The 122,654-nt window shown below is 39.9% G+C and overlaps 4 protein-coding genes and 2 long non-coding RNA genes across 9 annotated transcripts; all 6 read left to right on the top strand.

The window, feature by feature from the left end:
* The first annotated feature begins 9,425 nt into the window (after nucleotides 1–9,425).
* On the top strand, nucleotides 9,426–62,736 carry LOC131252571 (putative receptor-like protein kinase At3g47110). Of its 3 annotated transcripts, none has more exons than XM_058253189.1 (2): nucleotides 9,426–12,198; nucleotides 62,137–62,736. In XM_058253189.1, the coding sequence occupies exons 1-2, from the start codon at nucleotides 9,507–9,509 to the stop codon at nucleotides 62,586–62,588; spliced, it is 3,144 nt and encodes a 1,047-aa protein (XP_058109172.1). In that variant the 5' UTR covers nucleotides 9,426–9,506; the 3' UTR covers nucleotides 62,589–62,736. The 3 variants fall into 3 exon arrangements, with proteins under 3 accessions (XP_058109172.1, XP_058109171.1, XP_058109173.1); XM_058253188.1 differs by lacking the exon at nucleotides 62,137–62,736 and adding an exon at nucleotides 58,158–58,957; XM_058253190.1 differs by lacking the exon at nucleotides 62,137–62,736 and adding an exon at nucleotides 13,703–13,908.
* On the top strand, nucleotides 12,574–13,406 carry LOC131252572 (putative receptor-like protein kinase At3g47110). The gene has a single exon (XM_058253191.1). It carries the CDS (start codon nucleotides 12,738–12,740, stop codon nucleotides 13,173–13,175), a length of 438 nt encoding a protein of 145 aa, XP_058109174.1. The 5' UTR covers nucleotides 12,574–12,737; the 3' UTR covers nucleotides 13,176–13,406.
* LOC131252574 (uncharacterized) lies at nucleotides 22,414–33,389 on the top strand. 2 transcript variants are annotated; one of them, XR_009174554.1, is made up of 3 exons: nucleotides 22,414–22,614; nucleotides 32,608–32,725; nucleotides 33,188–33,389. It is a non-coding gene; the product is annotated as an uncharacterized LOC131252574 (long non-coding RNA). The 2 variants fall into 2 exon arrangements; XR_009174555.1 differs by lacking the exon at nucleotides 22,414–22,614 and adding an exon at nucleotides 32,175–32,306.
* LOC131252573 (uncharacterized) lies at nucleotides 33,413–34,454 on the top strand. The gene is made up of 2 exons (XR_009174553.1): nucleotides 33,413–33,719; nucleotides 34,139–34,454. It is a non-coding gene; the product is annotated as an uncharacterized LOC131252573 (long non-coding RNA).
* Nucleotides 62,737–81,736: 19,000 nt separating the features above from the next.
* LOC131252569 (probable LRR receptor-like serine/threonine-protein kinase At3g47570) lies at nucleotides 81,737–116,815 on the top strand. Its single transcript, XM_058253186.1, has 3 exons — nucleotides 81,737–84,443; nucleotides 96,785–97,318; nucleotides 116,353–116,815. Exons 1-3 carry the CDS (start codon nucleotides 81,743–81,745, stop codon nucleotides 116,802–116,804), a joined length of 3,687 nt encoding a protein of 1,228 aa, XP_058109169.1. The 5' UTR covers nucleotides 81,737–81,742; the 3' UTR covers nucleotides 116,805–116,815.
* LOC131252570 (putative receptor-like protein kinase At3g47110) lies at nucleotides 84,620–85,586 on the top strand. Its single transcript, XM_058253187.1, has one exon. It carries the CDS (start codon nucleotides 84,994–84,996, stop codon nucleotides 85,429–85,431), a length of 438 nt encoding a protein of 145 aa, XP_058109170.1. The 5' UTR covers nucleotides 84,620–84,993; the 3' UTR covers nucleotides 85,432–85,586.
* Nucleotides 116,816–122,654: the final 5,839 nt, after the last annotated feature.

The raw sequence follows: 122,654 nt of genomic DNA, 5'->3' as shown, positions 1-122,654 counted from the left end.
AGAGGATGATCTCAAGTGTAAAGTGACTATGCTCATAAGAAAAGTTGAAGCCATGGAAGGAAAGAAGGATAAGGTTAATGAAATTGTTTGCGGCATCTGTGATTGCAACATTTATACAACTGAAAATTGTCCTACAATACCCGCCTTTCGAGGAGTGTTGAATGAACAAGCCAATGCCGTAAACAACTATCAAAGACCTTTTACTGGACCTAACTCCAATACGTACAATCCTGGTTGGAAAAATCATCCAAACCTTAGTTGGAGGAATGGACAAATGGCTACTCCTCCAGGTTTTTTCAATCAAAATCCAAATCAAGTGAAACCTCAAGAGGAACCGGTTCAAAATTCCATACAAGAGCTGGCTCAAGCAATGCGGGGAATTACAGATTTTATGCAAAAGATAGATTCTCGTATGACGGTTATAGAAAAGGGGATGCTTCCTACACAACCTCTCCCCAATCCTAAACCGCAGTACGAGATTAATGATCTCAGCTCTTCAAATCAGATGGGGCACGCTTAATCCATCACCACTCTTAGGAGTGGAAACATCATTGATAAAACTCTTCCGGTTAGGCCCGAAAAGCCTCAAGAACCAGAAAAGGACAACAATGATGGATCGAGTGATGCCCCACAAAAATTAGAACCGGAACTTCTAGAAAAGCCAGTTGCTCCGTTCCCCCAACGGTTGGTTTCACCAAAACCTCTCTCTAACTCTCACGATATTCTAGAGGTGTTGAAACAAGTGAAAGTCAACATTCCTCTACTTGATGTCGTGAAACAGATTCCTTCATATGCCAAATTTCTAAAAGACTTATGCACGACCAAAAGACGGCAAAGTATTCAAAAGAAAATTTTCTTGACTGAGAAAGTGAGTGCTATCCTAAAGCAAGACATGCTATAGAAATTCAAAGATCCCGGTAGCCCAACCATATCATGTGTAATCGGGAACCATCGAATTGATCACGCACTTCTTGACTTAGGAGCGAGCGTCAATCTGATTCCCTACTCGGTATACAAACAGTTAGGTTTGGGTAAATTAAAACTCACCCTAACTACACTACAACTTGCTGATCGCTCTATTTGTATACCAAGAGGGATAATTGAGGATGTGTTGGTCCAAGTTGATAGATTTTACTACCCTGTAGATTTTATTATCCTGGACACCGAACATATCAATAACATAAGCACTCAGATCCCCGTCATTCTTGGCCGCCCATTCCTTGCCACTTCAAATGCAATTATCAATTGCAGGAATGGTGTCATGACTATGTCTTTTGGGAATATGACATTGGAGTTAAACATCTTTTTCAATAACGGTAGAAACTTAGAGGAGGATGACGATTTCCAAGACATTAACATGATTGACTCTTTAGTGGAAGATACGACACCTCTGACCTTATCCTCTGACTCTCTAGAGACGTGCCTGGCCCACTCACATGATTTTGATGATGACATGATTAGGGAGACGTGCGCCTTGCTTGATACTGCACCGGTGCTTGAAGTTAACTGGTGGAGGCCACAATTTAAAGAATTGCCACAAACTGATGTAGTGCCTCTACCGTCTAATCTCAAGCCGCCGAAGCTTGACCTAAAACCTTTGCCCTCTAATTTGAAATATGCCTATTTAGGTCAAGATGAGACATACCCGATGGTGATCTCTGCCCACCTGGAGAAAGAACAGGAGAGTATGCTCATATCCACTCTCATTGAGCATAAAGGAGCCCTGGGATGGATGATAGCGGACCTCAAGGGAATCGATCTCTCAATCTGTACTCACCGCATATATCTTGAGGATAATGCAAAAACCGTTCGGCAACCACAACGTAAACTAAATCCAAACATGAAGGAAGTGGTTAAGGCCGAGGTTCTTAAACTATTGGACGTGGGTATTATATACCCTATATCTGATAGTCAATGGGTGAGCCCAACCTGAGCAATGCCGGGAAGCTTTCACCAAGCTTAAGGGCACGTTAACCCATTGCACCTATCATGCGGCCACCCGACTGGAACCTCCCTTTTGAGCTTATGTGCGACGCTTCGATTATGCGCTTGGGGCGGTCTAGGCCGGAGAAAAGATAAGAGGCCCTACATCATTCATTACGCAAGAAGAACTTTAAATTCTGCCAGGTGAATTACTCGACTACGGAAAAGGAACTCTTATGTAGTATTCGCCTTGGACAAATTTAGGTCCTACTTGATCGAATCCAAGATTATTATCTACACAGATCATGCGGCACTTAAGTATCTTCTTTCTAAGAATGATTCTAAGCCCCATTTGATACGATGGATCCTTCTACTCCAAGAATTTGATTTGAAAATTAAAGATAAAAAGGGAGTAGAGAACGTAGTGGCCGATCACCTTTCTCGCCTTAATACCTCTGATTCCCTTGAGGTGACCCATATCAATGATATGTTCCCTGATGAACAACTGTTCAGAGTCTCCCATTCTCCTTAGTTCGCTGATATTGCTAATTATCTTGCCACAGGTTCCATACCGACACAGTGGACTGCGCAAGATAAGAAGAAATTCTTCACCGAGGTGCGTAACTTTTTCTGGGATGATCCTTATTTATTTAAATATTGCCCAGACCAAATCCTAAAGAGATGTGTACCGGACGATGAGCATCAGAGGGTCATCTCCTTCTGTCATTCACAGGCCTATGGTGGTCACTTTTCTGCTAAAAAGACTACGGCCAAGATTCTGCAGTGTGGCTTTTACTAGCCCACTATGTTTAAGGACACTCATGAGTTTTGCAAAGCTTGTGAGCATTGTCAGAAATTGGGAGCATTGTCCCGTCGAAATACGATGCCTTTGAATCCCATCCTTATCATTGAAGCATTTGATTGCTGGGGCATCGATTTCATGGGACCATTCCCCCAATCGTTTGGAAATCTGTACATTTTGCTCGCCGTGGATTATGTCACTAAATGGGTCGAAGCGATTCCGTGTCGAAAGAATGACCATCATACAGTCATTAAATTCCTAAAAGAAAACATCATTTCTCGATTCGGAACGCCTCGAGCCATCATTAGTGATGGGGGCTCACACTTTTGTAATAAACCATTTGAGAGCTTAATGAAGAAATACGGTATTTCTCATAAGGTGAGCACCCCGTACCACCCACAGACAAGTGGGCAAGCCGAGATTTCTAATAGGGAAATCAAACACATTTTGGAGAAAACGGTTAACCCTGATCGTAAGGATTGGTCAATTCGATTGACCGATGCCTTATGGGCATACCGTACTGCCTTTAAAACCCCTATTAGAATGTCTCCCTTTAGACTTGTCTATAGGAAAGCTTGTCACTTGCCTGTGGAGCTGGAACATAAAGCGTACTGGGCGATCAAAAATCTTAATTTCAATCTGGACAACGCTGGCTCGCTACGCAAACTTCAATTGAATGAACTTGAGAAAATCCGGAATGATGCGTACGATAATTCGAGAATTTACAAGGACAAGACGAAAGCATTTCATGACCAACACATTTTGCGAAAATCATTCACGCCTGGTCAGAAAGTCCTTTTGTACAATTCTCGATTACATCTCTTTCCGAGTAAGCTTCGATCTCGTTGGACCAGCCCTTACATTGTTGTTACTGTTTTTCCTCATGGGGCCGTTGAGATAAAAGATCCCGATAATAGCAAGGAGTTTAAAGTAAATGGACATCGATTAAAACCATTTGTCAAGAAATTTGATTCAGAGGACATGTCTATGCCTCTAACTGCTCCTGTTTACCAGGATTGATCTCCTAGTCTAATAGAGGTATAGGTAGGTTTATCGCTTTCATAGAACTAGGGTAGTTTGCTTTATTTGTCTGGCTGAAGACGGTAAACTTAGCGCTCCTAGGAGGCAACCCAGCTCTTCATTTCATTTAGTTTTTTTCATAAGTTAGTTAAATATTTGTGGGTAACATGACTGCAAACCCTCACAAGACTACAACTCGTCCACTAGGGGTAACCTAGGGGTTTAAAGGCTTGTTGCATACGCTAAATGCAATCGAGAGCACCTACGAAAGTGGTATAGGTAGGATTTTATTTTTGTTATTTTTTTGTTGCCTTCTCTCTCGTGCTGACCGACGCCCATGCTGCGATATCTTTGGAAAGCCTCTTGATTCTTTCATCCAGGTACTATCTTTCCATCACTCTTCTTATATTTTCATTGTCTCATGTGCATTGCATGCTTATTTCTTTTACATTGAGGACAATGTAGATTTTAGGTTGGGGGTGGGAGATTAGGTTTCCTAATCTGTATTTTCTTGGTCTTGAGCGAAAATTGTGAAAATTTTAAATTTTTCTGGAATTTCGTATGAATTCAAAGTGATTTTGATGGCCATCTGGGACACTTGGAATTACAAAATACATGATGTTGGTAATTTATGACTCTTGGATTCAGAGTTTGAACTATTAATCCATGATTAGAAGTTTTAAACATTGATTGAATCATAATTTTACATGTCACATCTCGCTTACACATTAAGGTTTCATTCGATATTGAAGGATTAATTTGGTGATCACTAAGCTTGAAAGGAACCAACCTGAGAAATTGAAAAGATTGGGCGAATGGTTTTCACCATAGGTTTGCTCCCTACAGGTGAAGGTTTGATTCCCCAAGGTTGACATTCATAAACTTTTTGGCGACCGGTCTTTACCATAGGTTTGCTCCCTATAGGTGTAGATTCAATTCTCCTCCTTGGCTGTACTTTAAAAAAAAAAGTTGACATAGTGTGCAAATCATCAAAAGCTGGAAGAATGAATCAAGTTGTGGTTTAGGTGTTGGTTATCATGAATTCTCTTGTGGTTACCAATGATTACTTGAAATAGAGAAGTGAATCTTAATAATGTTAAGCCGAGATTACACTATACACTCATGGAACTCAATATTTTGAATCGTTCTAATTAATGGATTAATATTTGAGCTTGATTATGAAGGTTACTGTGAGCTTGATTCCAGGAGAAAGTAATGCCAACATTCATGAATCTTAGAATTCGCGTATCTGAATTGTTTTTTATAAATCTCTTGAGTTTGTAGAAATTGTCCTGTAATTCTCAATTTATTTTTCACATACCTTGCTCGAGACTAGCAAGATACTGGATGCCAATCCTCCATTAGTCCACATATCAGAATAATTCTCAATTGGATTATCATCGAGGTCCAATATACTTCTGACACTTATTGTTGCACATCATGCGCAAGACCAAACGAGTATAAAAGACCTCACCATCTGCCTCATCAGTGGTACATGGAAATTAACCACCCAGCTCGTCGATAGCAAATCCATTTCACGAGATGGTCAAACACAACTAAGCATATAGCAATCTACACCTAGGCGGGTAAGGTCCAAATCCCCTTCCAACCAACTTTGACATAGTGGGAGACACAGCCTACTAGTATCCAGTCATTGTGCGGTCATGAATCCACAATGTCTAGATGTTGGAGCATTGTACTGGTACCACAATGTTTATGAACTTTCACCTAGAGACGCCTGTGACACCCTATAACCTAAATAGTTCTGGTGTCCATAAATTTATCCACCAGCCACAACAAGACTATGGGACTACCTCAATGATATCACTAGGGAGTCGATGCGATGTGTCACATATAATGCATAATGCATGAATCACACTATCAAAGTCGTGCATCAATCCTGCGCATAACATGCGATAATGTAAGGCGACCCTATCTCTTATATATGGATCCCCTAAGTAACTCAAGCCGAAAAGGTGTATGCTATTATCAATCGTCATTCATAACAGACATATAGATAATGCATATGGGTATATGAATAGGCATGGTATCCAACACTAAGCATATTATCAATGTCAAACTATTTGGCTAAGTACCCTAGCATATTATCAAACATATCATGTGATCTTCAGCCTTGAATGGCCTAAAATATAGCGAATGAGACTTGATTAGTGGGCCCCTTTAGCAACATAATGGTCTACATGGTGTGGCCCTCTTGAGACTAGAATCGGCCACACACTTAGGCCTTTACATATAACATGATTTAGTAAAATGGATGATTGAGGATATAATATATACATCAAGGTGAAACCTACTTGGGCTGGATTAAACAAACACATGCACCATGGTGGGGTCCACAGTAGGACCCATGGATAAGTTTAATTGATGGCAACAATCATTACAATGGGCTTATGAAAGTTTTCAATGGTAGGCACTCAATTCCCACTAATATTTCCTTTGGTGTGGCTTGCTTGAGGGTCTGATCAGCCTCATCTATGGGCTCATAACCTGAATTAATAAAAACATATTACTAGGGGAAAAAATGGATCGACCAATAAGATAAGGTCAGGTTGAAACACCATGTACTTCTCCAGGTCGGCCAACAACTGATACGACTAAAAGCTCAACTTCCAGCTCCAAATCAAGCAGAAAATGAGATCGGTCTCAACCTTTCACCAGTCCTCGACAGCAGGTAGGAAAATCCATTGATCTGCCCGATGGTGAAAGGAACTCAACCAGTGCTCGCCGAAGAAGTTAGGTTGGCATGATTCCTCTTCAACCAGTACCGACCTCATCCTGACAATGCGTACCCAAGATTCCAGCCGAGGATCTAGGAAGGCAGCCGCAACACGAATCTGCTCGAGATCTTAGCCAAAGATCTCGAAAGATCCTCCCAATACGCCCGGGATCTGAATCTCATTACAATACGCACTTACCAAGCAAGGAGATGCCTCCTACTCCACCGCCCTCTCCCACCTATAAATAGGAGCATCCTTAATGAAGAAAGGTACATACAATCTTAAGCCACAATTGAAAAACTAAAATACAAGTATGGCACCCCACAATTGGGCAGTTCCTCATACTCCTTAGTGAGTACCTGTGCACAAATAATAATTGATTCGGGGGGTTTGTGAATTTTTTTATTTTCCTTAGAATCATATGAGAAAGATGGGACGGGCGGCCTGAGCCTTCAGTGTCAACCCAGATGTCCCGAATCATGTACTGAGTAATGATTGAGATGTCATAGCTACACTGCAACGACGAAAGAGCCTTAGCTCAGTCAAAGTATCAAGCTCGAAGCCTCGTGTAACAAAAAAATAATTTAGAAAGGCTTTAGTCAGGGACACTTGCCAAGACTAACATGTGGTAATGCGAGAGATCTGTAAAGCCACAAAATGCGCAGGCAACTTTTCGTTACCCATACCTGCCTCCATGTGATCTCAAGGGACTATGTATGCATCCTGACCATCTACTTCAATTCAAATGGTTATCCTCGTCAACCAAGCTTTAAACATTTCAAATAAAAAACCATCAGCACCTTGATGCATATGTATCAATCATGACTTAAAGGGGTTGCAATTTGATAGCCCATAAAGCCACAAAAAGCATAGGGACAAATCACAACGTCTTCCTCAACCCTTAGGAGATATTCGAGTTAATCTTCAACCAAACAGTAATTTCAATTAAAGTACTATGACTGGCTAAGGCTCGGTCACACCATCCTAAGAGGTGGGGTGTCCACTTGCTTTAGATACCCACCTATGAAATACGACCAAAAGGGCATACCGTCAGCTGTTCATTAGCTGACGGTGAATAACTGATGGTCACATGGCACTATGCATGACTAGGTTTTGACAAGTGTCATGTATGAAACAATCCTACCAAGTGTCTATCAGCCACTCATAAGTCAACGATTTCCGAGCCTATATAAGCGACATTCACCCCCCTAGACACTAGTAGGCGAAAATGGCCGAACAAATACTCTAAAAAAATTTAAATTTTTCTTTTTTGGCTTCCCTCCCCAACAATGAGGAGATTATGCTGCCTAGGTTTCCCTACATAAACTATACCTCCGTATAGGTTCTGCCTCAGCCAACAACAACAATCTAACTCAGCAAAGTCAATCATGTTACATCAAGAGTAGAGTCATGATTAGGGACATCCGATTATCCCTTTTTTTTAATTCAAGAAAATGATATCTAATTTCCCTTTTTCTCTTTCTCATATCTTAATCAAGCTCATTATGTTGTCTATTCCACACATTCCATCCCAAGCTAACCTTGCTTCCTATTCACTTTTCTTTATGGCATTAATTTCTATTTTCTTTGTTTTATTCTGTTCTTCTGCCTAGGGCTTTGGCTATGTAAAGCAAGGTTAGGATCTTTTATCTTTCCTACTTGTTTATTTCTTACTCTGGTTGCCAATCTAACCTTCTCGTATAGGGTTATGTGTAGCATGGTCATATGACTAACATTTCTTGCAGATATATACTTTTCCTAAAAATTACATGTCTCATAAAGTAGAGACCACACGCGAGTGCGAGTGAGAATAGGTGTCTAACCCATTCTTCTCTCATAACCGACACCCTTATCCAGATCTCGAGGATCCCAAGTTAACCATAAGAGTCATTCAGATCAAAGGATATTCTCAATTCTTTGGCCTTACCAGGCAAGTTTACTGCTCTAGCTGACCGGGAATTGTTACCTCACCAAATCGGTTGGTGGAGATTTCAACCATTTCAAATGTATTATTGTGGCCACCTTGAAAAGGTATTATACAGTCAAGGAAGTCAAGATGAGCTAAAAAAACCATATACATAAGAGTGTCGTAACCTAAAAAAGATGAACCGCACATCATAACGAAAACATCATCTAGTGAAATGCAATCTTCCATCACCTGGCATGTTCAGCCTATGTGCACTCACGTCAGGTGTTCACACTTGAATCGTAAAACAACCTGATTTTTGCTCTAGCCCTTCAAATAGGCCCATCAATGGTGTGGATTACATATACACTACATAATAGCCCCCATTCAAATCGACGGCAAGCATCCTCTCCTAGCTTGTTCCCTGTGGTGTGACATGCTAGGGCTATCAACGGGCTAGGCTTAGGACTGCCGGAATTTTGAACTTTTCGGATCAGACTCTTTCAAAATTATGATTTTGGCAGGGCCGAGCCGGGCCCATTGACACCACCACACACCTGAGTTTGTGCACACGGCTGGGTTTTGGATACCGAGAACAACTTGATGTCACACACCTGATTGGCGGGTTGGATGTCCTGAATACATCACATCACCCTACTTCTATCAGGTCCAGAGCACTCCCTATGTTGGAAATTCAGCAGCTAATAACCGAGGTTAAGATCGTCCCATCAGCGTGAATTTTGGGCGATGCATATCCAAAACAGGGCCGCCAATTGGAGGGTCTAAATTGATGGACATGTATTCCTGCATTCCAACAACTTCGTACGGATGAATCAATAGCATCTGAGAAACGTTTTCTGAATTGATGAACATCCATTCATGCATGCCAACAACTTCCAACGGATCAACCACCCGCATTTAGTTGCAACTGGGTCGGGACCCAAACCAAACTGCTGCAACCCAATTCAGGTTTAAGTCTAAAATATGAGGACAAGGGTCCGGTCAATTCATCGGGCCTACGTACAAGATCGAAGTGGACTGCACATGGGCCTGACATTACTACAAATATGCGGCTGGGCAATGGCTTGGACAGCATAGCCCAATTTCCTCCTCCAGAATGGAGCTGCTATCTGTGAGTTCAAGGTTATTTTGGTCATTTCTTCTCCATGCCACGCTCTTCTGGTGTTTGTCCCAACGGTCTAGATCTGCCACCGTCCCTGCCAACGAAACCGATCGACTGGCTCTGCTCGCCTTCAAGGACCGAATAACCAAAGATCCTCTCAACGTCATGAGCTCGTGGAACCATTCTCTTCATTTCTGCAAGTGGCGAGGAATCACGTGCAGTCTCAGGCATGAGAGGGTCACCGTCCTCAATCTAACGTCCCTTGAATTGGAAGGTTCTATTCCTCCCCAAGTAGGCAATCTCACCTTCCTCAGGGTAATCAACCTCCGAGACAACGGCTTCCACGGCGAAATTCCACGAGAAATAGGACACCTCTTCCGTCTCGAGCGTATCGATCTCAGCTCCAATTCATTTGGAGGAGAAATCCCGTCCAATCTGACCTACTGCTCGAACCTCCGAGTCATCAATTTTTCATTCAATGAGCTAGTAGGTGAGATTCCCATCGAGCTCAGCTCTTTATCAAAGCTCCGTTGGTTATTTCTCCATGTCAACCAGCTCGTCGGAAGAATCCCACCTTCCCTGGGAAACCTTTCGTCTCTCACTCAACTTTCATTATCAAGAAATAACTTACAGGGAAACATCCCAGGCGATTTAGGCCGCATTCCAAAGTTAGGACTCCTCCAGATATCTCAAAACAATCTGTCCGGCACAATCCCTTCTCCCATATACAATTACTCGACTCTGTATCTGTTGTCAGTCACAGCCAATCAACTTCATGGAACCCTTCCACCCGACTTAGGCCTCTTTCTTCCTAACCTCCAGTACTTCTATGTGTCGAGAAACTGGTTTACCGGACCCATTCCGGTTTCATTAGCCAATGCTACATTCTTTCAAGAGCTCTATCTCACCAACAATGATTTCACTGGAGGGGTGCCTATGAATCTTGGGACTCTTCGATATCTTTATATACTCACCATTGGTGGTAATCGCCTAGGAACAGGGAAAGAAGATGACTTGAATTTCATCAATTCCCTGCCCAATTGCAGCTACTTGGAACAATTTGGATTTCATAACAATAGTTTCAAAGGCATGCTGCCTAATTCCATAGCCAATCTATCGACCCGGCTCCATTGGCTAGCGATGGGATTCAACCACCTGTATGGAAGGATCCCTGAAGGAATCGGGAATCTCGTCAGCTTAACCCAATTGAATCTGGATCATAACAATTTCACAGGTGACATTCCTTTCAGTATTGGGAAGCTTCATAAGCTGCAATTTTTAGACTTGTCAGGAAACAGATTTTCTGGGCAAATTCCGTCGTCCATAGGCAACTTCACAGAACTGAATGAACTTTACTTGCAAGAAAACAGCCTATCGGGAAACATACCTCCGAGTCTCGGAAATTGCCAAAAACTAATAGCTTTGAACCTTTCTCAAAATAACCTTAACGGTACAATCCCCGAACAGCTCTTTAGCCTGTCATCTCTGTCAATTTCTCTCAACTTGGCTAGAAACTTTTTGATCGGGTCCCTACACATGAAAGTGGGTAGCTTGAAAAATATTGGGGAACTTGATGTTTCAGAGAACAAATTGTCCGGCGAAATTCCTGGAACGCTAGGCGGTTGCCAGAGCTTGGAACGCCTGTACATGGAAGGTAATGCCTTTCAAGGGACCATTCCCCAGTCATTGAACACCATGAGAGGCCTTAGAGAGTTGGATTTCTCACGAAATAACTTGAGTGGTCTAATTCCAAAATATCTAGAGAATTTTACTTCTTTACAGAAACTAAATCTTTCTTTCAATGATTTTGAGGGCCAAGTGCCTGTCCAAGGGGTGTTTGAAAATGCAAGTGGGATTTCTGTCATAGGGAACGGTAAACTCTGTGGAGGTATCCCAAAACTAGGCCTACCCAAATGCCTTGTTCTGAGATCCAAATCGCGAAGGTTTTTAAGCCTGAAAGTAATCATACCAGTCATCATTGTTGCTGTGTGTTTGATTTTATTATTGTTGTGCTTTGCTCCTCTTCTTTGGAGAAGAAAATCAAGACAGAAGCAGTTGCAAACTTCCTCGGAAGACCGGTACAAGAACGTCTCTTATGCGGAGCTTCTCAAAGCAACTGATGGGTTCTCTTCACACAATTTGATTGGCGTAGGAAGTTATGGTTCTGTTTATAAAGGATACTTTGTTTCAGATGGCCAAATTGTTGCAGTGAAAGTACTCAATCTTCAACGACAAGGAGCTTCTAGGAGCTTCCTTGCAGAATGCGAGGCATTGAGAAATGTTAGACATCGGAATCTCATCAAGATCTTAGCATCCTGCTCAAGCATCGATTTTAAGGGCAATGATTTCAAAGCGCTAGTTTTTGAGTACATGCCGAATGGAAGTTTAGAGGAGTGGTTGCATCCAAAAGTCAACGAGGAACATCAGCCAAGAACTTTGAACCTTATTCAGAGGTTAAACATAGCCATTGATGTTGCTCATGCTCTGGATTATCTTCATCACCATTGTCAAACGCCCATTTCTCACTGTGATCTCAAGCCAAGTAATGTTCTTCTTGACAATGACATGGTGGCCCATGTGAGTGATTTTGGCATCGCAAGGTTCCTTTCCGGGGCCGTTGATGATAACTCCACAAACAAAACCAACTCCATTGTGGTGAAGGGATCCATTGGGTATGTTGCTGCAGGTAAAAACTCCATCGTTTTTTCTTTTATTCCTACTCTCTTTTTTTTTTTTCCTTTTTCTTTTCTTTTCTTCCTTCTTGTTGTATTGTTTCGAAAATTCTAGATAATTTTCAATAGAAAGAAAAACGATCTAACAATAGAAAGAACTTGAAAGTGAAAAACGAAAAAAGAAAAATTAACAAATGAGTGTTAGGATGTGCACACAACCCCATTGATGATAAATACTTCTTATACTACAATTTTGGTAACACAATATTATTATAATTCCCTTCATCAATTTACAATGACTAACCAAATTTTCCATGAAACTTTTTTTTTTCTTTTGTTTGATGGTTGATTTATTTAAGAGAATGTTTAAAATGCATGGTCCCGGTGGTGGAATGGTATGATTTATTTGAGAGAGATTCATCCAACTAACTGCATGTGCAAATCGCATCAAAATAGATAGATTAGCTGCCAAATATCAAAAAATTGCCTGATCTTTATAAAATGCCACCTTTTATATTTACAAAAATAAAATATTTGAATTGTAGAGTATGGTATGGGTGGCAATGTTTCTACGGCGGGTGACGTGTACAGCTTTGGAATTCTTTTATTGGAGATGTTCACGGGAAAAAGACCCACGGAAGACACGTTTAAGGACGGTTTAAACCTTCATGAATTTGTCAAGATGGCTTTGCCAGATCAAGTTCTGGAGATAGCGGATCTGCGACTCTTAGATGAACAAAAAGAAGAACAAGAGCAAGATCAAGAAATAGAGGAAGAAATAGCATTCAGTCATATCAGAAGTCCGGAAGTTGAAAGAGGTAGTGTCTTCCGGTGCTTGGTTTCTTTGCTTGGTATTGGAGTTGCATGTTCTGTTGAATCCCCCAGAGAACGGATGCTGATGAAAGATGTAGTAAATAAAATGCATGTGATGAGAGACATGTTTCTTGGGGCTGGGATCTATAGGGAAGGAAGAAACAAGACCCTTCGCTGATGTTGGCCCATTCATCTTACATCAACGTGGCTGTCATCAGCTCATGTCCACTGGCAATTTGCATATATCAATAAAATTGGATGGCTGAAAACCACTTGTCGAGCATGTAATTGTTACTGATGTGGACATTACAATTGGGGACTTTCATGGTAATTGTCTTGGCCCAGGGTCATGTCTGGGAGCAATCTATGTACAAGTATTATGGAATTTTCCGCTTCTCTTTTTCTTCTTTTTTTCCTTTTTTTTGGTTATGTAACAACTGATAACATATTGTGTTGCATGTTAACTTCATGTACGTTTTTTGTTCGTCTTCTCATGAGCCCAGATCCATTACAAACGTTTGTAGTTTAAGCTTAAAAGGCAAAGGGTAATGAAAAGATGCATACACGCATCTTTGTTGCTGTGTTAATAAGATTTTCTTTCTTTAAAAGATGCCTACACGCACTTCCTCTCTGTTAAGCAGTGCATTGACTGTAAAGGTCGTTGCTTATAAAGGATGCTTTGTTCATAATGGTCTAATTGTGCAGTAAAAGTTCTCAATCCTAAACGAAAAGGAGCGTCCTTGCAAAATGCAAGGCACTGAGAAATGTCAGGCATCGGAATCACATCCAGATCTTAGCATCTTGATCAAGCATTGATCTTAAGGGCAATGATTTCAAAGCAAGGAGTGGTCGCATCCCAAGTTTGACAGGGAACATTTTTTATTTTATCTTTTTTGGAGCATCAGTCAATATTTTTTAGAGCATTAGCATGATTACAAGTTGTTTCAAAAAAAAAATCTAAAACTCTAAAAGTAAGAAAATATTTAAAAAAATTGGAATTACTAAAAATAGTAAATTTTCCTTAAATTTTTATTTTTGAATTGAGAGTGTGCGTTTTCTAACAAAACAGACAGACACGACCCACTTGACCTCGGATGACCCGTTTCAGTAAAGATTGATCGGTTATGCGCCTCGTATCGATACCCGGATCAAAAGTTATAATTAATTTACAATCCACTTCCTTTTAATCCAACCATACTAGGAATGTATCTGTACCATGTTTTACATTAATTGTCCAATGATTTTGATGTTGGGTCCTGCTCAATATGTGGATCTACTCTATTTTCATAGCACTGACCTCGTCAAAGCACAACCCATTTATTAAATGGACCAAGAATTCCGGTCAGAATCCAGCCCACACCCACTACGCCCCACATACATATACCCACACACTTATAAGCAGGAGTGGATTTCACCTTATTCACCTTATTCTTGTGAGTCTACCACCGGGCCAAGAGTAAGGCCTAAGGACCCTATATTAATGGATCTTACCACTTGCTTATTTGGGGTTCTTTGGGGTTATGGCAGTTGAATGGGTACACCTATGCTTTACTTTGAGTGGGCCATCCTCATTAAATGCTACCAACTGAATTGCTTGATTTTCTGAATATGACCCCTCCATGTGCTGTCACATAGTGGACCATCCCTCCTTAAAGCCCCGAACTTATTACTTGATTTTTCTGAATATGTCTTGTACATATGCAGACTGGATTGTCTGGTGAACCCAGCACCACGTAGCTAGGTGATGTATCGATTCTGTGGGGCCAGTGTGATGTGTTTTATCAATCCATGCCATCCATACAGTCTGCCAGCTCATTTTAGGGCATAAATAAAAAAAGCCAACCATATCCAATGCTAAGGTGAACCCCATCATACAAAACAATCGGAATAATGACGAAGGAAAAAAATACAAATATCAGCTTTATCTAGAACTTCTATTAACCCGAGAAGTTTTCACAGGTAGGCCTTCAATCCCTATCGTTCAATCCCATCTTCTAAAACCTATAAACAGCCAATGTTAATTTGAAAAGTTGCACTCCAGTGGCAATAGTACCACCATAAGTTTGTAATGGTACCGGACTGATGTGGAGCCCACATGAAGAATTCAGGGCATCCAATCCATCCATGAGATGTGTGAGATCATGCCACACTCTAGGCATAAAATAGCCAGATGAGACACTCATGTGGAGTGCGGCACGGGGAACAGGATGGGAGAGAGAATGCCCACCCTTCATGTGTACGAGGGCTCACCTGAGTTGAAATAGCCTGATTTAATCCAGGCCCATGAATGGTCTGAATGCACTGAATTGCATATGCACTGCAGGTACTCCCAATTCAAATCAAGGGTAAGCATCTAGTCCCACCTTGCACCAACAACTATTCATGTCTACCCCCACATCTTTCAAGTCTCTATACTTGAAGTACTCCATCAGTGTGACTTTTGGGCTATATATGTCCCAAATGGGGCTGTGATTTAGACGGTCTGAGTTGATAGGCATGCATTCATGCACACCAACAACTATTCACGTCTACCCCCACATCTTTCAGGTCTCTATACTTGAAGTAGTCCATCTGTGTGACTTTTGGGCTATATATGTCCAAAATGGGGCTGTGATTTAGACGGTCTGAATTGATAGGCATGCATTCATGCACACCAACAACTATTCATGTCTACCCCCACATCTTTCAAGTCTCTATACTTGAAGTACTCCATCAGTGTGACTTTTGGGCTATATATGTCCCAAATGGGGCTGTGATTTAGACGGTCTGAGTTGATAGGCATGCATTCATGAACGCAAACAACTTCCGACAGATGAACCACAGGAAATGTTGGAAAATGCATACACGCTATCGATTTTCGTACGGGGATTGAATACTGGGGAACGGATTGGCTACTCCCCCTGCCACCAGCCAATGGGCGATGCTCTGTGGCCCCACCATGACGCATGTGTTTCATCCATGCTGTCCATCTATTTTTCCAAGATCATTTTACGTCATGAGACCAAAAATGAGGCATCAAGTGGACCACATTACAGAAAACAGTGTTGAATGAGCGTAGACCGTTAAAAATATTTAGGGGGCATAAAAGTTTTGGATCAAGCTGACTTTTGTTTTTTCCCTTATCTGGGTCTGGGTCTGCATGACATAATCAATATATTGGACGTCAAATAAACAGTCAATGGGCCTTAGGAGGATTTTAATGATGGATATCCAATCACTATTAGTTTTCCTAGTGCGGCTGCCCCTATCCATTCTTCTCTCTCTCACCCACCGAACAGCCACCTTCCGCCCACTGTCTGCCCACCGGCACTCTTCATTTTTGGGCTCATGCCTTAGAACTATATTTTAGAATGGATGGATGACGTGGATAAAATACATGCCTCACAATAGGCCCCAAAGAGCACCTACCAAGACCATTGTCTCTAGCTAGGTCATGCTACTTAATCCATGTCACGTCGAATCACATGAATGTGAATTTCGAGTGAAAGCCTTTTGTAAGAAGTTCATATCACCAGAAGCTATATTAGGTCCACTGTGATGTTTGTAGGAAATCCACTCCGTCCATCCGTTTTGGAAGATCATTTAAGATATGAGACCAAAAATTAGATGGATCTAAAACTCAAGTGGGCCCCACAACTAAAAATAGTGGGAAGGGGTTGCCTATTATTTAAACCTTTCTGAGCTTCACTGTGATGTTTATATGTAATCCAAGCCGTTCATAAAGTGGCTCAAATGCTTATAAGGCCCTTACCATTGAGATGAACAAAAAGAATAAAAATACAAGTCTGATCCAAAGATTCTACAGCCCCATTAATGTTTCAACCATAGGTCTATGATCTCCACTATTTTTCTATTGCATGACCCACTTGAGCTTTGGATCTACCTCATTTTTGGATATATGTCATAAAATGATTTCGCAAAACATGTGAACGATGTGAATTTCTCATGAACACCATAGTGAGCCCTCTAAAGTTTACCCTATACGCTTATGTAATACACAATCTGAATCCCTCCCGCATCATGCCTTGATGGGCGCTAGGCTTAAGGCACTAGGGCATATTTTGTCCCTTAAATCTTTCAATTACCATCAAAGGACAAGGAAAAAAGAAAAGAAAAAGTAAGGCTTTGTAAAGGGAGGTCATTTGCTGCATTTAGCCATACCATAAGACCATTTTGATCAAAATTCCTTAAAAATCTCTATAGCCCACAAAGTCCAATGTGAGCAGCTATATCATAACCCCCTGTACCTTCAAAAACCTCTCTATCTTGGCACCTTCAAAGTAAATACATCTCTTTCTTCTTTTTTTAGTACAGAACCAAATGCATCACTAGAGTTGATTTATGCAACCTAAAGGAGACCTTTCAGTTTAGGTATTGACATTTTCATTGCTTCAATGCTGGTTTCAACCCCTTTGGATGCTAAGGCTATGAGAATTGTTATGACCCAAATGGTTTAAAGAGCTTAGCTTGACACATTCCATCAATCTTAGTTTTTGGTGTATTGGTATCAGAGCCAACATCACATCCTACGAAACACCGAAGAGGTGCTATGTGAAAAGGGCAACTTGGACCAAAGTGAAAGTCACCTTGGCTTAGAAAAGGCTACCTGGACAAAGTAAACTATCAAGTAGAAAGGGCTACCTAGATAATCAAAGTGTCGCCCCCATGCCCTGAAAAGGCCACCTAGAAAAGGGGTCAGAGTGAGTGTCACCGTAGAGTGGGCCACCACGAATATCAGTTGCAGAGCGTTGGTGGAATATTACAATCCCAACAGTTTAAAGAGCCTAGCTTTACGTGTTCTTTGACAAAACAAAAACTTTTCTCCAAAAGATTTTAGATAGTCACTAGCATGTGCTAGATTGGCACATGTGGTGCGTATGAGATGCTTAAAGATAGATAGTGGCAACGTATGTGGACACTTGAAACTTAATTGTAGTACACGTGGTACATGTGAGGCGTTTTAAATTCTACTATGGCACAAGACATGCATTGACACATTTGACAAGTAGGCACTCAAGGTAAATGATGACACTTGTACACATTGTCACCATTGGCACATAGCATATTTGGAGAATTGAAGATGGACAATGACACATCTAACACATTAGCGCAGGTGGTGTGCTTTGTACATGTGTGGAGATGAATAGTGGTACATGTGGTACAATAGAACATGTGAGGTGCAAGAGAAGATGACGACGACATATGAGGCACATTAGTACATTAGGGGCTTTTTACAAGTGTGCGGCATAAGAGAATATGATTGGTAAAACACATGTGGCATAGTGGTAGGTGTGGGGCATATTTGAAGATGAACAGTATCTAATTTAACACGTGTCACATGTGAGGAGATTGAACATGGATAGCAACATATTTAGACTTTAACTGCCAAGATGGATCAGAAAAGGCCCGGTCGACGACAGAAGTGATTCGGACCATCGAACCTTAAATCGGGCGTATCTTGCAATCCGGAATGAGTTATCACGTAAAATATATGATTTTGGGGTAGAACGAGCTATGAAGCCAACCAACCCCGCTATGCCGTGTGCCGAAATTGCGAAAAACCCCTGGATCGATGGTCGTTTCCCGTTTTAATTTCGCTTACTATAAATAGTAAGTTTTAGTTTGATTATAACTCTTCATCCGTCGGGCTTTAAACGTGAAAAGAGCTTAAAATAATTAGGAGAACGGTTTGGTGAAGCCAAATAGGACACTTACTATTTTTGGCCGAAAACCTTGCGCACTAGTAGACATCACGACCGTCTATAAATAGTAAGTTTACTATTTATAGTAAGTCGCGAATTCTAAGAGTTTTAGTTGTAGTTTGATTCTGATTTCTTTCCCATTGCTTGGTACCCCTATTTAAAGGGTTGTGAACTCGTTTTTATGGATCAATTAATCAATTTCGAATTTATTAGAATTTATTTCTATTTTTTGCTTTCTTTCCTCGTGGATTCGAGAAGTCTCTGTGAGGAGTCTAGAGAAGCACGTGTCACATGTGAGGAGATTGAACATGGATAGCAACATATTTAGACTTTAACTCTTGAAAATCTTTTTTTTTTTCCACTGTTGGAAAATACATTTCTTAGGGAAATAGAAAGTGGAAAACAGTATTTTATTTATTTATTTATTTTTTTGGGAAAATGCATATTTAAGAATGGAGTTTATTTTTCTAAAAAACAGGAAATGAGAAATGGTATTTTCCATAATTTTTCACAAAAAAACTTCATCAAACAATAGGAAACAATAGAACGTAAGTTTCATAGAAAATACTATTTAATTTCTAATACTTTTCATGAATCTAAACAGGAAGTCAGGATGTGTCCACAGAACGAAAAGGAGCGATGCACAAACCTATTCATGCATCCAAACAAAATACATGGACGTCCATGAACAAATCCTGGACGTGGCCATATTGTCTCGAGTGAGTTGTCCGCGCATCCAAACGAATCCTAACAGGGTATTTTGGGTATTCCACTCGACGAATTTCTTAAACCCAGAACCCTGGAGAATTCTCCGCTTCCTCTTCCTTTCTTCCGTTACTCCAGGATCTCTTGAAAGCAAAAGCATGGAGATTATCAAGAGAACCCTTCGGGCCCATCGTTTCTGCAAAATCCTCAAACTCCAAAACCTTTCGCGATCCCTTTCTCACGCTCATTCTTCTCATTTCCTGCTCGGACATCCCCATTCTCAGGTTTTCTCCTCTCTTCCTTCCATCTCTCGAACTATCTCATCTTCGGCGTCTTTTTCTCAAGAAGCTGTCGACATCACCGAAGAACGAATCGAAGAAACTGATTTGATCTATTTGGAGAAGAACGGCAGCAAGTCGGATGCAGTTGAATCGGCCGCAGAATCTCAAAATTCTGGGAAATCTATCAAGAAACAGAACAGATCGGAGAAGAAAAAGAAGAATACGAATAGGAAGCCTCTGGATAGTCCAGCGTCTCTGGAAATCAGAGAATTGAAGGAGAAGATACGGAATTTGGAGAGAGATGTGGAGATTCTGAAAGCGAATGGAAGTTCGCATCCCAAAACGGAGAGGAAAGATGGGTTCGGAACCGACCAACCTAAATCTAACGGCCTGTATTCTCTCTTTGCGAAACCTTTGATTTCTGAGAAGAAATATGCTCCACCCAGGGAAAAGAAGTCGAGTGATGCTGTAGAATCGAGATCTTTGGAAAAGGTACCAAAAGAACTTTCACCCTAGATGCTTTCATTCGTGAACTGTTTGCACGAGGAAGGATACCTGAGGAATGCTAATTTCTTGAAAGAGGGGCAGTTGGATCTCGAATGCTTCTCCAGCAGTTATTCCCAAAGCTTCCTAAAGTCTGCCGCAGAAAAGTTTGGGTGCGACCGTCAAGATATTGCAAAGTAAGCACTTTCACCTTAGGAAATTACAGTGTGAGGCCTTTTATTTTCATTTTCTTTTTGGTGTTTAGGATACTTATGCTAGAAGGATTGATGATCTAGAGAATTCAATACCAAGCATTTTAGGTCTAGCTTTGTAAAGATGTTTTGGCTTGTTATAAAAGATCAACTTGGAATATAATGATGTTGGACAAATTAAGGATAATCTCATGGACAGCTAGGATTGAAAGAAATCAGGTTAGAAAGTTCGATCCAAGGGACTAGTGCACATTTATAGCTTCCGATGGCTATAACTTTGCAACCAGTTATCTGTTTCGTGCGTATGATATGTCATTGGAATGTTATCGACGAGCTCTACATGTTGGCCAATGCCAAAGGCTGTTGGCCCCTGAATTGTTTCAAAAAGACATGCCATTTTAGGGTTATTTTTTAGTTTTTAGTCATTTTTTACTATTTTCACTAAGTTAGATTTTTACTATTTTTAGGGTTTCAAGATTCCTATAATAACTTAAGTCCTTAGTCGTGAGAAAGAGATTGAGTCAATTTGGAAGTCATTTACCATTTTTAACATATTTTGTGAAAGTTATGAATTCAGGGTTTAGGACTTATGTAAGTCATATGAGAGGCATTGTAAATAGATTTTCATCAATAATATTACTTTTATTTCTCATTTTTTAGAGATTCCTCTCTCTTAATGGATTCAAGGGCAATTTTTTTGAAGTAGACGAGGATGTCTTCTCTTTTATCGATGCACTTGCTATGTTACTTGGTATCAAAGTGAGGTCTTTCTTTAGATTGATTGCTTTCAACAAATAGGGCAATTCTTCAAATAGTGTTCCAAAGAATCAACTCGTGACTAAGACAGAGTTCGCGGCCGTGTGGAGAGCCATCTAGGAACCGCGACCAATGGTTTCTTAGTTGTTTGAGACCATGGGGCTCAACCAAAATAAGTGGTAATGAATGGCCCACGATTGGCGAAGGGGATTGCAATTGGCCAGTTCATGATTCAACAAATCCAACACTTATGGCAAATTGTAGATTGCAAATTTTTGGTGCCAAATCTAGCAATGAGGAGGTGGGTGATATTATCCTCCATCATAGAGGGTGAGAAGGCATTAGACAGGATCAGGACTACTGACTTGAGGTAGATCTCCTTTCGTTCGATGGGCATCTTCACATTGAGGATTTCCTCGATTAGCTTACTTGGGCAGAGCTATTCTTTGATTACATGGAGATTCCTGAAGAGAAAAAAGTCAAGTTTATAATGTACAAGTTTAAGGTGTGGCGTCAACATGATAGGAACAACTCCAATTCTGAGGGATGCGATAATCGAAGGCACTAATACAAACCTGGCCACAGATAAAGAAGTTGATGCAAGCACGATTCTGGCCAGCAAACTGATGGGGACATCATGCGCACAGGCGCACGCACACCACCCCCCTGCGCACGTACATACGCAGAAGGAGGGCCCCACCATCGATCTGGCTCGATGATGACGTCCAAGGAGGGCCTCCTAGCTAGAAGACGATGTTTTGGTTCAAAAGGGTGGGCCCGATAGTCAAAAAAAGCCCATTATGGGACCTCATGATCATGGCCCACTCGTCGGATTGATGTCATATTTTAAGTTTTGCTTATTGTTATTATTTAGAACATCGTGAACGCTTTGGATTTCTTTGTTTGGTTTTTATTTTAGTTTACTTCGCCGCCAAGTAATAGGTTACGCACATGGTGCGAATTTTGGGGTATAGGATTTTCCCTATAAATAGGCACTCCTTGTTGTTCTTTTCATTTATTCAAGCTTAGTAAAAATTTCTGCTTTATTTTTCTGCTCTCTTCATGAGTTGTGGAAGAATTCAAAAGTGGGCGTGAAGCGCTCTCTTCTTCGAAGGGCTAACTACCGTAGTGCAAAACCACATCTATCCCCATCCGCCCCTACCCTCTTCCATCCATATCTCTCATCTTCTATCGTCATTATTGCTTTGAATTTTCTAGCTTTTGCAACTATTCATCCCCGTACAGTCAGTTTTCAAAATCTTGATTTGTAGGAGGGCTGAAACTTCGGCAGAGCACTACGCCTCGACCTTACGTCGGATCGTCGTCAAACTTGAAGGGATTGGAGGTCTCTCCTGGCCGACTAAGGAGTAGGTGTTACTTTGAGGAGGCGGGCTTCCATCACATGTGCGGCCAGCCCACGCGCGCACGTGCGTCAGCCCCGGGTCACCATCTGTACGCAAGAGCTTTTTCCGAGTCAGGTTTTCCTCTTTTCATTCATATTTCTTAAACCCTAGCCTTAGTTTGCATTAGCCATAATTTATTTGCCTATTTTTTCACCTTAGGGTTCCTTGAATTGAAATTGGGGAATCCCTTGGATTATGGACTGATTTTTATGCATGTGTGGTTGATTTCTATTTCCCTTTGACATCGTTTGGTTTATAATTTTTATTGGTCCAGTCCTAGCCTGTGTCGACCTAGACCCGTATAGATTCCCCTTTCATTGAATGTTTGAACTATCATGTGGGATGTGGAATTTGTGTAATTGCTTCTGAATTGGTATGATCTAAAGCCTGAATTCTTTCACATCATACTTGAATTTCATGTCCTGCATCAAATTTGGTATCAGAGCTTATGGTTCTTATAGGAGAATACATTATATATTTAGGGTTAGTTTGTTTGAGTCCACCATGCATTCAGTTCATCATATGTAGCTTTTAAGAGTCCATAGTCCCTGATATTAGTTGCTGAAATTTCTGTTTGCAAGAAATTAGCAATTTACATTACTGTAACTTTCTGTTATTCCTTTATTTTGACAACTATATTGCTGGATTTTAATAGCACTACATAGTTTCCCTCATATAGAGTCTCATAGGATCATTTAGTCTCATATAGTCATCATATTTAAAAGAAGACAATAATCTCCTCTTTTATCTATGCGCCTGCCAAGCAAGGCCTAAAGAGTTGGATAGAATTGTCTTTGTTGTTGTTGATTTTTGGTCTCTAAGAATTGGAATGAAGCATAGATCAACGCCTTGACCAAATAGAGGTCTCCCTCATGACAAACCCCACCATTAGGGAAGATGACCAATCTCAGGCAGGTGGCTAGGAGGATAGACCAATGAATGGAGGTGACCAAGGAATCAGTCATGGGCGTGCACCCGTACCCCCACCCCATGAGGGACATCAAGACCATTATTTTGAGGGGTACAACATGTGCGGCCTCGTGGCTAGAGAGAGTGCACCAGAGGCTAGTGTAGAGTTACCTACTGAGGCCATTCCGGTAGTGGATGAGTTTCATGATGTCTTTCCTGATGATCTACCGGATGAGTCTCCCCCTAAGAGGGATATAGAGCACACCAGAACATGGGACACCGTAATACCTACAACCGAGTTTGCGTTTAATAGTTCTGTCGATAGGTCCACAGGTCTCAGTCCTTATGAGGTTGTTACTGGTTATAAACCTAAGAAACCTATTGATTTTGTCCCTATGTCATGTCCCATAGGTTGTCAGAGTCTGCAGAGTCTTTTGCGCATAATATTCATTCATGGCATCAAGAAATCAGGCAGAAGATCACTACTAGGAATGAACATTACAAGTTTTCTACAGACCAACATAAATGTTTCAAGGAATTCAGTGTAAGGGACTCTATGATGGTCCGCATCAAGCCCGATCGGTACCCTCATGGAACCGTTCGTAAGTTACATGCGCGTAACGTTGGACCATTCAAAATTATAAAATAAAACGGTCTCAATGCGTATGTGGCAAATCTTCCACCTTCCATGGGAATTAGTTTCACATTCAATGTGGAGGATCTAGTTGCATTTCAAAAGGGTCATTGATGCATTGTCCAACCTTTCTCCTAACCATCCTGATTTCCTAGACATTTTCCTTGATCCATGACCCCCTCCCAAACCATTTTCTCAACCTCCACGTCCCTGTAACGAGTGGGTACATGCAAATGGAGTTGTCTCAAGGTAACCATTGTCGACTACTTAATAAATCCATAGATGGATCAATTGTTTCATATGTGCATCAACATATGTGATCACTCCAAGAAGGATCCACCATTGGATCACTTGATGGATTTATAGACAGATTGACAATCAGTTCGAAATGTTATGATTGAGTTAAAACCTTAGTTGGCGGATGGATTTATAAAAGGGATCGGTGGATTGATGGATACAAATGACTCAATTGTTAAGGAGATAAATACCTTTATGGTCATTTGGTCAAGCTCTAAGCAGATCATCACCCTTTTACCTTCTCTACAATAATCAAAGTGCATAACTTGAAAGCTAGTAGTGACAACAACAACAATGTGGCCAGTTGACATTAGTCAAGAGTGACCAATCACAAATCCATTGCTATAAAAGAGGTGGGAATTGACATACCTGACATGAACGATTGAAAGAAGTGGAAGGTAATGTTTCATTTTATAAAGTTCCACCATAAGTATAAAATTTCAATCCAGTGTGTAGGCTTTCACCATCACTAGTTGCTAAAGGCAGAAAAGATGGGCTACAAAAGCAGGTAATTGTGATGTGCTACAATCATTCTAAACTCGACGATGAGTCTAATTTTTCAAGTGTAGGGGTCTGATGTTACACAAGTCAAGGAAAATTTCATCAACAGCTAGGATTGAAAGAAATCAGGCTAGAAAGTTCAATCCAAGAGTCTAGGGCACATTATAGCTTCCGACCATAAATTTGTGACCTCTTATTTGTTTAGAACCTATAGTATGTCATTTGAACGGTATCGACGGGCTCTACATGATGACCAATGCCACAGGCTATTGGCCCCTAAATGATTTTCTAAAAATAGGTCATGTAAGGGGTTTGAGTAAAGTCATTTTTGCTAATTTTTATTAACAATTTTTACTATTTTTAGGGTTTTAGGAGCCCTATAATAGCTTAAAGTCCTTGTTTGAGATGTCAAAGAATTTGAATCAGTTTAAAAGTTGTTTACTACTTTTAGACTTCTAGTAAATTTATTACTTTAGGAAACTTTACTATTTCAGGAAAGTTACGAATTTAAGGTTTAGGACTTATATAAGTCATGTAAGAGGGCTTTGTAAACAAACTTTCATCAATAATATCATTTCATTTCTCTCTTTTATTTTTAAAGATTTCTCTCCTTGTGGATTCAAGGGTTATTTTTTAAAAGAAGACAATAATCTCCTCTTTTATCTATGCGCCTGCCAAGCAAGGCCTAAAGAGTTGGATAGAATTGTCTTTGTTGTTGTTGATTTTTGGTCTCTAAGAATTGATTGGTTGAGTTTAGGCTTTCAACATTTCAACACTTTCATGCAGTAGTTTTTCAGTCAAAAGTCTACATCCATTCTGTGTCTTGCCCCACGGGCAGCCTTTGGACTTGCAACTTTACACGCAGCCAATGTGCTAACATGGCAAGTGTTTGGGAAATCTGAGTGCATAAGGTGGCCCTCAAGCAAAGGTTTACATAAAAATCAGGCTGGTCAACTTTTGTGGTTGGCTAGCCATATATGAAAAGAATGGGAGGTTGGGAACAAACTTGCTAATTGTCCACATTCGACAAATATATATGCCTACCTAATGAGTATATCGGCGTGTTTCTTTTTTTTTGTATAATCGTCTTTGCAACAGGGGTCACCTTATGCATTTCGTACACGTCCTGAAAACTTCCATGTTGGCACTTGTGCTTCATGTAAAGGGCTTTCTTGTGTGTGACCTGGGTTTATATAGAAATCGGTAAAGTTCACACACTATGGAATTACCAAAATACCATGCGTGGAATGTACTGACCATATCCAAAATCATCAGTCACTCCCTTGCTCATAAGTCATGATGGTTAATGGATAATAGCAATCATCCCACTACGGTTTAATGTCAGCCATTGATCATCATGATCTTAGCCTTACTGTAAAAATTTGGGTTGTGTTTTTAATACTGGATTTGCAAAAAAAATAAAATCAATACCTTTGGGATGCAGTAATAGAAAGATTTGAAAGAAAGTTATTAGTGTGGAAAAGCCGGTATTTATCTCTTGCCGGTCAAATAACCCTCATTAAAGCCACTTTGTCAAATTTGCCTTTATACTTCATGTCATTATTCAGATGCCTGAAGTTAGTGTTGGCTAGTTAGGAAAGACTGAGGTGCAAATTTTTGTGGTAGGGATTGGATGAGAAGAAAATGTTTCATTTGAGTAGTCGGAATGAAGGAATGTGTATTATGGAGGGTGTTATAGCTTATCCATTCTAAATATGGATGCGCTGAAGGAGGGTGGTGGACTAAAGGCTCTTCCACATGTAGAGCTTCAACAATTTAGATAGCATCTGTAAAGTTGAAATTCTATGAAGCGATTGGCTTTGTCTTTCAGAATGGGGAGAAGATTCACTTTTGGGAGGCCATATGGATTGGGGAAGAGCCATTGCAATCTATGTTTCCAATAATGGCTCAGCTTGTTATGGTTTGCAATGTTTGTTTGAAGAGTTGTTTTTCCGTTTGTGGAGACGCCATTGTTTGGTCTCCCCGTTATCATGATTTTATGAATGAGGATAAATTATTGAGGCTCCTAGATCACATCCATTTATGCATCTTGGTGATAAGAGAACAAGATAGGATGGTTTGGTGAATGGAAAAATCAGAGCTCTGCTTTGTTCAATCATTCTACCATGCGATTTGGAGCAACAGAGAGGAAGCCGGTTCGCTATAATGAGAAAAAGTTGCATTTGAAAAGTTTGGAGTTTGTAGGCCTATAGAAGAGGGGGGAGCAAGCATAAAAAAATTTGGGTTTGATGAGTAGTGCTATGTTGGGTAAATGGTTGTGGCAGTTTGGAATGGAGGAAGGTGCATTATGGAAGGAGCATGTAGCAAGTAAATATGGATGTGCTGAAGGAGGGTGGTGGACTAAAGATTCTTCTATGTTTGGAGCTTCAGCAATTTGGAAAGTGATAGAATTCTGTAGTTGAAATTCTATGAAGGGATCAGCTTTGTCCTTCCGAATGGGGAGAAGATTCGCTTTTAGGAGGCCATATGGATTGGGGAAGAGCCATTGCAATCTATGTTTCCGAGAATGGCTCAGCTTGCTACAGTTTGCAATGTTTGTGTGAAGCATTGCTTTTCTATTTGTGGAGATAACATTGTTTGGTCTCCTTGCCGTGATTCCATGAACAAGGATAAAGTGGAGTTATTGAGGCTTCTAGATCACGTCAATTTATGCATCCCAGTGATAGGAGAACAAGATAGGATGCTTTGGCGAATAGAAAAATCAAGGCTCTTCTCTGTTCAATAATTCTATCATGCGATGGAGGGGGACTGATTTGCAACAACGATGCATGTGTGGTTCCTAACATTTGTCTCATGTGCATGTCAAATGCTGAATCAGTCGTTCACCTTTTTGTACACTATTCGTTTGCTCATTGTATATGAGGTGGATTTAAGGTCTTTTCTCATTTCCTGGGCTATGTTGTACTCAATTGGTAGTCTTCTTTTGGCTTGGCACGGCGTAGGAATTAAGTAGTATAGGGATATCTGGAGACTTAAGTCTCCTGGTGGGTCTTTGGGCAATTTGGGAGGAAACGAATGGGAGGTGTTTCATAAATGCTAGTAGCAGTGTGGAGTGCATCTAGCTAAGGGCAAGGGATTTTGTAATTGAATGGACTTCTTCAATTGAGAGGCTTAAATATTGTTCTTTTCTATTTTAGTTTGTATTTAGTTCGTGCCAGCTCAGCGCTTTTTTTTAATGAATTCTTTTGTTACCTTTCCAAAAAAAAAAAAAAAAAGTTTTAAAATCAGCTGTCCACCACACATTGACCTTCCTCTTTTACTCAGCCTCTTGGAACCAGCAATCGTAGAGGCTCACATTGACACCACTCACATGCCAACATGGTCCGACCTAGTATTAATGCCAATGAAACTATTACGCACTCCCCAAAGAGTGAGCAAGCAAAGTAGGGGCATAGAGAGGCAGTTTCTAGTCACCCACACATGCAATGTCATGCTTGAGTAGTTGACTAGGGAAATAGCAATGTCAACATGGTTAGACCCCACACTACCCTTTAGCACTACTATTATGATTTACACGCTGCCCACAGAGGGGAAACAATTGATATATGGAGTATGTAGTATCAGACAAGTTCACTAAGCATGAATTGCACATAAATGTACCACCATAGGACCATAAGTGGAAAAGTAGTAATTGGCTTCTCCACCTTTTATCAATCTCATTGTCTTTTAGTAGTACCATCTGGTTATCGCTTTTAATGCATCATTTTGATCTAGGTTCCTACCCTTCCTCTCTTTCATTTTTGAAAGTTTGAAGACATCTTCCTCACTTTTTCTTGTCCTCGATCTAGTATAAAGATCATCATAAGCCTTACGTTTAGCCTCACTACTTTCTTAGCAGTTTTTTTGGCATTTACATATTGTTCAAAATTTCCATCATTTCTATTCTCCTTTGTCCGGCTTTGAAGCATGAACGTTTCTTGTGAATAGCTTTTGTACATTGTCATTTTACCACCAAGTTTCCTTGTGTGATTGGTTTTTTTCCTTTAGATACTCCTAAAACATCTTTTGCCACTTCCCTAATACATTTAGCTATCTCATTCCACGTAACATATACTTCACACACACACACACACACACACACACACACACACACACACACGTACGAGACAACTCCCTGCGGATGCATGCAACCACGTGCATAGGGTAATGCCGGGGAGGGGTACATTGTTTTCTCTTCTTTTAAATTCCACTGCCTAGTTTTTGGACACCTATTAATTTCACTCCCTTTTGTCCATCTCTTAATGTAAACATCCATAACCATTGACCTACGTTGCACAGTCAGACTCTCATGGTATAACATTGCAATCCTTATATATTGATGTTCACACCCCAAGTATAGGGTTGTGATGAAGTAATAATCTCGGTAAGATTGAGGTCGAATCCACAGGGACTGAACCTTGTACGTATTCTGAAAATAACTCGAACTAGAGCTAGGCAAAGATGTAATCTAAATCAGAAAGAATTAAGTGAGTAATGGTGAATTATTAATCAAAACTTGAAAAATCTAAAGGTGGGAAACTAGGATGCCAAGGATCCACTTGTAGAGATCAGGGAAGCCACCTTGTAATGATTCAAGAACACAACTGGAGTCAGAGTCCCATCCTCATCCAGTTGGAAGGTATATCATTAAAAATCCAAATATGAACTTCCTTCGATCCAGTTTTCAAGAGATGAGAGGTATGAGAATTAGAATTGATTCCATCACAAAACCATGCCCATGTAACAAAGCAAACAACATAATTTAGCCAATCCACAACCAATCAGAGAGAGTTATGAACGTTAGGAAGGGTTCCGTCATCCAATCATGCCCAGGAGACGATGGTGAACAACAGGGTTCCCAAGTACATAACCTCTATAATGGAAGCAACATACTCAAAGCTATCGCAGATCTATTGTAATTTAAGTCACAACAAACCATTAAAAACTAAAAGTATTCCTTCATAATTAAACTAGAATCCACAAGAGTTCGATAAAGCATGAATCAAAACAAAGCAACTATCCTAATCACGCTACAAGCTTCACCTCTTAGCCCTAGCTAAGAGGTTTAGCCAACCATGATTATGATTAGCTAAGACTCTTAACAAACATCAAAAAAAAAAAAAACTAAAGAAGAAAGGGAAGAAGACTGCTACCCCACTGATGGTGCCTCCACGACACAGCTGATGGATCACCTCTCACATCCTTCTCTCTCTTTTATAGCAATAAGGTAGGTCGGTTGTGTCGGTGGGAGTCGGTCTCTAGACCTTTCCTGCTTAAGGCAGTTTACGCTTACGAAAGAGGGTCGGCGGACTTCTTTACTCATCCTGTTTCTGTGCAGAAGGAGTTGGCATGAGTTGCGACTCCTTTTCTCTGATTTCAGCCAACATGGGTAGGGTCTAAATTCCATTCCCAAGCTTTTGAACGGCTCGGATCAAGGCCTGGATCCAATGCCCGATCACGTTGTGGCGAGAAAATCCCGGTTGTTCCGGTTTCCTCGTTGATTTCGTTTGCTGCGAACGAGGGTCCATTTGCATAGTTGGTGGGGCCCATGATCTCGAATGTCTTCGAAATCTACTCCTTCCATTAGATTGGCAAGGTCATGCCCAACAATGGCGTCAAATATGAGACAAATCTGAGTCTCAGGTGGGGCCACAACACATTTGACAATTCGACCGTATCAACGCTCTAACCTGCCTGTTGAGGCAACATAACATTGGCACATATTGGTCGTAGCATCAAGTGGAGTCCACTGTGATAGTTGGTAAGCAATCCACTTCGTTCACCGTCTTTGTCCCACTATGTTATGACACGAGGTAAAAGATGAGAAAGTTTCGTAAATTAGGTGGGCCACACCATCTAAATAAGTGGAAATTGACACTCACTGTTAAATCTAGTATTGGTTGTCTAGTGTCATGCATTGGTGCTAGTTTTATTTACAAAATTGTCACCAATTCCTCAATCACCTTCCGGCGTCAATTATGTTATAGTACACCGTCCAAACGCCTTGAAATTTGGCGGATATCCATCGTTTTTCATGTTCTTTCCATCGGTTCAGTTTGGGTCACGATCTCCCAAGGATGTCGAAGATGCTTTCTTAATGGTTATTGTCTGATCTTGCCCATCGGGTCACTTATACACCGATCCAAGGGCTGAATTTTGACGTGTACGGTTAATTTATAGTCCTCAGGCCAGATATAAAGTTTCGAGCTGAACGGATGGTGGGAACCCTGTGATCTTGCATTTCGGACATCTTTCAGGCCCATTTAAACCCAATCACTTGATCTTCTCGGATCTTTGGCATGTAAATTCCTCGATCTTGGTCCCCTGGGGTCCGTCCCTTGCCTTGGTGATTTTAGAGCGTTAAATCCATGTTTTTAATACCCTTTTTAGTCCAAGCTCTTTAAATTCACCTTGCAACAAAAATACGATTAAAATAGGACGCTAAGCATTATCATTGTATGTGATCCACTTTTAAAAGTAATTAAATGTCTCAAACTTTTTAAAGTATGTGTTTGCTAGAGCTATGTTGTGTGTCATAGCGAAATTAAGGACAATCTCCCACATCTCATTTCTTCTACCAAAATCATATCCTCCATGCATGCTCTCATATTCTTCACTTTCTTTTCTTCCATGACCATTTTAGTCTCCTACAAATACCCTCTCTCCCTTCGGAATTCCTTGCATCAGTCCATCCATATCCACCTTGATTCTATCCTCTAACCCTACTTGTGGCGCATATGCACTAATAACATTGATTATCTCCTCTCCTAACACTAGTTTTATTAACAAAATCCTATCACTTACTCTCCTAACATCTAAAACCTTATCCATTATATTTTTAACTACCACTATTCCTACCTCATTTCTATTATTGTCCTTTCCTATGTGCCAAAGTTTATATCCATAAAAATGTTTTTTTTTTAAAAATAAAAATAAAATTATATCCATCAATTTCTCTAGTTTTGGTCCCTTAATTTCACTTGGTTTCCTGAATGCAAGCTATGTTAACACTCCTTCATTTCAATGTATCTACTTATGAATAATCTGGTCATTTCCTTTTTATTGAACTGGTCATTGCAATTCAATTTAACAATGTATTCAAATGCAACCCTGGGCATCACCTTAAGATAGGATGATGTCAAGGGCATTACATTCAAGCTTAGAAATTTGTGAGTTTCTTGACATGGAAAGCTGTGGCTGTCCCCTTCAATCACTTCCTCTGGTTGGGGCTGGTAATCTTTACAGGCAGCTAGCTCACACTACATATTTTCCTGGATGGATGATGTACCTTGGGCTCAGGACATAGGAAGAGGCTCTTCAAGCTTTCAACCTGATTTGCTAGGAATTTCAATCATTTAACCTGCTTTACTTGGATCAACTGCAATGCTTCTCTTCCTTGGCCTGAAGGAGATCTCTGGTTGAATAGGTTTACTTCAGATACTTTATAGTTATTACTAATTTTGGATCATTTCTACTTTGAAGAACTTCTGTTTGAAAAAGAATCAATAAAATATTTGTAATTATTTTCATCATGTTGGGTGTTAATCAATTGCTAATCGATCTGTACAATCAATCTAATTTGAAATTATTGTAATTAATATAGGAAAGCATATAATTACAATTTGAGCTTCCTGTACAAATTAGCACAATTGACATTTTTCTTACAATCAATTTTACATTATCCAGCTTTCTTTTGTGGTGACTGCCATAAATTCTTGCTTTTGCAGATGGCTTTCTGGCAGTGACTTGAAAAAGGTTGCCCTTTTTGGCTGCCCTACTCTTGAAAGAAAAACCATTTTTGCGGCAAAGGGTCTACGAACTTTCTTCAACATCGAGGAAGATATCGTAAGCAACTTTTTAACTTTAGGGAATTTTTTCATCATTCGTCTTGAACCTATTGTTCATAAAAGGTTCAAATTTTGTGTACTTGGGAAGCTATTCTCAGGAATCCAGTTTGTGAAAGATATGTTGTCTATGGTGTTTGGGTACTTGGGAAGCTTTCTCTGGAATCCAGTTTGTGTTTAGATACTGAGAATGGGGAGGAGACAAAGGAGAGGAGGGGCTTTTTATCCATCTAAAAAATACGATTGTTTGAGGATCCATTCCCCAAAATTTTGCAACCCATCTTCGTAAAAGGTTCAAATATTGGGAATTGGATTCCCATGGGAATTCATGTCCCTCCCTTTTCTCAGGACCTCAACACATTCATCTCCTCGCTATAGAATCCACTTCCTAGGGCTGGATGCCTAGTGATGTTCTTCATTAATCATCTTGAAGATTGTTTTCCCTCATTTTTCATGCACTTAGGTGTGCCGACCATGTAAATTGAAGAGCTCATGCAAGTTCGTGAACCAAAGAGTAGTGAAAAAGGAGAACGTTAATTTAGTGGACGCATTGAGGCTCGTTACTGTGTACGCCTCAGACTCGCTGCCCCAGCAGCTGATAGTAACTGATGATTTAAAGCTTTCTATCAACAAATTGCTGAAGGAGGTGGTCAATCTCAGCAAATAATGGCAAGTGGATGGATGATGTTTCTGGTATATTACAAGGTAGGTAAGTGGAAATGAAAGCCTAAGGTAAGGTCTTCAATTTTTATTTTTTTAACAAGATCTTACTACGGAAATCTTGTTGTCAAAGGTGATTCTTGCAATGTAATCTCTTGGTAAGGCAATTCTTGTCGTTGAGGCTATTGTTTATGTTTGAGTTATCTTATTTAGTTTACATGTTAAACATTTCAATTGATCACACTAGGGAGGGGCAGCAAACGATAGTCAGACGCTTATGCAAAGGTGAGTCTGTGCAGAGTTTATAGATTGGGAATGCTTTCCTGCCTGTTTAGGTATTCGGCTTCTTTAATAATATATTCTGGCTATTTAGAGAAGGCCTCAAGTCCAACAGGTTGGACCATAAGTTATCATCCACCCAACAAATAACTTCCAACCCTTCTAATAGGTTGGCCCCACCATAAGGATCACTCTATGCAAAACTCAGCCCCATTTACTCATCTGATGGGCAACACCATAGAAGATGATGTCTAGCCACTGATAAATAACAAAATACAAGTGTGGTCCACCTAATAAGTGGATGCAGCTATTCTTCACACAAGGTGATGGTCATGACAGAGCTAACTTTTTGGAGGGTTGGATGTCACAAATACATGACAGGCTGGATGTTATATGCTGGGTGGATGGTAACTCTTGTCTAACCATATGGACTCAAGACCTCACATTGCAGTAACTTATGACATTGATCTGACAGGCCTTGATATCTACCCTCTCAGAAGATCCTTGTCATCAAATGGAATGGACAACTACAAGCAGTGGTTCACCGTTAGCGAGGGTCAACTTGGATTGTTACAATCATGTGATGTGGGAAGATCTTGGGGATATCTCCAATCCACCTTGGGGCCTACCATGAATGATTCAGATCTCCAGGTGGGCTCCGCATGCAAACCCTGACACAAACTCAATTTAGCATTTTATGATACCTTCCAAAAGCTTGATGATCTTCCATACTCATATCCAGTGTTTGGACTGGTCCATTTTATAGGTGTATTCTTGTTGTTCTTTTTTTTTTTTTTTTAGTAATGTATTATTATTAAGAGCATACCATCTGCGCACCTACATTGCATTTTTATTTATCTGTTTTTGGCGATTTTTACACATCTTGAATTCTATTATTTATCTCTTGAGGCCAAGTTTAGTTTGTAGACGTGGAGCTCATGGTTGGTCTATCCAAGCCATTGATTTGACGGCCCCCATTATGGGTGGACCATTCTCCCAGATATCCTCTGATCTCAATCTTCTAAGTTAACTAGAGATCATTTTGCCTCTTGTCTGACGCAGGAACTGCGCATCACCTGTATACCTACCACTGGGCCCCATACTGAGATGGTCCAATGATTTGAAACATCTAGATTTTCGTTTCTACCACAACTCAGTCCTATGTTTACGTTTTAGTGATGATCGTTAACTTTGATTTTGACACATGCGGATAGTCACAACAGAGGTAAAAACAAACTCATTTGCCGGAAGTGCTTTCTTAGTTTTTTGGGGTGTGGAGCAAGGCTGCTCTTTTGTTTTTCTTTTAGGCGGACCTCATCCATTTTTGTTGTGGGGCCTGCCCGAAGTGGATTTGTATAGCCCTCTCTTGATATGCATAGACAATCTGGTCTTTTTTGAACAAAAAAAAAAAAGAAACTCATTTAGCCAAGAGGTTTTACAGGATTCTAGTGTACTAGCCTGATTTTAGCACATGTATTTTGACAAGTGCATGCTACCTAGTAAGTTGCCCGGATTGCTAAGGCATGTCCCATCAGGGACCAGGCCCTGCATTCAATCAATTCCCTCCAAACAAATGTATCCTATCATTGGGACCAATGGTCAACAAAAAACAAAAAAGAAAAGGGATAATGGCTGCAAAATTCCTGAAGAATCTATATTTTACCAAATAATGGTTCTACGAGGAGGTACATTTTGAGGGAAATTATGAAAATATCCTCGTTTTTTTTCTCTTTATAAAGCAGCGAAGGTATGCGTATGAAATCCAAACCATCAAACCCCACCATGATGGACATTCGTGGGAGATTTTTGTTCCCCGTTGAGGCCCATTATGTAAACGGCAGTTTTTCCTTCATCCAGTCTGAGTGACCTAATCTACAGGTTGAAGGGAAAATAAACATTACGGTGGGCCATAGGAATGCCTTAACGGTGGTCTTTCAACCACTACTGTTTCCTATGGTGTAGTCCACATGAGATTTGGATCTTATTAATTTTTAAGTAAATGCCCTTAAATGAGATGGGAAAACATATGAATGGCGTGGATATAAAACACATACATCACGGTGTGCCCTACAGTCACGGATCCACCGAGTTCTATAGTCTCTGGATTGTAATAACATTCTCTCCACCTGAAACGCGGTAGGCCCACCCTCACCAAGGAAGGATGGCTTAGGTTTTAGGAATAAAATCGGACGGCTTACATTAGTTACTTACCCCACACGTGCCAAGGAGGAAATCTAGGACGTTCACCAGGTAGGATTGCTATGCAGCTCGCCCGAGCATCTGGATGGTGGTGTTGTTGAGTGACTGATAGTCAATTTTGAATGGACAGAATCTGCGTAAAATACCCAAGCACTGTGGGCCCACGAGTACGTAAATTTACCCTGTTCATCTGAGGGGGACCATTATTTTATATGTAAATACGAAATTTCAGCGGACTAAAAAATTCAATGGGGCACACCAATGTGAACAATTTTGAATTGCTCCTCAAACCTAAAATTTCAGTCCCATTTTAGAGATGGACCCAAATGTGTGCAGATGCACGTGAAAATACTAAGGGTTTGGTCGGATTTTTCTCATCTATAAGATGGATGGGCCATCACATGACGGAACGGACACTCGTCCGTTCCAACTGCCTCTGGCAGGAAGCACTGGAGAGAGAATAGGAAGGCTTTTCCTCTCATGGCTCGGGTCAAATGCTGTTTGACCGAGCATTTGGTCCAGTGCACAACGAGTGTGCACACTCTCGGTGCGCACACACTATTTGTGTGGCGTCCACAGTGACGTTTGGAGAGATCTACTCCGTCTATCGGGTTCTACGGCCACAAAGACCCAAGTACGTGGGATACTGGGTGTTACAATCTACCCCAGTTAAAGATAATTTCATCCATGAAATTCAATACTTCTACCATTAATGGTAACAAGGTAAATCTAATCAACAATCTAATCTACGGCCACAAACACTCAAGTACGGTCAATTTCCCTATTTCTAAATGTTTACTATTTTTTCCTAGAAATATATATATGCATGTACAAGTGTATAAGACTAACTACTGGAATCAGGGCTGTTACAATGCAGATCCAAGACTCAACTGGGCCCCCTCCTTAGGAAATAATAGGGACGGGAACTTCGGGAGCTAAATATCAGCCTCATGAAAACTACGGTTGTAATGTTTAAATAGTGGCCGTTGTACTGAGTTACTCAGTAGGCTATTATCATAATGAGTAAACTCAGTTGGGTCCACCTTGAATGTCTGTGGACTATCCACGCCGTCCATCCGTTTTTCCATCTAATTTAAGGGATTGAGTCCAAATTTGAAACATATCCAAAGATCAAGTGGATCATACCACAGGAAACAGTGGGGACAATGATTTCCGCCGTTGAAACATTGCAAGGCCCCACGGGGATGTTTATTTGTCATCTAACCTGTTCATAAGATCATAAAGACATGGATGGACATATACATATATATATAAGCTTGATCCCAAACTTCTGTGGCCCCCAAGAATTTTTCAACGGCAGATGTTCAATTCAACAGTTACTTGTAGTGTGGTGCATTTGAGCATTTTATATGTTTCATTTTTGGGTTCAAGCCATAGAATTATCTGGTAAAATGGATGGACGGAGTGGATTAAAAAACATAAATCATGGTGGACGGCATAGAGTTTACTAAGTCGGCTAAGCGTAGTTAGCACGCAATCCGCTTCCCGCGCGTTAGAAACCGATAAAACACAAGGAAGAATCAAGATACATCGAGAAGACATTTTTCTCTGGAGATAATCGAGATGGTGAGTGAAAAGGGAGAGAAGGTTATTGAAAAGAGAGGATTGAAGAGGAGGTGTGGCTGCGTCGACATCGACGTCGCAGATGAGATGGGCAAGAAAAGGATCGAAGATGATTTAATAGCTGGTCGGGTGATTGGAAAAGGAACCTTTGGTGTTGTCCGGGTTTGTCATGATAGAATCAGGAAGCATTGCTTTGCCTGCAAATCAGTGGCGAAGATCGTAGCCTATCGCATCCATGAAGAAATAGAAATAATGCAGCACCTATCTGGTCATCCAGGTGTGGTGACACTACTAGCTGTCTACGAGGATGCCAATTCTTTTCATCTAATCATGGAGATGTGCGATGGGAGTTCCTTGTTGGATGACCTCCATAATAGAAGATTCAAGTCAGAGAGAGAGATTTCCGCAGTGATAAAGGAGATTGTATCCTCGTTGAAGTATTGCCATGAATCGGGAGTCATCCACGGTGACATCAAGCCGCATAACATACTTCGAAATAGGTCAGGAAGGTTAAAGATTGCAGACTTTGGTTTCTCTCTGAGGACGTTGAAAGGTAACTTTGAAATCACCAAATACAATATACCCTCACTATAACAAACTTGAATGAGCATTGCATATTTTTTTTAGTTTAAAGGCAACTCAAATTAATGGAATTTTATTATTTTTCAACTACAGGTCAAGAATTATCTGCAGCAGGTGGGACTCCTCTTTTTATGGCCCCAGAGGTATTACTAGGAAGGGTTACAGAGAAATCCGATATATGGGCTGTCGGTGTCATCTTGCACAAGTTTTTGGTTCACCATGAACCGTTCGACGGGAAGTCTTGCCGAGAGGTATTTGATGCGATCAGAACAGTAGAGATAGATTTCAATGATGAGGAGTGGGTGTGGGTCTCGGATTCTGCAAAAGATCTGGTGAAGAAAATGCTGAACAAGGATGTTTCTCAACGATTAACTGCAGAAGAAGTTCTAAGTAAGTTTTTTATTTAATAATTGACGATGATCTTTTATGATTGTCCAGCCTTGGGGCATAACTATTCTAATGATCTAAACTACTATGGGCACCCTTCCATGGATGAGTCGCCCTCTACTCACACTGAATACATGCATGATATTGACCATTGATTTGTTAATTGAATTTGGTCTACTGAAAAGAAAATTTGCAATGGTTTATGTCTTGAACTACACCAATCAATGGTCAGGATCTTTGGGAAATGCATAGCAGCCTCCAAAAGAGGGATGGTGCAAACCCATGTGACAAACATGCTTGTGAGCCTGAGTCATGCCTCATGCAAAGCTATTGATTCTTTTCTATTGAACTATAATTTTTTTCTTCTTTTTATATATCTTCACAATCTCGAAATTATCTGTTTATAATGTTTTCAGGTCATCCATGGTTACAAGAAGAGGAAAGCGTAATTGACTCCTTAGCCCAGGAAATATTGGGCTTGTGTCTTTGAAGGCGTATACATGTTGAGGTCTCTTCTGAGAAGACTGGTAAATTTTAAATTTTAAATTTGAAGTTTTTAATTTTTGAATTAGAAGTTTTTAAACATTGATTGAGTCATGATTTCACATATCACACCTAGCTTACATTTCTAAAAGTTTTAATATAATACTGAATTGTTAACTTGATGATTATTGAGAATGATAGGAACCAAACCTATGGAATTTGCCCATCATGTTCAATGAAAAGAAGAAAAAAAAAAGAAACCCAGCTATAAAAATAGTTGTCATCGAAAAAAACTACCTATCGAAGTTCCTTGAAAGGACTAAAATAGTGTGAAAGCCATCGATGAAAAAATCAAAAGCTGGATCCATGTTTAATGAGAAGAAAAAAAAATACCCAGCCAAAAAACAATTATCATCGAAAAGGGCTACCTATCGAAGTTTCTTGAAAGCACTGAAATAGTGTGAAAGTTATCGATGGAAAAATCAAAAGCTAGATGAATGTTCAATGAGAAGAAAAAAAAAAATACCCAGCTAAAAAACAGTTGTCATCGAAAAGGGCTGCCTATTGAAGTTCCTTAAAAGAACTAAAATAGTGTGAAAGCCATCGATGGAAAAATCAAAAGCTGGATGAATGTTCAATGAGAAGAAAAGAAAAAAAGAAAATACCCAGTTAAAAAACAGTTGTCATTGAAAAGGGCTACCTATCGAAGTTCCTTAAAAGGACTAAAATAGTGTGAAAGCCATCGATGGAAAAATCAAAAGCTGGATGAGTAAAAGGTTGAACTGTAAGGCACGTTTTGGTTTAGGTTTTGGTTATCCTAAATGTTCTTTAGATTATCAATATTAACATGAAAGTAGAAATCTAAAACTTTCGGTTAGTCTAAGCTTCACTATGCACCCATGGAACTCAATGTTTAGAATTGTTCTAATTAGAAATTAATGCTTTGAATTTTATTAGGATATTTACCAAGTGTTAAAGTTTATGTATAAATTATGCTTTATATTAATATACTTTGGATTTCTAAAATCTGTAATGCTTTGAGAATTGCTCAAGTTTATAAAAATATATTCATTTAGTTTCAAAATATTTTTCACATGTTTCAAAATATTAAATAACTAGAATTCAAGTTTCAAAAATCATTAACATTGGTATTATTTTATGTGTGGACCATTTAAATTTCGGCCCTCAATTTGGATGGTTTAATTCATAGTTCAACGTATCACCCTGTATTAATAGTTATCACCCTGAATGATATAGCTGCAGAAAAGCTTTTATATCGCCTAAGTGACACTTAGGCAGTTTGATGTTTGGTACGAAGGTGCTAAAGTTATACAGGCGGGATATATTTACTCAAATTAAGCCAATCAAATTTCAGGACTTGTGTAAATAGGTCAATATTGGTTGAACAATCATAACCATTAATTTGCGGACATGCCGTTGGCCGTCCACTAAATGTCCACCAATAGCCCAACACCTACTACTCTGGCCCGAGTACAACGGAAGCAGGCCAGGCCTAAAAGCTTAGTACAGGGAAAGTGAAGACCAAAGACTTGTGTTTGGAATTCAATAGAAGAAAGTCTCGATTTATACATAACCTTTCCATGTGCAGTGTTTAAACGGTTCCACCATGGTTCGGTTACAGTGACTCTATATGTTCATGTACTGTAGTAGAAGTCATGAAGCCGACACGTTAGAGATAATTGGTGGGTCCAAAATACATCACCCACCATATCATATCCCTTTTTTTTAAACGAGTGACATTATTCGCTTCTGCAATGAAAAGCTTCGTCAATGCTGGTGAGACATCTCTTATCCATCAGTTGCACCAAATCATTTTTGAATGGGACTTTGAAACTTAGGTTAATAGAAAACTCAAGTAAGCCACAACAAATGAAACAGTGGGAATAAGAACACTCAACACTGAGATCTGTTAGAGCCCACTCTAAATCAAGCTGTAGGTAAAAACCAAATATCAGTCTGATCCAAAACATCATTGCGCTTAGGAAGGTTTCAATGTTGTGCATATCCATCCTCACTATTTCCTATTTTGTGCCCTGGCTTACTCGAGTTTTGGATCGACCTAATTTTTTTAGCTCAAATTCTCGCATGATCTGCCACAAATGATGGACGGATTGGATGTCACACGCGCATCACGGTAGGCTGTGAGCCTGACAGAGCTTTTTTTTTTTCACACAATCCTAATGAGGGAGGGACACATACTCATTTTGAGATGGCCCATTTTCCCAAGAGTTTTTATTCAATAAGCAAATCAATTAGACACTTGGGAGGTCCCATGATCGAAGGTTAGCCAATGAACGACTGAGGCCTAGTGGGATATTACATGGGTCAGGCCTGGAAATGCACAAGGAAAAGAGTAATCTGCAGGGTGGCATCATGTGATTGAGGTGGGCCACCTTTAATTGTTTGTTTGACTTGGAAAAGGGGGCCAGCGAGCGCTGCTATCATCACCATAAATTCATGATGATCATTGTCATCATCATGCATCCCACTTCAAATACAAAGATTGTTGTATCATTGATAAAATAATCACGATTTTATTTTTCTCAACTCTGCTACCCTCATGACTTTGAGAGTAAATTACTAAACCCCACCTTTGCCTCTGTTGAGACTCATGATGGAGCGTCTGTATAGTAGCCCACTGGGGCCCACTTGCTGAGTGGTCCAATCATAATTGGAGCTGACCATGTTTTGGACCCAAGCACACGGGCTACTGTAAGAAACTTACGCTCATGGATGATTGTGACCATCACTTTACGTAGATGAATTTAGAACAATGAAAAATGAAAAGTATATTTTCAATGGTTCGCAATCAACTACAGTTGAAGTCAAAGGTCAGGATCATCACTGAAGTGTCATTATGGAACAGCAGTATACTTGTGAGAGTAAAGAGAATACCGATGGCTCAAAACATTGGACCATCTTGGCATGTGGGCCCCAATGGGTAGACATATGTTGGGTCCTGAATAGGGGGAGAGCCAACAACCACGCAGATGATCCATGGCCCAAAAAAAAATAATAATAATAATAATAAATTCATGGTTGGACAATCATAGCTGTTAGGTCGTCGTGAATTTCACATATTGAGTAAGAGGAGCTACATGATACTTAGGCTGCGTATGATGCTTGATGCACAGGCGCTCCCAACTTGTACACGTGGCATATGTTAACTCAAGTTAAAGCAATCAAATTGTGGAATCCACCGTTGCTAACTCAGTGCAAAGATTATATTAGTTGAACAATCTTGGCCTCTGATTCATGGACACTTGATTGTGGAAACATGACCAACTGTGAGATATTTTTCATTTTTAACCGCCCATTAAATGTCCACCAATCTGATAGACTCGTAATTGGACGCGGATTGCCTACCGAAACTAACAATAGTGACTCAGACTGTGCTCTGTGGGCCCTACCATGATGTATGTGTTTTGTCCACACCATTCATCCATTTTTCCAGCTCATTTTAGGGCATGAGCCAAAAAATGAGGCAAATCAAAATCTTAGGTTGGCCACACCATAAGAAAAGGTAGTGATTGAACACCCACCATTAAAAAAATTTTAGGGGCCAAAAAAATTAGGATCAAATTTATATTTGTGTTTTCTCCTCCTATACCGTAGGTATTACTTAATCAATAGATTGGATGGTAGAATATATATATATATATATATATATATATATATATATATATATATATATATATATATATAGCAGGACAGTTGGTATCCTCCACATCAAATTTGCATCAAAGAAGCGGCTTCTTTCACTTAACTGAAATCAAGCGCCGTGCTTCCATATTTATGCAGAGCTCGGTGGAGAGTGATCCAAATTTTAGCATCAACATACATCATTGTAGAGTCCACATAGTTCCATCCAATAGCAATAGCAATGTTGCCGCTAGCTATGCCACTATGCAATTTGCATCCTCAACAATTAAGTGGGTTTAATTTTCAGTTGGTGATTGCCATGGAATTCAAGCAAGGTGGAAGAAGTGGAGATGTTCCTCTAGAGACATTATCATCATCATTTGCCAATCAAACTAAAAGGAAAATCTTATAATATATTTATGAGATGATCTATGCTTTATGGTATTGGTTGTTGGACCGTTTATGGAACAACATATAGGAGTGACTGCAGCTGAAATGAGGCCATTGAAATAGATGAGTGGCAAGATTAGGACAACTAAAATTAGAAATGAATGAATTTGAGGAAATTTAGAGCAACATCGGTAAATATAAAGATAGGAAAATATAAATAGATGGCTTGGGTATGTGCAACAAAGATTAAAATTTAGCACAACCAAATTTTGTATACGCTTTTGGTCTCTCTAAAAATAGTTTGTATGATTTTTCACGAGAGTATTTTCCCATGCTCAATACAATACACAAATCACATTTATATTCCTTTCCCCTTCATGTAGCAAAGAAACACCATTAAAATTTTCTTCTTTAAAAGTTCGGGGACTTTCAATACCGGGCAGAATGGTATAATTAGCGTGCGCAAAAAAAAAAAAAAAAAAAAAAAATCGTGAAAAATGATTCATGTAACCAACCCTAATTAATTGAAATAAAGCTTAGATCATCATGATTCAAAATGCAACTAAGTTATGAATCACAACTTGGATAGTTTAATTTAAATTACTTCATTTTAATTATGCATTTTTTAAGAAATTACTTCAATATGTCAATTTTTTATTGGCATTGTACTTATCATTATTGCATTTTAAAAAAAAGGATGACTACCCTTTTGTTAGAGGGGGATTACTGTCTTTTTGAAGCATTCATATCATTTGATAAATTCAAGTCCAGGACCACTGTGGGAGGTGTGATGTATATGTAAATTTTTTAACACAAGCACTCCACCCTACATACACTCATGCCACAATGGGTATCCGAACCCATGACCTGTGTTGAAACTCCGTGAGTCTACCACAAGGCATGAGTAAGGACCCCATCAGTATAAAAGTATGTGGACCCAAGTTTATCAAACCATCCATTTGCACACAACTGATGCTACAGATAATTTAGTGAGAAAGGACAACACTTTTGAGCCATGGCTTGTGCTTATAATAGCCCAACAGATCAACGGTTTCCCTCACCTTAGCCAATGGCCGCGTTCACAGAGGATATGCCAGGAATGGGCGAACAATCATCTCAACACACCTCTGACATTGCTAGCAAACCTCTCGTAGAAAAAAAAAAAAAAAGAAAAAAAAAGAAAAAAAAAACTACATATACTGTACGATTTTAAAAGGAGTGTTATTACGGTGCCGCCAATCTTTTAATTCAGACCATTCTTTTAATACAAAGTACAATGGTTGGATAATCCTAACTGCTTACTCAATGGAAGGCAGATGAGTGGTTAGATAAAATATATATAAATAAATAAAACCCCTCATTCAATGGGCAAAAGCCTCCAATCGACCGTGGTGCTCACATTATGAACGGTTCAGATCATGGAACAACTCATTTAATTGATTATTATTGGATGACTCGTAAGAGTATCATTTATAATGTAAAATTGGATAATCTTGAGGGGTTACTAAAATGGGATCATCGTAGCCATCCAATCACACGAATTTTGCAAATTCAAGCTAGGGTTAGTCATTTGGGGTGTCCCTGCGTGAGTAACTGTTGAACTTTCACACCCGTGTGGAATTATCAAACCTTTTCAGATGCATCATATTTACACGGACGAAAACAAACCTGTTAAAAAGGTTGCCAGGATTCAGATACAGCTTGCGCCAGACTGGCCTGAAGGGTGGACAGGTTGGGCTGGTGACCCCAACACCGGCCACCGGTTTGGCTGGTCCACTTGAGCTTTGGATCTGCCTCATTTTTGTTGTTCACGCCCTAAAATAAGCTGGAAAAATGAATGGATGGTGTGGATACGACACATACATCATGGTTGGGCCCATCCGAAGCACGCTTTGGTGTCCCACAAATATGCGTGGTTGGGACCTGTAGCCGCGTGTAGAGGTACCTGTGGAGAGATTAGTGTAGACTTCGATAAGGGTGGGAAGGGGCCTGGTAGCCCGCCTGAACCGATGAGCCCATCCCAGGCCGGGTTTGGACCCGATAGCGTTGGCCCTGGGTTGGGCTTGACCTTTGCCCGATTAATTTTCTGCTCAAGCTTGGGCTTCAAGTCATTTTAGCCCCTCACAACCCGATTGGTGTAGCACAAAGCACCAACCTTCCCGCTATGTGCTACTAAAAAAGCTCTTGTAAGGCCCACAATGATGTATGTATTTTATCTGCATTATCCATCTATTTTGCCGGCTCATATTAAAGCATGAGGATTAAAAATCAGGTGGATCTAATCTCAAGTGAACCACACCGAAGTAAAAAAAGTGGTAATTGAATTCCTACCATTAAAAGCTTCACTGAAATGTTTATTTGCCATACAACCTATTAATTAGGCCACACCAACCTAGATGAAGGGAAAGCACAAATATCAACAAAAATAAAAATAAAAAAATGTAGCTCATAGGAAGTTTTTAATGGTGGTCATTCAATCACCGCTTTCTCCTATGGTATAGTTCACTTGAGATTTGGATCTGCCTTATTTATGGAATCATGCCCTGAATGAGCTGGGAAAATGGAGGTAGAACCCAATAAGTTTTTCCAAAAGCATACATACATTACTAGGTAATGCAACGTCATGATGGGCTTGAGGTAGGCCCAGGCTTTGAGTCTCAAGTCTTGGGCTGAGCCCGGGCTTAGCCTGACTGCCCAAACCCGGACTATTGCCCAGAAAAGACCCGGTCAACGACAGAAGTGATCCAGACCATTGAACATTAAATTGAGCGTATCTTGCAATCCGGAATGAGTTATCTGACGTAAAATATATGATTTTGGAGTAGAACGAGCTACTGAAGCCAACCAACCTAGCTATGCCGGGTTGCGCAGCCCGAAATTGCGAAAAACCCCTAGATCGACGGTCGTTTTCCTGTTTTAATTTTGTTTTTACTATAAATAGTAAGTTTTAGTTTGATTATAACTCTTCATCCGTCGGGCTTTAGGAGTTGTGCCCAACGTGAAAAGAGCTTAGAATAATTAGGAGAACGGTTTGGTGAAGCCAAATAGGACACTTACTATTTTTGGCTGAAAACCTTGCGCACTAGTAGACATCACGACCGTCTATAAATAGTAAGTTTACTATTTATAGTAAGTCGCGGATTCTAGGAGTTTGAGTTGTAGTTTGATTCTGATTTCTTTCCCATTGCTTGGTACCCCTATTTAAAGGGTTGTGAACTCATTTTTATTCATCAATTAATCAATTTCGAATTTCTTAGAATTTATTTCTATTTTCCGCTTTCTTTCCTCGTGGATTCGAGAAGTCTCTGTGAGGAGTCCAGAGAAGCTCCGTGGATTCGGAGAAGTTATCCTCATCACGTTCATCCCTTCATCAATTGGTATCAAAGCGAGGTTTCCCCTCGGGCCGATGACAAATAATGAAGGTATGAATCAAAATCTTGTAGACGGTGATCCAAGAATTCGTTATCTTTCGGAAAGAATAGAAGCTTTCCACCGGGAGAGTCAGTTGACCATGCAAGGGCTGTAGGCAACTCTCGACTGTCTTGCAGATGCGCTACTCCAGCCCCGAGCCCTAGGCGGTGCTCCACCACCTTTGGTTGCTCCCCCACCCATGGTGGCTCCACCACTCATGGTTGCTGTACGACGTAACCTCGATTTTCGTAGAGCACTACCAGTGGCAAACCGTAGGGCTACACCAGATGATTCAAGTTCTAGCGATGAGGACCTTAATGAGGGTTTTGACCGACGACCAATCCATAGAGGCTATCATTTAGATCATGCTAAAAGAGACTATCGAGGTAAGGCTGAACTTCTTAGTTTTAACGGTTTATTACGTATAGAAGATTTTCTAGATTGGCTAGCCAAAGTAGAGAGATATTTTGATTATATGGACGTGTCAGATCATAAGAGGGTAAAATTGGTAGCGTTTAAATTAAAATCTGGTGCTTCTGTATGGTGGGAACAATTACAACTCTCACGAGCCCACCAGAACAAGGGCCCATCTCATCATGGCCACGGATGAGACGTCTTCTTCGATCTCGATTTCTCCCCAATGATTATGAGCAGATATTATTCCGAATATCAAAATTGCAGATAAGAAAATCGAACCGTCACAGATTACACTGAAGAATTTCAACAGTTGGCTACACGAAACGATCTATTAGAATCTAAGTCACGAGAAGGTGGCACGATTTATAGGTGGGTTGCATCCAACAATTCAGGACCGAGTTCAGAACTCGGTCAGGACTGTGGATGAAGCAGTTCAGTTAGCAAGTAGGGCGAAAATGCATCTTGCAAAAGTTCCTACTCAGCCTTATCCTTCGACTCAGACCCCATGATGGGTCTCACATAGGATTCAGTACTGGCTAAAGGAAATGAACTAGTAGGGGGGGCATCCTTAACCTCCTACAACCATAAACTGTGACACAAGAAGTAGTCCATCTCGACCTCAACGTGCGGCACCCACAATAGCGGGTCCAAGCAGGATTCTAAATCCTTATGGTCTACCTAGGCCGGACAATTGTTACAATTATAGCCAACCGAGCCACTTATCAAATACCTTCCCTCAATACCCCGTAACCTACTTGGCTATTAATAAAGGGGGCACTGAAGGTGAGGCGGCGGAAGAAGGCCCTAGATTTAATTAGGATGAATAAGCCACTGAAGGAGATGATGACGAAGAATGGTTGATTGAGGATCATGGTGAATCCTTGATCGTGAGGCAGTTATTTTACACTCCAAGGATGAAGGTGCACCCGTACACAATATATTTCATACTCGGTGCATCGTCAACGGAAGGTCTGTGATGTGATCATAAACGGTGGTAGTAGCGAGAATATCGTCTCGAGAGTGATGGTGGATAAGTTGCGACTACCAACGATGAAACATCCTTCCCCGTACTCAATTGGCCGGATAAAAAAGGTGAATGAGTTCAAGGTAACTGAACAATGCACTATCTTGTTTTCAATTGGTAAAAATTATAAGGATCAAATACTTTGTGACGTGGTCGATATGGAAGCTTGTCATATGTTACTCGGTCGACACTGCCATTCGGACCATGATGCGACCCATAGGAGACGAGATAATGTTTACGTATTCGTCAAGGATAGTCGAAAAATAATCCTTGCCCCTATGCCACCAGAGAACCACCCTGAAGCCTCTAAAGTGGAGGAGAGTTCCCTCTTGACCATTCGAAATTTTATGCAGGAATCTAAGGAAACTGGCGAGGTATACGCTGTAGTGGTGAAGGACGAGGAAGAGGAACCCTCAAACATCCCTCCAAGTTTAAGACTGTTGCTAAACGAATTCAAAGAAGTCTGGCCTGAGGATTTACCTGATGGATTGCCCCCCATAAGGGACATCCAACATCACATAGACCTCGTCCCAGGGGCTAGCCTGCACAACCGCCCTCATTATCGGATGAGTCCGAAGGAGTGTGAGATACTTCAAGGGCAAGTGGAGGAATTGATCCTTAAGGGTCTCTTGAGAGAGAGCATGAGCTCATGTGCCATACCAGCATTATTAACGCCAAAAAAAGATGGAAGTTAGCGCATATGTGTCGACAGTCGAGCAATCAACAAAATTACCATCAAATATCGATTCTCATTACCACGGTTGGACGACATGCTCGATATGTTAGAAGGGGCCAAGGTGTTCTCTAAACTAGATCTAAGGAGCGGGTACCATCAGATTCGTATTCGACCCGGTGATGAGTGGAAAACGACATTCAAGACCAAGGAAGGGTTGTATAAGTGGCTGGTCATGCCCTTCGGCCTATCGAACGCACCAAGTATTTTTATGCGTTTGATGAATCAAGTTCTAAAACCGTTCACTGGCCGATTTGTGGTAGTATATTTTGATGACATATTGATATATATTAAGGATGAGGTGGAGCACAGGAAATATCTCAGGCAGGTGCTGCAAATCTTACAAATTAACAATTTGTACCTCAACTTAATGAGGTGTAATTTTTTTAATTGACAGCCCGTTGTTTCTAGGATTTGTTATAACGTCCATAGGCATCCGTGTAGACGATGAAAATGTGCGAGCTACTAGGGAATGGCCGATCCCAGCAAACATTCATAAAGTGAGGAGTTTTCACAGGTTGACGACTTTCTATCGTCGATTTGTGCGAGATTTTAGCACCATAGTCGCGCCTATAACAGATTGCATGAAAAAAGGACCGTTTCAGTGGATCGATAAAGCTGACAAGAGCTTTCATGAGATCAAGCATCGTTTGTCTACAACACTGGTCTTGGTGCTTCCTAATTTCGACAAATTATTTGAGGCTGAGTGTGACGCTTCATACGTTGAAATTGGAGGAGTATTATCACAGGAAGGCAGACCGGTAGCCTTTTACAACGAGAAGCTCGGTGAAGCCCGAAAGAAGTGGTCGACTTATGAGCTTGAGTTGTGTGTTCAATCTTTGCGACATTGGCGGCATTATCTTGATTTAAAGAGAGTTTATTTTGTACATCGACCATCAAGCATTAAAGTTTATTAATAGTCGGACTAACGTGAATCGTGTGCATGCTAGATAGGTTGCATTTTTACAGAATTCACGTTCATTCTGAAGCACAAGTCAGGGCAGCAGAACAAGGTGGCTGATGCACTTAGTCGTCGTGCATCACTACTTGTTACAATGAGCAACGAGGTGGTCGGTCTCAAGGAGCTGTATGCCGAGGATGAGGACTTCAAAGATTCTTTGATGAAGTGCCAAGAAGGTCACCCAGTGACCTTCATATACAAGACGATTTTCTCTTTAACGGGAATCGATTGTGCATCCCCCAAAGTTTTCTGAGGGAGCAGATTATTCAGGAGCTACATGGAGGTGGCCTCGGTGGACACCTGGGGCGAGACAAGACGCGAGCTCTTGTGGAAGAGCGGTATTACTGGCCGCAATTAGTACGCGATGTGGGAAAAGCCGTACAACGTTGCCATGTTTGTCAGACCTCCAAGGGGCAATCTCAGAATACGGGCCTCTACACCCCGTTACCTGTGCCTAACGGTCCTTGGGAGGATTTATCAATGGACTTCGTGCTTGGTCTCCCACGAACACAACGCGGCATGGATTCGGTGTTCGTGGTGGTAGATCGTTTCTCCAAGATGGCGCACTTTATCCCATGCAAGAAGACCCTCGATGCAACATACGTGGCGAATTTATTTTTCAGGGAGGTCGTACGGCTACACAGGGTCCCCAAGACTATTACTTTTGATCATGACACGAAGTTCATTAGCCACTTTTGGTAGACTTTATAGAATCGATTCGATACACGACTTCAATTCAGCAGTGCTTACCACCCACAAACTGATAGGCAGACCGAAGTTATGAATCGCACGTTGGGAAACCTCCTTCACTATTTTTTAGGAGAAAAATCGAAGTAGTGGGATTTGGCCTTGTTTCAAACAGAGTTTGCATTCAATAACATGGTGAACCGCTCGACAGGGAGATCACCGTTCCAAATTATCTACGGACGAGTGCCTTGCCACACACTTGACTTGGTCCCTCTACCCAAGCACACAGGCATCAAAATGCCTGTGCCCATATGGCGACAAGATCATGGGCATCCATGCGAAGTGCGAACCAAGCTACATGCCTCGAATGAGAAGTACAAGGAACAAGCGGACAAGTATCGGCGACAAAAAGTATTCGAGGTGGGCAATCGCGTTATGGTCCATCTGTAAAGAGAGATTTTTGACCGGACGTACAACAAGTTAAAAAATAAGAAGATTTGATCGTACCAATCATCCAAAAGATTAATGACAACGCTTATGTTGTTAATCTTCCGATGACATGGCAATCTCATAGACTTTCAATGTCGCGGACTGACCGAGTATCATGAACGAGCATGACGAGAACTCGAGGACGAGTTCTTTTGAAGTAGAGGAGACTGATGTAGAGCAAGTCGCGACGATTACATGGCCAAGATGGATCGAAAAAGGCCCGGCCAACGATAGAAGTGATCCGACCATCGAACCTTAAATCGGGCATATCTTCCAATCCGAAATGAGTTATCCGACGTAAAAATATGATTTTAGGGTAGAACGAGCCACTTAAGCCAACCAACCTGCTATGCCAGGTTGCAAGCCGAAATTGCGAAAAACCCCTGGATCGACGGTCGTTTCCCTGTTTTAATTTCGTTTTTACTATAAATAGTAAGTTTTAGTTTGATTATAATTCTTCATCCATCGAGCTTTAGGAGTTGCACCCAACGTGAAAAGAGCTTAGAATAATTAGGAGGACAGTTTGGTGAAGCCAAATAGGACACTTACTATTTTTGGCCGAAAACCTTGTGCACTAGTAGACATCACGACCGTCTATAAATAGTAAGTTTACTATTTATAGTAAGTCGCGGATTCTAGGAGTTTGAGTTGTAGTTTGATTCTGATTTCTTTCCCATTGCTTGGTACCCCTATTTAAAGGGTTGTGAACTCATTTTTATTCATCAATTAATCAATTTCAAATTTCTTAGAATTTATTTCTATTTTCTGCTTTCTTTCCTCGTGGATTCGAGAAGTCTCTGTGAGGAGTCCAGAGAAGCTCCGTGGATTTGGAGTAGTTATCCTCATCACGTTCATCCTTGCGTCTGACTGCCCAAACCCGGACTATTGCCGCCCATAGACTTAGCCAAAGCGATGACTTCCAAGATCTAGAAAGAAAAGGTGATCTTGCTGAACCAAACATCAAACATTCGATCTCATTGAACTTGGCCTAGGTATATTAGATCAGGAGCGGTCATTTTTTGGAGCCATGGATGGGTTACATTAGTTAGTCAAATCGTAACCACAGATTAGATGACTTTTAAGGAAATACAGTTACGTGGTTAGGAGAAAGTCTGACCAACAGCCGAGATTAAGCAGGAGTCCACTCGGCTGCTTGGATAAGGATCGGATTGCCTCCCTGGATATCCAACGTGGCAGAATTTGATTGGGCCAGTTGTCAGGAAAAAAGAAAGGAACACACACATCGGTCCTGGGTGTCAGCGGGTATTCTCAGCACATCCGTTTTTCATATCATTTTAGGGGTTGAGCCTAAAACTGAAGTATATCAAAAGCTCAAGTAGACCATATCAAAAGGAAACAATGGAAGTATTGATTTTCACCATTGAAATGTTTCTAAGCCCCCAGTGATATTTATTTTTCATCCAAACTGTTCATAAGACCACAAAGACATGGATGAATGGAAAAAACAAATATCATCTTGATATAAAACTTGTGGGCCCCCAACAACTTTTCAATAGTAGAATTCAATTCACACTGTTTTAGGTAGTGTGGTCCACTTGATCTTTGGATATGATTAATTTTTGCTGTAAAACCCTAAAATTAGATGATAAAAGAGATGGATGGAGTTGATAATGAGGGTGGGCTCCACAGACTTTACTGGTACGCTTACCATAATGATTTACTCAGCACACAAACCGCTTCCGTTTAACGTCTCCGTTATACTTCTTATTAAATGTATTTTTTTAATATATTTAAAAAATCTGATGATGTGGCACTTAGAGTGACGTTGACCAATGAAAACGCTAGAGGCGGGGAGTTCCTGCATCCGAGAGGCAGAGGATCCGCACTCGCAGAGCAATGGCTTGGAGAGCATAACCCGACTTACTCCGGAATGGTGCTCCCATCTGTGAGTCCAGGGCTATTTCACTCCTTTCTTCTCCACGCCTCGCTCTTCTCGTGTGTGATCCAACGGTCCATATTTGCCACCATCTCAACCAACGAAACCGATCGGCTGGCTCTGCTCGCCTTCAAGAGATCCTCTCAACGCCATGAGCTCGTGGAACCATTATCTTCATTTCTGCAAGTGGCGCGGAATCACGTGCAGTCTAAGGGATCAGCGCGTGACCGTCCTCAACCTAACGTCCCTCGAATTAGAAGGTTCTATTCCTCCCCAGGTAGGAAACCTCACCTTCCTCAACGCAATCCACCTCAAAGACAACAGCTTCCACAGCGAAATCCCACAAGAAATAGGAAACCTCTTCCGCCTCCAGCTTCTCAATCTCAGTTACAATTCGTTGGTAGGAAAAATCCCATCCAATCTTACCTACTGTTTGGAACTCCAAGTCATCGAATTAGCCTTTAATGAGCTCGTAGGAGAGAGATTCATGTCCAGCTTAGCTCTTTATCGAAGCTCCGTCGGTTATCTCTTTATATCAACAATCTCGTCGGAAGAATCCCACGTTCACTAGGAAACCTTTCATCTCTCACCCGCCTTTCTCTGGCAAGAAATAACTTGGAGGAAAGCATCCCAAGCAATTTAGGCCGAATCCCAAATCTAGAATTCCTCCAGATATCTCAAAACAGTCTCTCAGGCACAATCCCTTCCACAATTTACAATCTCTCTTCACTATTTCTGTTGGGGAAAAATATGACAAGTACGAAGACTCGGTTATGGAATGGACCATCTCTATTGATACTTCCTAAGAATCCGAGGCACCATGTTAAACCGAAGTAAGACAAAGCCTAATCGAGGTAAGACAAAGTCTAAAGGAAAGACTTAGCTCGGATTCATATGAAATGAATCCCGACCGAGAGTAAAAGAATCACGAGCCATAGGCGAGATACATAAGACACATGAAGTTGACTCGGCTAACGAGGCAACAACGTCTAATGAGGCCAATTAAGGCCCTAAAGCTAAAAGCCACCTGACTGACTATAAAACCGATCCATGTGAGACCGGTTATAGTGTCGGCTATCGAATTAAGGAAGAACGCAGGTCATAAGTCGATTCTGTTCCATCCGCAGAAGGCAAAAAACACAACCCTTATAGCCAGTTGAGGCTCAGTTATCAGCTGAGTCGATTACGACCGAGCCAAGCAAGGAAGAGATGGTGTAAATTCAAATATCGTCTGGAAAATCTTGAAAAACGATTCCTGACCCCAAAGATCTTGGGATTGGACAGAATCCACAAATAGATTACAACCAAATCAAATCTCTGGAAAACGGGGAAGAGAATCTCTGCACGATGGGATCCTTCAACGTGTATAAAGGTAAGAAACCTCCATGTTAAAAGGTATACAGAAATAACCTCAAAAGGGCCTTCTTCTCAACCCAGTTACTGACTTAAGCATCGGAAGTTCCTCGGCTTTAGCCAGGGTCCCCTTTACATCTTCCTTGTGCAAGTGACGGGCAAGGAAGAAGGTGTATCAAAAATCCACATCAACAGTTTAGCGTCGTCTGTGGGAATCGATACAACAAGTCATTTTCCAAGCTCTATACAGAAGTTTCAAGTGGCCGTTAATGGGGAGAACCAGAAAAATTGGTCCTAACGAACCAAATGAAGCCCATAACGATGGACCATCAAGTATAGATGGGGCCCAGGGAACTCAGAACCAACCAGACAATTAACAAGGTTCCGCGGCTCCTTCTGCAGCATCTGCCGTAACTAGGAATACCCAACGGAATCGCGAAAATGGACGATTGGATCGGGAGGTCCAGGAGCTCAGAGCCGATATAAATGTTATGAAACAAATGTTGGAGCAGATGCACCATCAACAAACTCAACAGCTTCAACAAGGATAAGCGATGAACGTTCTGCAACGAGTTGCCGACCCTGAACCCGCTACCCCGCGATCGCGAGCACAGCCAAGTTAGCCCCGTGGGCCATCCGAGCCAGCGCCCGCTCATTCTGCAGCTGCCGTGCTACCTCCCACCGATCTTCGACACAAAATAGATTGGAGAAGGCGAAGCCGACCTCCGGTTGAGGGTATGGCAGAAAGTGACGAACCCTGGAAACTAACCTCCAGGACTTCAAAAAAGAAGTGCGAGAAGAGATGGCGGACATGAGGCATAGTTGAGATATGCAACCAACCAGGTTCGAAACAAAGGCATCCCCATTCATTGATGAAGTGATGCAAGCTCGGCTACCGGAAAGGTTTCACCTCTCGCAAATTACACCTTTCACAGGCAAATCTGACCCAATTGAGCATATCGAATGCTTCTGAACGTATATGGAACTGCATGATGCCTCGGATGCCGTAATGTGTCGAGCCTTCTCCCTCACTTTAGCCGACGTAGCTTGACTTTGGTTCAAGCAGTTGAAGTCAAAGTCCATTAGCTCTTTTGCAGAACTCAGCGATGCCTTCCTCATCAATTTCATTGGCTGGAAGAAAAAGTTGAAGCCACCTGTACACCTGAACAACATAGTGCAAAAAAGAGGGAGAGCTGCTGAAAGACTATATCAAACGTTTCAACTTCGAGTTGCTTCAAGTCCGGAAATATTTTGACGAGATAGCACTCAACTCGATCATGTAAGGCATCTGAGACAAACCATTTCTGGCATCCTTGGACAAGAATCCGCCTGAAACCCTGGCTGAATTCATGACTTGATCGGATAAATACGCGTATGCCGAGGAAACAAGAAATTTGCGTGAGGCCGCCCAGAATGCAAAAGCCCCGACCAAAGGGTCAGCCAAAAAGAAAGTTGACTCGGCTGGTGGAAAGAAGCGTAAGGACGACCGAATGCGCGATGAACGAAAGTTGGGAAAACGGTCCGACTGAAAGTTTTCAACCTATACCCCACTCAACAAGCCTCAAGAGCAAGTACTGATGGAAATCAAGAGTGAAGGTTTTGTCAATTGGCCGAATAAGCTTCGAAGCAATCCGAACCAGCGGAATAAGGATAAATATTGTCACTACCATCGCAATCATGGCCACAGTACAAGTGATTGTTTTCATTTGAAGGAAGAGATCGAAAGACTTATCCGAGGAGGCCGACTCAGAGAACACGTCGAAAGTACCGAGGCAATGGAAGAACGCCCAGGTGACAACCGACCTACGAAGGAAATCCAGACAATTCTTGGTGGTCCCCATGGCGGAGGCGACTCAAACAATGCTCGAAAAAATCATGCTAGGAACATCAGTCGACCTGAGTCCAAGATCCTAATCATAGCTCAGCCTTCAAAGCAAACCGACGGAAGTAAATTTATAACTCCATAGTATAGACACAGCAGACACAAGGAGTAAGAGGGCTTACTGTTGGGGAAAAATATGACAAGTCTGAAGACTTGGTTATGGAATGCACCAACTCTACTGACACTTCCCAAGAATTCAAGGCACCATGTTAGACCGAGGTAAGACAAAGCCTGACTGAGGTAAGACAAAACCTAACCGAGGTATGACAAAGCCTAAAGGAGAGACTTAGCTCGGATTCGTAGGAAATGAATCCCAACCGAGAGTAAAAGAGTCATGAGCCATAGGTGAGATAGATAAGATGCATGAAGTTGACTCGACTAATGAGACAGCAACGTCTAATGAAGCCAATTAAGGCCCTAAAGCTAAAAGCCACCTGACCGACTATAAAACCGATCCATGCGGGACCGGTTATAGTGTCGGCTATCGGATTAAGGAAGAACGCCGGTCATAAGCCGATTCTGTTCCGTCCGACATAAGGCAAAAAGCACAACCCTTATAGCCAGTCGAGGCTCAGTTATCAGCTGAGTCGGTTACAGCCGAGCCAAGCAAGGAAGAGACGGTGTAAATTCAAATATCATCTGGAAAATCTTGAAAAAGGATTCTGAACCCAAAGATCTCGGGATTGGGCAGAATCCACAAATAGATTACAACCAAATCAAATCTCCGAAAAACGGGGAAGAGAATCCTTGCATGACGGGATCCTTCTACGTGTATGAAGGTAAGAAACCTCCATGTTAAAAGGTACGCAGAAATAACCTCAAAAGGGCCTTCTTCTCAACCTAGTTACTGACTTAAGCATCGGAGGTTCCCCGGCTTTAGCCAGGTCCCCTTTACATCTTCCTTGTGCAGGTAACGGGAGAGGAAGAAGGTGTATCAAAAATCCGCATCGACAATTTCTATTATTAGTCACGTTGAATCGCCTTCACGGGACGCTTCCACCCGATTTAGGCCTCCGTCTTCCTAATCTCCAGTTGTTTTATCCATCAGCAAACCGATTTACCGGTCAGATTCCTGTTTCACTAGCCAATGCTTCATTGCTTCAAGACCTCTATTTCACCAACAACGATTTTACTGGCGGAGTTCCTATGAATGTTGGGACTCTTCAATATCTTCGTATATTCAGCATTGGCGGTAACCGACTTGGAACAGGGGAAGAAGATGAGTTGAAATTCATCGATTCACTTCCCAACTGTAGCTACTTGGAAAATTTTGGATTTCATAACAACAGTTTCCAAGGCTTGCTGCCTAGTTCCATAGCCAATCTGTCGACTCGACTCAATTGGCTGGCGATTGGATTCAATCACTTGTATGGAAGCATCCCTCCAGGGATTGGGAATCTCGTCAGCTTAACCCAATTGAATCTGGATCATAACAATTTCACAGGTACCATTCCTATCAGTATTGGGAAGCTTCAAAAGCTGCAATTTTTAGACTTGTCGGTGAACAGATTTTCTGGGCAAATTCCATCTTCTTTTGGCAACCTCACTGAACTAAATGAGCTTTACCTGCAAGAAAACAGACTATTCGGAAACTTACCTTCGGGTCTTGGAAATTGCCAAAAACTGATAGTTTTAAACATCTCTCAAAATAACCTTAATGGTACAATACCCAAACAGATTGTTAGCCTGTCGTCTCTGTCAAAATCTCTCAACTTAGCTAGAAATTCATTGATTGGGTCCCTACCCTCAGAAGTGGGTAGCTTGAAAAATCTTCAAGAACAAGACGTTTCGGATAACAAGTTGTCTGGCGAAATTCCTGAATCACCAAGCAGTTGCCAGAGCTTGGAACGCTTGCACATGGAAGGTAATGACTTTCAAGGGACCATTCCTCTGTCTTTGAACACGTTGAGAGGCCTTACAGAGTTGGATTTCTCGCGAAATAACTTGAGTGGGGGAATTCCAAAATATCTTGAGAGTTTTATTTCTTTGCAGAAACTAAATCTTTCTTTCAATGATTTGGAAGGCGAAGTGCCTATCCAAGGGGTGTTTGAAAATGTAAGTGCACCAGTCATTGGAAACAATCAACTCTGCGATGGTATCCCAAAACTAGAACTACCCAAATGCTTTGTTCCAAGATCCGAACGGCAAAGGTCTTTAAACCTCAAAGTAATCATACCAGTCATTGTTGGTGCCATGTGTTTGATTTTATTTTCGCTACTCTTTCTTGGAGAAGAAAATCAAGAAAGAAGCATTTGCACACTTCTTCCTCAGAAGACCGGTACACAAACATCTCATATGCGGAGCTTCTTAAAGCAACTGATGGGTTCTCTTCACGCAATCCGATTGGTGTAGGAAGCTATGGTTCTGTTTATAAAGGATACTTCGCTTGGGATGGCCTAACTGTTGCAGTGAAAGTACTCAATCTTCAACAACAAGGAGCTTCTAGGAGCTTCCTTACAGAGTGCGAGGCATTCAAAAATGTCAGGCATCGGAATCTCATCAAGCTCTTAGCATCCTGTTCAAGCATCGATTTTAAAGGCAATGATTTCAAAGCACTAGTTTTGGAGTACATGCCCAATGGAAGTTTAGAGGAGTGGCTGCATCCCAAAGGAGATAAGGAAGATCTACCGAGGAGTTTGAACCTTATTCAGAGGTTAAACATAGCCGTTGAAGTAGCTAATGCATTGGATTATCTTCATAACTATTGCGAAACGCCCATTACCCACTGCGATCTCAAGCCCAGTAACATTCTTCTCGATGTTGACATGGTCGCTCATGTGAGTGATTTTGGGATAGCAAGGTTCGTTTACGAGGTTGTTGGTGATGGCTTCAGAAACAAAACCAACTCCATTGCTATAAAAGGAACCATTGGTTATGTTGCTCCAGGTAACGACTCCATCCATTTTTCTTTCATTCCTTTTCTATTGTTGTGATTCTTTTTTCAAAATTCGTTATAATTTCATATAGCTGATACCAAGATAAAGGGTGTAAGAGAGAGAGGTCTGAAGTTCAACCAATTGGACCACAGGGTATGGTGAACCTAGCTGATAACTTCTAACTTGAAAAGTTCATGCAACATCCAACCTGTTCAATGGATTGGCTCCACCATGAAGGACAATTTATGGAAAAATCTACCCCATCCATTGATCAAGTGGACTACACTTAATTTTTTTTCTATTTATCAATGGCTATGCACTATTTTCAATGGTGTGGCTCACTTGATGATTAGATACAGCTGATTTTTGGATTAGATGATCATTATGGTAGAGCCGACCTATTAGGAGGATTGGATGTCACAGTCAGTTAACAAGTTGGAAATAATCTATGGGTGGACTGTAAAGTGTACTCCAACCAATTGGACGGACCTTCTATATATAGAGAGAGAGAGAGACATGCTCGCCTATGCACGTGAGCACCTTTGCACACGTGTCATGGGTGTCTAATCCGAACGGTCCATGTGATGCGGCATCCCATGAAAATTCAAGGTACAAATTTTCATCCCGATGCATAACTCTAGTCGACCATAGCAAAGAGAGATGCAAATGAAGGGAGAAAATTATTTTCTTTTTTTATGATCCACCAAATTTTTGGATCAAAGTACAAGTTAGGCCCTGGGGTTTCATGAGGTGTCACATCACGGACCGTTTAGATTATGCAAATCACATCACGTGTGTGTGTGTATATATAGATGAATGCTAAACTGCGCACCCTTTCATACAAACTCATGCAAAAACTTTTTGAGAACTCATCATACATGATGTGATTCCAAAATATCAATGGTCCACATGAATCAACACTTCCTGAAACCCCATGGCCCAACTTTTACTTTGATCTAAAACTTTGGTGGGCCATGAAAAGGAAAACAGTTTCCTCCCTTGATTTGCATTTCTCTTTTCCATGGCCCACCAAGCTTTTAGATTAGGGTGAAAATTTATCTCATTATGATTTCATGGGATGTTGCAGCACATGGACCGTTCAAATTAGATGCCATGACACATGTGCATAGTTGTGCAGGTGAGCATGACTATATATATATATACACACACATACACACACGCGCGAGAATTTTTATGAAAGCGTTTCATTTGCTTCTCTTCCATGGAAGTTTCATTTTCCCAGAATGTATCCTAATTTTTGGCTTAATTCTTCTTTTGACGATCAATTCAACTTCTAATAAAAAAGATATACCTTGGTTATATTTCATCTATTCAACAAGTTTAGTAATGAGCATAATGGCCCTATTGTTCCGATGGAGAGAAGAACTTATGATTAGCTTTTCGGAAAATTTCCAAATGAACAATTTCAAAGAAATCTTTCAATTTCTGATGTAGAGTGGGTCACGGACAGTTTCTTGGCCAAGATGGATCAGAAAAGGCCCGGTCGATGACAGAAGTGATCCGGACCGTCGGACCTTAGATCGGGCGTATCTCGTAATCCGAAATGAGTTATCTAACGTAAAATATATGATTTTGGGGTAGAACGAGCTACATTAGCCAACCAACAGTGCTATGCTGGGTTACGCAACCTAGAATTGCAAAAACCCCTGCATCAACAATCGTTTCCCTGCTTTAATTTCGTTTTTACTATAAATAGTAAGTTTTGGTTTGATTATAACTCTTCATCCATTGGGCTTTAGGAGTTGCGCCCAACGTGAAAAGAGCTTAGAATAATTAGGAGAACGGTTTGGTAAAGCCAAATAGGACACTTACAATTTTTGGCCGAAAACCTTGCGCACTAGCAGACATCACGACCGTCTATAAATAGTAAGTTTACTATTTATAGTAAGTCGCGGATTCTAGGAGTTGTAGTTGTAGTTTGATTCTGATTTCTTTTCCATTGTTTGGTACCCCTATTTAAAGGGTTGTGAACTCGTTTTTATTCATCAATTAATCAATTTCGAATTTATTAGAATTTACTTCTATTTTCTGCTTTCTTTCCTCGTAGATTTGAGAAGTCTCTGTGAGGAGTCCAAAGAAGCTCCATGGATTCGGAGTAGTTAACCTCATTACATTCATCCCTGAATCAATTTCTTATTTTACTATATATATATATATATATATATATATATATATATATATATATATATATATATATATATATATATATATATATATATATATATAATGTGTGAGAGAGAGAAAGTGACAAGAAACGTATGACTTCCAACCTTTCATGGATGTATGACATCCAACTTGTCTAATAGGTTGTCCTTACCGTGAGTACTACCTTTTGGAAAAATTAGCAATAGTTATTAATTGATTGGACCATACTTGTGTTTTTCTATTTATCATGGTTAGAAAAATTTTCAAATGTTGCCACCTACTTCATGAGTAAATAGGGCTGATATTTGCACAGGGCAATCCTTATGGTGGATCAACCTATAATGGTTGGATTTTGCATGCCCTTGATAGGTTGAAAGTTGTCATCTGGGTGGATTATAATTAACTTGTGGTCCAACCGTTTGGACTTTCCACTGTAAAAAAAATTTAAAAAAAATTTTAAAAAATTAAAAAATCTAAAAATACAACTAAGTTGGACAGACCCTTTCTTTTCTTTCCATTTTTGGTAATGCAATATTATAATTCCTTAGGGTGAATTTGGTTTTACCAAATCCAGAATTTGGTGCAACCAGGTGCACCCTTAATGAAATTGTGATGACTAAGGGTGTATTTGGTTGCACCAAATATCATGAAATGTAATGATATTTTATATCAGATTAGACTCATCAGTCATGAAAGTTCATGATATTTGTTGCCACCAAATACACCCTAAACCAGTTTCTACAAATTTCTTCATTTTTTGTTAATTAGTTTTCAAAAATGTCTCAAACAAGTAAACAAGATATTCACTCAACTAGCTGTGTGTTAGGCCTATGGTGGTGTGCGTACAGAATCAAACCCATCCTAACACAAAAAATGAGATGCCCCAAGAATTAGATCGATCCATTATCAAATGGACCACATTATTAAAGAAGAAGTACAAGCGCATAGAAACCTCCAAATGCACATGGGTCCACCTAATAGTTGGATTGGTATGATTTTCAAAGGGATGACACACTGACAACACACAGGGCCCACATACAGCTACTTGCACAAAAAGTCTAGTTTAAAACTTGCTTATGGGACTTTCCCTTAAATTAATAGGCTATACAGCCTACACGTTTCTTTTTTCTGCTCCTAACCATTGCCAATATTTTTAAGTTGATGAAATGTTAGTATATATGCTCCATAGAGAAAATTAAAAAATAAACTCGATCTTCATTTTTATTTGTCTTAAATGTTATAAATGGTATCTTTTGTGTTTTACAATGGTAGAAATGTCTGAATTGCAGAGTATGGTATGGGCGGCAATGTATCTACATTGGGTGACATGTACAGTTATGGAATCCTTCTATTAGAGATGTTCACGGGAAAAAGACCCACAGAAAACATGTTCAAGGATGGTTTAAGCCTTCGTGGATTTGTCAAGATGGCTTTGCCCAATCGGGTGCTGGATATTGTGGATCTGCAAATTTTAAAACAACAAAAAGAAGAACATAAACAAGAACAAGAACAAGGAATAGAAGAAGAAATAGCATTCAATCACATCAAAATTCATGAAGATGAAAGAGATAGTGTATTGGGGTGCTTGGTTTCTGTGCTTGGTATTGGAGTAGCATGTTCTGCTGAATCCCCGAGAGAACGGATGCAGATGAAAACTGTCGTCAATCAAATGCAAGTGATCAGAGACAGTTTTCTTGGGGTTGGGATGCATAGGGAAGGATGCTACAAGAGCCTTAGCTGATGTGGGGGCCATTCATCTTACTTCAATGTGGGTGTCATCAGATCATATCTACTGCAATTCACAAATCTTGCCAAAATTAGATGGCTGAAAACTGTTGAGCATGTAATTAATATTGATGTAAAGAATGCAATTGTAGCCTTTTATTGTAGTTATGGTACTTCAGTTGTGTCTGATATATTAGAAGTGAGGTAAGTGTTATATCCAAGCCGTTTGTTCATTTTATGAGATCACTTTATGCGTTGAGCCCAAAAATAAGACAGATCCAAAGATCAAGTGGACCATACCCCATAAAGCAATGGGGGATTGAAAGTCATTGAAACCTTCTCGATGTCAAGGACGTTTTGGATCAATCTAATATTTATTTTTTTTCTTTATCCATGTTTTTGTGACCTGAAACCAAGGCTTGATGTAGTTTCTTAAGTTCATTTTGTGCTTTTTCCTGCATAACATGAAATGGGCATAAGTACTTGGATAAAGACCATCCATCCACCAAACTTGAAAACTCACAGATCTGCCTTGTAAGTCTAACACACCATTCCTACCTGAATTACAGCATTAGTTTAAACATTTTGTGTTTCTGATTTACTGTTTACATCGGTTGGATAGGGCGAACAGCCTCTAGCACAAGTGACGAATGTGCCAGCTGCTACTCCAGCAGGAGCAACTGCATCCCAAGACCAAAACTCACAGAATGTGACAGCTCAGATGGCTGTGCAGCCCCAGCCCCAGCCCTAGAATGTGATAGCAATGAATTTAATTGTCGTGAAGAATTCCATTGCAGCATTATATAGTGCGTTCTGCATATGTAACATTTGGGCTGGACTAGCCTGTCACGCTTCCAGGCCTGACTGGCCATGGACCAGGCTTTGGCCTGGTTTTTATGCATGTGGGTTGGACACTGACCTGAATTTTAGGCCTGGTTAACGAATGGCCCATGGCCAAGCACAGGTTTAGAGAGGACCACCTGGCATGAGTTACCATGTAACATCACAAAACAGAAATTAGAGAGGACCACCTGGAATGAGTTACCTGATTGTTTGCAGCTCCACCAACTGTTGGTGTGACCTGCTAAACAGTATACTGACCATTGACAGCTGAAAATAAAGAAGACTGTTGTTTTTACTGCTCTTGATAAAAGATGGAAGTAAGATCAGCATTTTTTCAATGTACCATGGGTCCCACATGTACGAAAACCTATACTGCAGAAAAATAATACATATACTGATGCTCAATGCTCTATAACCATTTTAAGTGAATTTTTTGTCTCCAATGCAGTATCCATTGTAATCAGACCTAAATCTGTGATTTTTGTTTTGTTTGTTTCATCAGGCAATTAAAAAGGATTCATCATTCGCTAGCAAGGTGAAGAGAATCGTCATACTTGGTGGGGCTTTCTTGACCTCTAGGAATATGAATGCTGCTGCCGAATCAAATGTAAGTTTCTCTTTTCCACCTATCCTTCTTGGAGTATCAATGAAAGTAATGCCCCTACAAACTTTTATTAGAAGGCCTTGGTGAAACACCTACACTGCATATCTGATCAAGAAACACACACACACACACACACACACACACACACACATCATTTTGAAATTTCAATTTGTAGTTGTCCATGACAAAGCTATAATGATAAAAATTGAGATATTGATTTCTATTTGATGTTTGATTTTCAAAAGCTTTCGTTGATTTAAATTAACACACTGCATTTTGAAATAGAGTTGTCTGTGACAAAGCTGCAATGATAAAATTTGGGATAGTGATTTTTATTGATGTTTAATTTTTATAAAAGTTCATTCTATGATACCAAAAAGGGGGGGTGGTTGCAAAGGGATGAAGTAAGAGCTTCAAACTGAACTCCTACTTGAATTATCACATAATGGTATGGTCCACATGAAATTTGACATTAGTTGCCTATCTTGTTTCTGATATATAGAGCTGATTGGACACAGCGAAAGAAGAAACAAGGCCAAAGGATGGGGTCACTAGGACTCATGATTTGATGAGGTTACCATGAAATGATGCTGACATCACAGTGGGGTCATCCCACTACTGGTGGGATAAAAAATTCATAGGGTCAACTGTTCTTAATTTTCAAAAAGTAATGTTATTTTATGACATTCTTAGGGAGTCTTAGTTGATTCCAGTGCTAGAAATTAGCTTAGGATGTTGGAGTCCTTCGATTTTTTGAGTCTAGGAAGGATTTCTAGATTTCAAAGTTTTTAGGCTAAAAGTGCATTTGGTGGCAGCTTCTTTTTTCAAAGTAGAAGTCATTCTACACTTTAGAATACCTTCTACTTTGTAAGAGAAGCTGCCAGAAGTAGCTTCTGGTGGTGTTATCAAATTCCCTATAAAAGCAGCTTCTAAGTGTTGTAGTTCCCTTACAGTTTAGAAAGTCAAGGGACTGACATATGTATATTGACTCTTTTTTTGTTTGTTACTTTTTCATTTTTGAACATGAAACCAAAGCTCTTCTGTAACCAAGTTGATTTTTGTTTTTTTACTTTTTCTTTTTTGAACATGGAACCAAAGCTCTTCTGTAACCAAGTTGACTCTATTTCACTTGAGAGCAAAACAAGTTACCCCTCTGTTCTTTTTCTGCAACTGAACCTCAACCAAAAGTGTATATGACTGAATACTGATCTATGGCCGGTTTTGGCTCCCTATTTGGGCTTCTAGATCTTACTTACACTATTCATTTCTATCAGTTCCCCAACCGCTTGATCAGAAAGAGCATAAAGCTGTGGGCCATGGCTAAATGGATACGATGTAGAGTGCACTAGTCATATCTGTGGCCCCACGAACTTTTGAATTGAAAAATAATGCATTTGAGAAATTCAATAAACATACAGTTTATCACGAAAATTCTGGATGATGAGCCGTCATCCGAGCACTAAAACACAAAAGCTACCCCCAAACATACACTGCCCCACCTGCAAACCCATTTGTATTTGTTTTTGTTTCTAAAAGAATAACAAAAACAAATACATATACATATACAAAAAAAAAAAAAAAAAAAACTCATGACGATGATGTGTGATCTGGATGTAAGTGCTTATGATGTAAAACAGAAACCATACCAAAAAACAGAGGCCTTACCTGTAACGCTCAATTTGAGTCTGCACAACATGGTGGTAGGGAATGAGGGAGAGAGAGGTGGAGGTGGTCGCAGCTGGTGGTACCGATTGAGGGAGAGGAGAGAGAGAGAGAGGTGGAGGCGAACGTGGCTGGTGGTAGGGATTGAGGGAAAGAGAGGGCTGCACGCAGACGAGAGTGAGATGGTTGCACGGCTAGGTATTCGAAGGAGTAAAAAAATCCCTATTTACATGACCGTGTACATGTTCGGCCTCAACATAACCGGTACAACCGGTCTCTTTCCTTCAAATCCCGTCTCGAGCATTGCCGTTGATTTCAAATTTACCGCATCCGACGGCCAGCAATATGACAACGCTTGACCTTACGAAATGCTCCGATAAGGTCGAGCGTATAGTACCTTTTCCCTATATATATATATATATATATATATATATATATATATATATATATATATATATATATATTATATATATATATATATATATATATATATCGTTAAAAGTAACAAAAATAGTAAACAGCTTTTAAGATGACCAAATGAATAACTATGTACGGCAACTAGACTTTTATCATAGTGGTATTTTTATATATTAACGGTTTGGATGGCATGCGAACATCATAGTCAGCTTTACCAAGGTTTCAACTGTGGACATCGCTGTTCCCACTGTTTTATAAGGAACATCATGGTCAGCACTACCAAGGTTTCAACCGTGGACATCGCTGTTCCCACTGTTTGGTATGGTTCACCTGAGTTTTGAATATACCTGATTTTTAGAATCCTATCCTATCGTGGTCTTTTAAAACAGATGGATAGAGTGGATTTTTCACCGACATTTCTGTGAACCCACAAAGCCCCGGGCACATAGATATCCATGTACCCGGGTTCACAGGCAATCCGCTCCCACATGCAAGGTCCAAGCCGCCTGCCAGGTGGGGCTCCACATTCTTCACCCTTGCTCCACTGTAAATTTGGACTGAGCGGTGTCTTTGCGATCACAACTCAATTTCTCCCTTCGTTATGGTACTTATGGAGCTGCTATCTGCATGTCCAAGGCTGTTCTGGTCATTTCTACTCTATGCTACCTTCCTCTTGTGTTTAATCAAACGGTCCAGATTTGCCCCCGTCCCAACAAACGAAACCGATCGAATGGCTCTGCTCGCCTTCAAGGATCGAATAACCAAAGATCCTTTCAACGCCATGAACTCGTGGAACCATTCTCTTCATTTCTGCACGTAGGGGGGAGTAACGTGCAGTCTCAGGCACGAAGTTTTGTAGTCAATTTTACTTAGTTCCCGGTCAATTTACTGAATTTATCGGTTAACTTCATGCATTACTTGGTCAAGTTCATGCATTTTACCGTCAACTTCAAGAAGTGAACGGTCAATTTGACGAAGTTTTGCGGTCAATTTTACTTAGTACTCGGTCAATTTACTGAATTTATCGGTCAACTTTATGCACTGCTTGGTCAATTTCATGCATTTTACCGTCAACCTCAAGAAGTGAACGGTCAATTTGACGATGTTTCGTGGTAAATGTATTGAATTTCTCGATCAATTTCATGCACTTCTCGGTAAATTTCACACATTTATCTGTCATTTTCACTCAAATATGACCGACTCATCAGTCATTTCACTCACTTCGCGGTCAATTTCACTCAGTTTGCGATCAATTTCAATCACTTCGCTGTCAATTTCACTCACTTCGTGGTCATTTTCAATCAGTTTGCGCTTAAGTTTACTCACTGTGCAGTCATTTTCAATCAGTTTGCGGTCAATTTCACTCACTTTGCGGTGAGTGAAATTGACCACGAAGTGAGTGAAAATCATCGCGAACTAAGTGACATACATCCTTGCAATTGATAACTTTGAAAATTTGACCGATAATTCGGTCATATTTGAGCTAGTACGATGGTCAATTTCATGCACTTCTCGGTAAATTTCACACATTTATCTGTCAATTTCACGCATTTTACCGTCAACTTCAAGAAGTGAACGGTCAATTTGACGATGTTTCGTAGTAAATGTAATGAATTTCTCGGTCAATTTCATGCACTTCTCGGTAAATTTCACACATTTATCTGTCATTTTCACTCAAATATGACCGACTCATCGGTCAGTTTACTCTATTCGCGGTCAAATTTTACTCACTTCGCGGTCAATTTCAATCAGTTCGCGCTCAAGTTCACTCACTTCGCGGTCATTTTCACTCAGTTCGCGGTCATTTTCAATCAGTTTGCGCTCAAATTCACTTCGCGGTCAATTTCAATCACTTCAAGATCAATTTCACTCACTTCGCAGTCATTTTCAATCAGTTTGTGCTTAAGTTCACTCACTTTGCAGTCATTTTCAATCACTTCAGGACCAATAAGTGAGTGAAATTCATTGCAAAGTGAGTGAACCTGCCCTAGAAGTAAGTGAAATTGACTGCGAAGTGAGTGAAAATATCACAAACTAAGTGGCATATATCCCTGCAATTGAGAACTTTGAAAATTTGACCGATAAGTCGGTCATATTTGAGCTAGTACAATGGTAGATTTCCTACTACTTGGTCAAATCAACCTTATACATGTGAATATTAAACGAGTTATATCATTGTGTTTGTTTTCAGAAAATGGCTTCGATAATCATCGTATGCTCATATGGTGGGGAGTTAGTAAGCGAAAATAATCGATCCACGTACAAGGGTAGAGACTCGAAAACTACTATTGTGGGCGTCGACACTACATATGATGTGCTTCTATCGAAAATGTACAGGATTGTGAAGAGTAAACCTGAGGATTATGATATAATTAGGTTGAAAGTATTGTATCCTTGCACAAACGAATCCGTCCCTCTGACTGTAATTGAAGACGATGAAGATGTAAAAATGTTCTTGGCAACACAATTGAAACATTCGGATCACTACATCCCTTTATTCATCGAGATAATGCAACGCGTCAATGAGGCAACACTCGAAGACCCGATGGCTTACAGTGGTTTCGAACATGATGCCTCAGCAATAAGAAGTTTGGGTGAGGAACATGTCTTGAAATATAAATATATGGCATCACCTTCACAGGTTCCTCTAAGCAACACTCCAGTACCCGAGCCGGCTCAGACATCAAACTTCATGACAAGTCAAATGATAGTGTCGGATGACTTAAAGTTCATAAGTGAATATACGACATCATATTCATTTACAAGAATAGATTTGCCCACAACATCCAATGCAAGAAACGTAAGTGGAAGCGATATTCCATTGCCCGAGCAGGCTCGAACATCAAACTTCACCACCGGGAAAATAGTAAAGTGCAGATGTTGCAAACAAACAGGGCATAATCGCCAGAGTTACAAATTTTCAATACCTCTGGAATAATGTAATTTGTGATGCAGTTTTTGTAATACGACTGTGAATGTTATATATTCAATACATTTGTTGCTTTCTTTGAAATTGCGAATTTCTTACCACTACAATTCAAACTTTCAATAAATAATAAAAATTGGCCAGATACTTTCTTAAAATCCATGTCTTATAGGAATTTCAGGAACCTGCTACTATTATGCTTATAATCCGAGTTATGAAAATTAGATTTGGGTGGTGTGAGGAGGATTGCATTGAAATCAGTTATAATAAATTCGAAACTCTTATCTGATATCCTTGTCGGCATAACCTAATTCATGTCATAAGTGCAAGTTCTTTACTAAGGCTACTTTCAGTTAATAAGACATTCATTTTGCGATGAATTCCCTTCACTTCGCTGTGAATTCTCTTCACTTCGCAGTCAATTCAATGCATTTCACAATTAATTCCATTTATTTCGCAGTCAATTCCCTTCACTTCGCAGTCAATTCCATGCATTTCACGGTCAATTCCCTTCACTTCACGTTCAATTCCATGCATTTCGCTGTCAATTTCCTTCACTTCACGGTCAATCCCATGCATTTCGCGGTCAATTCCCTTCACTTCACAGTTAATTCCATGCATTTCGCGGGTCAATTCCCTTCACTTCATGATTAATTCCATTCATTTTGCGGTGAATTCCCTTCACTTTGCGGTCAATTCCCTTCACTTCACCGTCAATTCCATGCATTTCGCGGTGAATTTCCTTCACTTCGCGATTAATTCCATGCATTTCGCGGTGAATTCCGGTGAATTCCCTTCACTTCACGGTCAATTATATGCATTTCGCGGTTAACTCCCTTCACTTCGCGATCAATTCCATGCATTTCACGGTCAATTCCATGCATTTCGCGGTCAATTCCCTTCACTTCACAGTCAATTACATGCATTCCGCAAGTACCGATTGTCCAAAACCAACAATTTTCTATATTTCGCGATCAATTCTCTTCACTTTGCAATCAATTTGGTGCATTTCGCGGTCAATTCCCTTCACTTCATGGTCAATTCAATGTACTTCGCGGTGAATTCCGGTGAATTTACTTCACTACACGGTCAATTCCATTCATTTTGCATTGAATTCCATTCACTTCATGGTCAATTCCATGCATTTCGCGGTCAATTCCATTCACTTCAGGAAGTGAATTAATAGAAGAGAAAATAACTAATAGTGGGCCCCATGATGGGACCCACACTAAAAATTTGATGGTGTCGTCGCCCCCTTGCAAATTTTTAGTGGGCTCCACCCATGTTCCATATAATTTTTATAGGCCCCACCCCTTTTACACATATTTTTTGGGGGCCCCACACATATTCAAATTGGAATAATGTTGGTGGGGCCCACACCAATTTGAATAATCAAGTTCCTTTTTACAACGATCTACATTCATATTATTTGGCCCATTTATAGTGATCCAAACCTTTGACATAGGTCATTTCAATGGATTAAATGTTGGGCCATTCAGTGGATCCAAATTATTAATATGATTCGGCTGGTTTGGTGATTTAAACTCATCATACGATTAAAGGAAATCTTCATGATCCAAACTCATCATATGATTGCAGCTACTTTTCATAAATCCATGACAATGGATATGCCAAGTTGATCCATGCACTAAATATTGTAGGACTCTCTTCTTCTTTACCAATGGTCCAAACTTTTCATATGATCCGGCCATTTTTAGTGATCCAAATGCATAGAATTCACCGTGAAGTGAAGAGAATTCACTGCGAAGTGAAGGAATTTGATCGTGAAGTGAAGGGAATTGACCACGAAATGCATGGAATTGACCGTGAAGTAAAGGGAATTGACTGTGAAATGAAGGGAATTGACCGTAAAATGCATGGAATTGATTGTGAAGTGAAGGAAATTGACCACGAAATGCATGGAATTAACCATGAAGTGAAGGGAACTGATCGCGAAATGCATGAAATTGACCGTGAAGTGAAGGGAAGGGAATTCACCGGAATTGACCGCGAAACACATGGAATTGACAGTGAAGTGAAGGGAATTGACCACGAAATGCATGGAATTGAACATGAAGTGAAGGGAATGGACCGCGAAATGCATGGAATTGACAGTGAAGTGAAGAGAATTAACCGCGAAATGCATGGAATTGACCGTGAATTGACCGGAATTGATAGAAAAATGCATGGGATTGACCGTGAAGTGAAGGGAATTGACTGCGAAATGAATAGAATTGACCGTGAAGTGAAGGAAATTCGTGGGAATTCACTGTGAAGTGAAGGACTTTGACCGCTTACTAGCAGCTAAGTCCACTTTATGGCCTTCCTTTGTCACTTTTTGCTCCCCTTATCACCGCGAATCGAGTGAAATTCACCATGAAGTGAATGAAATTGACCACGAAATGAACGAAATTGACCGCGAAGTGAACGAAATTGACCGCGATGTGCGTGAAATTGACCGCAAAGTGAATGAAATTGCCTGCAATGTGAATAAAGTGAATGAAATTGACCGCGAACTAATTGAAATTGACAGCGAAGTGAATGAAAATGACCACGAAGTTAATAAAATTCACTGCGAACTAATTGAAATTGACTACGAAGTGAATGAAATTTACCGTGAACTGATTGAAATTAACCACGAAGTAAATGAAATTCACCGTGAAGTAAATGAAATTCACCGCGAAGTGAATAAAATTGACCGCGAAGTGAATAAAACGGATTTTTGACCATAGACCTAATGGAATCTTAGAAAATAACCAGGTTGGTTGGTTAAAGTAGCTTCTCCTACCTCAAAATTATATATGGTACATCAAGTGACTCATTCTCATTTTAAGAGATATGCTTGTTAAATGAATAAAGAAATAAATGAAATAGAAAGAGAGAAAAATATATTTATTTGCTTATATATACATATTTATATAAATATGTATTGGAGAAAAATATAAGAGAGAAAAAGTTCTTCATTGTTTAAAAAATAAAAATAAAATTTACTGCACAGACCGCCGCTGGTACGGCGGCAGCTGGCAGTGCCGCATCGGCCTGTGCACTTTTTTTTTGCGCTGGTTCAATCGCCACTGCTTTTGTGTGTCCCATCATGAGGTATATGCTATATCCAAACCGTCCATCTATTTGGTGAGCTTGTATTAAGGCTTTAGATGAAAAATAAAACAGATCTAACTATCAAGTGGAACACACTGTTAAAGGCAGTGGGGGATTGAATGTCTACCATTAAAACCCTTTTAGGGATCACAGAAGTTTTGGATCAATATGAAATCTATTTTTCCTATTCATCCGGGTCTTTGTAACCTTATCAATAGATTGGATGGAAAATAAATGTTATGGTGGCCTTACGAAAACTTTAACGGTGAAAATCAATTTTCCCGCTTCTATTTGTGGTGTGGTCCAGTTGATCTTTGGATATATATATATATATATATATATATATATATATATATATATATATATATATATATATATATAATGCTCTGAAATGATCTCGAAAGATAGATGAACGTCGTGGATATAATAAATACATAATTGTGGAGCCATGTAACTTTGATTTCTTTTGAACCGTTCGTACAACTCGGAGTTCCAGGAGCCCAGCGCTCGTCTTCGCACACCAGCCAGTCAGCTTCTGAAAGGAATGGGGTATTTTGGTCCGTTGAAAAGTCGCCCGTACACCAGGGGCCTTAGTATTGTATAGCAAGTTTGGACGGGCGAATGTGATAAGGTTGTTGGCGTAAATGTGAGGACCGAGGCGTACAGTTGGAAAAAACTCATGGAACGCCCCATCGGAGAGGGAGTATAGTGGAGCTGGAAGTACCGTAACATGGTGAAGCCACGTGGTAAAGCGATGCATCTGTAGGTCCAGCCATGTAGGGAACTCCACGGATGGCTCACATTTTTAAAATAAAGCCCGTTGGAAATACTTATACTTGACTCTTTCTACCGTTCATCCCACTTCATATCTGACCCTTCACCATATTTAAATTTATTTTCCATTGTGCATCCACTGGTCACAGATAGGATTGTCTAACAGGTGTGATTTTTGAGACGAACCATCCATAACAGGCCTGCATATGGACGGACTCTATTCATGCATCACCAAGGCAAGTGCAGTGTACGGAGATGGGTTTACCATACTCTGGCTCTTGCTGCTCCGCTGCATTTTTACGGCCAGTCTCCTTCCTATATGACTGGAATGTTTTTTTTTTTGCAACTGGATTTAACGGTTTTAGTACCAAATTAGATTTTAGAGTATGCTAAATCTGTCTCTCCATCGAATATGTAGACGGATGATATGTATCAATCGAGACCATTCAGTAGCTTATCCTGCTTTAGATGGTAGCTTGAAAACTAACTTTGAACAGATGGTCTCGTTAGACTTTGTGCACCAAGGAGACTGGCCTTTAATAATGCAGCGGAGCAGCAAGAGCCAGAGTATGGTAAAGCCATCTCCGTACACTGCACTTGCCTTGGTGATGCATGAATGGATATCATTAATTTGCACATGGCACGCAAGTATAGATCCACAATTTTCTTCCCTTGAGTGCTCAATTCAAGAAAGATACTTCTCAATGGATGTTGATTGTTGAGTGGACTTGGTCCTCATCCGACAGGGAAGTAATGGCTTATTTTCTCATTATTGAAAAATAAGTGTAAGGACAAAAGCTAAGTCACGTCTCCTCCACCACCTTGTTTAAATCAACCATCAAGTCTGACAGCCAAGATGGTAATTGACAATCATGAGCTAAATAAGTGCAAAGAAAAAAGCTACTCCCCATCTCCTCCACCACCTTGTTTAAATCAACCTTAAGTATTGATTTTGCATGACTAGGCTCAGCCCATTAATATTTTCTTTTCTTTCTTCTCCCTTCTCACCTCTCATCAGAACTTGCTGTGAATAACTTTTTCTGTGTAACCGGCGACGTGGCTAGCCATCTCATGACACAAAAGTATGGCATACTACTGCCCATGCTGTTGGCCCCACTAAGGGTCAAGCGGTGTGGACCCAATGCCTTTGTTAACGAATTGAAGTGCTTGTACACACCTGTATCTCAGGCATGCACGTGAGCTTGCAAGTAATTTTCGCTATAAGTACCTAACCAACCTCTCACTCAAATCTATTTTAGAAATGGTATATATATAAATATGAGTACGGTTGTGGAAGGACTGTTTGATTTTTCATTTCCTAAATATGTAAATACCTATAAATATTTCATTATTACTCCTTACCCTTATTTCAAAAAATCTCTCTTGCAATTATCTCAGGCCAATGAATAGAATCTCTTTAAAAGGATAAAAAAAAAGGATAAAAAAGAGGACTGACTTGAATTTGTGGGCAACACCTTAATCTGTGTGACATATCCATGCTGTCCATTTGTAATTTCACCAAAACATTTTGAGGCACGGGTACAAAAATGAGGCAGATCCAAAGCTCAAGTGGCCTCGAAACATCCACAGGTTGTTTCCTTAGCAGCACACATTGATGTTTATTTGTCATTTAACCTGTTGATGAGGTAACACAGACATAGGTAAGGGGAAAAACACAAATAACAGCTTCATCCAAAACTCCCTCAGCCCCCAAGAAGTATTTAATGTAGGCGTTCAATTCCCACTGTTTCCTGCAATGTGGTCCACTTGAGCTTTGGATCTTTCTTATTTTGGGGCTCATGTCCTAAAATCAGGTGGCATAATGGATGAACAGTCTGGATAAGCCACATACATCAAAGTGGGCCCCACATTTTCCGCACCATTGATAGTTTTAGAGTTCAAAAAGCCGGCTGTGAACCTCAGCATTGAGAATGGTGTAGACATTAAATAGGTAAAAAATTATTACCTATTTACAATTATATACAGAAGTGAAATAAAATACCTTGAAAAACAAATATACAAGGAGCCTGAGTAACAAAAAGTTCTGTGGGGGCGTGCCTTGATGTGTGACTCACATCCACTTTGTCCATCATTTGAGCGTACTCATATTAGGATGGGAACCAAAAGATGAGGGCATTTCAAAATTCCAGTGGGCCACACCACAAGAGTGGGAATGATACAGAGATACCCACCCTTGAAGTGAAAACCATATATCAACCTGGTCCAAAACTGGGTGGCGCCGGAGAAGGTTCAGATGGTAGGCGTGGCTTGCTTAAATGATGAATAGTCTATGGGTTCACAGTGTTAAATCTTCTGTGGATGCGTGGTAAACAAAAAGAAAAGGCACACTAGTTCAATCATCCTACTCCATGGCTAATTGAATTTGGACTGTTCATTCCATATGTGTTTAACATCCACACCGTCCATCTAGTTTACGGAATCATTTTAGGGCATTACCCAAATCTCGGCATTACTACATAGGAAAATGCTGGTGATTGAATGCCCACCATTAAAAACTTACTAAGACCTATCTAAAACTTTTTTGGCCCTCAAGAAATTTACAGAGGATCCCTGGTTTTCTAATCCTTGAAGCAGAGCAGAGATAGCCGATTGGTATTTGAGTAGATAGTGGCGGCTCCTAACATTATAACGTTCATGGAGGAGACAAGGATGGTGTGAAGGAAAAATGACCAAATTGCCCCTTAAAATCATAGGCGTGAGTTCCATCATTCAGCTGGGGAGTTCCAGAAATAATATCTAGGGAATCCTCTTATTAATAGAAGGCCTATTTCTCAACCATTAATGAGTTGGGAGATGGCTACTTATGACAGAAGATCACATAATTTTGTGGCACTAAGTTTTTTCTTCATTAAAAATCCAACTACTCTTGTTAAGAATCCAACTGCCCTGTCTAGCTATTTGGAGGGGCACCCTCATTATTGCATCGGAAGTATTAAAAACCCAACCACTCTTTTTTGTGCAATGATCCAACTGCCTTTATTAAGCACCCAACCACTCTTGCAGACCTTAGGGAGGGGTGACCTGACTAGCTTGGAGGGAATTGCTATAAGTTCATGAGACATACTGTTGGGGGCCTTGCACAAAACCTTAGGATCTAGCCTCCCGAAACAAACCAGAATTATGGAATAATAAAGCAATGAAATAAATCAAGCATAAACCATACTACATGAGAGATTTTTACGTGGAAAACCCTCAAAGAGGTAAAAACCACATGACCTCGTCCAGATCAACAATCCACTATGAAGTAGAACGTTACAACCTTCTTCACTCACGCAGGATTGGATAAACAATAAGAGAATAAAAGAAAAATAGAGAGATCTCACCGATCACGAGGAAGTAGAAGCGCTGAGACGTCGACTCCCTTCCATAACCTTCCTCTCTTTTTTTATTTTCTCTCTCTCTCTCTCTCAACTTGAACATGAGAATCCCTTAAAATAGAATACCCTAATCCTGTTTTGGAACCCCTTAAATAGAGAACTGAAGGAATTAGAGTCACATAAGGAAACTGCGCATAAGCGGAGGAATTAGAGTCACATAAGGACACTGCGCTACCTCTCCTCTGAACTGAGGAAGAAAACCCCATCAAATATTCCCCTTTCCGACTCAAGAGGAATTCACATTCTTCAAGCCAGATAGGTTTCTACAAACCTCAAACTTGCCCTTGAGCAATGCCTTGGTCATCATGTCTGACCCATTATCGTCCGTATGGACCTTCTCAAGCTGTAACACCTTCTGTTCCAAAGTATCCCTGATCCAGTGATACCAAATTTCTATATGCTTCGACTTGGAATGCTGACTTGGATTCTTACTCAAGTGTATAGCACTTTGACTATCGTAATAGACTACGTGCTCCTCGTTCTTTAAGCTAAGTTCTTGTAAAAACCTCTTCATCCAAAGCATCTCTTTACATGCCTCTGTGACCGCAATGTACTCGGCCTCTGTCGTCGACAATGCTACGACCTTCTGTAGCTTGCTCTGCCAAGAGACTGCTCCCCCTGCAAACGTGAACATGAACCCCAATGTAGACTTCTTGGATTCTATGTCACCTGCCATATCAGCATCTGTGTAGCCCTCTAACATAGGTTTTCCTTCACCATAGCATAGGCTCAATCCGGATGAGCCTCTTAGATACCGCAGTATCTATTTCACCACTGCCCAATATTCTTTCCCATGATTGGCAAGATACCGGCTGACAACACCAACCGCATATGCTATGTCTGGGCATGTACCACCATACCATACATCAAACTTCCTACAGTTGACGCGTAGGGTATCTTCTACATCTCTTCCACCTCTGTCTTCGTCTTGGGACACTGCTTATCGCTTAGTCTGAACTGACCATCCAGTGGAGTACTGACCGGCTTCGCTGCATTCATATTGAACCGCTCTAGGACTTTCTCAATATACCGCTCTTGTGACAGTCAAAGCTTCCTACTGCTTGTATCACGAGTTATCTCCATTCCTAGGATCTGTTTAGCCGGGCCCAAATCTTTCATCGCAAAAGACTTGCCCAACTTCTGTTTCAGCCTGTCGATCTTCTTGATGTCTTTTCCCATGATGAGCATGTCATCAACGTATAGCAGCAGAATTAAGAAATCACCATCTGAGAACTTATGCGTGAACACACAGTGGTCCGACTCCGTTATGTCATACTCATGGTTCAACATAAACGAGTCGAACTTCTTGTACCATTGTCGTGGAGCTTCTTTCAACCCATACAAGTTCTTCCTCAGCGTACACACCATATGTTCTTTGCCCTTGACTTCGAACCCCTCTGGTTAGTGCATGTATATCTCTTCTTCCAGATCACTATAGAGGAAGGCAGTTTTAACATCTAACTACTCTATCTCCAGATCCATACTAGTCGCCAATTCAAGCAACACCTGTATGGATGTCATCTTCACCACTGGTAAGAATATCCCCTCGAAGTCTATATATTTCCTCTGACCGAACCCTTTCACTACAAGTCTGGCCTTGAACCTCATCTATGAATTTTTCTGCTCAATCTTCTTTTTGAACACCCACTTGTTGCTCAGAGCTTTCTTGCCCTTAGGCAGTCTCACCATGTCATAGGTGTGGTTCTTATGTAAGGATCTCATCTCCTCTTGCATAGCTTTCAACCACTCCCCCTTATGCTCATCGGCTAGGGCCTCAAAATAATCTTCTAGCTCTCCCCCATCAGTCAGCATAATGTACTCATGTAGCGAGTACCTCTTGGACGATTGTCTGTCCCTAGATGACCTCCTCACCTGTGACTCAACCGGTGGATCAAGTAGGGGCTGCTCCGCTGGTCCATCTTCTAAAAGAATTCCCTCGTCCTCTGCACCTTTTTGTACTCCTCCGTCATCAGGAACCACGGGAGGAATAATCGGATCCATGTCCTATAGCTCACCTAAACTAGGCTGGTTCTTCTATGGCTTACCAATGTCTTCTATATACTGATCTTTAAAAAAAACCACATCTCTGCTCCTAACGAGCTTCCTCTCGGTCGGATCCCACAATCTGTAACCGAACTTTTCATCACCGTACCCCAAGAACACACATTGTCTGATCTTCATATCGAGCTTGGACCTCTCGTCCTTTGGTACGTGAATGGATGCCCTGCATCCAAACACCCTAAGATGATTGTACGATGGATCCTGTCCAGTCCACACCTTCTCAGGTACTTCTCCATTCAATGGGGTTGATGGAGACCTGTTTATCAAATACACCGCCGTGTGCATTGCTTCTCCCCAGAACGTCTTGGGCAACTTCGCATGAGATAACATGCATCTGATTCTCTCAACAATGGTACGATTCATTCGCTCAGCCACACCATTATGCTGGGGGGTCTTGGGAACCATCTGTTCATGCCATATACCTAGGGACTTGCAATACTCATAAAAGTCGCCAATGTATTCACCACCATTGTCAGTGCGAATGCACTTCAATGATCTACTTGTCTCTCTCTCGACCATAGCATGAAACAATTTAAACACACCAAAGACCTCGTCCTTGGATTTCAAAGCATAAACTCAAACCCTCCTAGATGTATCATCTATAAAAGTGACAAAATACAATGCCCCACCCAAGGTTTTTGTCCTCATAGGACCACAAACATCAGAATAAACCAAATCTAATGCATGCACTTTATTAACATGAGAAGCAGTTTTAATAAATGAAACTCTATGTTGTTTCCCTGATAAACAATCAATACATTGAGAATTACCCTTCTCTTATTCTAAATTCCTTCCCCTAGTAACCAATGCCTTTATAGAGGAACCCTAGCCATTATCTTTCCTTCTCATCTGTTTCTCATGGAGGGCTGAGATGATAGTTTCTACATTAATGGTATCCCTACTACGTATCGAGGTGTCCACAAGATTCTCATAGAATGGTGAAAGAGAACTCAAGAGGATTACGGCTTGATCATCCTCGTTAATCTTAACCTCCACATTCATCAATTTAAAGAGTAATTTGCCGAAAGTACTTATGTGCTCATTAATGTCAGACCGCTCTATCATCTTAATGTTATACTGATGGATAGTGCTCTTATTTAGAATACTAGAGGGGTAGCAAATCCAACAACACTTAAGACAACTCGTGGGATTGTCCGCAATCACAATCCCTGGTGTCTTGCTATTTTAGAACCTATGGCCAAGGAGGAAAAAAGAGTAGAGGTGGGTCTAAAGTTGGGCTTCCACTTTTCTTCCTCTAAAGGTGATATTGGTGGGAAAAATATGGTTTTTCTATAACAACAACATAACTGTTTCTGTTGTGCAGAAATCTAACCAGCATCTCGATTTACATCTCTATTTTCTATGGCCCACAAATTTTAGATCATTGTGAAAATTAGTCCCTTGGGTTACATGGGATGTCACATCACATAGACGGTTCGGATTAGACTCCCATAATGTATGCAAAGGTGTGCATGTGCACAAGTGTGTAGGTGAGCATGCCTCTCTCTCTCTCTCTATATATATATGTGTGTGTGTGTGTGTGGAAATTAAATGGTACATGAGGTCGACCTCATGGGAACTTTCCATGAGGTTTAGCTATGTGGGCCCTACCGTGATACACGTCAAACATCAACACCATGCATTTGATGGGTTCCCTTTAGGTTATGGGATATCTCAAAAATCAGCCATATACTAAACTCAGGTGGACCATACCATTTAAAATCACGTGAAGACGTGCTTAAAACATATAAAAGCACTTGGTGGGGCCCACTTAAAATTTGGATGCGGCTGAAACTTGGTCCAACCCCTCATCTAAGTGGGACACACATAATGGATGGGCTAGATTTGTGAACCACATCTTGGTGGACCTAAATAATTATTATGAATATTTTAATGGGAGGGTAACCCATCTAAACTTTTGTATGTGGTGTGGCCCACACAAGTCATGGATTAACTTAATTTTTAAGCCCAAGGCCTACCATGGAATGATGCATCTGATTGATGGGGTAGATGTTTGACATTCATCACATGGGGCCCACACAGCTCAACGTCATGGGAAGTTCTCATGAGGTTGACTGCATAGAATGTGTATGTATGTGTGTGTGTGTGTGAAAATGTTCTATGTTGTAGAGCTCATGGGAACTTCCCATCAGGTCGAGCTGTGTGGGCCCCACTGTGATGCGTGTCGGACATCTACCCCATCAATTAGATGCACCATTCCATGGTGGGCCTAGAGCTTAAAAATCAAGTCAATCCCTGACTTGTGTGACTCACACCACATACAAAAGTTGAGAGGGGTTACCCTCCATTAAAACATTCATAATCATTCGTTGGGCCCATCGAGATGTATTTCACAAATCCAGCCCATCCGTTATGTGTGTCCCACTTTGATGAGGGGTCAGACCATCTTTAAGATGCATCCAAATTTCTAGTGGGCCCCACCAAGTGCTTTTATATAATTTAGGCATGTCTTCGCATGATTTTAGATTGTATAGCCCACCTAAGTTCCTTATATAACTGGTTTTTTGAATATCCCATGATTTAAAGGGAACCCATCAAATGCCCAGTGTTGGTAGTCAACACGCATGTTGCCCACCCAGCTCAACTTCCCGGGAAGTTCCCGTGAGCTTGACTAACCCTCTTCCATATATATATATATATATATATATATATATATATATATATATATATATAGCAACTAGTCGGACCGTGACTTTTGGTCCAAACTAGCCGGGCATTTAATGAAAATATTCCCCATTTTATACAGTGCATACACCTGTATTGAGGGATTTTAGAATGCATGTCATAGTTATGTAAACTGGCATATTTGCTAAGATCCATTCATCAGTTAGGATCCACTAAGGAGAACTTATATAGGGACAAAAATTCAGATCCATTCATCTTTCAAGTAGGCCACGCCAACGTAAATGGTGAGAGAGAGAGAGAGAGAGAGAGAGAGTAATGTTAAAAGTATCAAAAACTAGTAAACAGCCTTTAAGATGACAAAACGAATATTTATGTACTGCAACTACACTTTTATCTGAGTGGTAGTATTTCTATTAACGGTTTGGATGGCATATGAACATCATGGTCAGCTATACTTTGGTTTCAACTATGGACATGGCTGTTCCCACTGTTTTGTATGGCTTACCTAAGTTTTGAATATGCCTTATTTTTAGAATCCTATCCTACTGTGGTCTTTTAAAACAGATGGATAGGGTGTATTTTTCACAGACATTTCTATGAACCCACAAAGGCCCATGCAATCCGCTCCCACATGCAAGGTCAAAGCCGCCTGCCAGGTGGGCTCCACATTCTTCCTTGCTCCACTATAAATTTGGGCTGAGCGGTGTCTTTGCGATCACAGCTCAATTTCTCCCTTCGTTATGGTCCTTATGGAGCTGCTATCTGTGAGTTCAAGGTTATTTTGGTCATTTCTTCTCAATGCCACGCTCTTCTTGTGTCTGTCCCAACGGTCTAGATTTGCCCCCGTCCCAGCCAACGAAACCGATCGACTGGCTCTGCTCGCCATCAAGGATCGAATAACCAAAGATCCTTTCAACGCCATGAGCTCGTGGAACCATTCTCTTCATTTCTGCACGTGGCGGGGAGTAACGTGCAGTCTCAGGCATGAGAGGGTCACCGTCCTCAACCTAACGTCCCTCAAACTGGAAGGTTCTATTCCTCCCCAAGTAGGAAATCTTACCTTCCTCAAGGTAATCGACCTCGGAGACAACAGCTTCAGCGGTGAAATCCCACAAGAAATAGGACACCTCTTCCGTCTCCAGCATCTCAATCTCAGTTACAATTCATTTGGAGGAGAAATCCCATCCAATGTCACTTACTGCTCCAACCTCCAACTCCTCAATTTTAATTCCAATGAGCTAGTAGGTGAAATTCCCGTCGAGCTTAGCTCTTTATCGAAGCTCCGTGTGTTATTTCTCGCTCTCAACTATCTCTTCGGAAGCATCCCACCTTGGCTAGGAAACTTTTCATCTCTCACTCATCTTTCTTTAAGAAGAAATTACTTACATGGAAGCATCCCAAGCGATTTAGGTCGCATCCCGAATTTAGAATACCTCCGGATAGCTGAAAATAATCTCTCGGGCACAATCCCTACCACTATTTACAATCTCTCTGGACTATTTCTATTGTCAGTCTCAGCAAATCAACTTCACGGAACCCTTCCGCCCGACCTAGGCCTCCTTCTTCCTAACCTCCGGTACTTCTATGAGTCGAGAAACTGGTTTACCGGACCCATTCCGGTTTCGCTAGCAAATGCTTCTTTCTTGGAAGTGATCTATCTCACCAACAACGATTTTACTGGCGGAGTTCCTATGAATGTCGGGACTCTTCGATATCTTCGTATATTCACTATTGGCGGTAACCGACTTGGAACAGGGGAAGAAGATGAGTTGAAATTCATCGATTCGCTTCCCAACTGTAGCTACTTGGAAAAATTTGGATTTCATAACAACAGTTTCCAAGGCTTGCTGCCCAGTTCCATAGCCAATCTGTCGACCCGACTCAATTGGCTGGCGATTGGATTCAACCATTTGTATGGAAGCATTCCTCCGGGGATTGGGAATCTCGTCAGCTTGAACCAATTGAATCTGGATCATAACAATTTAACGGGTACCATTCCTATCAGTATAGGGAAGCTTCAAAAGCTGCAATATTTAGACTTGTCGGTGAATAGATTTTCTGGGCGAATTCCGTCTTCCTTGGGCAACCTCACTGAAATCAATATACTTTTCTTGCAAGAAAACAGCCTATTGGGAAACATACCTACGAGTCTCGGAAATTGCCAAAAACTGATAGTTTTGAACCTTTCTCAAAATAACCTTGATGGTACAATACCTAAGGAGCTCCTTAGCCTTTCGTCTCTGTCAATTTCTCTCAACTTAGCTAGAAACTTTTTGATCGGGTCCCTACCCATGGAAGTGGGTAGCTTGAAAAATATTGGGGAACTTGATGTTTCAGAGAACAAATTGTCCGGCGAAATTCCTGGTACGCTAGGCGGTTGCCAGAGCTTGGAACGCCTGTACATGGAAGGTAATGCCTTTCAAGGGACCATTCCCCTGTCATTGAACACCCTGAGAGGCCTCGAAGAGTTGGATTTCTCGCGAAATAACTTGAGTGGTCTAATTCCAAAATATCTAGAGAATTTTACTTCTTTACAGAAACTAAATCTTTCTTTCAATGATTTTGAGGGCCAAGTGCCTGTCCAAGGGGTGTTTAAAAATGCAAGTGGGATTTCTGTCACAGGGAACAGTAAACTCTGTGGAGGTATCCCAAAACTAGGCCTACCCAAATGCCTTGTTCTGAGATCCAAATCACGGAGGTTTTTAAGCCTGAAAGTATTCATACCAGTCATCGTTGTTGCTGTTTGTTTGATTTCATTATTGTTGTGCTTCGCTCCTCTTCTTTGGAGAAGAAAATCAAGACAGAAGCATTTGCAAACTTCCTCAGAAGACCGGTACAAGAACGTTTCTTATGCGGAGCTTCTCAAAGCAACTGATGGGTTCTCTTCACACAATTTGATCGGCGTAGGAAGTTATGGTTCTGTTTACAAAGGATGCTTTGTTTCGGATGGCCAAATTATTGCAGTGAAAGTACTCCATCTTCAACGACAAGGAGCTTCTAGGAGCTTCCTTGCAGAATGCGAGGCATTGAGAAATGTCAGGCATCGGAATCTCGTCAAGATCTTAGCATCCTGCTCAAGCATCGATTTTAAGGGCAATGATTTCAAAGCGCTAGTTTTCGAGTACATGCCAAATGGAAGTTTAGAGGAGTGGTTGCATCCAAAAGTCGACGAGGAACATCAACCAAGAACTTTGAACCTTATTCAGAGGTTAAACATAGCCATTGATGTTGCTCATGCTCTGGATTATCTTCATCACCATTGCCAAACGCCCATTTCTCACTGTGATCTCAAGCCAAGTAATGTTCTTCTTGACAATGACATGGTGGCCCATGTAAGTGATTTTGGCATCTCAAGGTTCCTTTCTGTGGCTGTTGATGATAACTCCACAAATAAAACCAACTCCATTGTGGTGAAGGGATCCATTGGGTACGTTGCTCCAGGTAAAAACTCCATCCTTTTTTCTTTTATTCATACTCTCTTCTTCTTCTTTTTTTCCTTTTTCTTTTTTTCTTTTTTCCTTCTTGTTGTATTGTTTCGAAAATTCTAGATAATTTTCAATAGAAAGAAAAACGATCTAACAATAGAAAGAACTTGAAAGTGAAAAAAGAAATAAAATAAAAAAAATTATACCAAATGAGTTTTAGGATGTGCACACAACCCCATTGATGATAAATACTTCTTATACTACATTTTTGGTAACACAATATTATTATAATTCCCTTCATCAATTTACAATGACTAACCAAATTTTCCATGAAACTTTTTTTTTTCCTTTTGTTTGATGGTTGATTTATTTAAGAGAATGTTTAAAATGCCCCTAGTTGTGGAATGGTATGATTTATTTGAGAGAGATTCGTCTGACTAGCTGCATGTGCAAATCGCATCAAAATAGATAGATTAGCTGCCAAATATCAAAAAAATTGCCTGATCTTTATAAAATGCCACCTTTTATATTTACAAAAATAAAATATTTGAATTGTAGAGTATGGTATGGGTGGCAATGTTTCTACGGCGGGTGACGTGTACAGTTTTGGAATTCTTTTATTGGAGATGTTCACGGGAAAAAGGCCCACGGAAGACATGTTTAAGGACGGTTTTTACCTTCATGAATTTGTCAAGATGGCTTTGCCAGATCAAATTCTGGAGATAGCAGATATGCGACTCTTAGAAGAACAAAAAGAAGAACAAGAGCAAGATCAAGAAATAGAGGAAGAAATAGCATTCAGTCATATCAGAAGTCCGGAAGTCAAAAGAGGTAGTGTCTTCAGGTGCTTGGTTTCTTTGTTTGGTATTGGAGTTGCATGTTCTGTTGAATCCCCCAGAGAACGGATGCTGATGAAAGATGTAGTCAATAAAATGCATGTGATGAGAGACATGTTTCTTGGGGCTGGGATCTATAGGGAAGGAAGAAACGAGACCCTTCGCTGATGTGGGGCCCGTTCGTCTTACATCAACGTGGCTGTCATCAGCTCATGTCCAATGGCAATTTGCATATATCGATAAAATTGGATGGCTGAAGACCACTTGTCGAGCATGTAATTGTTACTGATGCGGAGAATGCAATTGGGGACTTTCATATTGGTAATTGTCTTGGACCATGGTCATGTCTGGGAGCAATCTCTTCTTCTTCTTTTTTTCTTTTTTCTTTTTTTCTTTTTTTTCTTTTTTTTTTTTTTTTTTGGGTCATGTAACTACTGGTAACATATTGTGTTGCATGTGTTGCATGTTGACTTCATGTACGATTTTTTGTTCCCCTTCTCATAAGCCCAAATCCATTAGGGTGTGTTTGGATCGCAGGCCCAGAACGTACAATATTGTTTTATGTTAAAATATTGCATTAACATATGTTTGAATCGGATTTGAAATCCGATATACACTCGCCGCCTTAAGTACGTCTCAGAACTGAAACGGATGGGCACACGTCACTGCTCTTATGTCTTCTCATATCGGGCAGTACAACCGACTTCATTGCCTTGCAGACAAGCCTGGAAGAAAAAAATCCCCTCTCCTATGGTGCCTTGAGAGACCATTGCGCAAGTGTATATCTTCTTCCCTCTTCTCCGTTCGTCTGCGATTCTACGAAAGAGGAGATCGTGCCTCTCCATTTCAATCTAGGACGTCAGCCGGGATGTACGCCCGTCTGTCTTTGGCCCAGACGAAGATGCAATCAACTGTGTTGCTGCATCATCGTAAGAAAAATCGATATTCTTTTCCCTTATACCCATCATTCTCACAGAATCTGAAAAAGCAGGTAATGTATTTTCCATCGTCTGTAGTATCTCGGACAAAGTTCGATCACTATTTTTACTTGACAACATGCATTCTATGTCTTCTGAATATACATTCTCTCCATGCACCTTCTGTTGTTTGAGCAGTCAATTAGGGCTATGGAGACAATTCTCTCTTGTACCCTAGAAAGACTCAAAAGTATGTAATACACCTGAGAGACAATATTCTTCACAAGGAAATCTTTATTTTTAAACTGCATATCAAAAGAATATCCGGGAGATGGATTCACCTCCGAACACCTTCGACATGGCTTGTGCATGTCATAGAGTGTGTGAGTAGATGAACTCCATCAACCGAAATTAACTTCATTTCTTGGAGGCCTATAAAAAACACTTCTGTCTTCTATATTCTTCCACGAAATGTAACAGAGAAGAGAGAACTAAGTTCTGAAAATTTTCTGGGTTGCGTCTATAAGATCCAGAGGGTATTTCATTGTCGAAGGTAATATTTCATCTTCTTTCTTACATGATTTAAATTGCACGGATCTCGTTTTCACATATGGCTGATAGGATGTATCTTCCTGCGATTCTCTATATTCATTGTATCCACTGTATTATTTGGAGATGTTCATTTGTTATGATAGATCTTTGAAGGACCAATAACTAATATCACATTTTGTATCCTATATTTGATAAATATACCTTCATCATTTTAACTCTGTACTCAGATGATTGTTCGATATAGTAGTATTTGAAGATGTATCCGGGAGATGTATCATGTGTTATATCTGAGACTTGACTTAAATATGTTGAACTGTTAAATATAATGTACATATTTGATTTCGTCTGAAGAATCCATAGACATTGAAATCAACTCATCTTCTGTGTACCTGAATTCTATTCTGCATTATGATGTTATACTATCATTTGCATTAATAAATAGAAAATCTTGAAAAGGATAACAGGTGACAGACCCTTCTGGCTTATGGGGTCTCATAGTAGTGAATCTAACTATGATTAGTCCTCCAATAGTGAATGAAATGAAAACGAAGTAACAGCTGCATTAACGGTAATTGTAGCGTCTACGTGTGTCATGGGAGCTGCCGAATACTGTCGACATTATTGTATAGAGGCTTTGCCTAGATGTGGTAATATAGAGAGGAATAGATTCATAAATGGAATCATTAAGAAAAGTGATGCTGACTGCCTAGCACAGCTAAGAATGAGTCGGGATAAGTTCTTCGAATTGTGCTATCTATTTAGAGATAGAAATTTACTTTCAGATTTAAAGAGGTGTAGCTTAGAGGAACAGGTGGTATTGTTTCTTCACACTATCGGCCATAATATGCGAAATTGTGTCATTGGTCATCGTTTTTCAAGGTCTGGTGAAACAGTTAGTCGTTATTTTCATAGAGTTCTTGATGTTGTAATTGGACTATATCCCGAATATGTGAAGTTCCTATGTTTACATACTCCGAAAGCAATATTCGATAATCTTATGTGGTCGTCATACTTTCAGGTAAAACAATTCTTATTTCAGAAATAAATTAAATGGAATGTATGCTAAACAGTAATAAATAACCTAAAATGCGTAATAAATTTCTTGTAGGATTGTATCGGGGCACTTGATGGGATTCATATCCATGCATATTTGGCCAAGGAAGCCAACGCCACCTTTCGAAATCGGAAAGGTTTTCTGTCTCAGAATATAATGGCAGCTTGTACGTTTAATATGAAATTTGTATATGTGCTTACGGGTTAGGATGGTTCGGCCTCTAATGCTCGTGTTTTACAAAATGCGTTAACCCGTCGACCAAATTATTTCCTTATTCCTCATGGTAAATACAAATTGTTGTTATTTCCTGTAAAGAGTAAGACAATGGCAAATGTCATATCCTTAATATATATAACTTGGTTTGTGTAAGGAAATGCTATGTGGTTGATGCGGGATATGCGCATTCTCCTGGGTTTATGGCACCCTATCGAGGTGTCAGATATCATTTGAATGAGTATCGTAAAGGACGTAAGCCTGCTAACAAGAAAGAACTCTTTAATTATTGTCATGCACGGCTACAAAATGTCATAGAGCGTTGTTTTGGTCTCTTGAAAGGCCGTTTTCCTATACTACGTGTCGCACCACAGTTCAAGTTTAAAACTCAAGTAAAGATTATTATAGCTTGCTGTGTTATACACAACTTCATTCGTGTGTATGGTGATGATGGCTTTTCAGAGACTATTGAGGATATTGCAGACAATGATGAGGAAATGTCCCATCTCCTGTTGACGTGACTGTGGCCGAAGAAGATTACGCTTTATCTCGCGTGACTGATAAAGCAAGGGAAGATTGGGTGAAAAAGAGGGATGATGTTGTAGATAGGATGTGGAATGATAGTCTCTCTCGGACCCGGCAGTGACGTTAACAATTTTAAGTTTCTGGACATGTATATTATTGTTTTGTATAACAGCAGAATTTCTTTTCTAATCATCTATTTTGGTTTGGGATAGTTGCTAAATTTGTGGTTAAGGTAGTGATGGATCATGCATGGATGTTATGATATATGTGATTAGTATGTTTGGTAACTGGTACTTTTAATATCCTATCATCATCTCTCCATTATGTGAGGACAAATATTTGCAATGTTTCTTAAAATCAGGTTTTCTTATTCCCATCAACTGTTACTAATGCGTAGGTAATATGAATTTCCTACGAAGTTCGTACAAGGGGAAAAGATCTCTGTTGCAATCGAGTTCCCCTATAGGGGATACATGCTCCCCTAAAAAATCTTCTGCAACACTAAGTAAACAATTTGGTAGCCCAAGTAAGAGAAATGACACACCAAGCAAAATTAAGAAAAATACAGGTAATAGGATATCTGGTCGGGTTTAATGGATGGATGATATGGACAATGCACTAGTGGAATAGGTGAATCTCAAAAGAAAGAGTGATATCGGTTTCAAACTTGAGGCCTACAAGGCCACAATAAATGAAATCTCTACTAGATGTGGTGTTTATCTAGAGAACAAACATATCTCAAATCGCTTACGTACATTAAAGAGATTTATTGGGCTATCCAATATATGCTCAACGCTTCTGGGTTTGGCTGGGATAGTCATATGAAAATGGTGATAGCAACTGACGAAGTATGGGATGGGTATATTACGGTAAGTAATAGCTACAACTTTTTTGTAATATATGCCATCAATGAAAATTGCTAAATAGTTGCTAACGAGACTACATTAATGCGGTTTTGCAGTCACATCCATTCGCCGAAAAAGTCTGTGGGAAACATATCGAAAGATTCAGCAATTTGGCTTTCATGTTCGGCAGTGACTGTGCCCATGGCTCATTTGCGAGCACCGCTTATTCGTCACCATTGTCTGGTCGTCGTCGATCTAGAAATGAATTCAATACTGATTTTGAATCCGATGATATTGGGACTGAGACAGTTCACCTTTCCTCTGATTCTGGGGATGACCACGACAATGGTTCAGCCTATCGTGCCATCGATGGATCACAACGGGTACACAGTGATAAAACAGTACCTATAGAGACCTCTAGGGGCTCAAAAAGTACTAACTCAACCGTAACAAGCTATACCCGGCAAAAAAGGGGTAAGCCGAGTGATGTCATCGGTGATAGAATAGGAGAAGTGGCTGAAGCTGTCAAGTCCCTTACTATCACAATGTCTCAGGGCAAAACAATGACTAGACTGCAGCGAGTGTTGGGCATACTTGAAGAAGTTGATGGCCTTAGTCCCGAGGACTAAATACGGGCTGCCTGGTTGATGCAAGATCTTGTTAGCACTGGATATTTCTTGAAGATGGACCATGAGAGGAGAAAGGAGTGGGTATAAAAACTCCTCGAACGTAGTGGCCCAATCTGATAAACATTACTAAGAAAGTTGATGAAACTGAACTTTTTGTTTGTTTTTGTTTGTTTTGTAAAACCGTTATGTTAGAATGGGTTTGGATGGGTGGTGAAGGTGGATTAGATGGGTGATCATTGGAGCACAGATTACTCTGGTTTGTTGTTAATTTGGGATTGTGGTGATGCTGATGGTTGCACCATCAGTAATTTTAATATATATATATATATATATATATATATATATATATATATATATATATATATATATATATATATATATATATATAGGGATTGTGGGATTGTGGTGATGCATAGATGTCACTACAGTTCAGTTGACTTCATATGATATACCAAGCAATGCATGCAGGTTGGTTATAGCACTGACTTGCATTTAAGTCTGTCTGGATCTATAACAAAGATTCTACTTGCTGTTTTGGAGATGTGAGATCTATTACAGAGGTTCTACTTGCTGTTTTGGATATGTTGGTTTATGCAATGTTTCATTCTTCTATATTAGTCAAATGCTATTGTTGATATAATCTTAAATTTGTCTGTCTAGATCTATAACAGAGATTCTACTTGCTGTTTTGGAGATGTGGGATCTATACAGAGATTCTACTTGTTGTTTTGGAGATGTTAGTTTATGCAATGTTTCATTCTTCTATATTAGTCAAATGATATGGTTGATATAATCGTAAATTCGTCTGTTGTTTTTCTGTATCTGATCAGTGCTGGTTTTTAAGACTGATTTTATATCATCAAATTGGAAGTTGTATAAGTCTTCATTCAAGTAAGCAATGTATGTAATATTCTTTTCACAACAACCAGGATTTGAATCCATCCGTCGAATGGGTATTATTATGTCAGTTTGGGTTTAAAGGGTGACTATCAAGTGAGAAAGAGTATGTTTATTTTGTACGTAGAATTTCAATTTGGCTTTCTATTTATAATATTCATTGCATAATTGTCAATAGAGATGTTTTTAGATCTATACTTTCTGAAACAACACAGCTTCATCATTTCAGGCACATCCAAACTGACGGTAATTAGGTTTTTTATAGGTACAAATGGAGAAATACTATGTAGTATTTGTCGGCATGCATCGTGTTGGTGCCCCCCAGAGCATTTGACACCATCCATAGGGTGGTGTCAAGTTTTAGTAGCTCATCCGTGGTCCGTAGCAAGTAACACATGTGGTCTGTGTTACGGACTTTTCGCACTGGGGAGTCCGTTCCTTGAACAAACATTGAATTGAGTATATCCGCTGAATAGATATCCAAGGTCACTCCATACCAAACATTCTACTGATCTATGCTAATAGTCATGAATACAGTGTACAATGTCCGGAGTATACGCAATGTATAGTATTACATCGCAATACAATACTATACGCGTATCCAAACACGCCCTTACAAACGTTTGTAGTTTAAGCTTAAAAGACAAAGGGTTATGAAAAGATGCATACACGCATCTTTGTTGTTGTGTTAATAAGATTTTCTTTCTTTAAAAAATGCCTACACGCACTTCCTCTCTGTTAAGCAGTGCATTTGAGACTATAAAGGCCGTTGCTTATAAAGGATGCTTTGTTCATGATGGTCTAATTGTGCAGTAAAATTTCTCAATCCTCAACGAAAAGGAACTTCCTTGCAAAATGCAAGGCACTGAGAAATGTCAGGCATCGGATTCACATCAAGATCTTAGCATCTTGATCAAGCATTGATATTAAGGGCAATGATTTCAATGCAGGCTATTTTTCCAGGACATACCAAATGGAAGTTTAGAGGACTGGTTGCATCCCAACTTTTAGAGGGAATATTTTTATTTTATTTTTTGGAGCATTAGTCAATTTTACTTGGAGAGTTAGCATGATTACAAGTTGTTCTAAAAAAATAAAAAATAAATAAAATAATCTAAAACTCTAAAAGTAAGAAAATATTAAAAAATAAATCAAAATTACTAAAAATAGTAAATTTTCCTTAAATTTTTATTTTTGAGCGTTTTGTGACCAAACGGAGAGACACAACCCACTTCACCTCGGATGACCCGTTTCAATAAAGATTGATAAGTTATGCGCCTCGTAACGATACCCAGATCAAAAGATATAATCAATTTACGATCCACCTTCTTTTAACCCAACCAAAATGTATATGTACCATGTTTTACATTAATTGTCCAATGATTTTGATGCTGGGTGCTGCTCGATGTGTGGATCCATCCTATTTTCATAGCACTAACCTCGCCAAAGCACAACCCATTTATTAAATGGGCCAAGAATTACAGCCATAATCCAGCTCATACCCACTACGCCCCCACATGCACGCACCCACACCCTTATACGCAGGGGTGGATTTCACCTTATGGGTACTCAAACCCTTGTCTAGGTGTTAGAACTCTTGTAAGTCGACCACCGTGGCACGAGTAAAGACTAAGGAGATCTGACCGCTTGCTTCTTTAGGGTTATGGCGGTTGAATGGGTACACCTATGCTTTACTTTGAGTGGGCCATCCTCATTAAATGATACCAACTGAATTGCTTGATTTTCTGAATATGACCGCTCCATGTGCTATCACCTCGTGGACCATCCCTCCTTAAAGCCCCGAACTTATTGCTTGATTTTTCTGAATATGTCTTGTACATATGCAGACCGGATTGTCTGGTGAACCCAGCACCAGGTAGGTAGGTGACGTATCGATTCTGTGGGGCCAGTGTGATATATTTGTTTTATCAATCCATGCCATCCATCCAGCCTCGTCACAATTTAAACCTTCCTGAAACGAAGGAAAAATACAAATACCAGCTTGATCTAGAACTTCTCTGAATCCGAGAAGTATTCACAGGTAGGCTTTCAATTCCCATCATTCAATCCCATCTTCTAAAAACTATAAACAGCCATTGTTAATTTGAAAAGTTGCACTCCAGTGGTAATAGTACCACCGTAAGTTTGTAATGGTACCAGACGGATGTGGAGCCCACATGAAGAATTCAGGACATCCAATCCATCCATGAGATGTGTGAGATGATGCCACACTCTAGGCATAAAATAGCCTGATGAGACACTCATGTGGAGTGCGGCACAGGGAACAAGATGGGAGAGAACGCCCACCCTTCATGTGTGCGAGGGCTCACCTGAGTTGAAATAGCCTGCAGATTTAATCCAGACCCATGAATGGTCTGAATGCACTGAATTGCATATGCACTGCATGGTACACCACATCTTTCAGGTCTCTATATTTGAAGTACTCCATCCGTGCTACTTTTGGGCTATATATGTCCAAAATGGGGCTATGATTTAGACGGTGTGAATTGATAGGTATGCATTCATTCACACCAACAACTTCAGACGGATGAACCACCATCGTTCCAGAGATGTTGAAAAATGCATGCACGCTATCGATTTTCGTACGGAGATTGCATACTGGGAAACGGATTGGCTACTCCCCCTGCCACCAGCCAATGGGCGATGCTCTGTGGCCCCACCATGACGCATGTGTTTCATCCATGCTGTCCATCTATTTTTCCAAGATCATTTTATAACATGATATCAAAAATGACGTATATCCTAATCTCAAGTGGACCACATTACAGGAAACAGTGTTGAATGAGCGTAGACCATTAAAAACTTTTTGGGGGCTATAAAAGTTTTGGATCAAGCTGATCTTTGTTTATTCTCTTCATCTGGGTCTGTATGACCTAATCAACAGATTTAATGTCAAATAAACGGTACAGTGGGCCTTAGGAGGATTTTAATGGCCGTGGATGTCCAATCACTATTGTTTTCCTAGTAAGGCTGCCCCTATCCATTCTTCTCTCTCTCACCCACCGAACAGCCACCTTCCGCCCACTGTCTGCCCACCGGCACTCTTCCCTCGCTCGCCGTGCCCGGTGCTCTCTCTCACTCCCTGGTTCTCTCTGTCTATCTAGCTGGTTTTCTCTCTAGATTATAAAAAGGCCAGAACCGTATAACTAATCGGGTTTTACCGGTCCAATTCGGGTTCGGTCCAGCTCCGGTTCCAATTTTCCACGAACGGTTCAGTTCCGCTTTCACCTCGAACCAGACCCAACCGACCCGTGTGCACCCCTGGGAAAAATGGATCATGGTAGGGCCACAGCTTTTCCAGCACGACAGCTACTGGCAAGGTCAACATGCAATCCGGGTTGATTTTCAGTTCGTACAAATGATCATTTGTACGGTGTGACCCATTCTGGATAGAGCGTGCCATAAAACTCTCTAATTGGGACGATCATAACCTTTCATTGTAGCTTGCGTGTCCACGTTCAGCCAAGCAAAAGGCCCATAATCAGTAGCTAGAGAACATAATCGGTCCATGATGGAGCCAATCAGACCGTTGATCTGATCACTCAACCATCGACCCCAGTGTATTGCGCCTATACTGGGGTCATGGATCATATAATTCCTCACACGTACAAGATCTGAGACCACCGCCACGTGGACCCACATATCTTTACCCCTGCTTCGCTATAAGTAAGGAGCAGAGCAATGGCTTGGAGAGCACACCCCAACTTACTCCGGAATGGAGCTCCCATCTGTGAGTCCAAGGCTATTTTGCTCATTTCTCCTCCACGCCACGCTCTTCTCGTGTCTGATCCAACGGTCCAGATTTGCCACAGTCTCAACCAACGAAACCGATCGGCTGTCTCTGCTCGCCTTCAAAGGCCGAATAACCAGAGATCCTCTCAACGCCATGAGCTCGTGGAACCATTCTCTTCATTTCTGCAAGTGGCGCGGAATCACGTGCAGTCTCAGGGATCAGCGCGTGACCGTCCTCAACCTAACATCCCTCGAACTGGAAGGTTCTATTCATCCCCAGGTAGGAAACCTCACCTTCCTCAACGTAATCCACCTCGGAGACAACAGCTTCCGCGGCGAAATCCCACAAGAAATAGGAAACCTCTTCCGCCTCCAGCTTCTCAATCTCAGTTACAATTCGTTGGTAGGAAAAATCCCATCCAATCTTACCTACTGTTTGGAACTCCAAGTCATCGAATTAGGCTTTAATGAGCTCGTAGGTGAGATTCCTGTCCAGCTTAGCTCTTTACCGAAGCTCCGTCGGTTGTCTCTTTATGTCAACCATCTCGTCGGAAGAATCCCACCTTCGTTTGGAAACCTTTCATCCCTCACCCGCCTTTCTCTTTCAAGAAATAACTTGGAGGGAAGCATCCCGAGCGATTTAGGCCGAATCCCAAATCTACAATTCCTCCAGATATCTCAAAACGGTCTCTCAGGCACAATCCCTACCGCAATTTACAATCTCTCTTCACTATTTCTATTATCAGTCACGTTGAATCGCCTTCACGGGACGCTTCCGCCCGATTTAGGCCTCCGTCTTCCTAATCTCGGGTTGTTTTATGTGTCGGCAAACCGATTTACCGGTCAGATTCCTGTTTCACTAGCCAATGCTTCATTGCTTCAAGAGCTCTATTTCACCAACAACGATTTTACTGGCGGAGTTCCTATGAATGTCGGGACTCTTCAATATCTTCGTATATTCACCATTGGCGGTAACCGACTTGGAACAGGGGAAGAAGATGAGTTGAAATTCATCGATTCACTTCCCAACTGTAGCAACTTGGAAAAATTTGGATTTCATAACAACAGTTTCCAAGGCTTGCTTCCCAGTTCCATAGCCAATCTGTCGACCCGACTCAATTGGCTGGCGATCGGATTCAACCACTTGTATGGAAGCATCCCTCCAGGGATTGGGAATCTCGTCAGCTTGACCCAACTGAATCTGGATCATAACAATTTCACGGGTACCATTCCTATCAGTATCGGGAAGCTTCAAAAGCTGCAATTTTTAGACTTGTCGGTGAACAGATTTTCTGGGCAAATTCTTCGGCAACCTCACTGAACTGAATGAACTTTACCTGCAAGAAAACAGCCTATTCGGAAATATCCCTTCGAGTCTTGGAAATTACCAAAAACTGATAGTTTTAAACATCTCTCAAAATAATCTTAATGGTTCAATACCCAAACAGCTTGTTAGCCTTTCGTCTCTGTCGAAATCTCTCAACTTAGCTAGAAATTCATTGATTGGGTCCCTGCCCTCAGAAGTGGGTAGCTTGAAAAATCTTCAAGAACTAGATGTTTCGGATAACAAATTGTCCGGTGAAATTCCTGAAACGCTAAGCAGTTGCCAGAGCTTGGAACGCTTGCACATGGAAGGTAATGCCTTTCAAGGGACCATTCCTCTGTCTTTGAACACCTTGAGAGGCCTTACAGAGTTGGATTTCTCGCGAAATAACTTGAGTGGGCGAATTCCAAAATATCTAGAGAGTTTTACTTCTTTGCAGAAACTAAATCTTTCTTTCAATGATTTGGAAGGAGAAGTGCCTATCCAAGGGGTGTTTGAAAATGTCAGTGCGATTTCAGTCATTGGAAACAATCAGCTCTGCGGTGGTATCCCAAAACTAGAACTACCCAAATGCCTTGTTCCAACATCCAAACGGCAAAGGTCTTTAAACCTCCAAGTAATCATACCAGTCATTGTTGCTGCCATGTGTTTGATTTTACTTTCGCTCTGCTTCGCTACTCTTTGTTGGAAAAGAAAATCAAGAAAGAAGCATTTGCACACATCTTCCTCAGAAGACCGGTACACAAACATCTCATATGCGGAGCTTCTTAAAGCAACTGATGGGTTCTCTTCACGCAATCTGATTGGTGTAGGAAGCTATGGTTCTGTTTATAAAGGATACTTCGTTTGGGATGGCCTAACTGTTGCAGTGAAAGTACTCAATCTTCAACAACAAGGAGCTTCTAGGAGCTTCCTCACAGAATGCGAGGCATTGAAAAATGTCAGGCATCGGAATCTCATCAAGGTCTTAGCATCCTGCTCAAGCATCGATTTTAAAGGCAATGATTTCAAAGCGCTAGTTTTGCAGTACATGCCCAATGGAAGTTTGGAGGAGTGGCTGCATCCCAAAACCGATAAGGAAGATCTACCGAGGAGTTTGAACCTTACTCAGAGGTTAAACATAGCCATTGAAGTAGCTTATGCATTGGATTATCTTCATAACTATTGCGAAACGCCCATTTCCCACTGCGATCTCAAGCCCAGTAACATCCTTCTCGATGTTGACATGGTCGCTCATGTGAGTGATTTTGGTATAGCAAGGTTCGTTTACGAGGCTGTTGGTGATCACTTCAGAAATAAAACCAACTCCATTGCTATAAAGGGAACCATTGGTTATGTTGCTCCAGGTAACAATTCCATCCATTTTTATTTCATTCCTTTTCTATTGTTGTGATTCTTTCTTCAAATTCGTTATAATTTCATATAGCTGATACCAAGATAAAGGGCGTAAGAGAGAGAAAGGTCTGAAGTTCAACCAATTGGACCACAGGGTATGGTGAACCTAGCTGATAACTTCTAACTTGAAAAGTGCATGGGACATCCAACCTGTTCAATGGATTGGCTCCACCATGAAGAACACTTTATGGAAAAATCTGCCCCATCCACTGATCAAGTGGACCACACTTAGGTTTTGCTAATTATCAATGGCTATGCACTATTTTCAATGGTGTGGCTCACTTGATGATTGGATACGGCTGATTTTTATATTAGATGATCGCTATGGTATATCCAACGTATTAGGAGGATTGGATGTCACAGTCAGTTAACAAGTTAGAAATAATCTATCGGGTGGACTGTAAAGTGTACTCCAACCAATTGGACGGACCTTCTATATAGAGAGAGAGACATGCTCACCAATGCACGTGAGCACCTTTGCACACGTGTCATGGGTGTCTGAGTGTCTAATCCAAACGGTCCATGTGATGCAGCATCCCATGAAAATTCAAGGTACGAATTTTCATCCTACGTATAACTCTAGTCAACTCTAGTTGACCATAGCAAAGAGAGACGCAAATGAAGCGAGAAAATTATTTTCTTTTTTATGATCCACCAAATTTTTGGATCAAACTAAAAGTTAGGCCCTGGGGTTTCATGAGGTGTCGCATCAGAGGACCGTTTAGATTATGCAAATCACATCACGTGTGTGTGTGTGTGTGTGTGTGTATATATATATATATATAGATGAATGCTAAACTCCGCACCCTTTCATACAAACTCATGCATCATGGGATTCCGCATCATGTGGACCATTCGGATTAGACGCCCATAACACATGTGCAAAGGTGCACACATGCATAGGTGTGCAGGTGAACATGACTATATATATATATATAGCCAAATGCTTAGCTGTTCAGCTGTGCACCATTTCACATGGAACTCGTGAGAACTTTTTTGAGAACTCATCATTCGTGATGTGACTCCAAAATCTGAATGGTCCACGTGAAGCGAAGTCGCATCCCAGGCCCAATATTTTACTTTGATCCAAAACTATGGTGGGCTATGAAGAATGAAAACAGTTTCTTCCTTTATTTGCATATCTCTTTGCCGTGGCCTATCGGAATTTTGGATATGATGAAAATTTGTCCCCTGGGGTTTCATGGGATTCTGCATCACGTGCACCTTCGGATTAAATGCCCATGACATGTGTGCAAAAGTGCACACGTGCGTAGGTGTGCAGGTGAACATGAGTATGTATGTATATATATATATATATATATATATATAGAGAGAGAGAGAGAGAGAGAGAGAGAGAGAGAGAGAAACGCTTAGTTACGCACCGGTTCGAATGCCATTACGACATTCAACTTGTCTAATAGGTTGTCCTTACCGTGAGTACTACCTTTTGGAAAAATTAGCAATAGTTATTAATTGATTGGACCACACTTGTGTTTTTCTATTTATCATGGTTACAAAAATTTTCAAATGTTGCCACCTACTGCATGAGTAAATAGGGCTGATATTTGCACAGGGCAATCCTTATGGTGGATCAACCTATAAGGGTTGGATTTTGCATGCACTTGATAGGTTGAAAGTTGTCACCTGGGTGGATTATAATTAACTTGTGGTCCAACCGTTTGGACTTTCCACTGTAAAATTTTTAAAAAAAAAATTATAAAAATTTTTTAAAAAAATTAAAAAATCTAAAAATACAACTAAGTTGGACAGACCCTTTCTTTTCTTTACATTTTTGGTAATGCAATATTATAATTCCTTAGGGTGAATTTGGTTTTACCAAATCGAGAATTTGGTGCAACCAGGTGCACCCTTAATGAAACTGTGATGACTAAGGGTGTATTTGGTTGCACCAAATATCATGAAATGTCCTGATTTTGAGGAAAGACATCTCACTACGTGAAAAATGGAAAAAAAGGACAGATTTAGAGACGGTTCTGGACCGTCTCTAAAATTGCTTGGTTTAAAGATGCTTTAGAGACGGCCATAAACCGTCTCTAAAATTTTAGACGGCCCCTGACCGTCCTTAATATTGTCTTCAAAATTTCAACGTCCTCAAATCATTTAAGACGGTCATTGACCGTCTTATATGGGTCATCTGAGACGGTCATTGGCCGTCCGCATTAGAGACGGTCTTTCACCGTCTTATATGCTGTCATCTGAGACGGTCATTGGCCGTCTCTATTAGAGACGGTCATAGGCCGTCTTTTACTTGTAATATGAGACTGTCAAAGACCGTCTCTATTAGAGACGGTTCTTAGCCGTCTTATAGCCCTGTCAAAGACTGTCTTTATTAGAGACCGTCAAAGACTCTCTATGGGAGACTGTCAAAGACCGTCTCTATTAGAGACGGTCCTAAACCGTCTTATAGCTCTGTCAAAGACCGTCTCTAATGCTGAGGTCAAAAATTAAGAAGCTTAAAAAAATTATGAATTTCGAAAAAAAAAGTTAAGAAGCTTAGAAAAATAATTAACAATGTTTAAGAAAATTTTAAATTTTGAAAAAAATTAAGAACTTTGAATAATGTTGATAATTTTGAAAAAAAAAAATCGATAAAAAAATGATATTTTAAAAAGAAAATTTAAAAAATTAAACAAAATTGTGAAAAAATTGACAAATTGTAAAAAAATATATATTTTAAAAAAGAAAACTAAATTTTGTAAAAAAAAATGTTAAATTTATTTATAATAAAAATGATATTTAATTAAAAGAGTAAAAAAAAATATATACACTTTGAAAAAAAAGAAGTTAAATTTATATGTGAAAAATAAAATTACTAAATTATTAGGCACATCCACTAATTGAACATTTAATCGTTTTTGGACAATCTAATTAGTTCAAATTGAAGAGTAAATAACTTCAGATGTTTAAATCAAATTTCACTGAAATTGTTGATCAATCTTGCATGCCCATTATCTTTCTCATATGTAGCTTGATTGAGGCGAGTAACTAGTCAAATTGAGAGTATTGATAGTAAAATAGAGTGAATGGACTATACATGTAAAATGGGCCAAATATTCTGGTTAAAATTGTGACCCAACTTACAGACCTCGTGAGAACCTAAGAATTGATGTTAGTAAGTTTTGTGGGCCCCATCATGATGTGTGTCGAACATCAACACCGTGGATTTGATGTGTCCCCTTTAGGTTATGAGATATCTCAAAAATCATCGGTAAACGAAAATCAAGTGGGCCATACCATTTAAAACTATGTGAAGACATCCTAAAAAATATAAAAGCACTTGGTAGGGCCCACATGAGTTTTGGATGCGGTTGAAACTTGGTCTGACCCCTCATCCAAGTGGGACACACATAATGAGTGGGTTGGATATGTGAATCACATTTAGGCAGGCCCAATATATGATTATGAATGTTTAAGGAATCCTTTCTCTACTACATTTAAGTGAGTTACTCGTTACCTTTACCAGAGTAAACTGTGGGGTTCACCGTTATTTATTTATTTTATCCACTCCATTCATCCATGTTAACAGATAATTTGAGGTCTAAAGAACAAAAAAGAAGCATATCCAAAGCTTAAGTGGACCGCACCACAGGAAATAGTGTGATTGAACCTCTACCATTTAAAATTTCTTGGAGGCCATAGAAGTTTTGGATCAAGCTGATGTTTGTATTTTCTATTTATTTATATATTTTTGATATTATGAACAACCTTTAACTGTTTTTGGACAATCTGATTAGTTCGAACATGAAGAGTAAATAACTTCATATGTTTAAATCAAAATTCACTCAAATTGTTGATCAATCTTGTTTGCCCAATATCTTTCTCATATGTAATATGATCGAGGCGAGTAACTAGTCAAATTAAGGGTAATGATCAGTAAAATAGAGTGAATGGACAGAGTCGATATATATAAATATATCAAGGTGGGCCCTACACGGTTAGAGTAACACCCACGAAGGAGTTACCTAAACAATGAAATGGTACTATAACAGGTCACCTCATGGGAACTTCCCGTGAAGTTAATCTGTGCGCCCAACCATGATGTGTGTAGAACATCAACACCATGCATTTGATGTGTCCCCTTTAGGTCCAAAAATCAGTTGTATACAAAACTCAGGTGGGCCATAGCATGTAAAATTATGCGAAGACATCCCTAAAACATATAAAAGCATTTGGTGGGACACACATAATGAGTGGGTTGGATATGTGAATCACATTTAGTCAAGCCCAATATATGATTATGAATGTTTTAAGGAAACCCCTCCCCACTCCATTTAGGTGAGTTACAAATTACCCTTAGCATATTGAGTAAATTCTGTGCGGTCCACCATTATTTATTTATTTTATCCACTCCGTTCATCCATGTTAACAGATAATTTGAGGTCTAAAGAACAAAAACAAAGCATATCCAAAGCTCAAGTGGACCACACCACAAGAAATATTGTGATTGAACCTCTACCATTGAAAATTTTTTGGAGGCCGTAGAAGTTTTGGATCAAGCTGATGTTTGTGTTTTCTCTTCATTCATATCTTTTTGATATTATGAACAGGTTGGATGACAAATAAACATTATTGTGGGCCCAAGGAAGGTATTAACGGTGGAAATCATTATTTCACATTATTTCGTGTGGCATGGTTAACTTAAGTTTTGGATTTACCAAAAATTTGGGATCAACCCACATCGTTCATCCATTTTTCGAGATCATTTTAGAGAATTATCCAAAAAATGAATCATATCCAAAGATTAAATGGACCACACCACAAATAAGGGGAACGGATTGGCTACTCCTTCGGACACCGGCCAATGGCTGGTGGTTGGTGCTCTATGGGCCCCACCATGATGTATGTGTTTAATCCATGTCATCCATCTATTTTTAAAAATCATCTTATAGCATGAGACCAAAAATGAGGTATATCCCAATCTGAAATGGACCACATTACAGGAAACAATGTTGAATGAGCGTGAACCATTAAAAATATTCTGGAGGCCATAAAAGTTTTGGATTGAGATGATTTTCGTTTTTCCCCTTCATCTAGGGCTGTATGACCTAATAAACAAATTGGATGTCAAATAAACAGTACAGTGGGCCTTAGGAGGATTTTAGTGATGGATATCCAATCACTATTATTTTCATGTGGTGTGGTCCACCTGAGATTTATATCAAGCTCATTTTTAGGGATCAACCCTAAAATGACGTTAAGAAATGGATGGATGGCGGGGATAAAACATATACATCATGGTGGGACCCATAGAGCCTACCAGATTCAAAGCTCAACGCTACCGGATCCAAAGCTCAACCGGTTGTTTTTTTATTGTACAGTGACAATGTGTGAGTTTTGTATTTGATGTAAAATGGTGGTGACTAATTCAGAACAATGGTGGCAATGAGATGGTGTTATCCAGACCATCTAAATAATGGGTCTAGTTGTAAATGGCTAATATTTATACTTTTTTCCTATATAAGACTATCTTAATCATCTGTAAATGGTCCATTATATGTATGGCTTTTAATATAGTTTATTTTATAAATGATGAAAAACTCACAACTGTTGGATTTGAAAGTTACATTCATTTTGGAAGAGGATTTCCGAATCCATCTTCCAAGTAGAGGAGGCCGCGCCTTCATTCAAACAAAATTCGCTGGAATTCCTATTTAGACATTCATTTACGTTGCCAGGAATTTGCGATCGGGAGATTTTCAGGTACCTCGTTTCGATTTCCTCCTCTTTTTCTTTCTATGATTTATTATAATAGAAGAAAATCTCTGCATTTTGGTGTAAATTTTCCGAAGCAGCGATTTTTGGGGTTTCATATACGCCATTTGATTTTTCCACGGTTTTTGCATTTTCTTTCTTCCAAATTTTTTGGTTTTGAATGTCTCAAGGTCAAGCCCCTAGCAGGTTTGGCTATGATTGATGAGGGGGAGCTTGATTGGAAAATAGTTGCAATATCGTTGGACGATCCGAGAGCTTCGCTCGTGAACGATGTTGCTGATGTTGAGAAACATTTTCCGGTATGAAATATTATCATTATTTTCTCCTTTGATAGTAGGTATTTTACAGATGTTGGATTAGTTATAATGTTGTGTCCTTTCTGGATTTTGGAGACAATATTGGATTTGTAATAATTTCCAGATATCTGTGAGCATAGCCCACATGGGATGTATGCCAAATGTGGACGGGAGCTTGTTTACCGGCAGATGAGAAATGATTGAGATTGGACCCAGCACTTTATCATTGCATTCTTATGGATAAGATTTTGAGGATTGGGGTGTTTAGCCCATCTTATCATGTCAATTTTGTGGAATACATGGGCTCTGCTTCTGCGAAATGCAGATGTCCTCGTTGGATGATAGCAGTGAGACCACTCTGGGTCTCCTGGTGGATGGTCAGATGGTCCTGCATCATTAATGCTTTTTAATTTTTGAGGATGGAGATTGAAGTGGCATAATCCATATATCGTATTTGCAAATGTTTGATCATTGTGCGCTAATGCATAAGACTCCTTCACTTTGATTATATGGATAGATATTTTATTTCAATGAATGTTGACTTCATTTTCTTCTCATATGATTTTTTCAGCTTTCCTGCTATGTAGAAATTGTACTGATGCCACCATCATATGATAAAATGAAGATTCAACTTTGTATTGTCATTTGTCATCTCTAGTGATGCACTAAATCAGTACTCACATGGAATGTATCATCTAATACATGCTGACATGTCTCATTTTGGAGTTTGCTGATACATGTCTGGAGACTGCTGCTTATTTCTTATGATGTGGTTTGAACCATGAAAAACTTTGTTCAAAGTAGGTGAGATACATTCAATGGTCATTTTCATTCACAACTTGGAATTATCCTCTGGCCCTTGATTTCATCTATTAGTTTGCTTTGATGTAGGGAACTCTCACTGCAATTCGGGACTGGTTTAGAGATCACAAGATTCCAGATGGAAAGCCTGCTAATAAATTTGGTCTTGGCAATAAGGTGGCCAGCAAGGTATATCTACTTTTGGTTCTGTTGTAGCTTTCGACCTTTTCAATATTTGGGAAGTCAACTTACCATGTCAGCGGAACAATTACATTCACAAATTGTTGATAACTTGGTTTGAACTTTAGGCCAATCCATGTCAGCGGGACAATTACATTTAGTCATGTGATTAGCTAGATGTCCATTAGCTGGCCATTAATTTTGACTTATGGCCTGCCCAATGGGTAGATTGGCCCAATTTCTATAACAAGTTTCATGGTATGTGACTCACCTTTTGCATGTATTGAATATTTTGCAAATGCAACTCTGGTGGGAAAAAATGCAGAATGTGAAAGTTCATATATAGTTGCTGTATGTGATGATTTTGCGAACGCAACCCTGCCCTCCAATCATGTGCAAGGTATGTGCTACCCTCCAAACATCTAGATGGTCTTGACTGACATACATGAATGCTAAATGCACCATTTAAGAAACAGTGGATAGCATATGTACAACTATGCTATTTTAAAGGATTGCAAAAGTCACATCCTTTTTTTTTTTTTTTTTTGAATGCAATAGTTGTGATTTTTTACATTCACTAGATTGAATCTGAAATGGTTTTTTATGTTTTAATTTTATTGTGATTTTCATTTGTTCTTGCATTAATGAATGGAATGTTGCTTTTCAGATTCTTTTCATTGAATCCGGATTTTTTTTTTTTTAAATTTTAATTTGTTGAATTTATTTATTTTGGGTTAAATGAGAGAATAGCAACATTCTTCTTTTTCTTTTTCTTTTTCTTTTTGATGAGTAGACCAACCTATAAGGTAAGAGTCCAACATCATGGCCCCAACACCCATCCACCCCTTCCAACAGGTGCACCCGGCCCCATCAATTCTTTTAGATGTACAAAATATCAATCTCTCAAATCATCAGGTGGGCCACACACGAATTCTTATTTTTTTGGGTGGCATATAATTGGATCTTTACAATGGATTGCCGATCTAATGATCCCATCAGCCTCAATTTTGAGCCATGAAGTCTACCAAGTGGGGTTTAACTGATGAGTGATTCTAATCTTAAATAAGTATTCTTAGCTTACGAGTGTAAGCTTAGGGCACTTTTAAATTATATTCCTGGGAGTCATTCTCATTCTATAGTTTGAAAAGAAGAAAGACAGTTGGGTCCGCATTAGCATTCCCCAGTGCAACGGCAATCACTTTCTTTTTCTCTAATTTATTCCAATCTACTATGATGTAAAACCCAGTCTACCTAGGTATGAAACATCATAAGGTAATAAAAATATCTTAAATGTATATTTGTATGATGGATAACATGTGTTGGCTTGATTGATTTAAATTAAACATATATAGGAAATAAATATATTTTTGCCTCTTTTTTATTATATATATATATATATATATATATATATATACATACATACATACATACATATATATATATATATATATATATATATGGGTGGAGGTAGCAAGAAACCAAGAACTGCGACAATTAGGAGTGGGTCAGTTCAAGTTGAAGGCTCTAAGGGAGAGGCCCCAAAGGATATGGGTGGAGGTAGTAAGTTTTTTAAAAGAGGAAAGTTTTTTAAAAGGATGACTGGGTCCACAGGTAAATACACCTGGGTTTTATATATGTTATGGACCTTTATCCCCAAATTTTCAGCCTTTTATCTTTGTTTCATGCTTTCTTTATTTGCCCCTTACCCTTTAGTTTTTCCTTAGTATAAGGCATAATATGTAATTTTTCATTTTCTTCTAATATTATAAATAAGAGTGAGCTGGACATTCCAGCCCCATATGCTCTTTTTCTCACAAATTCTCTCCTGCTTCTTAACATGTTATTAGAGCCTAAGGGCTCATAGGATTTCTTTTTCTTCTTATGCTTCTTAAAATGGCCTGATTTTTTTTTTTTTTTCGTCCCTTACATCTTCATGTATCATACAATTTATCATGCAATGCCAAGACTATTTTCAGTTTGTAGAAGTGGGGTCCATCATACAGTGTCTGAATCATTGAGATTTGGGGCCCTACTATAGCAAATATCTCCAGTTTCTATTTCCACAATTATTTATTGCTTTACAAATAGGCTTTAGTTCAAAAATAATTTTTTTAGTTGTTAAGTAATAAGAACTCATATATAAAAATATAATTGTTAATTGAACTTGAGTGTACCACCAAAGTCCTACAATACATAGAACTGGACACCTTGCTATGGCGGTTTTGTGAGCTAAATGTTGTTGATGATTATGTCCACCCACTTTATTTAAATATATATCTTAATCTTACTTTTTTGCTGGTATGTTCCTTTGTACTTGCAACCTTATTAGAATCTGTGACCTATCTAGCAATGTTACAAAAACTCCTATATTCTGTTTCAACCAAATATGCTTGCTTGTCACACATGCCAACACACTTATTTGGATAAGATCTATCTTTTTTTTTTTTTCGTTATTTTTTGTTTATCGTTTAATTACCATTGCCTTAGTTCCTCTTATAGTTAACAGTTTACTATTAGTGCAGTTTTAATTCACATGTACTACACTAAAAAACTTTCTTAATATTTTGCACTTGAATGATCTAATACTTACAAATGGGTTTGCTAGAGCTGCAAAAACTTTCTCCACAAGCTTCATCCTTTTCTAAGTTATTTTCAGTATGCACATTGCGACCTGATTCCATAATGTTCTTTGCTTCAAATCTAGCTTCTAATCATAGGGTAGATTTGAAATACCTCGGGAATCTAGAGCTGGCAGAAAGATTTTACATGAAATTGTGATTCAGTAATCTACTTTCCGTTATTTTGTACATTCCAAATTGTACCAGTGAAAATTTGATTGTGATGCAACTGTTAAGGACACTCAAAGAGATGGAGGAGAGTATATCATCACTCCTTGCCTTGAGAGTACAAACCCTGTGAAATCCACATACAAACCCTCATGCATGAAATCCACCACTGCATATGGTCAGTAACCATTTCTTTCTTTTTATGAAAGACAATTTAAGAAGTTAATATATATAGTGACAAAGGCATGACTATTTGTAGCTGATTAGCATGCCAGATTCCCAGGATTAACTGATTCTTTCATTCCTGATGATGAAACCAATATATTTTAGTGTTAGATGCAAATTATATATGACATGGCAGGTTGAAATGCTGCATGCATAAGATAGGTGGCATGAGGATCTGAACGAGCATACCAGATGAAAAAGGACCGAATCACCTGCAACAAGCCTCTTTGCACTTACACACTCCATCCAGTTGCAAGAAGATGTTGCTTGGGCTGACTTGCATTAGAAATGGAATCAGGTAAGTACTGTCGTGGCTTAGATGATAATGATGATGATGATATATTATGCCGGCAGGTCTTAGACATGTTTGCCCTAGCAATTAGTTTTGCTAATGGAGAACCATGGTCAGATCGTTCAAGCCATTTAATGAGGATTTTTCTGGATGAATGCGGGCTATAGCTTATTTCTATCCATGGGTGTTCATTTGTTGACTGTTCTAACTAATCATGTGACTTTTAAAATGTGTAGCAACATGAAAAGGCCCACCTGATTCACTACGTGGATCTCATTCTGAATTGTAAAGTGTGACTTTTAAAATGTGTAGCAACATTCCTGTTGGAGTTACCAAAAGAATTAGGGAATTTCAAGAATTTGGTTGAGTTGATGTTGCTACGAAACAATCTGACTGGTCTGATTCCTCATGCTTCGAGTAATTTGAGAAACCTTGCATTGTTACCTTACATTGTTGTTGGTTCGATTCCTCCTGCAGCTAAGCTTGCAACAGTAATTTGTTTATAACTGCAGGTATATGTGTGGCCTTTTGGATTATTAATAAAATTCCATCATTTAAAAGAATGACACAACTGTGTAAATATCTAGGATGATTACATAGCTGAAATGAGAATGTTCAGATAGATTATCAGATATTTCTCATATTATTTATGTGAAGTATATCATTTCATGATTTAGATAATGCTGCTTGTTTATTTAGTGTCCAATTTGACAGAGTTGTTTTGCCTTCTATTTTCAAGGTCTGCAAAGTGAAAATCTGGCCCTTTTGAACCTTCCCTAATTGCACAAGTGGCTGAACCGTCTCTGTATGTTACACATAATTTGTCATCCACTAGTTTCTGTAAATGAAAATAAGAGGATTGATCTTAACAGTATGGTCGTCATGCACATAGACAGAAAATGCTTGCAATGAATGTTTATGAGTACTTGGTAATTTTGGAGTCCTTGGTTAGGGTCTGGGCTGAAAGTACGAGTGCTGGAGCTGACGCTTTTGAAGTCCGAACTCATTCTTTTGAAAAATAGAAAAATGGAAATATTAGTAAATATGGATTTTCTTGTTAAGAAAAAAATGGAAGGTAAAGAAGAGACATAATTGAAACTTTGCCCTGTGAAAAGTAATATTAACCATGTTACTTTCCCCGTTGAATTTGACGTTCAGGAAATGGACCTTTTCCAGAAAACCATGAATTTAAAACCATTAAATCCTTCTCAGAAATCTGAGTTTATTGAACTAAATTAAATTATTACAATTTAATTTTGTTGAATATCCAAACGCAAGGTTTCTATGAATTAGGTAAATGAATTCATTCTAACCCATTTTGTTGAATAACCAAACGCAAGGATTTATTATTTATTTATTTATTTATTTATTATTATTGTTATTATTATTTTTTGTGATATGCAATAGCTTTTCAGAATTCATATGTAGGTGCATACTTGTGCTTATTCACATGGACTTTGACTATCTTTCTTAAATTTCTTTGGTTTTTCTAATTTTTGTATCTAATTTTGACTTTCTAGGCCCTAAAACAAGATTCGAGGTGCCGTCAACAATGCTAACAGAATCCTCCAGGTCAGATTATTGATTGGACCTGATTTTATTTAAATGATCTTGATAATCCATTTTATTTAAATAAGCAGACCCGGATGTGCGTCGGAGCTATCCGGATGTTGAGCGGGGGTCCGTGGAAGGTGAGAATTACTGTTATGACCATGATGAAGCTGTCCATTTCCTATGGACAACATTGGAGTGGCTTGGCCATTTGGACAGGCCATATTTATGTATTTACTCGAAATTGATGGAGTAGACCCGGATGTGCGTCGGAGCTATCCGGATGTTGAGAGGGGGTCCCTGAAAGATGGGAACCGCTGTTATGACCATGATGAAGCTGTCCATTTCCTATGGACAGCATTGGAGGGGCCTGGCCATTTGGATAGGCCGTGTTTATGTATTTGATCGAAATTAATGGAGCAGACCCGGATGTGCGTCGGAGCTATTCGGAAGAGCGGGGTTCCCTGGAAAGAGGGAACCACTATTATGACCATGATGAAGCTGTCCATTTTTTATGGACAGCATTAGAGGGGCCTGACATTTGTGTCGGATGGCCGTCTTTATATCTGTATTTGCTTTGTAGGGACCATACCCTTAACCTAAACCAAAACCTATGACCTAAAACCTTAACCTATAACCTAAACCTCGACCTTAACTTAAACCTAAACCTTAACTTAAAACCTAGACCTAAACCTACACTTAATCCTAATCTTAACTCCCTAACCTAAACCTATACGTAAACTTGAAAACCCAAACATAAACCCAATCTCGAACCCGAACCTAAACCTTAACCTTAACCTATTCTCAATTCCCTAAACCTATATCTTATAACCTAAACCTAAACCTAAACCTTAACCTATACCTATAACCTTAACCTAAACCTAAACCTAAACCTAAACCTATAACCTTAACCTAAAACCTAAACCTATAACCTAAACCTAAATCAGAACATATAACCAAAACCAAAACCTATATCCTAAACCCAAATGCATTTTCAAATCCTATAACCCATAATCTAAACCTAAACCTAAACCTATAACCTATAACCAAAACCAAAACCTGTAACCTAAACCGAAGCCAAAACCTATAGCCTAAACCCGAACCCATTCTCAAATCTAAAAACCTATAACCTAAACCATTAACCTATAACCTAAATCAAAACCTAATACCTAAACCAAACCTAAACCTAAAACCTAAACCTATAATCTATAACCTAAATCAAAACATATAATCAAAATCAAATCCCAAAACCCAAACCTAAACCTAAACCTAAACCTAAACCTAAAACCTAAACTCAAATCCCTAAACGTAAACCTAAACCTAATCCTATAACCTAAACTCAAATCCCTAAACCTATACTTATAACCTAAAACTATTCTCAAATCCCAAAACCTATAACCTAAACCTAACCTTTCCCTAAACCTATAACCTAAACTCAATTCCCTAAACCTAAACCTAGACCTAAACCTAAACCTATAGCCTAAACTCAAATCCCTAAACCTTAACCTATAACCTAACCTAAACCTATACTTATAACTTAAAACTATTCCCAAATCCCAAAACCTATAACCTAAACCTAAGCTTTCCCTAAACCTATAAGCTAAACTCAATTACCTAAAGCTAAACCTACACCTAATCCTAATCTCAACTCCCTAACCTAAACCTAAACATAAACTTGAATACTCAAACTTAAACCCAATCCCGAACCTGAACCTAATTTCTTAAACCTAAACCATAACCCATTCTCAAATCCAAAAACCTATAACCTAAACCTAAACCTGATCCTGAACCCGAACCCGAACCCGATTTCATAAACCTAAACCTCAACCTATTCTCAATTCCCTAAACCTTAACATATAACCTAACCTAAACCTAAATCGATAACCTAAACCTAAACCTATAACCTAAGTGTATTCTCAAATCCTTAAACCTAAACCTACACCTAATCCTAATCTCAACTCCTTAACCTAAACCTAAACCCGATCCCGAACCCGATCCCGATTTCCTAAACCTAAACATTAACCTATTCTCAATTCCCTAAACCTATATCTTATAACCTAAACCTAAACCTAAACCTAAACCTATAACCTATAACCTTAACCTAAACCTAAACTTAAACCTGTAACCTATAACCTAAACCTAAACCTAAAACCTAAATGTATTCTCAAATCCCTAAACCTAAACCTACACCTAATCCTAATCTCAACTCCCTAACCTAAACCTAAACCTAAACTTGAAAACCCAAACCTAAACCCAATCCTGAACCCGAACCCGATTTCCTAAACCTAAACCTTAACCTATTCTCAATTCCCTAAACCTATAGCTTATAACCTAAACCGAAACCTAAACCTATACCTAAACCTATAACCTATAACCTAAACATAAACCTAAAACCTAAATGTATTCTCAAATCCCTAAACTTAAACCTACACCTAATCCTAATCTCAACTCCCTAACCTAAACCTAAACCTAAACTTGAAATCCCAAACCTAAACCCGATCCTGAACCCGAACCCGATTTCCTAAACCTAAACCTTAACCTATTCTCAATTCTCTAAACCTTAACCTATGACCTAACCTAAACCTAAATCTATAACCTAAACCTAAACCTAAAACCTAAGAGTATTCTCAAATCCTTAAACCTAAACCTACACCTAATCCTAATCTCAACTCCTTAACCTAAACTTAAACCTAAATTTGAAAACCCAAACCTGAACCCAATTTCCTAAACCTAAACATTAACTTATTCTCAATTCCCTAAACCTATATCTTATAACCTATACCTAAACCTAAACCTTAACCTAAACCTATAACCTATAACTTTGACCTAAACCTAAACCTAAACCTGTAACCTATAACCTAAACCTAAACCTAAAACCTAAATGTATTCTCAAATCCCTAAACCTAAACCTAAACCTACACCTAATCCTAATCTCAACTCCCTAACCTAAACCAAAACCTAAACTTGAAAACCAAAACCTAAACCCGATCCCGAACCCGAACCCGATTTCCTAAACATAAACATTAACCTATTCTCAATTCCCTAAACCTATATCTTATAACCTAAACCTACACCTAAACCATCACCTAAACCTAAACCTATAACCTATAACCTTGACCTAAACCTAAACCTAAACCTGTAACCTATAACATAAACCTAAACTTAAAACCTAAATGTATTCTCAAATCCCTAAACCTAAACCTACACCTAATCCTAATCTCAACTCCCTAACCTAAACCTAAACCTAAACTTGAAAACCAAAACCTAAACCCGATCCCGAACCCGAACCCAATTTCCTAAACCTAAACCTTAGCCTGTTCTCAATTCCCTAAACCTATAGCTTATAACCTAAACCGAAACCTAAACCTATACCTAAACCTAAACCTATAACCTATAACCTAAACATAAACCTATAACCTAAACATAAACGTAAAACCTAAATGTATTCTCAAATCCCTAAACCTAAACCTACACCTAATCCTAATCTCAACTCCCTAACCTAAACCTAAACCTAAACTTGATAACCCAAACCTAAACCAGATCCTGAACCCGAACCCGATTTTCTAAACCTAAACCTTAACCTATAACCTAACCTATACCTAAATCTATAACCTAAACCTAAACCTAAAACCTTAGTGTATTCTCAAATCCTTAAACCTAAACCTACACCTAATCCTAATCTCAACTCCCTAACTTAAACCTAAACCTAAACTTGAAAACCCAAACCTAAACCCGATCCGGAACCCGAACCCGATTTTCTAAACCTAAACATTAACCTATTCTCAATTCTCTAAACCTATATCTTATAACCTAAACCTTAACCTAAACCTAAACCTATAACCTATAACTTTAACCTAAACATAAACTTAAACCTAAACCTAAACCTGTAACCTATAACCTAAACCTAAAACCTAAATGTATTATCAAATCTTTAAACCTAAACCTACACCTAATCCTAATCTCAACGCCCTAACGTAAACCCAAACTTAAACTTGAAAATCCAAACCTAAACCCGAACCCGAACCCGATTTCCTAAACTTAAACCTTAACCTTTTCTCAATTCCCTAACATATATCTTATAACCTAAACCTAAGCCTAAACCTAAACCTTAACCTAAACCTAAACCTAAACCTAAACCTAAACCTGTAACCTATAACCTAAACCTAAACCTAAAACCTAAATGTATTCCGAAATCCCTAAACCTAAACCTACACCTAATCCTAATCTTAACTCCCTAAACCTAAACCTAAGCTTAAACTTGAAAACCAAAACCTTAACTCGATCCCGAACCCCAACCCGATTTCCTAAACCTAAACCTTAACCTATTCTCAATTCCCTAAACCTATAGCTTATAACCTAAACCTAAACCTAAACCTAAACCTAAACCTAAACCTGTAACCTAAACCTAAAACCTAAATGTATTCTTAAATCCCTAAACCTAAACCTACAGCTAATCCTAATCTCAACTCCCTAACCTAAACCTAAACCCGATCCCGAACCCGAACCCGATTTCCTAAACCTAAACCTTAACCTTTTCTCAATTCCCTAAACCTGTTGCTTATAACCTAAACCGAAACCTAAACCGAAACCTTAACCTAAACCTATACCTTAACCTATAACATATAACTTAAACATAAACCTAAAACTTAAATGTATTCTCAAATCCCTAAACTTAAACCTACACATAATCCTAATCTCAACTCCCTAACCTAAACTTGAAAATCCGAACCCGTACCCGATTTCTTAAACGTAAACCTAAATGTATTCTCAAATCCCTAAACCTAAACCAACACCTAATCCTAATCTCAACTCCCTAACCTAAACCTAAACTTAAACTTGAAAACCCAATTTCCTAAACCTTAACCTTAACCTATTCTCAATTCTCTAAAGCTATAACCTATATACTATAACCTGTAACTAAAACCTAAACCTTAACTTAAACCTATAACCTAAGCCTAAACCTTAACCTAAACTTAAACCAAAACCTATAACCTAAACTTTAACCTATTACCTATAACCTATAACCTAAACTTATTACCTAAAACCTAAAACCTAATCCTAAACCTAAACATAAATCTATAACCTAAGCCTAAACCTTAACCTAAACCTAAACCTAAACCAAAACCTATAACCTAAACCTTTACCTATAACCTAAACTTATTACCTAAACCTAAAACCTAATCCTAAACCTAAACCTAAAACCTAAAACCTAAACGTAAACCTATTTTAATGATCAGTTTTATTTTTAAAAAGTGCCCACTTTTTTGGAAGAAGTTTATGCAATTCTTCATGATTCTGAATTATAATGTTTTATTGGTTTAATATTTTTTTTTTCAGGTGAAAGACACAAAAAGAAAATTGTTGCTGATTTTTTTTCTTTTTTTATTTATGATGTTAAACCTGTATGTATTTATGTGTGGAGGAATGTAATGTGGATAAGATTGCTTGTGTTTGGATGGATGTAGTGTTTGGATGAATGTAGTTTATGTTGGATTTACGTAGTTTGGGTTGTTTAGATGGATGTGAATGTGAATATGATGAAATATATTATATAACAGGTGTATATCAGGAAGAATACGATGAAATATATTGTAACAGGTGTATAGTGACCCTTTTTAAGGACGACCCATGACCGTCATTTTAAAAGACGGTCTATATCCTTTTGAAGGCTTATCAGAGACGGTCTACGACAGTCTTTTTTAAGGACGGTCCATGACCATCCTTTTAAAGGACGGTCGATGGCCGTCCTTTAAAGGCTTATAAGAGACGGTCCATGACCGTCTTTTTTTAGGATGGTCCGTGACCGTCTTTTTTTCGTCAAAACAAAATGACGGTTTTACCAAATCGAGAATTTGGTGCAACCAGGTGCACCCTTAATGAAACTGTGATGACTAAGGGTGTATTTGGTTGCACCAAATATCATGAAATGTAATGATATTTTGTATCAGATTAGACTCATCAATCATGAAAGTTCATGATATTTGTTGCCACCAAATACATGCACCCTAAACCAGTTTCTACAAATTTCTTCATTTTTTGTTAATTAGTTTTCGAAAATGTCTCATACAAGTAAACAAGATATTCACTCAACTAGCTGTGTGTTAGGCCTATGGTGGTGTGCGTACAGCATCAAACCCATCCTAACACAAAAAATGTGATGCCCCAAGAATTAGATCGATCCATTATCAAATGGGCCACATTATAAAAAGAAGTACAAGCGCATAGAAACCTCCAAATGCACATGGGTCCACCTAATAGTTGGATTGGTATGATTTTCAAAGGGATGCATGACACACTGACAACACAGAGGGCCCACATACAGCTACTTGCACAAAAAGTCTAGTTTAAAACTTGCTAATGGGACTTTCCCTTAAATTAATAGGCTATACAGCCTACACATGTTTCTTTTTTCTGCTCCTAACCATTACCAATATTTTTAAGTTGATGAAATGTTAGTATATATGCTCCATAGAGAAAATTAAAAAATAAACTCGATCTTCATTTTTATTTGTCTTAAATGTTATAAATGGTATCTTTTGTGTTTTACAATGGTAGAAATGTCTGAATTGCAGAGCCAGCTCGTTACACGTCACAAAGGTTCATCTGGCGGTGCCGGCTCAAGTAGGGTTAGGGTTTGGGTAGAAGAAGGGTAAAGGTAAAAAAGAAGAAGTAAAATCTGACTTTATACTACCCGATTCCGAATCGGATCGGATCGGATCGAGTTGCTACATGACCCGAACTCGACTCGGTTTGGCATCGGATCCGAGTGGGTCTACTCGATCCGTCTTGACCCTGGCTATTGGTTCGGGTCGGATCGGATCCGACCGGTTCGGTCGAGTCGGATTGGACGAGTCGGGTTGGATCTTGCCCACCTCTAATTACATAAGAATGTATGTTACCGGGCTTATGGGACTTTCCCTTAAATTAATAGGCTATACAGCCTACACTTGTTTCTTTTTTCTGCTCCTAACCATTACCAATATTTTTAAGTTGATGAAATGTTAGTATATATGCTCCATAGAGAAATTTTAAAAATAAACTCGATCTTCATTTTTATTTGTATTAAATGTTATAAATGGTATCTTTTGTGTTTTACAATGGTAGAAATGTCTGAATTGCAGAGTATGGTATGGGCGGCAATGTATCTACATTGGGTGACATGTACAGTTATGGAATCCTTCTATTGGAGATGTTCACGGGAAAAAGACCCACAGAAAACATGTTCAAGGATGGTTTAAGCCTTCGTGAATTTGTCAAGACGGCTTTGCCCAATCGGGTGCTGGATATTGTGGATCTGCAACTCTTAAAACAACAAAAAGAAGAACATAAACAAGAACAAGAACAAGGAATAGAAGAAGAAATAGCATTCAATCACATCAATATTCATGAAGATGAAAGAGAGAGTGTACTGGGGTGCTTGGTTTCTGTGCTTGGTATTGGAGTTGCATGTTCTGCTGAATCCCCGAGAGAACGGATGCAGATGAAAGCTGTCGTCAATCAAATGCAAGTGATCAGAGACAATTTTCTTGGGGTTGGGATGCATAGGGAAGGATGCTACAAGAGCCTTAGCTGATGTGGGGGCCATTCATCCAAGATGGATCAAAAAAGGCCCGGTTGACGACAGAAGTGATCCGGACCATCAGACCTTAGATCGGGCGTATCTCGCAATCCGGAATGAGTTATCTGACGTAAAATATATGATTTTGGGGTAGAACGAGCTACTTTAGCCAATCAACCCCGCTATGCTAGGTTGCGCAACCCGAAATTGTGAAAAACCCCTAGATCAACTGTCGTTTCCCTGTTTTAATTTCGTTTTTACTATAAATAGTAAGTTTTAGTTTGATTATTACTCTTCATCCGTCGGGCTTTAGGAGTTGCGCCCAACGTGAAAAGAGCTTAAAATAATTAGGAGAACGGTTTGGTGAAGCCAAACAGGACACTTACTATTTTTGGCCGAAAAACTTGCGCACTAGTAGACATCACGACCATTTATAAATAGTAAGTTTACTATTTATAGTAAGTCGCGGATTCTAGGAGTTGTAGTTGTAGTTTGATTCTGATTTCTTTCCCATTGCTTGGTACCCCTATTTAAAGGGGTGTGAACTTATTTTTATTCATTCATCAATCAATTTCGAATTTATTAGAATTTATTTCTATTTTCTTGCTTTCTTTCCTTGTGGATTCGAGAAGTCTCTGTGAGGAGTCCAGAGAAGTTCTGTGGATTCGGAATAGTTATCCTCTTGAGGAAGACAGTGCTCGACTTCATGTCCTTCCCTACGTCAGTTTGGTATCAGAGCGAGATTTTTTTCCTTGGATCGATGGCTTCTAACTACAGGTCGGGCAACAATCCCATGGGTGGTGCTCTAGGGAATTTACCTTTAACGGCGACAGCTTTCGAAGCAGTGTAGCGAGAGAATCGGCAAGCCATGCAAGGGTTGCAGGCTTCCATCGACCACATAGTGGATCTCTTAGCGGAAACCCTGGGGCAACTCCGTGTTCCTGGTGGTAATCCTCCACCGCCAATTACTGAAACTCATAATCGCTCTGAACGCAGGATAGTACCGGCAGTACATCCAAGGGTCATTCCTGAGGAAGAGGGATCCAGCGAGGAGGAGATTGATGACATAATCTTCTAAGACCCTAGACAAGGTGGCGATCGAGTAGATCGAATAGATTGAGAATTCAAGATGCGAGTTGATATTCCTAGCTTCAATGGCCAACTACACATTGAGGATTTCCTCTATTGGCTTTCTAAAGTTGAGAAATTCTTCGACTATATGGACATCTCTGAAGCAAAGAAGGTCAAGCTTGTGGCCTACAAGTTGAAGGGCGGAACTTTAGCTTGGTGGGAACAACTCCAACTTGCACGAACCAAGCAGACGAAAGCACCAATCCGCACATGGAAGAGGGTGAAGTAACTACTACATGCCCGATTCTTCCCTAGCGACTACGATCAGGTATTATTCCAACAATACCAAAATTGTCAACAGGGTAGTCGGTCGGTAAGAGAATACGCAGAAGAATTTTATCGCCTGGCGGCGCGTAACGATTTGGTTGAGACTGAATCGCAGCAAGTCGTCCGATTCAACGGTGGATTACGTATGCTATCCAGGATCGGGTCCAGATGCAGCCCGTTTGGATGATGAATGACGCAATCAAGTTGGCTACTCGGGTAGAAGCGCAACTTGAACGTCCTAACACACGAACCTATTTTACTACAAGGATCCCTGTGGCAGGTCCGCCCCAGGGAACTGCACAGCCCAAAGGAAAAGAGCCCGTAGGAGCACGCACTCAAATTCCTATGTCTGAGAGCCGAGATCTGGGAAGCGAGCGGAGCATATCGGCTACTGCTGGTCCAAGTGGAATCTCAAACTCCTATGCTCGGCCAAGGCCCAACAACTGCTATCATCGTGGTTAATCGGGCCACCTATCAAATACTTATCCCCAACAAAAAGTGGCAAACCTCGCCATCAATGATGGTAGTGCTGATAATGCTAATGAATATCCAGATGTTGAAGAACAAAAGCACACCACCGAGGACAAGGCAGATGAGTCAAGTTGGGTTCCACAAGATTGTGGCGAGTCGCTCATCGTGAGGCGGTTATTATATGCGCCAAGAAAAGAAGTGCATCCACAATGACATAACATCTTCTGAACTAGGTGTACATTGAATCAAAAAGTTCGTGATGTGATCATTAATAGTGGGAGTAGCGAGAATATCATCTCTAAGGTTATGGTGAAATAATTACAATTGTAAACAGCGTGTCATCCCCCCCATATCCAATCGGTTGGATTAGGAAGGTCAGCGAAACGAATGTAACTGGATGGTGCACCATATCCTTTTCAATTAACAAACATTATAAGGATGAAGTAGTATGCGATGTGGTTGACATGGAAGCATGTCATACTACTCGGTCGACCCTGACAATCTAACCGTGACGCTACTCATAAAGGGTGAGATAACATATATATCTTTGTCAAGGACGGTCGGAAGACCATATTGGCCCCTATAGATCCAGAGGGACCACCTGAAACTTCTAAAGTGAAGGGCCATTTTCTCTTAACCATACGGGACTTCGTGAAAAAATCTAAATAAACAGGACATGCTTATGCATTAATTGTAAAAGGGGAAGAACTCGAGTCTACCATCATCCCTAAAAGAGAAAGGCCCTTGTTACATGAATTCAAAGAAATTTGGCCCGATAACCTTCCTGATGGGTTACCCCCATGCAGGATATCCAACATCATATTGACTTCGTCCCCAGGTCCAGTTTACCTAATCGTCCTCATTATCGAATGAGTACAAGATCTGCAAGGACAAGTAGAGGAGTTGATCCGTAAGGGTCTTATTCGAGAAAGTATGAGCCCATGTGTTGTACCAGCTCTATTAACTCTAAAGAAAGATGAGAGTTGGCGTATGTGTGTCGACAGCCAGGCCATCAACAAAATCACTATAAAATATAAGTTTCCTATACTACAGTTGGACGATATGCTGGATATGCTAGAGGGTGTAAAAATATTCTCTAAATTAGACCTAAGAAGCGGCTACCATTAGATTCGAATATGGCCGGGTGATGAGTGGAAAACGACCTTTAAGACTAAGGAATGATTGTACGAATGAATGGTCATGCCATTCGGTCTTTTGAATACGCCTAGCACATTCATGAGATTGATGAACCACGTTCTGAAACTTTTCATTGGGTAGTTTGTTGTGGTTTATTTCGATGATATTTTGATATACAGTCAAAACGAAACCACTCATATGGAACACCTCAAGAAGGTCCTTTAAGTGCTCACTGAAAATAAATTGTATTTTAATTTAAAAAAGTACAGCTTCATGACTGATAGCTTATTATTTCTGAATTTTGTTATAACATCCACGGGCATTCGGGTGGATGAGGAAAAGGTGAAGGCAATCAGAGAATGGCTGGTTCCCACAAATATTCACGAAGTGTGAAGTTTTCATAGACTGGCGACATTCTATCGTCGGTTCGTGAAAAATTTCATTATCATTGTGTCACCAATCACAGATTGCATGAAAAAAGGGCAGTTTCAGTGGATGCCGACAGGAGCTTTGCCAAAATCAAGCGCAGATTATCCACGACCCTGGTTCTTGTACTTCTCAACTTCGACAAATTATTTGAAGTCGAATGTTATGCCTCATATGTCGAATTGGAGGAGTTTTGTTTCAAAAGGTAGGTCGGTAGCTTTCTAATGAGAAACTTAGCGATGTATGTAAGAAGTGGTATACATATGAGATCGAATTATACGCGGTGGTCCAGGCCACTGCGACATTGGCGATATTATTTGATTCAAAGGGAATTCATACTTTACACGGACCATCAAGATCTCAAATTCATTAATAGTTAAGCTAACATTAACCATGTGTATGCTAGATAGATCTCATTTTTGCGAGAATTCACGTTCGTACTAAAACACAAGTCGGGGCAACAGAACAAAGTAGTTGATGCACCGAGCCACCGTGCAACTTTGTTAGTCACTATGAGCAATGAGGTTGTCGGGTTCGAGCGCCTCGAGGACATATACCGATGATGACAACTTCAAGGACGCATGGGTTAAATGCCAAGAAAGTCACTCCGGCGACTTACATATGCAAGACAGGTTCCTTTTCAAGAGAAATCGATTGTGCATCCCGAACAATTTGTTAGAGAACAAATAATCCAAGAGCTACATGGAGGTAGCCTCGGTGGACACCTTGGCGAGACAAGACGCGAGCTCTTGTGAAAGAATGGTATTACCGCAATTGGTACGTGATGTGGGAAAGGCGGTCCAATGTTGTTATATTTGTCGGACCTCTAAGGGGCAATCTTATAATATGGGCCTCTACACCGTTACATGTGGCTGACGGCCCTTGGGAGGATTTATCTATGGACTTCGTGCTTAATCTCCCACGAACACAACGCGCATGGATTTGGTGTTCGTGGTAGTAGATCGTTTTTCCAAGATGGCGCACTTTATTCCATGCAAGAAGACCCTCATGCAACACATGTGGCGAATCTATTCTTCCAGAGAAATTGTGCGGCTACACGGGGTTCCCAAGACTATTACTTCGACCGTGACACGAAGTTCATAAGCCACTATTGGCGATTTGTGGACTTGATTCGATACACGACTTGATTCGGCGCGCTACCACCCATAGGTATTTGTCAAATTGAGGTTGTGAATCGCACGTTGGGAAACCTCCTTCGATGTATTTCAGGAGAAAAAAATGAAGCAGTGGGATTTGGTTTTGTCTCAAGAGCAGTTTGCATTCAACAACATGGTGAACCGCTCAACAGGGAAATTCCCGTTCTAGGTTATTTACGCACGAGTACCTCGCCACACACTAGACTTGGTCCCTCTGCCCAAGCTCCCAGGCATGAGCATTGCAGCAGAACATATGGCTGACAAAATCATGGGCATTCATGCGAAGGTATAAACCAAGCTACATGCCTCGAACGAAAAGTACAAGGAGCAAGCGGACAAGCATCGATGACAAAAAGTGTTCAAGGTGGACGACCAAGTAATGGTCCATCTGCGCAAAGAATGATTTCCGACCGGAACATACAACAAGTTGAAGAATAAAAAGATTGGACCGGTACCAATCATCCGAAAGATCAATGATAACACTTATGTTGTTGATCTTCCAGATGACATGGCGATCTCACAGACTTTCAACATCGCGAACTGGCCGAGTATCATGAACCAACATGATAAGAACTCGAGGACGAGTTCTTTTGAAGTGGAGGGGACTGATGTATAGCGGTCGCGGGCAGTTTCATGGCCAAGATCGATCAAAAAAGGCCCGGACGACAACAGTGATCTGGACCGTCGGACCTTAGATCGGGGGTATCTCGCATCCAGAATGAGTTATCGGCGTAAAATATATGATTTTGGGGTAGAACGAGCTACTTTAACCAACCAACCCTGTTATGCCGGGTTATGTAACCCGAATTACAAAAACCCCTGGATCGACGGTCGTTTCCCTGTTTTAAATTTGTTTTTACTATAAATAAGTTTTAGTTTGATTATAACTCTTCATCCTTTGGGCTTTAGGAGTTGCATCCAATGTGAAAAGAGCTTAAAATAATTAGGAGAACAGTTTGGTAAAGCCAAATAGGACACTTACTATTTTTGGCCAAAAACCTTACGCACTAGTAGACATCACAACCATCTATAAATAGTAAGTTTACTATTTATAGTAAGTCGTGAATTCTAGGAGTTTTAGTTGTAGTTTGATTCTGATTTCTTTCCCATTGCTTGGTACCCCTATTTAAAGGGTTGTGAACTCTTTTTTATGGAGTCATTAATCAATTTCGAATTTATTAGAATTTATTTCTATTTTCTACTTTCTTTCTTCGTGGATTCGAGAAGTCTCTGTGAGGAGTCCAAAGAAGTTCTGGGGATTCGGAACAATTTTCTT

The sequence above is a fragment of the Magnolia sinica genome, chromosome 8 (genome assembly GCF_029962835.1).
Source record: "Magnolia sinica isolate HGM2019 chromosome 8, MsV1, whole genome shotgun sequence".
NCBI lineage: Eukaryota > Viridiplantae > Streptophyta > Magnoliopsida > Magnoliales > Magnoliaceae > Magnolia > Magnolia sinica.
The sequence above is the reverse complement of the archived record's forward strand: the minus strand, read 5'-3'. Positions and strand labels throughout refer to the sequence as shown.

What these genes read in the sequence shown, in the direction of transcription:
- LOC131252571 (XM_058253188.1), top strand. Translation starts at nt 9,507, where the DNA reads ATGGAGCTGCTATCTGTGAGTTCAAGGTTATTTTGGTCATTTCTTCTC. An exon ending in CATTGGGTATGTTGCTGCAG is followed by an intron (nt 12,199 to 58,157) that starts GTAAAAACTCCA and finishes CGATTGGTGTAG; the next exon opens with GAAGCTATGGTTCTGTTTAT.
- LOC131252572 (XM_058253191.1), top strand. Translation starts at nt 12,738, where the DNA reads ATGGGTGGCAATGTTTCTACGGCGGGTGACGTGTACAGCTTTGGAATT.
- LOC131252569 (XM_058253186.1), top strand. Translation starts at nt 81,743, where the DNA reads ATGGTCCTTATGGAGCTGCTATCTGTGAGTTCAAGGTTATTTTGGTCA. An exon ending in CATTGGGTACGTTGCTCCAG is followed by an intron (nt 84,444 to 96,784) that starts GTAAAAACTCCA and finishes TGATTGGTGTAG; the next exon opens with GAAGCTATGGTTCTGTTTAT. An exon ending in CATTGGTTATGTTGCTCCAG is followed by an intron (nt 97,319 to 116,352) that starts GTAACAATTCCA and finishes TCTGAATTGCAG; the next exon opens with AGTATGGTATGGGCGGCAAT.
- LOC131252570 (XM_058253187.1), top strand. Translation starts at nt 84,994, where the DNA reads ATGGGTGGCAATGTTTCTACGGCGGGTGACGTGTACAGTTTTGGAATT.